The sequence below is a fragment of the Podarcis tiliguerta genome (assembly GCF_965153285.1).
Source record: "Podarcis tiliguerta genome assembly, chromosome: 13".
Classification (NCBI taxonomy): domain Eukaryota; kingdom Metazoa; phylum Chordata; class Lepidosauria; order Squamata; family Lacertidae; genus Podarcis; species Podarcis tiliguerta.
In genome coordinates, this window is record NC_139546.1 from 8187807 (window position 1) to 8309702 (window position 121896).

Here is a 121896-nt window from a genome sequence, read left to right on the forward strand (position 1 = left end):
CTTGAGAGTCTGAATGTTGGTGGGGAGGCGGTTGAGAGTTGGTTGAGAGTGGCGGGTTCTAGAAGTGGGGGGGAGGGAAGGGATGGCTTCTGATTGGCTGCAGGAGCTTCCTGCACTCAGAAGGAAGCCATGTCAGATGTTGGGCTTCTAAAGAACGTTCCCAAACCGGACACTCACTTATAATTATTTTATTTGTTGAATTTATATTGCACCCTTTCTCCCGAAGGAGGCTAGAATTACATGAGATGTGGGTCTGTTCTTGGCAGTTTCCCATAGATATGACACAGCTGAGGCGCAACTGCGAACACTGTGTGAATAAAAACCACTGACTTAAAAGTGCCAAAACTTTCCTGCTTCTTTAGATGTGTGTCAGCAATGCAGACAGTAGTGGCTAGATTTCTGATTCTGTTGGATTGCTGCTAGATTCTGGCTTCCTCACACGTAAATGTGGCAGACACAACTAAAGAACAAATACTGTTGCTCCCATCATGCCTACTTGAACCCATCAACCCTTACATCCGTGCCCTGTTTTGCATGCTTAAATAGTTCAATAAATAAACTCAAACAACAACAACAACTGTGGAGCTGTGAAATATTCACTCTCTGTGTTTTGCTCCTTTATTGTTAGTTATTCCCCTTGCAGAAGAAGAGGAGGGTGGGCTCTTTGTCTCCCTGCCCATCCCTTTCCCCACAGAAGCAGCCTTCCGCTTTCCTTTCACTTGGCTGAATCAGGCCCCACAGGTTTAATCAGATGTGCACCCAAGGGCCAGTTCTGACTATCTGTACTATCTGCACCCGGTTTACCGTACGGCCCTCTAAGGAGGCCTTTCCCATCCACTGTCCTCTTTTCCAAAGAGCGTTGTTGGTAGCGATGGCCTTGGCTATCCCTGCCAATGAGCCGTTGATAGTATGTCCACCGCTTAGGAGTCCCAACGAAAGCAGAGCAGAAGGGGTGCTGCTGCTGCTATGGAGCTTGTGGCAGAGCTTGGGCTCTTAACTCTTCCTTTAGCATCACAGGATTGTGGAGGGACCACAAGGACAATCCGTCCGCCTGCAATGCAGGAATCTGTCGGCCAAAGTGGGGCTTCAACCCACGACCCTGAGGTTAAGAGTCAAGCTCTTCTGGCTGAGCCATGATTGGTGGTCAGCATTTAATCTCGGCCTCTCTGGCAGTGAGGAGCATTGCACCCCTTTGCCACATTTGGGGGGTGTTTTTGGAAGAAGCTGGAGGCCACCACTGTATACTCTCCCATATTACATATTTAAGGTTACATGTTATCTTTATCATCCCCATTCTATAAATCAGAGCTTCCTAATCTTAAACACAATACAGTGCATAGCTGTCAAGTGTCCCTTATTTGAAGGGACAGTCCCTTATTCCAGCGCCATGTCCCGCTGCTGTCCCTTATTGATGGATGTCCCTTAAATGATGTCCCTTAAATTTCAAAGGAAGCAGCTCCTTTCCCTCCCTCCCTGCCGGCCAGGGAGGAGACAGGCTCCAACTGTGTTGCTTGGCTGTGTTGCTCACCCAATAAGAAGTCTAAGAACGACTGGAGGGGTGGAGCTTGCATGCCTTGTGTGTGGCTAGTTAATGCAAGCTGAGGAGGTTTTTGAATGCTGGACGCCATTTTGTTGCACATGCTGCTGCAAACTTTGCAGTGCAAAGCCAGGCCGGGGAGCCATCTTAAGTTGAGGCTGCATAGGCCTTGTGGTGCATGTGATTCAGATTCTATTCAGTTGAACCTCTCTCTGGTTACAAAGTTTGTTGGCCAGTGTTCTCGAAGCTACCAGCATGAGTTTGACCAGCCTGCAGGAGGACAGGAAGACTGGAGTGCCTGGAACAGGTGAGGCTGCAGGTCCTGTATTTTGGCTGCTGGTCCCTTATTTTCAAGGCTGCTGGTCCCTTATTTTCAAATCTGTAAATTGACAGCTATGATACAGTGGTACCTCAGGTTAAGTACTTAATTCGTTCCGGAGGTCTGTTCTTAACCTGAAACTGTTCTGAAGCACCACTTTGGCTAATGGGGCCTCCTGCTGCTGTTGCGCCGCTGCTGCGCGATTTCTGTTCTCACCCTGAAGCAAAGTTCTTAACCTGAAGCAATATGCCAGTGTGCTGTAGTGGTTAAGAGCGGTAGTCTCGTAATCTGGGGAACCGGGTTCGATTCCCCGCTCCTCCACATGCAGCTGCTGGGTGACCTTGGGCCAGTCACACTTCTTTGAAGTCTCTCAGCCCCACTCACCTCACAGAGTGTTTGTTGTGGGGGGAGGAAGGAAAAGGAGAATGTTAGCCACTTTGAGACCCCTGAAGGGGAGTGAAAGGCGGGATATCAAATCCAAACTCTTCTTCTTCTTCTTCTAACCCGAGGTACCACTGTAAATGCTTTTAAATATATTTAAATAAATAAATATGTGGCATAAATGCTACAGAAAACTCTTTTGGCTTTTAGCATTTAGGTGAAGTTTGTGAGTTGTTTTTTTATAGCTGTGTTCAGTATTCCCTGTCTGTCTGTGGTAGCACTGTGTTGTGTTGTGAATACACTGCACAGAGTCCAGGACTGTATTATCATAGGCAGTCAGCTCCACAATTATGGTTTTTTTTCTGGCAGTTATTATTCATCGTTTCCAACTGCTTCAGCAGCCGCCAGCCAGCAAGCAATACAACAACCTAGATTTGCGGCAGACAATTTTATTCTCTACTCACTGTAAAAAAATATACCGGTATACTACTATTATTGCCACCCAAACCTTGTGGGCATATTAGCCAGCCTTCTGACTGATGCCAAAATTGGGGTTCAACTTTTGCTGCTCATCTCTGCACGGAACTCTGAGACTCCTAAGTCCATGATGCAATGGAATCATAACTCTGCTACATGCATGTGCCCAGGGCCAGATTTAGATTTGATGAGGCCCTAAGCTCCTGAAGGTAATGGGGCCCTTTATATGTCCAGCTGTCCTTTGTCAACAACAAATTGTCGCTGTTTTTTGTATTGAATATATGCTATATGGTGATTTATGGACCTAATAGGTATCTAAAGCCATTTGCACACAACAAAATATGTATTTAATCAAAGTAATTGTTGAACTGAAATACAATTAAGAAGTATATAGCTGTGGGTTAAACCACAGAGCCTAGGCCTTGCCGATCAGAAGGTCGGCAGTTTGAATCCCCGCAACAGGGTGAGCTCCCGTTGCTCGGTCCCTGCTCCTGCCAACCTAGCAGTTCGAAAGCACGTCAAAGTGCAAGTAGATGAATAGGTACCGCTCCGGCGAGAAGGTAAACGGCGTTTCCATGCGCTGCTCTGGTTCGCCAGAAGTGGCTTAGTCATGCTGGCCACATGACCCGGAAGCTGTAGGCGGCTCCCTTGGCCAATAAAGCGAGATGAGCACCGCAACCCCAGAGTCGGTCACGACTGGACGTAATGGTCAGGGGTCCCTTTACCTTTATATTAATACTGAAATTTGGGGGGGGGGGGTCAAGAGAGTGGGGCCCTAAGCTATAGCTTGTTTAGCTTATATGTAAAACCAGCACAGGCTAGTGTATTCATGGGGACGGGGAGTGGAGGAGAGAATGAATGAGATGGATCTTGCTGTTTTACTGTGTGCCTGAATCTCTGTGCTTCTGCAAGCAAGGAAGATAGACCGGTCAAGTTCTCCTGAGACAAAGAATTCCAAAGTGTTGGGGCCACCACTGAAAATGCCCTGCCCTGATTCCTTATTGCCTTGTACCAAACATGGAATGCAGAGCAGTATTTTGACACCGTATCTCATGGGGATAGTCACAAAAGCACCATTAAAGGAATGTCAAATACTGTCTTATATGGAAGAAGACAGCTTGGTATTGCCTGCGTGGGCTGCTGGCTTGGCTTTGAGACCGGGTTCTCTCGCAGGTCTACCAGATTTAACCTGGGAGATTGCTCTACCACAGAGATGCAATCTTCAGTTCACTATCCGTGTATTGTATTTGCTGCAGTAGTGGAAGGGAGGAGTATTTATGCCCATGTTGAGACGGTGCGATTTAACTTTATTTTGTCTTTTTCAGATAGCAAAACCATATGATAGTTTGTTAATGAGCCTTGATCCTTTTATTTAATTTATAAAAATTGAGCTGTATTCAGAGCAGTGCAGCCAAGCCATTTACAGTATAAAAGCTGCAGCCATGGATTCCTTTTCTGCATCACTATTACATTTATTTTACATTACTACCTTATTATGCTGCATTTTCTGAACCTTTATTTTTATAGAATAATCTCAAAGTGGGGGGAGTAACCCTAAAGCGAACCATTATGGATACCCAGTGCTTTTTTTCAAAAAAGTTTAGGGATACTCTCATTTTGAAAATCACCATTTTATAGTTCAAATCGGGGGAAATAAATACAGTAAATGGACAAAAGTACAAAGAACATGCATTACACCGGGAAAGGAAGTGAAGTAGCTATTGGCTGTGGTAACAACAAAACTGACCAATCACCGTGCTAGATTCCAACTCCTACTTCACACATTAAACGCTCGCTTCTGTCTGGGACTCAAGAAACACCGTGACAGGAAATGAGGCTGCCATCGAGGGTAGCGGAAAAAAGCATTGTGAATTCCTACAACTCTCCTCTCTCCACAGCTGAATGGAGGGTTGTTAAGGCTGGCTTCAGCTGAGCATTGCTATAATAAAAAATTATTATTATTATTAATTCCCCGCCCATCTGGCTGGGTTTCCCCAGCCACTCTGGGCAGCTCCCAGCAGAATATAAAGCGGTTAGGCATTGGATTATTGCGTTATGGTGTGTGGGAAGGCTAGGTGTGGCCATCGGCCTAAGCCTTCAATTTTGGGTATTCCGTTAAAGGAATCTGGGGGTCGTGTATTCCGTCCGATGCCTGCTTGGCGGGAGGCCATGGCACGACCCCTGGTGACGTCAGGGGAGAGCCTATAGTTGTATTATCATCAACAGGCTCCGCCCCCCTGGTGATTCAACCCCTGTGGTGGACATCCAATGCCTAAGCCAATACCTTTTCACTGCTGTAACCAATAAAGTTGTGGCCTTTTCATGCCCATAAACCATATATCACGTGTCCTTGTGTGTTCATTTCCACAGGGCGGGGGTCGGGTCCTCGAACCACAACTCTCCTCTCTCCACAGCTGAATGGAGGGTTGTTAAGGCTGGCTTCAGCTGAGCATTGCTATAATAAAAAATTATTATTATTATTAATTCCCCGCCCATCTGGCTGGGTTTCCCCAGCCACTCTGGGCAGCTCCCAGCAGAATATAAAAAAAATGATAAAACATCAAACATTAAAACCTTATTTAAAAAGCTGAAAATGCTTAGCACTTTTGGAAGCAGATTCCATAAAGAGGCACACAACAATGGCTGAGTCCCAAGAGAAACTATTCTGTTTTCGTCTTCATAATGATCCGAACACGTTCCCGACAATAAAATAAACAGCATAAACAGCATTTGACAGCAATGAATGTGAAGACTGCCATGCAACCGATCAAGAAGGCAATGACGTCCAGGGAGTGATATTGGTACCAGGTCAAGTGATGGGCAGCTACTCTCAAGTGCTTGGCACCTTTGTGGCGCATGACAAACTCAATCCAAAAGACAGCCCGGTCCAGAGGCTTTAACAGTTGGTCATGGTGGATCTGTGATAGCCTTAATGCGTTTTCCTTATATCTGGAGGAAAAGAAGGTGGGGGAGAGAAATAAAAACAAATTGAGATAGGCAGAGGCGTAGGAAGGTGAGGTGGTACCAGTGCGGAAAATGTATTGTCACACACACACACACCCCACGTTGATTTATATACCGTATTTTTCACTCTATAAGATGCACCGGACCACAAGAGGCACCTTGTTTTGGGAGGAGGAAAACAAGAAAAAAAAAATTCTGAATCTCAGAAGCCAGAGCAGCAAGAGGGATCACTGCTCAGTGAAAGCAGCAATCCCTCTTGCTGCTCTGGCTTCAGGGATAGCTGCGCAGCCTGAATTAGCTCCATAAGACGCACACACATTTCCCCTTACTTTTTAGGAGGGAAAAAGTGAGTCTTATAGAGCAAGAAATACGGTATTTTTTTTGGCCTGCAAAAATGGTTTTATGTTATTTCATATTTTCTTACAAAGGAATAATAATTAATAATAATAATAATAAACTTTTATTTATATCCTGCCCTCCCTGACCAAAGTCGGGCTCAGGGCGGCTAACATCAGATACATAACATTGGTATAAAATCAAACAGTAATTAAATTACCTCCTAAAAGCATGTCAAAATCAAATTAAAGTCTAATTAGATGGCTTTCTGCAGGTTTAGGGTTGGGAACAGTAAGTGCTCCACTGAACTGAAATTTCAGCCTTCAAAACATGGGAAAACGGCTAAGTAAACAGCTATTTTCGTGGAGGAGGGTCAAGATATTAACTGATATGCATGAAATTTCATATATAGCTCTATAATCCCTAGTGTAGTAAGATAAGACCTTTGGAGCAGGATTTTTTTTTGAAAAAAAAGTTTTTTATGAACCGCCCTATTAGGGCAGTAATTGCTCCTTGATAATTTGTCACCCCCCTCCAAGATGGCCCCCACCCCGCCCCCCCTTCCTACGTCCCTGGAGATAGGACCAGTGCTGCAGTTTAGCAAGCACTGTAGCATTAGGAAATTTTGCAATTCTAGTAAAACAACAACGGGCACAGTGCTAAGGAGCAATACTCTTCCACAATCAGTGCTTTTGACACTTGGCATGGTTTCTGCAAATTTCCACAGGTAAGCTGCCATACACCTGGCCCTGAAGCAATCTCACATGCACTCTGCAGACTAACGGAGACCACTAGTCATCTCTCACTTTCAGATGAGAGTTTGTGATTGACTCACGTGGCGTTGAGAATGACAGCCTTCACAGCATCCACTAAATCTTCGGCTTCCATTGTCTGGATGTCCAGCCCCACAGCCATCCCCTTTGCCTTCATGTGCTGAATATTGTCAGGCTGGTCAGCAAACATGGGAATCCCCACTGTGGGAACGCCATGGTAAATAGCTTCATAAATCCCATTGATCCCACCATGTGTTATGAAGGCTTTGGTCTTGGGGTGTCCTGGAAGGAGAAGATGAGACTCTGTTGACTATGGGATGATAAAAGTAGGTTATTAGCATTGATTCTCAGCAGCAGTGCCCAGCATAGTCCAACTGTCAGGCAATCTCTGAAGATTGCGGTTCACTATACATATGGTATGTGATGTATGGAAGTGAGAGCTGGACCATAAAGAAGGCTGATCGCCGAAGAATTGATGCTTTTGAATTATGTTGCTGGAGGAGACTCTTGAGAGTCCCATGGACTGCAAGAAGATCAAACGCATCCATTCTTAAGGAAATCAGCCCTGAGTGCTCACTGGAAGGACAGATCGTGAAGTTGAGGCTCCAATACTTTGGCCACCTCATGAGAAGAGAAGACTCCCTGGAAAAGACCCTGATGTTGGGAAAGATGGAGGGCACAAGGAGAAGGGGACGACAGAAGACGAGATGGCTGGATAGTGTTTGTGAAGCTACAAACATGAGCCTGACCAAACTGCGGGAGGCAGTGGAAGACAGGAGTGCCTGGCGTGCTCTGGTCCAGGGGGTCACGAAGAGTCGGACACGACTAAATGACTAAACAACAACAACAAAGAACTCAGCGCTGACCCTGGCCAAGCACACAACAACATTTTTGTAAAACAGAGAGAGTTTGTAGTCTTTGGTATCTTGAATAGTGGAAAACGCAAAGCACCAAAAATCTAGCACTGTCTGGGGGCTTGGTTTTCCCCCATGTGTTTCCCCTGCCTCTTCCTGTTATGGGAATGGTTGCTAAACATGGGAATCTCCACTATAGGAATACCATGATAAATAGGTTCATAAATTCCACTGGCTCCACCATGTGTGCTTTGGTATTGGGGTGTCCTGGAGAAGGAAGAGGAAAATTTACTCGATATGAAATGGTTAAATTATAATGGATCTTCAGCTATAGTATTCCAGCTTAGTCCACATGCCATGCTATCCCTGAATGTTGCATATAGATATATCCTCAACAAGAAAGCAGGCAGCACAGAACACAGGGGCGGAGTAAATTTGCTGGTTGGACTAGAAAACTCTCAGGGTCGCTTCCTACACTACAGTTCTATGATACTACTGAAGTGTAGATGTGTTCCCATGAAGCAAGACAAAGTGATAACTGCAGGAACCTTTATTGAACTAACAGAACTGGACAAAATAATAATCATCATCATCATCATCATCATAATTTTTATTTATACCCCGCCCTCCCCAGCTAAGACCGGGCTCAGGGCAGCTAACAAGCAATAATAAAAACAAATTGAATGAATACAACTTTAAAAAACAAGGTTAAAATACAACATTAAAACATTGAAACATTACAATATAAAAATGCAGCCTCATCACAGGAGGAGAAGGAAAAAGAAAGGGGGGGGAATCAAAAGGCCAGGTGGAACAACTCTGTCTTACAGGCCTTGCGGAAAGAAATCAGATCCTGCAGGGCCCTGGTCTCATGAGGCAGAGCGTTCCACCAGATCGGAACCAGTGTTGAAAAGGCCCTGGCTCTGGTTGAGACTAATCTAACTTCCTTAGGGTCTGGGACCACTAGGGTGTTGCTATTTATGGACCTTGAGGCTCTCCGTGGGGCATACCGGGAGAGGCGGTCCCGTAGGTACGAGAGTCCTAGGCTGTGAAGGGCTTTAAAGGTCAAAACCAGCACCTTAAATATGACCCTGTACTCCACTGGGAGCCAGTGCAGCTTGAAAAGCACTGGGTGAATATGCTCCCATGGCAGAGACCCCGTGAGGAGCCTCGCTGCAGCATTCTGCACCCACTGGAGTTTCTGGGACAGCTTCAAGGGCAGCTCCGCGTAGAGCGAATTACAGTAGTCAAGCCTGGAGGTGACCGTCGCATGGATCACTGTGGCCAGGTCATGGCGGGAAAGAACAGGGGCAGAACAACTGCTTATATACATTTCTGAATGTCTGGGCCACTCCCAAAGTGATTGGCTGTCTAAACTTCCCAACTGCAAATCATAACTCAGAGTTTCAGGGCCAATGGCAGTGGCCCAAATCCTGAAATGTCCTGTGGTTGGATTATCATGTGTTGAATCAGGACACAGGGGCTCAGAATCCTTAGTCCAGACTCAAGCTCAGGCAAACACAGACCACTGAATACATGACAACTACCATTCTGTGATCAGGAATGGATCAGAATAGAACAAGGGGAGAATGCTCATTGCTGTCATGAGTGAGGAATATGGGGATGGAGGAAGGATATTTCCTAGGGACTGGCAGAACACAGCATAGAAGCCATAACTGCAACAAGCATGAGGTCTCTCTCACCGAGAAGATCATTTTGTGGTATCCAGTCATAAATCCTGGTGTTCGCACCTAAAGTTTCTGGTCTTTTCCCTTTGTGGCGCCAAAGAACCTGGATTAGAAAATAAGAGGAAAGCTTTCATGACTCCTACATTCATAATGTACGGGGAAAATTGAAGAAAACAAATAAACTAAAAGTTATCCAGAACAAATTCCATTGTCCATCTTCTTCTCTATGAATTATAATTACCATATTTTTTGCTCTATAAGACTCACTTTTTCCCTCCTAAAAAGTAAGGGGAAATGTCTGTGCGTCTTATGGAGCGAATGCAGGCTGCGCAGCTATCCCAGAAGCCAGAACAGCAAGAGGGATTGCTGCTTTCACTGCGCAGCGATCCCTCTTGCTGTTCTGGATTTTGAGATTCAGAATATATTTTTTTCTTGTTTTCCTCCTCCAAAAACTAGGTGTGTCTTGTGGTCTGGTGCGTCTTATAGAGCGAAAAATACGGTAACTCTCACAACATTTACAGTGGATGCTCAGGTTGCGAACATGATCTGTGCGGGAGGCACGTTCACAACCCGCAGCTTTCGCAACCCGCAGCGCCGCGTCTGCGCACACGAAGGTTGCAACTCGGCACTTCTGCGCATTCGCAAAATGCGATTTAGCGCTTCTGTGCATGCGCGACCACCGAAATCCAGAAGTAACCCGTTCCAGTATTTCTGGGTATCGTAACCTGAAAAAAACGCAACTTGAAGCATCTGTAACCCAAGGTATGACTGTATTAGACAAGGACAACTTCAATGTCTTACACGACTCTAATGTATTTAAGTAGATTTCAAGAAAAGAAAATCTTTAATGTGTTTGCTGTAAAGGGATGCAATTTCACAGATCAGTTAAGGGAATTGGGGCAGCATTTTCACAAGTCCACTATACAACTTTTTGTTTTTGTTTTCTTTACCAAACAACATGAACACTGACCTTCTGTGGAAGCTGGCTAAGTGCCGATGCAACGATGTTACTCTTTTCATCCGTTAAGTTTGCAACAAGAGAGCCCAGAGAAAACACCACAATGCCATGTTCCCCTGAACTCTGGACAAATTCTTCCATTTCCTGTCAAAAGTTCAAAGCACATTTAAAAATAAATATATTGACAAGTCACATTCCTCCATGTCTTTGCCGTTTGAACCTGATGCATGATTTGCAATGTGAATATATTTCTTGAAATTTAATGTTGTGAGGGAGTGTTTGGGAAATGATCTTTAAGTTCCAGCTTCCAAACTGTGCTTTAGGCTCCATGGAAGCCTATTAGAGTTCTAAAGGTAAAAGGTAAAGGACCCCTGGATGGTTAAGTCCAGTCAAAGACGACTCTGGGGTGCAGCACTCATCTCACTTTCAGGCTGAGGGAGCCGGTGTTTGTCCACAGAGAGTTTTCCAGGTCATGTGGCCAGCAGGACTAAACCACTTCTAGCACAACGTAACAAAGTGACAAGTGCCAGAGTGCACAGAAATGCCGGTTACCTTCCTGCCACATTGGTACCTATTTATCTACTTGCACCGCTGTGCTTTCGACCTGCTATGTTGGCAGGAGCTGCGACAGAGCAACGGGAGCTCACTCCATCATGGGGATTCGAACCGCCGACCTTCCAATCAGCAAGCCCAAGAGGCTCAGTGGTTTAGGCCACAACACTATATGGAGAGCAGAGTAGACAACAGACAAAGTCACTGGTCACTCCAGCTGAGGACACCTTTTCTCCACTTTTTCACCTGTGCTTTTCACATCAGCTTTAAAAGCAGAAAATTAAGCAGGCCAAGTTCTTCCTGGCACAACTATATCAGTGATGATAAGCTCATCCACTACATTTGCTACACTTCTCATAATGTATAATTCACCTAGCAAGAACAATGGGACCTTCTGTCAAGAAAGCACGCCTAACTGAAATTTGGTTTCAGAATTACCTCTGGCAAAGGCTTGGCTGGCTGACACTGCAGACCTCCCACAAACTCAAAATTGGGTAGGAGAGGCCGCGGGAATTCAAGGTCCCAGTAGGTACGGATCAACCAGATTTCCGCTTTCCCCATCACTTCACACTGAGTTGTGGGTCTCCCTGTCGAATGAGAAAGAGGAACGAGGTTACATTCAGCTTGTCTCCCTTTCACGTTTTCAACATTTCCACAAATAGTGAAAGCTGGTTCAGGCATTACATTTCAACTGGACACCTAAAAAAAAGTAAGAGATGTGAACAGGAACTGGGGACAGAAAGAAATACATGTATTATGGGCACTCATTCATTAGCAAGCCTGGGCTGGCTATGGATCCGGTGCTATACCAGCTGCACTGGCTCCCGGTGGAGTACAGGATCAGGTTTAAGGTGCTGGTTTTAACATTTAAAGCCCTATACAGCCTAGGACCCTCGTACCTACAGGACCGCCTCTCCTGGTTTGCCCCACATAGGAACCTACAGTCTTCAAATAAAAACATCTTGAAGGTCCCAGGCCACAGAGAGGTTAGGCTGGCCTTAACCAGAGCCAGGGCTTTTTCGGCTGCGGCTCCAATCTGGTGGCACGCTCTGTCACAAGAGACAAGGGCCCTGCGGGACTTGACATCTTTCCGCAGGGCCTGCAAGACAGAGCTGTTCCACCAGGCCTTTGGTCAGGGCGCAGCCTGACCCCCTCCTTTGGCAATCTTTACAGAACTTTAGTTTATGGTTGCCATCAGTTTTGATTTTAATTAATTTTTATAATGTTTTTATAATGTTGTAGTATTTTAGTGTTGTTAGCCGCCCTGAGCCCGGCTTCGGCTGGGGAGGGCGGGATATAAATAAAATTTATATTTATATTTATTATTATTATTATTATTATTATTATTAAAGGTAAAGGTACCCCTGCCCGTACAGGCCAGTCTTGACAGACTCTAGGGTTGTGCGCCCATCTCACTCAAGAGGCCGGGGGCCAGCGCTGTCCAGAGACACTTCCGGGTCACGTGGCCAGCGTGACATCGCTGCTCTGGCGAGCCAGAGCCGCACACGGAAACGCCGTTTACCTTCCCGCCAGTAAGCGGTCCCTATTTATCTACTTGCACCCGGGAGTGCTTTCAAACTGCTAGGTTGGCAGGCGCTGGGACCGAACAACGGGAGCGTACCCCGCCGCGGGGATTCGAACCGCCGACCTTACGATCGGCAAGCCCTAGGCACTGAGGCTTTAGCCCACAGCGCCACCCACGTCCCTCCATAATGTTAGAAAGAACCAATTGACCTGAAGTCAGCGCTGGTAGCTGAATGTGCACCAGAACTAGTGACAATCTGTTGACAAACCAGGCCATTGGTTCAGTTCTTGTTACTGAATTCTGCAAAGAACACTGTGCAGATACTATCTGTTGCAGCTTTGGGTTCCTTCAGCTTCCTTGACTTTCTTTCCCCCTCATCATTATTGATGCATTGATAACACATCTTCCCCTCAAAACAACAACAGTGTGGTGGTGATCACACATACAGCTGTATGAAGATTATCTTCATGTGGTATCTTTCCGATGTGCAGGAGCTAAGGATAGGTCAATTGTGGCTGCTCTCAGTTTCTTTCTTCCCCAATCAATTTCAATTGTCCACATTAGTGCATTAAAATGTCATTCATTTTAAAAGTTTTCACAAAAAAAGTGTCACTCCTAACAGACCTATTTTTGTATGCACTTTTGCATATTATACACATCTTTGCAAGCAGTTTCCCCAAATATACGAAGCTATTCTCACAAATGTATGCATTTCCCTGCATGCTTCACATAACTTACACATTTTTGTACAATTTTTTTGGTCGATTGAACTACATTGCAAAGTTCAGGTAACTCCAGTTTCAAAGCATAGTTGTGTGTCTGTCACTCCGGGAAGTGGAATTTACATAGGTTTACAATATCAGATCAAGTTTCTCTGCCATCCATTGCAATAAAACACATCAGTAAAATACCACACAGAAGGATCCTGATGAAATAATAGATAGAACGACATAAAAGTTGCTTGCTCATCATTTGTTGAGTGGTGGGAAAGAGCAGAAAATCCCAGAATAATGTCTGTGCTTCAACTCTAAAGCTAATTTTAGATATGATTCTAGTTCAATTTGAGCTCAGGGGGAGTTGTGCAGAAGGCAGAGCAACTGGGTGAAGCAATAAAAGGACAAAGCAGGTAAGATTCAGTCCTCACTCCCTTACTCTCTGTAAGACAGAGTTGTTCCACCTGGCCTTTGGCTCTGAATCAGTTTGATTCCTTCCCCCTCTTTCTTTTTCCGTTCTCCTCCTATGAAGACTTTGCTCCCTAATTGTTTTAATGCTGTATCTTAATCTTTTTAAAACTGTATTTTAATCAACTTGTTTTTATTATTGGTTGTTAGCCGCCCTGAGCCCGGTCTTTCCTGGGGAGGGCGGGGTATAAATAAAAAGGTATTATTATTATTATTATTATTATTATTATTATTATTATTATTACAGATGATCAAGCTCTAAAGCTTAGTAGAGTCTATTCCCAGCTGACGGTGTCTCTACACAGCCCCAGGATAAGGCCTTTCCAATCCTGCTACTAGGATGTCCTTTCTAACTGGCCAATTTAGGAAATGCAATTTAGGAAGGTTCTCATAATATTGCAAACCAAACAAAGTTTCTTCCCAAACCCCAGAAGAACACATCAGTAAATAAAGCAGCACAAAAGAATGCTGGTGGAACAATAGCTACAATATCAAATTTGCTTTCTCCATGCTTGAACATTGGTGGGAAAGAGCAGAGAATTCCAAAAGAATGCCCATGCTTCAATTCCAAATTCATTTTAGAAATTATTCTACTTCAAGCTGAATACAGCAGGCAGAGCAACTGGGTGAAGCGATAAAGGAGCAAAGCAGGTGAGATCTGCACCTCCCTCCATTACAGGTAGGAGGCTCTCCAGCTTAGTAGAGTCTTTTCCCAGCTGACCGTGGCTCTACACAGGCCCAGGATGAGGCCTTTCCAATCCTGCTACTAGGAGGCCCCTTCTAACTGGCCATGCCAAGGACTGAAGTTGGAATCCTTGCCATCTTTAGAGCATCTACCAAATAATAGCAATACTTTGGGAAGAAGAAACAAAAGCAGGCTTACCTAAAACCTGACTGTAGTAAGAGTCCCAATCGCCATACCAGGTCTGGAAAACATGGTCTTGCACGAGGTAAGATATTATATTCTTCACCCTTTCTCCAAAAGACATTCTGTCTGTGAGCCCAGACAAGACAGCCGGGGCATAGGAAGGAGGAGCAGGTATCTTGCCACAGTGTCTCTCCACTGTTAGGCCTGGCGTGAACTGCAGGGTGTACACAAACGGGATGTCCATTTTCACAGCAATCAGGTTGCCACAGGGTGCCGCAGGGTCTGCAAGGAGCACGTCGTAGTTGCTCTTTTTCAGGCGGGCCATGAGTTCCTGATCAGCCAGTACATTTTCACACTTGAACTTATGGAACTCATGTACTTTCCTCATCATCTTTCGCATCTCTTGGTAAAACCTGTAGAAGGTCAGAGCAGATGGCTTGTGGTCCAGCAACAACGTGACGAATTCCTCAAAGAATGACTGGGCCTCATCCTTTCCATAGGGCACAGGGAACACCTCAAACTTGGCAGCTGATATATCATCGCTGGGTTCGATTAAGATGGACGCTGATGGGGCTAGGATGCTGACATTGTGACCTCTATGCAGCAGTTCCTGGATAATGACCTTGATATTTAGCCAGTGGCTGGCATCCTCTGGCCAGATAAGCACATTCCCGCAGAAAATGTTGCCTACTAAGGCAAGCTGAAGTATTAACAATTGAATTGCAACCGCTCTTGCTGAGGTGGGGACCATGATGTGCTTTTCTGGGAAAGCCAAAGTTTCTTCTTTTGTCACTTGTCAACAAAGATGTCATTCAGTGCATAAAACTCCTATTCCACACCCTACTTCAGAGAAGACTTTTTACCAAGTGTGTTGAGTCTTGATTTTTAACTATCGAGGTGGAACACTGTTTGAAGATTTCTGGAATGAGAAGACAAATGGCACAACCCATCTCCATCACTGTTTCAACTGAATGAATGATGTTTTTACATAACCATAACCAATACAAATCTACTACCAAAAAAATTACTCGAATATCATTTTATTCAAATAGATGATACACCTATCTTCTCCTGGGCTATATCGCTCAGGTCATTGGGGTATAGGCTACTGGCAGCTGTTCCAGTGGTGTAGCTGCCTCGATATATTTGGGGGTATAGGATTGTTCATGGAGTTTTCTTGGCAGGGATATCAGAGTGGATTGCCGGTTCCTGCTCCAGGTGACAAACCTAGACAGCATATTAAAAAGCAGAGACATCACCTTGCCAACAAAGGTCCGTATAGTTAAAGCCATGGTTTTCCCAGTAGTGATGTATGGAAGTGAGAGCTGGACCATAAAGAAGGCTGATCGCCAAAGAATTGATGCTTTTGAATTCTGGTGCTGGAGGAGACTCTTGAGAGTCCCATGGACTGCAAGAAGATAAAATGTATCCATTCTGAAGGAAATCAGCCCTGAGTGCTCGCTGGAAGGACAGATCCTGAAGCTGAGGCTCCAATACTTTGGCCACCTCATGAAAAGAGAAGACTCCCTGGAAAAGATCCTGATGTTGGGAGAGATGGAGGGCACAAGGAGAAGGGGACGATAGAGGACAAGATGGTTGGACAGTGTTCTCGAAGCTACCAGCATGAGTTTGACCAAACTGCGGGAGGCAGTGGAAGACAGGAGTGCCTGGCGTGCTCTGGTCCATGGGGTCATGAAGAGTCGGACATGACTAAACAACTAAACAACAAATAGGATTGTTCTACTACTTTCACCAAGCACAACGTAACCTGTTATTTTCCCAGCTTGGATGATCCTCCTACTAACTGCGTTCATGGTATACCAACATGCAGACATCATGCCCATTATATTTGCAGAGTAGAGCAGACTTGTGAAGCAACCTTCCTGGGACTGTTCCACTGGGAACAGGTGGGAGATTACCTGTCTATTTCCTCCCTGCACACTGAAAGCTTGCATGTCAGTGTGGAGAATGCAGGCTCAGGCATTTTCCCTGACAAGCTACCTTATCATCTGCTGGGAGTGCATAGACATGCTATCTTGTACGTGGACATGAGTCCCAATCTGGGAGAAAGGCAGGATGCAAATATATTAAAATGATAATTGGTCGGCCAATTGGTGTTAAAGAAGGATAGAACTTTTTTTATGTACGCCACAACAGCAGCAAGAGTACTTATCGCGAAGTATTGGAAGACACAAGATCTACCCACCCGGGAAGAATGGCAGATGAAGTTGATGGACTACATGGAACTGGCGGAAATGACTGGCAGAATCCGAGACCAGGGAGAAGAGTCGGTGGAAGAAGACTGGAAAAAGTTTAAAGATTATTTACAGAAATACTGCAAAATTAATGAATGTTAAAAGATTGTTGGAATGAAGTTATATGGCTTTAGTAGAAATGTTATAAGGATTTAAGTATAAATAGATTAATAGAATTTCAAAGGTAAAATAAGGTTAGAATGTGTTAAGATAATTATAGGACAGAAAACAGAGGAAGATGGAAAAGAAATTGCTGAAACAATTGACAGAAGTGGAATACAAAAAGGGAGGTGTAAGGAGGTGGGTGAAATAAGTGAATGAAAGATAAGATATTGAAATTGTTTGAGTGTTTTAAATTGTTTTTGTTTGGTTTTGTTAGTTTAATGTGTTAGTGTTATGTAGTGTCTTTGTATTGTATTGTTCTTTTTTTGTTTTTCATTTTGTTTTGTAGTGTTTAAATTGTTCAAAAAGCAATAAATATTATTATTAAAAAAAAGATAATAAGAAGAATTGACTTCCACATGCAGCCTGAAGTGATACAGTGCCAGCGTTCTGTGTTTGCAGGGCCGGATTAAATCTTTTCGAGAAGGAAGTGTCGCAGAATTGCAGCCTTAGCTGCCTTAGGGGCCAGTTCCTTTGCAGGGCTACACCGCTGTAATTACTGTTTCTCTTTCATTATTTTATTTTACGGTAAAACGGAGCATTGAAAGAAAAAGAAAGAAAACAAAAAGAGGAAACAGAAAATAAAAGTTCCACATCCAGCCCAGCCCTCAGCCCCTCAAAGTTCCAACATTTGGGAACCCTTCATCATTACGAAGGAAGTGACCATCATCACGGCGACTGCATCATAAACCGTACTTTTCCGGGTATAAGACAAGATTTTTGGTGTTATTGGTGGCTGCGGCAAGAGCTGGTGTGGAATTGTTTTGGGGGGTTTTTTAAATAATATTTATTAGATATTTTATAATTATGAAAAGAAAAAACAATCAAGAAAAACAATACAAAGAATCAACAAACAGTACATCAACAATAAAAAAAACAATACAATACAACATAAAAAAGACAAAAACACACAACCAAATTTTATATCTATATCTTTCATTAGCTTATTTCCTCGACTTCCTCGCACCTCCCTATTTTGTATTCTGGTTCAAATTAACTGGTTCAACAAATCCTTTCCCTCTTCTTCAATTTTTGTTCTATAATTTATCCTGGCTGGTGTGGATTTGCTGTCGTTGCAACAATTGGGCAGGCAATTGGCGGTTTCTGGTGGCGATGGGACATATGAAAGGCAGCTTTTAGGATGTGCATGAGTGGCAGCGTAGGTCAGGTGGGTAAGCGATTTTCATCAATCCCCCCTTTTAAAAGCTCAGTAACCAAATAACCAATCCTTCCCCCCAAAAAAAGGTCAACAACTCTGGGCAATCTTCACCCATTTTCCTAATTTTGAGTCCCCCAGAATACAGGGCGCCTTATACACGGGGGCATATTATACACGAAAAAATACGGTACCTTGGGTCACATGATTCCCTTCGCCCTCAGCTTGGCCAACAATTCACTTTGCCTTCCACCAATATAAAAAAATTTAGGTGTCTCCTGACTTACCTGGATTTTCTGAGATCCCCAGTCCCTGCTGCAGTAGTAGAGAAACAGAGGTTTCCTCAGACTGCACACTGCTGGTGGAAATTGACTATTTAAGCATAAAACACAACTGAGCCCCATGAGCTCTAACAATTACAGTCCACGCCCTTACCAGTAACAAACAAAAAGCCTAAAGGTTTTCCTGTAATATTTTTGCGAAGCTGGTGATCACCAAAATTACTAAATTTTAACATTCCTTCCCTCAGGTTGTATTAAAAGCATTTCCTGCTATGGCACAAGCAGAAAGCACACCCTTCACTTCCAAAAAATCAGAGAAAGAGACGGGAAGGAAGCAAAAAAGAACAGAGAAATGTGGAAAGACAGGAAATTTGGGGAAATGAAAAAGGCACGAGAGGAAGCAAGAAAAGAAAAAAGAGGTGTATTGAATTTTTTTATTGTTGTTGTTTATTAAATTTGTATATTTTTTCCTTCAGCTGTAGATCTGAGGGTGGTTCACAGCATAGAACTACAAGGAAATTTAAGAATGTTTTCAAGTATGAGACAACGGCGGCAAGAGTCTTAATAGCACAAGGATGGAAGAATGAAGAAACCCCGACTAAAGAACTGTGGCAAGAGAAACTGATGGACTATGCGGAATTGGCAAAATTGACACACATACTGCGCGACAACAACAACTGTGATTTTAAAGAAGAATGGGAACCTTTTACACAGTATTTCAAGAAACAACAAAATGAATTGGACTCCTTGGCAGGTTTTGAATAAACATACACAAATTTATTATTAATAACACATAGTAAAGGTAAAGGGACCCCTGACCATTAGGTCCAGTCGTGACCGACTATGGGGTTGCAGCGCTCATCTCGCTTTATTGGCCGAGGGAGCCAGTACACCTTCCAGGTCATGTGGCCAGCATGACTAAGCCGCTTCTGGTGAACCAGAGCAACGCATGGAAAAGCTGTTTACCTTCCCACTGGAGCGGTACCTATTTATCTACTTGCACTTTGACATGCTTTCAAACTGCTAAGTTGGCAGGAGCAGGGACTGAGGGGGGGATTCGAACCGCCGAGCTTCTGATAGGCAAGTCCTAGGCTCTGTGGTTTAACCCACAGTGCCACCCGCATCCCTTCATTAATAGCACATAGATAGACAAATTAAGGATCTTTATAACTTTATAATGTGCAGAGAAGTATATGTATTGAAAAACCAGAGAGAGGGCCTGAGGGAAGTCAGGGGGGAGGGGGGTTTTATGGGAAGGGGGGAGGGAAAAAATAGGGGGGGAATTAAGGATGATATGTCTTTTGATGAAATGTTATGTTGAAATTCCTAATAAAAAACTTTTTTTAAAAAACACAGTAACATTAACAACCTTTTTAAAAAAAGGAACTACGAGATAAAAAACAATATACACAATAAAAACAAGAATGGGGGGGGGAGGGAATGCCCCCAATTATTTGGGGGAAATAGGTTATCTATATTCCTTAAGCTATAGTTGGGTCTTATTACCTTCTCTGAGCCTCCACCCAAAATTAAAACTTGTGATGAGGATTTGTCACAAAATGGCTATCATTCCTGTAAAATGTGTTGGAAGATTTTGTTTATAAGGACTGCTTCCTTGTGATGGGCAATTGCGGCCCATCACAACTCCTCGGTGGACAGGGGGCGGCCTCTTTGTCTTTCGTGCCTGGCCATTTGCCTTGGGTTCAGCCAGTCACAGGGGAGGACAAGATAGCCCGCTAAATTCTAAATTTAAATTAGCCAATGGTAGCGTGGGTGTGTTGTAGGGCTTCAGTGGCAGACTGAAGGAACCCAGCTGCCCAGAGTGGATAATAATGGGCTTGACTCCAGTCCATCACTGTGTTATTGGGAGCCAGTAGCGCAGTCAGAAACCCACCTTACAAATTGGAATTGACCTCGAAGTAAGTGGGCAGTATATATTGAGCACCTTGGTGTGAGATAATCAGACGCCATATTTGGGGGCCAGGAAGAATTTTGCGTTGGGACATGGGTGGTGCTGTGGGTTAAACCACAGAGCCTAGGACTTGCCGATCAGAAGGTCGGCGGTTCGAATCCCTGCTATGGGGTGAACTCCCGTTGCTCGGTCCCGGCTCCTGCCAACCTAGCAGTTCGAAAGCACGTCAAAGTGCAAGTAGATAAATAGGTACCGCTCAGGCGGGAAGGTAAACAGCGTTTCCGTGAGCTGCTCTGGTTCACCAGAAGCGGCTCAGTCAGGCTGGCCACATGACCCGGAAGCTGTACGCTGGCTCCCTCAGCCAATAAACAAGATGAGCGCTGCAACCCCAGAGTCGGCCACGACTGGACCTAATGGTCAGGGTTCCCTTTACCTTTTTATCATCTCTTTCCCCCAAATAACTGTGGGCACTTCCCAAATAACTCCCCCATTCTTCTCAAGGCACCTCTGTTCTTTTTGCTTCCTCTCTGCCTTTTACGTTTCTCCAAATTCCCCATCTTCCCCCCCCCCTTCTTATGTGTGCTTTCCCCCCCCCTCCTTCCCATACCTTTCTCTGCTAATTCTTATTTTCTGTTTCCTCTTTCCCATTCTTCAATTCAGTAACGAGAAGTTTCAGAGGGAACAGGGTGCTTTTGGCTTGCACCACACCCAGGGTGAAAGTTCAAAATAAACCCTGAGGGATTGAATGTGCTCCAATGTGTGCAACGGTAGTTGGGGAGTGAAAAGTTAGTAAGTGTAAGGGTCACCAGCTTCAGTGGCGTAGCGTGGGTTGTCAGCACCCGGGGCAAGGCAAGTAATTTGTGCCCCCTAACCCGTGGATTTGCACCCCCTAACCCTAACCCCCAGATGTTGCGCCCGGTGCGGCCGCCCCCCCCCTGCACCCCCCACGCTACACCACTGACCAGCTTCCAAAGGACAACACATGAAAAACTTCCCTGAAATCTCAGGCCATACCAAAAAGGAAGAGTGGATTTGTAAATTAAGTGAGTATATAGAATTGGCAAAATTAACTTCAATTATAAGATATCAATCAAACCAAAAGTTAAGAATGGAGTGGAAGCATTTCGAAGATTATATGTCAAAATATTGTTCTAAAAATGACATGTTAGTAGGCTTAGAATAAAAAATGTAAGCAATAACAAAACAAAGAAAGAAAGAAAAATCAGAATTTAACAAAAATAATTTATTATAGAATTCAAGGGGCAAAGGTAGAAAGAAATATACAAAAGTCAAATTGCTGTGGATGGAAGTAGAGGGTGGGTGATGGGTTTTATAATTAAGTGTATATTATGCAACTGTTGTAATTTAGATATTATATTTTATGTGAGGGAATCATTGCGAATTTTGGTTATTATGTATAAATGTTTCAATAAAGATCTTTGAAAAAAAAAACTTTTTAACTTCCCTAAACAGGTAAGCCTGGGGACTCTTTTTTCTTCAGTGGTACCTCAGGTTACATACGCTTCAGGTTACAGACTCCGCTAACCAAGAAATAGTGCTTCAGGTTAAGAACTTTGCTTCAGGATGAGAACAGAAATTGCGCGGTGGCAGCAGGAGGCCCCATTAGCTAAAATGGTGCTTCAGGTTAAGAACAGTTTCAGGTTAAGAACAGACCTCCGGAACGAATTAAGTGCTTAACCTGAGGTACCAATGTATTTTTCCTTTTGATTGGGAGGTAGAGTGAATTGTTGTCCAAGAGGCAGGGGTGGAAGAAGGGGGGCAGTGGGGGTGGGCTGCCCCAGGTGTCATCACTGAGGGGGGTGACATTTGGCGTGCCTCCCGCACACAACTCCCAGGCATACCCCAAGCCACCGGGGGAAGGGGCAGAGCTGCACCACCTTGCTGGCAGCCTTCACCCCTTCCGTCTTCGTCAGTGGCGTAGCGTGGGTTGTCAGCACCCGGGGCAAGGCAAGTAATTTGCGCCCCCTAACCCGGGGCAAAACAAGTAATTTGCGGGGGCCCCCACTGCACTGTCCCTCCCCCAGATAGTCCCTCGCTCTCTCTCCGCACCGCACCGCACGCCTGGTACCCCCCCCTCCACAGTGGGCGGCAACCCGGCGGCTTGGATCGGATTCGCACAGCCAGCACTGCAGTGAGAGAGAGTGAGTGAGCCAGGTAGGGGCAGAGAGCTGCGAGCGCCCCCCTCCCCAGATGTTGCGCCCGGTGCGGCCGGCCCCCCCTGCACCCCCCACGCTACGCCACTGGTGTTCGTTTTGACATCTTGGGGAGGCTTGGGAGTGGCGGGCGGGTGGCACGCCATTGCCCCCCACTCCCAGGCTGCTTCCTGGAAATGGAAGAACGAAACAATACCGACAATTACAGACTGGCAGATACTCATGTTAGAATATTTACAACCAGCAAAACTGACGAGAAGAGTTAGAGGAGTATTGAACCAGAAAATATTGGAAGAATGGAGAATGTTTAGGGATTCATCGTCGTTTAGTCGTGTCCAACTCTTCGTGACCCGACTCTTTAAGGATTATATAAGATCATATTGTACCAATCACACCACATTAGCAGAACTTGAGTGATACTTGTAAACACAACAAATAGCGTTTGAGGAGTAGACAGGAACAATACTAAAGAATTAAAACTGGGGGGGGGGGGGACGACAGTATAAACAGTACAATGAGAAAGATTGGAACACTCATTTTGTCAGAAGTCTTTTTTATTTAAGTGTTTAATTAAGTATTAATTAGGAAGATTAAGGGTTTTTTATGTACGTAAATTTGCTTTTTCTTCTTTCTTTTCTCTGTATTTTCTTTTTTCTTAATTTTTTTTCTTTAATTTTCATTTTGTAGTATGAGATTGTAAATTCTTTGTATAAATGTGTAATTTAAATTAATAAAGATTATCTATAAAAACAAAAAAAGAGGGCGGAGCTAAGCAGGTCTGTCTCCACATAGCATGGCTGGAAGATGAGAGTAGGTGTTTTTCTACGCACTCATTCCCTTGGAGACACACTTGCTTTTAAAAAGTGGGAGCAGTAGGTGAAATATAAAATCTGTGAGGTTACGATAGAGGGTGAAAATTGATACCGCAGGAAGGTAGGATGGTTATATAGCCTAAACCGAGATGAAGGGAAGTAACTCAATGTATTTTTTCTGATTTTCTTTTCTTTCTTTTTTTCTTTCCTTTTTTTCTCTTGGTACTAACTGGTTGTTTGCGTACTTTGTTTTTCCTTTGGATTTTCTACCATGTATGATTTTGTTTGGGGAAAAACTCAATAAAAAGAATTTAAAAAAATAAAAAGTGGGAGCTAGTATTCTGACGAAACCGAATTCTGCACCCAGGACCATTTATTCCCATCCTGGAGAACTGAAGCATATATGCAGCCTTGTCAAGAAATGAAAATGCAAAATGTAAGTCATCTTAAGAATTGCAAAGTCACTTCCGACCTCGGGAGGAGGTGGTTTTGTGGGCTCACGCCCCAACACTCGCGCGGAGGCTGGCTCCCAGCCCCACGCGATCAGGGGAATCCTCTGCCGCGTCATCCCCCTGGCCAGCCAATCAGCTGGCTCAGGGGGTGTGGCTTGCCGCATTTAAGGCAAGCGCGGCAGAGGAGCGTCCTCTTTGCCGCCGATCAGCTGGAGAATTTCCCACCCATCCACCCTTCAAGGTTTCTCCTTTGTTGTTTTTTTAAAAAAGATATTTATTAAAGTTTTCAATATATTACAAAAATTAGAAAAAATAAGAAAGAGTAAATAGAAGAAGAAAATACAAAATAGAAACAGTTAAAAACAAATCAGTCTTTCCATATCATATCTTTCATTTACTTGTTTCCCTGACCTCCTCACACCTCCCTTTCTTGCAGTTCAATTGGTTAATTCAGCAAATCCTTTCCCTCTTTAATTTTATCTTAATCTTTTATCTTAATATATTATAGCTTTAAATTATCACCTGTTAGCAATCCATTTTTACATATTCCTTAACATTGCTGCTAAAAAATCCCACTTAACTTCAATCCAGCATCATTCTAACATTCATTAATTTTACAATGTTTCTGTAAGTAGTCTTTAAATTTCTTCCAATCTTCTTCCACTGACCCTTCTCCCTAGTCTCGGATTCCGCCGGTCATTTCCGCCAATTCCATATAGTCCATCACCTTCATCTGCCATTCTTCCAGAGTGGGTAATTCTTGTGTCTTCCACAAGGTTTCTCCTTTGACCTTGCTATGGACCTTGGTTGGTCGCCATTAAGGAGCCTGGTCGGAATTTTTCCACTTGGCAAATTGGCACGAGCCATTTTGGTTTTTTCGCCTACTTCGTAGCAAATCGTCACAACTTCCACGGTTTGGCAATTAGGCATTGGTCGGGGTATTGTTATGTAGATGAATGGGGGGAGGAGCGCCGTCACCTCCCCCGGTTTCCTGAAGGGTAGTCCGGTAAAGGATTCCTGGAGGCATGGCCCCGTCCGAAGCCTATGGAGGCCAGAGCCCAAGGCACGCCCCCGAGCAGAGACCCCGGGGGAGTGCCTAGTTGATATGCATCACCAGGGAACGTGTCCAGAGGAGGGCAACCAAAATGGTCAAAGGCCTGGAAACGATGCCTTATGAGGAACGGCTAAGGGAGCTGGGCATGTTTAGCCTGGAGAAGAGGAGGTTAAGGGGTGATATGATAGCCATGTTCAAATCTATAAAAGGATGTCACATAGAGGAGGGAGAAAGGTTGTTTTCTGCTGCTCCAGAGAAGCGGACACGGAGCAATGGATCCAAACTACAAGAAAGAAGATTCCACCTAAACATTAGGAAGAACTTCCTGACAGTAAGAGCTGTTCGACAGTGGAATTTGCTGCCAAGGAGTGTGGTGGAGTCTCTGTCTTTGGAGGTCTTTAAGCAGAGGCTTGACAACCATATGTCAGGAGTGCTCTGATGGTGTTTCCTGCTTGGCAGGGGGTTGGACTCGATGGCCCTTGTGGTCTCTTCCAGCTCTATGATTCTATGAACCCTTCCCGGCCTCTCAGCTAGACAGACTGAAGCCAGATAGTCGATTAGGACCAATGCCTAAGCATCACCTGTAACCAATAAAGTTGTGGCCAATTTTAGCCCATTAACCTTAATTATGGTTTCTTGTGTCTTTATTTCCAATGGTAGGAGACGGGAACTCGCCACGCAATGTTTATACCTACAGCAGATGCAGAATTGGACTCTGAGGCAGCCATTGGCTCCTCCTTTTTTGAATCACTTTGGAATGCAGTAGCTGTACTGAAGACGATCATGCACATGGAAGTTAAACATTTAGTTTTGCATTTTTTTTATTCCATTAATGTGTAATGTTTTATTATGCTTTTATATTTGTTGGAAGCTGCACAGAGTGGCTGGGGCAACCGAGTCAGAAGGATGGGGTACTATTATTATTATTATTATTATTATTATTATTATTATTATTTACTACAAACAGACACAGGTGTGCCTGATGTCCCATGGATCATATCCATTGTGCATGTATTACAATAGCATCAAGTGACAAATTTCCACAAAAGACCTTGACTGCTGTTTTTCAGAAACTTGTTCTCCCTTTCACAAAGGACAATGTGACATAACTTTCAAGTGAGTAACTGTTTCAGGGCAATGATCAGGGCTGGATTTAGGGTTGATGGGGCCCTTATATGTCCAGCTGACCTTTGCCAACAACAAATTGTCGCTGTTTTTTGTGTTGAATATATATGGCAATTTATGGACCTAATAGGTATCTAAAGCCATTTGGACATAACAAAATGTGTATTTTTTCAAAGTAATTGTTGAACTGAAATACAGTTAAGAAAAAGTAGATTAATAGTGAAATACAATTAAGAAGAAGTATATTAATAGTGAAATAATTATTAAGCTGGGGACGCGGGTGGCGCTGTGGGTAAAACCACAGTGCCTAGGACTTGCAGATCGTATGGTCGGCGGTTCGAATCCCCGCGGCGGGGTGAGCTCCCGTCTTTCGGTCCCAGCTCCTGCCCACCTAGCAGTTCGAAAGCACCCTTAAGTGCAAGTAAATAGGGACCGCTTTATAGCGGGAAGGTAAACGGCGTTTCCGTCTGATGCGCTGGTGCCAGTTCGCCAGAGCAGCTTCGTCACGCTGGCCACGTGACCCAGAAGTGTCTGCGGACAGCGCTGGCTCCCGGCCTGTAGAGTGAGATGAGCGCACAACCCTAGAGTCTGTCAAGACTGGCCCGTAAGGGCAAGGGTACCTTTATCTTTACCTTTAATTATTAAGCTCTAACTTAAAATGATTTTTATTCATAACTGTCAGGGGTTCAGGAGCAGAGGCACAGGGAATGGAGAGCGAGGGGGAGGAGTCCGAAGGAAATGTCAGCGATGACAGCGGTCCGAGGTCTCTGAGTCTTTCCAGCGAATCGGAAGATTCACAGAAAGAGGCCCCCATGGTCAGGGCAAGGGGGGTGCCTAGGGGGACACCCCAGGAAGAAGGGGCCAGAGGGGACTCAGAGAGCAGCAGCTGGAAATCAGGACCAGCGTCCACACCAGAGTGCAGTAGGGGGGAGGAGTCCCAGGCATCGGGATCAGGCGGCGCGCTGCCAGCAGAAGGACAGGAGACAGGACTGGCCACGCCTACATCGGGGAGCGAGGAAACGGTCGAGAGGAAGGTCGAAGGCTGGGCGCGCGCGCCAAGTTCAAATGTACAGGAGGGCGGCGCAGTTGGCAGCCCGGATAGGGAGCCAGGTCCCAAAGCCCGCCGAAGAGAGAGGGAGGAGTCAGGGGGGTCAACGTCTGCGTCGGAAGAATCCAGGAAGGAAGGGACCCCGGGGGGTAGCAGGACCCAGAGGAGAAAGGAGAGACGGAAGAGGTGGAGTAAGGCTAGAATCTTAAACTGGTGTACAGGGGGCGGAGATTCAGATGGAGCTTCGCTGGTCTAAACCCTAGACGTAGAGCTGGGGCGCTACGGCTTGAGAATGGAAACTGTACTTCAATAAAGACTTTTGTACATTACTACCGGCTAGCGTTGGTCCTCTGTGAGCTGGGACCTGGAGCCAGCTCTGACAGTAAGCTCCATCTCAACAAAAAATTTTGCACCAAGAACCTCGTAACGGGAGGGACGCCGCGAGGGAAGAGGAGTGGTGCTTCGCGAGCTCACAAGAGTCAGGCAAGATGACGACAGAACAGCATCTAATAGAACTGCAAAATGCAGTGACACAACTCAACGCGGAGGTACGTGCGTCCAGGAAAAGGGAGGAGGAAGTAGCTGCCGCCTACAAGGATCTCCAAGCCAGGTTGGAAATGCTTGACAAGCAGGGGCAACCGGGACCCAAATCAGAGGGCATTGGGCTGGGGAGAAGAGGAGGCAGTCTTGTATCTCATTTCGACGGGAGCTTACAGCAGTACCCTAACTTCCGAGCAGACCTGCTGTTTGCGCTGGATCTGCTGGAAAAAGACTTTAGAGATGAGCGAGAGAAAGTGGGGTTTATCTGGTCCCATTTGCATGGGGAAGCCAAAGCGTGGCTGAGGAATTTGTGGAGAGATAAAGATCCGGCGCTCCAAGATGCGAATGCTTTCATTAAAGCGATGGATTCGTGTTTTTTATCAAAGATAGACATCGATATTGCCAGAAAAGACATACATGGGCTCAAACAAGGCAGAGCCAGTGTGAGGCAGTACCATTCCCGCTTTTTTGGATTAGTCCATGCGCTGGGATGGGAGAAAGATTCTGCTCCAGTCAGAGACCTTTTTTGGGAAGGATTGAATGCAAATGTGAAAGATGAGATTGCAAGGGGGGAGAGACCAAAGAGCACTCAGCAAGTGGTCCAGCGGGCGCTGGAGATTGGGGTGCGTCTGGAAGAACGTCCATGGAACAGAGAAGAAGGACGTTGGGGACGTACGCCAATGAGAGCTCCTCCCCTCTTTCCCAAGGATGCAGCGCGTGCGCAATCCACACCTTCGCAGGGAGGGGGAGAAGAACCGATGGAGATTGGAGGCGCCAGGGCTCAGTCAGCTACCAGAGCCCTAACACCGGGAGCAGTCAAAGCGAAGCCTCCTAGAGGGAACAGGAAGTGCTACATCTGCGACAGTGCTCAGCACATGGCGAAAGAGTGTCCCCAGAGGCTCCATAAGCACACTGCAGCCTCTGCAACAGTCACAGACGCAACTCAGCAGAGAGAACCACAGCAGGGAAACGACGGAGTCTGGCTGGAGGAAGAGGCACTGGGGTCCAGCCAGACAAGTCAGTGAAGCAATCCCCAGAAATTTTGCAACCCACAGACCCCCTCCCACCCAAACCAGTGGTGCAGCTTACAGCATCGCTCCAACTGCCCAATGGACTCACTATGGAAGTGCCGATTACCATTGACTCTGGTAGTAACGCAGACTTCATAGGACTGGATTTTATTCAACAGCACAACATAGCACTACTGCCAGCCACGCTGCCTCTGAAGGTTGTCACGGTGGATGGCAGGGAATTGCTGGGGGGGCAGGTGGTGCAGCAAACGCCTCCGATGGTGATGCAAATTGGGAATCACCGAGAAGTCATCAGCTTCAATGTCACCCACCTGTCGGACACGCCTGTAGTATTGGGCATGAGTTGGCTGCACAGGCACAGCCCAGCATTGGCGTGGTACCAGCGCCAACTGACTTTCGGCTCCTCCTACTGTGCGGAACATTGCATTCTGCCTAGCCCGGAAGGGGAAGAGGATGACCCGCAGCTACAATTAGGCACGCTGCAAGCAGTGCCACTCAAGTATGCAGCGTTTTTGGAGGTTTTCTGCGAGAAAGAAGCGGACAAGCTGCCTCCTCACAGGCCCTATGACTGCAAGATTGACCTCCTGCCAGGGGCGACGCTGCCAACCGGGAAACTGTATTCCATGTCTGAAGACGAGATGCAGGAACTCAGGGAGTTCATAGACCTCAACTTGAAGCGCGGTTTCATCCGGGAGTCGAAGGCAGTGGGGGGCAGTCCTGTATTCTTTGTGAAGAAGAAGGACACGCCCCAAAAAAGACTTGTGGTAGACTTCAGAATTTTAAATTCCAAAACCAAGCCCACGGCCTTTCCCATGCCCAAAATAGACGACCTGCTTGCAACGGTGAGGAAAGGACGCGTTTTCACAAAGTTGGATCTGCGAGGGGCGTACAACCTGATTCGCATACGGGAGGGCGACGAGTGGAAGACTGCCATGTTCACGCCCCTGGGCACCTATGAATACAGAGTTATGCCCTTTGGATTACAAAATGGCTCTCACTGTTTTCAAGCCTTCATGCATCACGTACTGGCGGGCCTCCTCTACAAGAAATGCGTCTGCTTCCTGGACGACATCCTGATATTCTCCGAATCAGAGGAGACCCACGAGGGAGACGTCAAGGAAGTTCTGCAGAGACTGCAGGAGCATAGGTTGTACGCCAAGCTGGAGAAGTGCCAGTTCGACATGAAGGAGGTAGATTTCCTGGGCTACAAGTTGTCGGACAAGGGGCTCGCCATGGACAGCGCCCAGGTTCGCGCAGTGTTGGACTGGAAGAGCCTGCGCAATCGGAAGGAGGTCCAGCGGTTTGTCGGTTTCGCCAACTTTTACCGCAAGTTCATCAAGGGGTTCGCGATGCAGACAGCGGCCATTACCGACACGCTCAGCTCCAAGAAGAAGAAGTTCATCTGGACGGAGCAAGCGGAGCAGTCCTTTCAGAAACTCAAGCGTCTCTTCTCGTCCGAAGAGCAGCTACTGCATGTGAATCCCAACAGACCGATGAGAGTTGAAACGGACGCCTCAGACAGAGCCGTGGGAGCAGTACTGTTGCAGCAAGACCCGCACGGGGACTGGAGACCGTGTGCCTTCTACTCCAGGAAGCTCAGCAAGTCAGAGCAGAACTACACCATCTGGGACAGGGAGTTGCTGGCCATTCATGCAGCATTCAAGGCGTGGCGGCACTTCCTCATCGGAGCCAAGCACACAGTGCAGGTCCGCACGGATCATAAGAACCTGGAGTACTGGCGCACGGCAAGGTTCCTGAACCAGAGGCACATACGGTGGGCGGAGTTCTTTGCGGATTTCGACTTCAGGATAGAGTACATCCCAGGCGACAACAACATCATGGCGGATGCACTGTCCAGAAAGCCGCAATACCTCGAAGAGGCGGCACCAGCAGCGGCCAAGCACATTTTCGCACCGAAAGCGTGGGCGTGCGCTTCAGCAACCGTGGACCTGGAAGCGGTACGTCGAGCGCTGCAGGAGGACCCCTTCGCACGAGCCAAGATGGAGGAGGTGCACAGGGGCACGGCGAAGAACGACGAGTTCCAGATCCGCGACGGATTGCTCATCCGCAGAGGGGCCCTCTACGTACCGGGAGACGACCTCCGCGCGAAAGTACTGCAGCAGTTGCACGACGCACCCACCGCCGGGCACTTTGGCAAAGAGAAGACGGTAGAATTAGTAGCCAGAGATTTTTGGTGGCCCAAGATGCGGGGGGAAGTCGCGGATTACGTCTCGAGGTGCGACACCTGCCAAAGGGCCAAGTCAGTGCACAAACTGCCGGCGGGACTACTCGAACCGCTGCAGACACCGCTCGAACCGTGGGAGAGGGTGGCACTGGACTTTGTCACGGATTTACCCAGCTCGAGGGGCAAGACGGCAGTGCTAGTGGTGGTGGACATGTTCACCAAAATGGCCCACTTCATTCCGTGCGCGAAGGTGGCCACGGCGGAACAGACAGCCAAACTGTTCATAGACCACGTGTTCAGGGTTCACGGTCTGCCACGGTCTATCCTGTCCGACCGGGGGCGACAGTTCATCTCGAACTTCTGGCAGAAGCTGATGGGTTTCCTGAACGTCAAGATCAACCTAGCGTCGGCAAGACACCCGCAGACCAACGGACAAGCGGAGCGAGTCAACGCCGTCATGCAGCAGTACCTGAGATGCTGCGCAAATCAGCAGCCAGCAACATGGGTGGACTACTTGCCGCTCGCTGAGTTCGCCTACAACAACACGAAGCACGTATCCACGGGGGTGACACCGTTCTTCGCCAACAACGGGAGGCATCCCAGAACCTTCCCGGGATTAGAGAGACTGGGGGAGGGGGAGCCACAGGCAGCGGAAGCCTTAGCGTCCGAGTTGCAGGAGGTTCACGAACAGCTTCGGAGGCAGTTAGAACTAGCAAAGCACGCATACAAACTGCAGGCTGACAGGCACAGAAGGGTTGGGGAAGACATACAGGTGGGAGACTGGGTTTGGTTGGCAGCCCAGGCAGTGCCGACCAGATCATTAGCGAAGAAGAAGCTCGGACATAAGCAGCTAGGACCTTACCAAGTCGAGGCACAGGTCAATCCAGTGGCCTTCCGGTTGACACTTCCGGAGGGATCCAGAATGCATCCAGTGTTCCATAGATCAGTACTCACGCCCTACAAAGCACCTCACAGATTTCAGGAGCCGGGCACGGCACCAGACCCGCTCAGGGAGAAGCCCACAAGGAGGGGGTCGCTAAGAGGGGAACCCATCAACGAGGTCACAGAGATTTTAGACTCGAGATGGGGGGAAGAGGGAGTAGAATATTTTCTCGCCAGCGAAGGTACCCCGACCAGCGCCAACCGTTGGGTGCCGGACTATGCCTTGGACGAGCCTCTTCTCAAGGAAGAGTTTCATGCCTTGTTCCCACACAGGCCCATGCCAGCCGCATATTTCGACGACTGGCTTTTCACACCCACACTTTCAGCCAGCACGTTCCAGGGGTTCACCTCGGACGAAGAACCGGCACTAGAAACACGTTCCCCGGAGGGATCGCCCCCGGGGTATGCCTCAGACCGCTCTTATTGGTGGGACGATCGACCAGAGGAGCAGTGGAGCAGGCAGTTGCTGGGGGGTCCTTGGAAGGCAACGGCCCCAGAGGTGACCGGGGGAGAGACGGAGATGGACGTGTTGGGGGAGGACCTCGGGTTCGAGCACGGCGGCACTGAGATGGAAGCAGAGGAAATCGAGGTCGGCGAGAGCACGGAGGACGAGCCGGACTATTCCGGCTGGATGCACGCCAAGGGAGACGAACTGTATCCGCCATTCACCCCCACAACGACGGAGCACCCAGCACCCACACCTGAAGGAGGGGAGGGGGGAAGGGGGGGCTTCGAGGGGGGGATGGATGTCAGGGGTTCAGGAGCAGAGGCACAGGGAATGGAGAGCGAGGGGGAGGAGTCCGAAGGAAATGTCAGCGATGACAGCGGTCCGAGGTCTCTGAGTCTTTCCAGCGAATCGGAAGATTCACAGAAAGAGGCCCCCATGGTCAGGGCAAGGGGGGTGCCTAGGGGGACACCCCAGGAAGAAGGGGCCAGAGGGGACTCAGAGAGCAGCAGCTGGAAATCAGGACCAGCGTCCACACCAGAGTGCAGTAGGGGGGAGGAGTCCCAGGCATCGGGATCAGGCGGCGCGCTGCCAGCAGAAGGACAGGAGACAGGACTGGCCACGCCTACATCGGGGAGCGAGGAAACGGTCGAGAGGAAGGTCGAAGGCTGGGCGCGCGCGCCAAGTTCAAATGTACAGGAGGGCGGCGCAGTTGGCAGCCCGGATAGGGAGCCAGGTCCCAAAGCCCGCCGAAGAGAGAGGGAGGAGTCAGGGGGGTCAACGTCTGCGTCGGAAGAATCCAGGAAGGAAGGGACCCCGGGGGGTAGCAGGACCCAGAGGAGAAAGGAGAGACGGAAGAGGTGGAGTAAGGCTAGAATCTTAAACTGGTGTACAGGGGGCGGAGATTCAGATGGAGCTTCGCCGGTCTAAACCCTAGACGTAGAGCTGGGGCGCTACGGCTTGAGAATGGAAACTGTACTTCAATAAAGACTTTTGTACATTACTACCGGCTAGCGTTGGTCCTCTGTGAGCTGGGACCTGGAGCCAGCTCTGACAATAACAAATACATTGGCATTTGGTAATAACAAAAGTTTCCTTAGAAACACAATTTAGGTTTCATTTTATTTGTTTTTTAACTTATATTTTGGAAATGTACATCCAGTTCTTTTTTTCCTTTAATTGTTTTGGGGCCCCCAAGAGAGTGGAGCCCTAAGCTATAGCTTGTTTAGCTTATATGTATGTAAATCCGGCACTGGCAATGATACACAATTTTAAGAAATGTATGCGGGGGCACCATTTCCAAATAAGCAGGTAAGGTAAAGGTAAAGGGACCCCTGACCATTAGGTCCGGTCGTGGCCGACTCTGGGGTTGCGGTGCTCAACTCGCTTTATTGGCCGACGGGCCGACGTACAGCTTCCGAATCATGTGGCCAGCATGACTAAGCCGCTTCTGGTGAACCAGAACAGCGCACGGAAACGCCGTTTACCTTCCCGCCGGAGCAGTACCTATTATCTACTTGCACTTTGACATGCTTTCGAACTGCTATGTTGGCAGGAGCAGGGACTGAGCAACGGGAGCTCACCCCGTCGCAGGGATTCGAACCGCTGACCTTCTGATCTGCAAATCCTAGGCTCTGTGGTTTAACGCACAGCGCCACCCGCGTCCCAAAATAAGCAGGTACTGAGCCACAAAGCCAACCTTGGAGATTACAGAATAATCTCATTTAAAGAGGGGAAAGCAACCCTACAATGAACTATCATTGATATCTACAACTCTCTCTTAGCTGCTGTCTGGAGTGTGGTTAAGAAGGTTCTCCTTCATGGAGAGCACGTATTGCGGTGGGGGCTACCATGAGATCCCCTGTTGCTGGGCAGCTTAGTATGGATGGCCACGAATTTGACTGGGCACCTCCAATTGTTGCTGGGGAGAATTTAATGTTGCAAAATTGTTTGATTGATGGGGGTGCTATTTATTCCCTGTGTGCAGCGTTGAGCTTCCTCTTCTCGCTGCGCACAAAATAACCCATATAAAAGAAATTAAAGGTAAAGGTAAAGGGACCCCTAACCATTAGGTCCAGTTGTGACCGACTCCGGGGTTGCGGCGCTCACCTCCTTTACTGGCCGTGGGAACCGGCGTACAGCTTCCGGGTCATGTGGCCAGCATGACTAAGCTGCTTTTGGCGAACCAGAGCAATGCACAGAAACACCGTTTACCTTCCCGCCACAGCGATATCTATTTATCTACTTGCACTTTGACGTGTTTTTGAACTGCTAGGTTGGCAGGAGCTTGGACCAAGCAATGGGAGCTCACCCCATCGCGGGGATTCGAACTGCCAACCTTCTGATCGGCAAGTCCTCGGCTCTGTGGTTTAACCCACAGCGCCACCCGCGTAGCAAATCACCACAACTTGTAAGGTTGCAGTTAGGCATTGGTTAATTTGGGTTGGTGGAGGGCATGTGGTTGGCTGTGCCTGCCCCTCCAATGCTGCTGCTGCAAGGGTATTCCGGTAAAAGAATCCAGGGGCTTGCCATGCTTTTGTCCGAACCCCTGTCAAGGGGCTAGGGCCATGCAAGAGCCCCTGGGAACATTTGGGGAGAGGTGTGAGCCTGGCACCCAACTCTATTCTCTCCCCAAAAATGTTTACCCTTACTGACTTCCGCAGGCTTGCGGTTGTCAGTTCTGTTCCTACCTCTATGTGGGAACACATAGTCGCTAACCAATGCCTAAGCAACCACTCACATACTGTAATTCAATAAAGCCGTAGCCAAAATTATGCCAAAAACCAAAACAAAAATGTTGTGTGAGCTGTGTCTTTATTTGGGGGTGTCCTGGGGGCCTTGACACACAAAGGTTGGTTCATTGTACATTCAATTCAGTTTAAAGTTGTTGCAAATGATTACAGCTTTTGGAAATAGATTTCATTTCAGCACACCAAGTCTGAGCGTACCAAATAACGCAAGTGAAACAATGATGGCTGAGTCCCAGGAGAAGCTACTCTGTTTTTGTTTTCCTAAGGACCCTGCCACATTTCCGACAACAAAATAAACAGCATTTAACAGCAATAAATGTGAAGAGTGCCATGCAACTGATCAAGAAGACGAAGACATCCAGGGAGTGATATTGGTACCAGGTCAAATGATGCGCGGCTACTCTCAAGTGCTTGGCACCTTTGTGGCGCATGACAAACTCAATCCAAAAGACAGCCCGGTCCAGCGGCTTTATCGGTTGGTCGTGGTAGATCTGCGACAGTCTCATTGCATTTTCCTTATACCTGGAGGATTGGATAAAGAAGGGGAGGGGGGAAGAGAGAAAAGGAAGGACAAATTGGAATAGGGCCCAAACTCACATTTCCATTGCAGTTTAGCAGGTGTTACAAGTCCTGTTTGTGGTGTCATGTATGCAGAGCTCGGAGCCCAAGGAAGAAGGAAAGGAACTTAAGAGTGTTGAAGGACACCAGTAGAGTCCTCATGAGACAGGGAAAGTGGAATTGACACCCCATGAAATGTCTGGTCCTGAATGGGATTGCTTTAAAAATTTTCTGACGAAATATGGTTCCAATAACAACACTGGGCTGTGCCTGGACTAACTTCACAGATATAAGGGAATTTTCTTTTTTAATAATGGAATGTGGATTACTTAAATGTAAGAGAAATATAGAAACCGCAAAGAGATAGAGGGAAGTCAATTAACATATAAGGGACTCAAACCAGTTTGGTGGAATAGAAAGAATGTGACGGTAAAGAAAAGAAAAGAAAAGAAAAGAAAAGATGGAATATGAAGGTAATGTCTTTCTAGAAATTTTGGATATAGAATATTCAAACTATGGTTTCTACTCCTTAAATAATTTGGTGTATTTGACAAATACCTTTTCCTTTTTTAATTTTAATTTTAATTTTCATATTTTCTTTTCTTTTCTTTCCAGTATATGTGGGTGTAAGGATTAATTTATTTTCTTTTTTGGTAAATTTTAAAAATGCAATAAAGATTGATAATAAAAAGAATAGAAATGAACAACAAAAGGAAAGAAAGAAATGTCTGAACCTGGGAAGAGGTTCAGTGGTCTGTGGTTAGATCCGGTTTGCAAAGAGAGGCTGAGTGGGTTTGCAGAGGGGCACCCACCTCTATAGTATTGGACACCCCTAGCCCAACAACTCCCAATGTGGAGCAGCCTCCGGAATCTCTTCCTATCAGTGAAAGGCGTCCCTCACCTGGAGAGGCAGCTGAAAGCCAAGATGATGCTGAGCCGGCCCTGATTTTGTCTCCATTTTTATGGACACAGAGATGCCAGCACCAGTACAAAATTTCTACAGAGAGTCAGCCCATTCGACAGAGTGCCTTTTTGCTTTCCAAGTCTTGAGACTCCAGCCACTTGCCTCCCCCTCTTCAAAAGGAAGGTGCAGGAGGTGTGCTGCTTCTTGGGTCAATGTCTTAGGCTTGTGTCTCCTCCATCTGATGTACCTTGGAATCTATAGTTTACCTTATGTACCAATCTGATTTGAGCATTAAAGCCTTTGCACATTGGAGTTCTTCATCCGACAGTGAAGGCAAACCCTCCAAGTGTCCCTATTTTCCTAAGACAGCGCCAGATTTACAGAAGCCATCCCGGTTTCTGATTTGATCCTGGAATGTCCCACTTTTCCTTTAAAAACCCCAGAGAGTTAAGTCCAGTCGCAAATGACTCTGGGGTTGCGGCGCTCATCTCACTTTACTGGTCGAGGGAGCCGACGTTTGTCCACAGACAGTTTTTCCAAGTCACGTGGCCAGCATGACTAAGCCGCTTCTGGCGAAACCAGAGCAGCGCATGGAAACACTGTTTACCTTCCCGCCAGAGCGGTACCTATTTATCTACTTGCACTTTGACGTGCTTTCGAACTGCTAGGTTGACAGGAGCTGGGTCCGAGCAATGGGAGCTCACCCTGTCACGGGGTTTCAAACCGCTGACCTTCTGATCGGCAAGTCCTAGGCTCTGTGGTTTAACCCACAGCGCCCCCCACGCCCCTCCGGTTTAGACCTTAGGAGGTCCCTATTTTCATTGGAGAATTGTTGGAGGGTATGGAGTTATGTGACCCCCCAAGCCAAGGAGATAAGCAACTATACAACCTTTAGAAGACATCTGAAGTCAGCTCTGTTTAGGGAAGTTTTTAAATGTTCAATGTTTTATTATTATTATTATATGTTGGAAGCTGTCTAGCGTGGCTGGGGTAACCCAGTCAGATGGGCAGAGTAACAATTTAAAAAACTAGTATGACATCATTCACTCAAAATCCAAAGTGACTTAGTGCAAAGGGGCTTTGAGATTTGGGGGAGAGGTTTTATTTTAAAAATTGCTTGACATTTTAAATGGGAGGGTTGACCACTCACGTGGGATTGTGAATCACAGCCTTCACAGCTTCCAACAAATCTTCTCCTTTCATTGTTTGAAGGTCCAGTTCCACAGCCATCCCCTTTGCCTTCATGTGTACAATATTGTCGTGCTGGTCAGAAAAAAGGGGAATCCCCACTATGGGGACGCCATGGTAAATGGCTTCATAAATCCCATTGATCCCACAATGTGCTATGAAGGCTTTGGTCTTGGGGTGTCCTGGAGGAGGAAGATGAGAATCTGTTGACTATGGGATGGTAAAGGTAGGTTATTAAAGTTGCTAGAATTCAAAACTGACCCTGTCCAAGCACGTAACAGCTTCGTAAAACAGAGAGAATTTGTAGTTCCAGATCTCCTGAATAGCTGAAAACACAAAGCACCAAATATTTGAGCTCAGCTAGCTTGCTCAGGTTTGGCCAAGATTTGAAAAACAGCACTGTCTGAGGGCTTGGTTTTCCTTGGGATGGATCCAGGTATTTTCCCTGCCTCTTTCCCCTTTCCGCCAAGGATCCCAAGAAGTTACACCTGTGAGAAACAGGCGTGAGAAACAGCTGCTGGATGAAGGGTAATAACTTGATCCAACTGGGGATGGCAGAAGAAATATGATAACCAGGGGCTACCTTTGAAGGTGACCCGGAAACTGCAATTAATCTAGACTGCGGCAGCTAGACTGGTGACTGGGAGTGGCCGCCGGGACCACATAACACCGGTTCTGAGAGATCTGCATTGGCTCCCAGTACGTTTCTGAGCACATTTCAAAGTGTTGGTGCTGACCTTTAAAGCCCTAAGCGGCCTCAGTCCAGTATACCTGAAGGAGCGTCTCCACCCCCATCGTTCCGCCCGGACACTGAGATCCAGCTCCGAGGGCCTTCTGGCAGTTCCCTCATTGTGAGCAGTGAGGTTACAGGGAACCAGACAGAGGGCCTTCTTGGTAGTGGCACCTGCCCTGTGGAACACCCTCCCTTCAGATGTAAAGGAAATAAGCAGCTATCCTATCTTTAAAAGACATCTGAAGGCAGCCCTGTTCAGGGAAGTTTTTAATATTTAATGCTGTACTGTTTTTAACACTTAATTGGGAACCGCCCAGAGTGGCTGGGGAAATTAATTAATAATAATAGCAGGGACAGCCTGCATCTCACCTTGTGTTGAGGCAGGCGGTGGGATGCGTGCCTCTTTGTGGACAATGGTCTGATTCTACTCTTGGAGGGGGGAAGAAGAAGAAGAAGAGTTTGGATTTGATATCCCGCCTTTCACTCCCCTTCAGGAGTCTCAAAGCGGCTAACATTCTCCTTTCCCTTCCTCCCCCACAACAAACACTCTGTGAGGTGAGTGGGGCTGAGAGACTTCAAAGAAGTGTGACTGGCCCAAGGTCACCCAGCAGCTGCATGTGAAGGAGCGGAGACGCGAACCCGGTTCCCCAGATTATGAGACTACTGCTCTTAACCACTACACCACACTGGCTCTCAGTCACACTGGAAGCTCAGTCAAAGAGCTTGTGCCAATTGCTTGCACCAGACAAGGAGTGGGGTCACAGCAGCAAGCAGTAAGTGGGAAGGGAATGTGCCAAAGCCTAGAAATTGCATCCTTGCCCACTTAAAAAAACCCAAAACAAACAAGTCTTCAGTTGGGATTCTCCCCACCCAAGTGCAGCAGGGGTCAACAAGGTTCACCTTACCTGGGATGGTTCACTCCAGCGGAGATCCCTTCGTGGACTGGATCGCCTGCCCACCCGCGATTTCCGGCACCCGTGTCTGCACAGACATAATTTCTGGCATCTACGTCTGTGCAGACGCAATTTCCGGCACTACAAAAGCGAGTCCCCGTGCAGCGCTGTGCAGGTTTAGCACATGGGGACTCACTGAGTGGGCTGCTTGGTTCAGGGGCGGCTTGTGGGCCAGTTAAACGACCCCCATGGGCCTTAGGTGGCCAGCCCCTGGGCTACAGCATGTGTGCGCTCACCATTTTCCAGTTTGCATCTTCCCCTCTTCCCTGCCCAACACACACGTTGCCAATTCTGAGATTATTTTTTTAAATGATCCAAGCTCAGCAATAAAACAGGCAGAACAGAATACAAGGGGCAGGGTGAAGCTACTGTTTAGGAATGGAATAAAAGAAGGGGAAGATGCTCATTGCTACCACTATCCAGGGCTGTCAGTGAGTGAGGAAAGTGAGGATGGAGGAGATATTTCCTAGGGATTGGCAGAACGCTGCAATGAAGCCCAAGGTGCAATGAAACATGAAGTCTCTCTTACCCAGAAGATCATTTTGTGGTATCCAGTTATAAATCCTGGTGTTTTCGCCTAAGGTTTCTGGCCGTTTCCCTTTGTGGCGCCAAAGAACCTGGATTTGGAGGGGAAATGGAAAGACTGTTCTCTGTAGCACAGGTTGCAAGGAAAACTGGGATGACCCCCCCCCCCCCCAGGCAGGCTGTTCATCTTGCTTGGCTTTCAATCAGCTCCACATTGATCTGTAGGCTTCTCCAACAACTTGAGCTGTCCTTCTGGTTTCTAATATGAATCATCAACACTGGCTGCTTAGCCACTTTCTTTAGTGACAGTGGTACCTCGGGTTACATATGCTTCAGGTTACAGACTCCACTGACCCAGAAATAGTGCTTCAGGTTAAGAGCTTTGCTTCAGGATGAGAACAGAAACCGTGCTCCGGCGGTGCGGTGGCAGCAGGAGGCCCCATTAGCTAAAGTGGTGCTTCAGGTTAAGAACAGTTTCAGCTTAAGAACGTACCTCCGGAACGAATTAAGTACTTAACCCGAGATACAGCTGTAATGCACCATATTTCTGTACCACATCCGTGTCCCTGATATATAGTAGCCTAGTAGACGACTGAACAATACGGCATTTATATATTAAGAAAATATATAAGCTACATTTAAACAATCAAGTATGTTGACTTCAGGCTATGTTGGACTGTTCTGACTCCATATTCCCCCAGCACTGAGAATTCATAACGTATGAGTAAATTTGAAAAAAAGATTCAAACTAAAAGTTATCCAGAGCTAATTCCATCTGCTCCTCAAAGCAGACCTTAGGGAGCCTATTTTCTCCTCTCTGAATTATTTTGCATTATTCTACATCTCATAACAAGCATTAGGCTAGGAGTAGCCTCATTCTCTAAGCCTGCTCTAATTTATTTAAGTAGGAGTAGATTTAAGGAAAGCAAGTCTTTAAAACGTCTGTTGTAAAAGCATGCAATTTCACAGCCAGGGTAAGGAAATCAGGGAAGCATTTTCACAAGTCCACTATACAAGTGAATTGTAATTTTTTAACCAAATGACCTGAACACCGACCTTCTGTGGAAGTTGGCTGAGTGCCGATGCAACCATGTTACTTTTTTCATCTGTTAAGTTTGGGAAAAAAGTGCCCAGAGAAAACACCACAATGCCGTGTTCCCCTGAACTCTGGACAAATTCTTCCATTTCCTGTCAAAAGATTAAAAGCATTCTTTATAAACCAACAAACCACCTTCCTCCATGTCTTTGCCATGTGAACCTGATGCATGAATTAGAAATGTTAATCTTAACACTTCGAGTTGTGCTGGCCTCTGAATGAGAAGGCAGTGGCGTAGCGTGGGTTGTCAGCACCCGGGGCAAGGCAAGTAATTTGCGCTCCCTAACCTGTGGATTTGCGCCCCCTAACCCGTGGATTTGCACCCCCTAACCCTAACCCCCAGATGTTGCGCCCGGTGCGGCCGGCCCCCCCTGCACCCCCCACGCTACGCCACTGTGAGAAGGTGGTACTTAAGGTCCAGTTTCCAAACTGTGTTTCCAGCATTTTAGAAGGAGGTTTCAGTGCCCTTTAGGACTGAGGAGTCACAGGTTGTGTGATCAATCAGTCCGGTTTCTCTGTGCTATCAGAAAAAGCAGAGCTGTGCTCCGGGAAATGTTTCAGGAATCTATGTCCCTTCTAGAGAAATCTGAAATGGTGTCCCTGGATTGACACACAGACAATAATACCCCCCCCCCCCCATTAATTAAATTTGATTACTGCCCTTCATCCATAGATCTCAGGTTGGTTCGCATCGTAAAAAAAACCAACACAAAATACATAATAGAAACAAGAACAAATAAAACCTCCACAAACCAATAACCGCCCTGCTCCCACAAACACATTTTAAAGGGTATTGGATGTTAATCATGTTGGGATTTCATTCCTCCATTGCTGGATGTGTGATTGTTTTCATCACATGTCTGTGTTGACATTCCATACTATTGGAGTCATGAGAACGGAAGTTCAGTTACACCGTTTTGTTATGTATGTAGCACTATTGCTTTTAGTCTGTTCTCTCGAAGAAGAAGAAGAAGGAGAGAGGAGCCATGTTTTCTTTGTTCTGTAACACTTGTATATAATAAATTAGCTTCGATTCCACACCTCAAATGCCTAGCTTCTGCTTGGACTCTGCTCTCGGATTGTGTGCATATATCTTCGGTGTCAGGGAACTGCCATCGGAGCTGGAGGCGGAGAGAAGGCTCCAGAGGGATGCCGGAGAGGGTCCCAGTAGGGAGAGAGGCAGCCCATCTGCTGGGCAAGGAAATCAGCGTAACACCAGTGGAGAAGGGGGGCAGATGGGGGAATCGGAGAGGTGGCTCCAGGACTCCTCGCCGGAGACCAGCGGAGAGAGTACGGGTACTCCGCTGCCCACACCCTCTCTGCGCAGAAGACTTCCATGCAGGGAGACTAGGAGGAGACTGGGCGTCAAACAGCTTTTATGCTGGAAGAGGTTCAAGAAACGCCCACTGACGGATTCTGCCAGCGACTGAGGCAGCCACGAAACTTGAGGCTGTCCAGACAGAGAGGGTTCAACCAGGTAACCTAGCCAGGAGTGGCGGCAACTTACTCACGAGCAACCCCTAGAACCATTACATTCGGATATGTGTCACAGAAGCACTTCAGAAAGAAGAGTGATGAATCATCCCGAGGGTTGCTTGTGGGGGAGAAAGCAGCTGCCTGGCATTTACCAAGTTGGTTCAAGAAGCCCAGTGTGGTTTAACATACCAACAAATCAATCAAAGGCCTGGTTGAAGAGGAATTTTTTGCCTGGCACCTAAACGTGAATAATGAAGGTGCCAGACAAACTTCCTTTAATCTATCCCTCCCTCATTCTGCCACTCTCAGTCAGTTTTATTGCACATAGCCAAAGGCTGCCGCAATGTACACAGAATTATTTGACAATTTAAAGAAAATATACTGAATTGATAAAAAAAGACTTAAAACATTTATATTATTAAAACATTCTGCCACTCAGAATGTCATACCAGACGTCACCCCTTGATAAGACTGCCTGCGTCTTCAGATTTGAATGCTACGATGCTGCCACTCATCTTAGAGTCAGGGTTGCTCCTTATTTAGAGCAAGATTAGGAAATCAATCCATACCTCCTCCACGTATAATTAAAAGTTCCTAAGAGAGCATCTTAAAAAGCAGAGACATCACCTTGTCGACAAAGGTCCATATTGTTAAGCTATGGTTTTCCCAGTAGTGATGTATGGAAGTGAGAGCTGGACCATAAAGAAAGCTGATCGCCGAAGAATTGACGCTTTTGAATTATGGTGCTGGAGGAGACTCTTGAGAGTCCCATGGACTGCAAGGAGATCAAACCTATCCATTCTGAAGGAAATCAGCCCTGAGTGCTCACTGGAAGGACAGATCATGAAGCTGAGGCTCCAGTACTTTGGCCACCTCATGAGAAGAAAAGACTCCCTGGAATAGACCCTGATGTTGGGAAAGATGGAGGGCACAAAGAGAAGGGGACAACAGAGGATGAGATGGTTGGACAGTGTTCTCAAAGCTACCAACATGAGTTTGAACAAACTGCGGGAGGCAGTGGAGTGCCTGGCGTGCTCTGGTCCATGGGGTCATGAAGAGTCGGATACGACTAAACGACTAAACAACAACAACAAGTTGTCCTTGCCACTTCTTTATCGTGCCACCACACGCCCCCCCCCCTTGCCCGAAGGTGCTTTGAAGAAGATCCAGGCATAGTTACCAAGCAGGCAAAGGGCAAAGGAGAGAATTACCTCTGGCAAAGGCTTGGCTGGCTTCAAGTGCAGACCCCCCACAAATTGAAAATTTGGTAGGAAAGGCCGTGGGAATTCGAAGTCCCAGTAGGTGCGAACCAACCAGATCTCTGCTTTCCCCATCACTTCACATAATGTTGTGGGTCTCCCTGTTGAACGAGGGAAAGGGAATGAGTTTAAATGCAGCTTGTATTTTCTTTACAGATATGAGGGCTTTAGCAACCTTGTTTGCCAAAATACAGGAAGCTGGGTTCCACATTACGTTTTAACTATATACTGTACACCTGAAAAAAGAAGAAAAGAAATATGAACAGCAACTGGGGACTGAGTCTGCACAAATATGTGTTATGCTACACATTTGTTAGGAAGCCAGAACTGGCTATGGCTCCTTCACAGATATTCTTTCAGTTCCAAATCCATATTTTCTCTTCTATAATATTTAGAATAATCCTTTCCTCTGAAGTCAGAATTGGTAGCTGAATGTGCATCAGTACCAGTCTCGGTCTCCCCAATCTAATGTCCTTCAGGTGCTAGCTGGGGCATATGGAATTTTAGGCTGAAACACTCCATTAGACTGAATTTTTCAATTTGTGATTTATTTTTAAAAGTTACTGCAAAGAAATTACCAGCATTTTAGTGCATATTTTATTCTAACACACACATTTTTGTGTGGCAGCTGCCCTATTGCGTGTTGTTGTTGTTTTGCAATTTCCTCTATTATTATACATTTTCATAAGGTCTCCTTACTGATGTATGCATTCTCATGCCTGCTTCATTTAATGTCTCATAATTTCTTTTGTATTGGTTATTTTCTAGTTAGTTGCTTATGGGACGCGGGTGGCGCTGTGGGTTAAACCACAGAGCCTAGGGCTTGCCAATCAGAAGGTCGGCGGTTCGAATCCCCGCAACGGGGTGAGCTCCCATTGCTCGGTCCCTGCTCCTGCCCACCTAGCAGTTCGAAAGCACGTCAAAGTGCAAGTAGACAAATAGGTACCGCTCTGGTGGGAAGGTAAACGGCGTTTCCGTGCGCTGCTCTGGTTCGCCAGAAACGGCTTAATCATGCTGGCCCGGAAACTGTACGCCAGCTCCCTTGGCCAATAAAGTGAGATGAGCGCCGCAACCCCAGAGTTGGTCACAAGTGGACCAAATGGTCAGGGATCCCTTTACCTTTACCTTTAATTTCTTTTGTCTTCGTTATTTTCTAGTTACCGTATTTTTCGCTCTATAAGACACACCTAGTTTTAGGAGGAGGAAAAGAAGAAAAAAAATATTCTGAATCCCAGAAGCCAGAACAGCAAGAGGGATCGCTGCGCAGCGAAAGCAGCGATCCCTCTTGCTGTTCTGGCTTCTGGGATAGCTGCACAGCCTGCATTCGCTCCATAAGACGCACACACATTTCCCCTTACTTTTTAGGAGGGAAAAAGTGAGTCTTATAGAGCACAAAATATGGTAGTTGCTTATAGCAAATCCTTAATAAAAAGAGTTTTAAAAAGAGAGAAATTCTTCAAGATCAATTTGAATTCAGGGAGAGTTGCCCAGAAGGGAGAGCAATTTGGTGGAGCAAGAAGGGAGCAAGGCAGGTGAGATCTGCTCCTTCCCTTACAGGTGGGTCAATTTTGGTAGTATCTATTTCCAGCTGACTGTGGCTCTACCAGCCTCAGGATGAGGCCTTTCCAATCCTGCTACTATTAGGTCCTTTCTAACTGGCCATGCCAAGGACTGAAGTTGGAATCCTTGACCTCTTTAGAGCATCTACTCTACCAAATAATAATAATACTTTGGGAAGTAGAAACAAAAACAAGCTTACCTAAAACCTGGCTGCAATAAGAGTCCCAGGCTCCAAACCAAGTCTGGAAAACATGGTCTTGCAGATGGTAAGATATTACGTTTTTCACCCTTTCTCCAAATGACATTCTGTCTGTGAGCTCAGACAAAACAGCCGGAACATACGAAGGAGGGGAAGGCATCATCGCACAGTTTCTTTCTATCGTTGAGGCTGGCATGTACCTCAAGGTGTACATAAATGGGATGCCCAATTTCAGGGCAATCAGGTCACCACCAAACGCCACAGGGTCTGAAAGAAGCACATCATATTTGCTCTTTGCCAGGCGGGCCATGAGTTCCTTATTGGCCAGAACCGCTTCGCATATGTCCTTCTGTAAGTCAATGAATTTCCCCAGCTCTTTCCCCAGCTCTTTGTAAAACCTGTAGAAGGTCAAGGTGGTTGGCTTGTTGTTCACCCATGCCCATATGCTGTTCGAGAAAATGGAATCGACCTCATCCTTTCCATAGGACACTGGAAATACCTCAAACTTAGCCGCCGATATATCATCACTGGGTTTGATTAAGTGTGCTGCCGTTGAAACTAGAATGCTGACGTTGTGACCTCTGTGTAGCAGTTCTTGAATGATGACCTTAACATTTAGCCAGTGACTGCCTTCCGCTGGCCAAATAAGCACATTCCCACAGGAAATGTTTCCTATTAAGGCAACCTGAAGTATAAGCAGCTGAATCACAACCACTGTTGCTGAGGCAGAGGACGCAAGGCGCTTTTCTGAGGCAGCCATATTTCTTCTTCTACCACTCCACAACAGAAGAAAATTATTCAGCGTTTTGTTTGTGTGAGAAACCTCCCGTCCCAAGTTTTCCTTTCACAGAAGACTTTTTACCAAGTGTGTTGAGTCAGGTGTTTTTTAACTCTCCAAGCAAGCAGAACGCTGTCACTGAATATTTCTGAAATGAAAAGACAAATGGCACAGCTTTCTTCCATCACTATTTCCGACAAAAATCATAACCTGCCCATACCACTTCAGATCCAGTCAAGGTTAGCTCTTCTTACAAACCCACCCAAACCTTCTCATTATGTTAATATGTGGTGAACTATATTTCTTCTTCAGTTTCTTATTGAAGAAAAACTTCCACTTTTACCACAGCTGCAACAGTGTGAGCACCGATCGCAGTAAGCAAGTACACCGGTACTGTGAGGGGCAACGTTTGGCTAAACGACCCCTGAAAAGGCTTGGAAGGAAGCTCAGACCAAAGGAACTTCAGCAGTGTCTTTTTGGAGTCCCGGCACCCCTCACCAAAAGTGGGGAAAGGCTGAGCTGGGGGGGAATCCAGGCAAAGCAGAGACATTACCTTGCCAACAAAGGTCCGTATAGTTAAAGCTATGGTTTTCCCAGTAGTGATGTATGGAAGTGAGAGATGGACCATAAAGAAGGCTGATTGTCGAAGAATGGATGCTTTTGAATTATGGTGCTGGAGGAGACTCTTGAGAGTCCCATGGACTGCAAGAAGATCAAACCTCTCCATTCTGAAGGAAATCAGCCCTGAGTGCTCACTGGAAGGACAGATCCTGAAGCTGAGGCTCCAAGACTTTGGCCACCTCATGAGAAGAAAAGACTCCCTGGAATAGACCCTGATGTTGGGAAAGATTGAGGCCACAAGGAGAAGGGGACGACAGAGGACAAGATGGTTGGACAGTGTTCTCAAAGCTACCAGCATGAGTTTGACCAAACTGCGGGAGGCAGTGAAAGACAGGAGTGCCTGGCGTGCTCTGGTCCATGGGGTCACGAAGAGTTGGACATGACTAAACGACTAAACAACAAACCCTTGGTCTAAATGATTAAGCACCAAAGTTTGAAAAGTGGGGGCTATTTCTATCTATGCAATGTCAAAATACTGGCTGAAATAGTTCACATACACAGCTGGGCTTCCAAGTAGGAAACCCAGGTTTTATGGAAGCTTATCAGCAGTTCCTCAATGAGAAAATCAGAAATGGGCAAATATCTCTGATATTTGCACAAAGCGTTTGTTCTTCCTCTTCAATATGGAGTCATAAGGGCAGGTATGTTGGGTGTATTTTGGTGTATATTTGTGGTTCCTCTTTTGCTAAATTTGGTATTCATTTCATTTATATCTCAACTTTCTTTTCCCCCCCATGGAACTCAGGACAGGGTACACAGAGTTCCCAGCCAAACTACATCCCGGATCTGACCAGGTCCAGACCTCTTTAGCATCCAGAAGGCTGTGACATCACATACCTTCTGACCAAGTCCCGGGCCATATTGCTCCCTTCACTGTCATGCTGGCCAAAAATTCACTTTCCCTTCCCAAACAAAATATATTCAGAGTCTCCTGACTTACCTGGATTCACTGAGACCTCAACTTCCTGTCACTGGCAGTAGAGAAACAGGCGTGTCCTCAGGCTTATACAGAGAACAAACACTGCTACTCACTAAGGGAACTTGGCTGTTTATTTTTGACCAAGCTACAAGTGAGGCCCAGAGCCTTTAACTACATCCAGTCAGCCTACCAATAACGCAAGAAAGAACCAGGGGTTCTTATCACCATGCGGCATCTACAAGGGCCCTCCTACAATTAATAACTTTTCATTCTCTCATTACTATTGAATACACTCTGCCACATTCCTTCCCAACAATTTATTAACTCATCACAAACAATTCAAGTCCAGAGGCCCCTCTCTCCTCTCTGCTTTGGAGCAGGCATGTCCAAAGTCCATTTTGGGTCCTAATCCGGTTTAATCCAGCCCCTGTGGCAGTTTATTTCCTGGGGTAAAATCCCAAAAAAAAAAGCTCAACAACTTCAATCCTAAAAAGTGTGTCCTCCCTAAAAGAGGACACAGACCTCTTGGTTGTGGGTGGGTATATTGGACAGCCACAACGCCCAATTGGTAGGTCTCTCATTACTGGGTTTAATCTGGCCAATGGGGAGCTGTCTAAACGGGCAAAGGGACCTATATATACCTATGCACGTGACCCAGAGCCTCCTCTTTCGGCTCGTGCATTCAGAACACCTGCCCACCTCTCCCTACTTTTAGGGCATTTTGCGACTTACCTTGCTATGCCGTCGTGTGTCGTCTGTTGTTGGGACAGGAGCACAGCAGGAATTTTCCCCACTTGTCTGATTGGCTGTTGCCATTTGGGTTTCGCCTGCCTTGTAGCAAATCGTCACAACTCGTAAGGTTGCGGATAGACACTGGTTCATGTGATAGGGATGGGAGAACAGTCTTGCTATCCGTATGTGAAGGGTATTCCATTAAAGGAATCCAGGGACTCAACTTGGTTTGGTCAACCCCTGAGAGGGTGTTGTGCCCATGCCTGAGTCCAGGGGAGCATCTGGGGAGTGGACATAGTCCGTTCCCGGTCTTTCCACCCACCTCAGGTGTTCACCCTTGGCTGACCTATGATAGAGCTCTGGGTCAGTGCTACCTGCAAGGGTGCAGGGAGCTAGTTGAACCAGAGCCTATGCAACCACTCACTTTCTGTAATCAATAAAGTTGTGGCCTAAATTCTGCCAAAAACCAGAACTAAAATTTGAGTCAAATGTGTGCTTATTTTTGGGGGGGGGGGGGGTCTCTGGGTCTCAATACGCAAAAAGGCCAATAAGTTTAATCCTAAAAGAAGCTCAACAACTCTGGGATAAAACCGTAAAAAAAGTTAAACAACTTCAAGCCTAAAATAAGGCCAACATCTTTGGTCGGCCCCTTGGTCGGCCCTCACGCATGTTCACTTCATCAATTCTGGCCCTCTTTGAAAAAAGTTTGGACACCCCTGTAATAGACCAATGTAGAACTGGTCATGGTTCATGCAAATTTCAGGTCCTGGTCTACTTCACTCAAAGCAAATTTCAACTTTGCCATGAGGCGGCTGTGCTGGCAATATAGGTAAAGGTAAAGGGACCCCTGACCATTAGGTCCAGTCGTGACCGACTCTGGGGTTGCGGCATTCATCTCGCTTTATTGGCTGAGGGAGCCAGCGTACAGCTTGAGGGTCATGTGGCCAGCATGACTAAGCCGCTTCTGGCGAACCAGAGCAGTGCACGGAAACATCGTTTACCTTCCCGCCGGAGTGGTACCTATTTATCTACTTGCACTTTGACGTGCTTTCGAACTGCTAGGTTGGCAGGAGCAGGGACCAAGCAATGGGAGCTCACCCCGACGCTGGGATTTGAACCGCCGACCTTCTGATCGGCAAGCTCAAGGCTCTGTGGTTTAACCCACAGTGCCACCCGCGTCCCTGCTGGCAATATAGTTCAGAGTAATCTCCAATTGGTAGTACCCAATCCATCCTTGCCTTCCACAAGATATGAAACTGACCCTAATTTCTGGAGTACTTTGGATGGAATCCATTCTCCTAAACCAGGCATAGGCAAACTCAGTCCTCCAGATGTTTTGGGACTACAACTCCCATCATCCCTAGCTAACAGGACCAGTGGTAAGGGATGATGGGAATTGTAGTCTCAAAACATCTGAAGGGCCGAGTTTACCTATGCCTGACCTAAACAGAGGGAGCCATAGTCCCCAGCAAGTCCTTCTGCCTTCTGATAGACCTTACCATGCTGGAACTGAACTGGAAACTGTTCTGCTGGTGTGAGCTCACTGGCCATGACTCAACAGGTTGGGAACATAACAAAAGAAAGTTGTGCATGTAGCTGTCTGCTGAAAAACATTGCCAGTATATCACCTGTTTTGTTTCGTGCTGTGGTTCAATAATTGAAAAAGGTTGCTGTCTCTGCAAATGTGTGAACTGTACAGTGGTACCTCGGGTTACATACACTTCAGGTTACAGACTCCGCTAACCCAGAAATAGTACCTCGGGTTAAGAACTTTGCTTCAGGATGAGAACAGAAATCATGCTCTGGCAGCGCGGTGGCAGCGGGAGGCCCCATTAGCTAAAGTGGTGCTTCAGGTTAAGAACAATTTCAGGTTAAGAACGGACCTCCGGAACGAATTAAGTACTTAACCTGAGGTACCACTGTAATAGTAATAATCATATACCCAGGAAAAAGTTTGAAAGGTGTAAACAAATCCACAGAGAAGCTAAATGGTAATTCTGCTTCCTAATTTGTAGTGAAAACAAACAAACAAACAAAATTAGCTACCTTTCCAGTAACAAAAAGCATCATTCCCAAAACAGAAACCTATCAGAGATCACTTCCAGATGACTGGCTTAATGCTTAATGCGCATTCAGCCAGATTTTTTTTTGCAGAGTTATTAGACGCGGGTGGTGCTGTGGGTAAAAGCCTCAGCACCTAGGGCTTGCCGATCGAAAGGTCGGAGGTTCGAATCCCCGCAGCGGGGTGCGCTCCCATTGCTTGGTCCCAGCGCCTGCCAACCTAGCAGTTCGAAAGCACCCCCGGGTGGAAGTAGATAAATAGGGACCGCTTACTGGCGGGAAGGTAAACGGTGTTCCGTGTGCTGCGCTGGCTCGCCAGATGCGGCTTTGTCACACTGGCCATGTGACCCAGAAGTGTCTCCGGACAGCGCTGGCCCCGGCCTCTTGAGTGAGATGGGCGCACAACCCTAGAGTCTGTCAAGACTGGCCCGTACGGGCAGGGGTACCTTTACCTTTTATGGGACGCGGGTGGCACTGTGGGTTAAACCACAGAGCCTAGGACTTGCTGATCAGAAGGTCAGCGGTTCGAATCCCCGCAACGGGGTGAGCTCCCATTGCTCGGTCCCTGCTCCTGCCAACCTAGCAGTTCGAAAGCACGTCAAAGTCAAGTAGATAAATAGGTACCGCTCTGGCGGGAAGGTAAACGGCATTTCCGTGCGCTGCTCTGGTTCGCCAGAAGCAGCTTAGTCATGCTGGCCACATGACCTGGAAGCTGTACGCCGGCTCCCTTGGCCAATAAAGCGAGATGAGCGCCGCAACCCCAGAGTCGGCCACGACTGGACCTCATGGTCAGGGGTCCCTTTACCTTTACCTATGAAGAGAGTAGATGATCTTGCCTCAAGCAAGTGCCACGCCATCCTTTTGAGTACACCTCCCCGTTGGGAGGATAATCATTGGGAAAGATGGACTTATTTTGCAAGAGCTCCAGATCAGCATTATTTGTGCAACCTGAATATGCTGGGATGTGAACGAATTCCACCCAAAATAGTGACCGTTTGGAAGTGTCCACTTTCAGAGATTAGTACATCTCGTCAAGCAAGCTTCCTTGCTTGCTTGTTTGTTTGCAGTATCCACACAAACTCATTGACATCAAAATGCCAACCCCCTCTGCACCTTATTTAACCCACATTTACTCTTCCTTGGACCATGTCAAGTGATCCAGCGAATGGAAGGCTGGATTGCATGGCTGCCAGCTAATTGGCCAATGGCAGCAGAGTTTGGATGGGAGTTCCTTTGGTGGCCGGCCCAACCGAGAAAACACCTCTTGCCAATGTCCAATTAAGCCCCTGTCTGGAAGTGTCCTCAATCGCGGTACAAAATGACCCAGCCAGCATACAGCTGATTCTGCAGGGGCAAAGTTGTTCATTAAGCAGAAACCTGCTAATCTTGTCAGGTCTTCCATTTAACAGAGCAAAGGTCCAGACATTAACAAGCGTAGCTGCTCTCCTGTATTGGCAAATAAAAAATGTCTCCAAGTATGATTTGATTTTTATTTGCTGTTGTTTAAAAATAGTGGGCGCTAATGCAGGGCTGGAAGTGAACGGGAAAAGGCGTGTGCCTCTCCCCCAATCCCGATTAATATTTCTTTCATCAACAGGCAGGTGGGGAAAAGTTTAGGCAGACATTGTATGAGATGCTGTTTCAAAGACAAGCATAGGTTTGTTCCTTGGTTTCTCAGCTGGCGTTTTATTTAAGCAAGCTGGCCCTGACCATTTCCATTGGCCGGGGGGACCCATCCCATTTTGCCACCTGAGGCAAAATCTGAATTGCTTCCTCCTGCCCCTGCTCCTTCAAAGTGTTGCTGCACAGCTCCTCTCTCAGAGGGGGTCAAGCTGATTGGCAATGTGGCTCTCACCAAACTCAGTTGGAGCTGAGGGCTTCTGTCCTGGGGGTTGGGGGAGCGGCAATGCCATGTGCTGGAACTGTCAGGAGTTCAGCCTACACTCAAGTAGGACTCTGGCAGAGACACATGCCCAACGGGCATGTTCCCTCCCTCCTGGTCAATCGTTCAGGAGCTTCATAAGCTTTCTTCAGCCCAAACATCGGTCACAGCGACCGATGCCAACCGACACTGGCACACTTAGGGATCCACAGAGTCTTTGCAGCTTGCGTAATAGACCTCAGCAACTCGGCATTTTGGCTAATCGACTTTATTTACATATAAACACACATGGAGCTCTGCAACATGGCTCCCTCTCTCTCTAGCATCAGACAGCAAAGAGATAAAGAACAAAGGACAACAGTCCCACTTCACGGAACACAGTAACACAAACATCCTGTCTCCGTCACTTCCCACTCTGTGGAGTCAAAACATACACTGTCATGTGATAGATAAAAATCCCATGACTGCAATCATAGAGCTGGAATTCTAACAGGAACACCTCCCTCTCACTGGTGGCAGAAGTGGTGGGGGAGCCCAGTGACGCCTGAGGCGGGCGCTTCACCCTGCCTCGTGGGTAGACGGGCTCTGCATAATTTAATCCTTCTCTTCTTTTTTTTATTATTTAAAGTTTTTATTTATACAACAACATTAATTTTTTCATAAACTTCCAGGACACATTATTAAAAGCTTTTTCAGCGTCCACCAACATAATAGCTGCTGGTTTGTCAATTTTAATATCCAAATATTCTAATGCATTAATCACACATCTAATATTGGATTGCATAAATCGTCCGGGAAGAAATCCAGTTTGATCTTTATGAATTATTTCTTTCAGCACCATTTTTAATCTATTTGCAAGAATGTCTGCGAATATCTTGTAATCGTTATTTAACAGTGCAATGGGTCTGTGATTGGCCATGTTTGAGGCATCTGTTCCCTGTTTGTGGATAAGAGTAATAAAGCTATCCTTCCAGGTTTTCGGTAGCTTTCCATTTGCCAAAATATTATTCATCCTTCTCTTCTAGTGCTGTTTGCCTGTGATGCTTCTGCAGTGTGAATAAAGGAGCTTATGCCTTAAAGGATGCAGGTGAGAATGACCCATCGCTTCCATGTCAAGGCAAAACCAGCATATGCAGGGATAGAAAAGGAGGTGTTAGCTTTGATAGGTGACAAAATTTCTTGCGTTTATCAGTAAAGATTGATGGGTCTGCTTTCAAGTACAGTGGTACCTTCTTAACCTGAAGCACCAGTTTAGCTAATGGGGCCTCCTGCTGCTGCTGCGCTGCCGCTGCACGATTTTTGTTCTCATCCTAAAGCAAAGTTCTTAACCTGAGGCCGGCTCCCTCGTCCTGAAAGCGAGATGAGTGCCACAACCCCATAGTCGCCTTTGACTGGAGTCCTTTACCTTTACCTTTTACCCTGTGTTTCCTATGTGGTCTTTCCTGTTGTGGGATTGTAATATGTGTTTCCCATTGTGGCATTATATGCTGTTCAGAGAGGCCCAACCTCCCCTCCGTCAATCAATCAAATCCTCATTTTCCAGCACACATTTTTCTCAAACAGGCATTGTCCGTATGCATTGGCTCAGTAAGAAGAAGAAGAGTTTGGATTTGCTACCCCGCTTTATCACTACCCGAAGGAGTCTCAAAGCGGCTAACAATCTCCTTTCCCTTCCTCCCCCACAACAAACACTCTGTGAGGTGAGTGGGGCTGAGAGACTTCAGAGAAGTGTGACTGGCCCAAGGTCACCTAGCAGCTGCATGTGGAGGAGCGGGGAATCAAACCCAGTTCACCAGATTATGAGTCCACCGCTCTGAACCACTATACCACACATATTAACAAATCCTGTATAGGTCCCACCTTACTATAGTCACTCTAGTATGCTATGTGCAGTGACACGGGTGGTGCTGTGGTCTAAACCGCTGGGTACATCCTGAGAGTCTACATCTGCTGTCACTAACTGGCCTTTCCCCATGCTGTTGAATCCATGACTAAAATATTTGAAGTGGGATTACAGGGGTGTTGACTGTGTGCAGTAGCATTACAGACAAAACACGCACATGCATGGACAGTGTGCCATCCCACAGCCTTTCTGCAACTAAAATGTGCACCAGTTGTTCCTGTATTTTCCCCTAATGATGGCTTTGCTGCACCTGTCCTTGCTCACGTCCCTTCGCACACCTCCGCCTGCTTCTGTGTTCATAGAATCATAGAGTTGGAAGAGACCACAAGGGCCATCGAGTCCAACCCCCTGCCAAGCAGGAAACACCATCAGAGCACTCCTGACATATGGTTGTCAAGCCTCTGCTTAAAGACCTCCAAAGAAGGAGACTCCACCACACTCCTTGGCAGCAAATTCCACTGTCGAACAGCTCTTACTGTCAGGAAGTTCTTCCTAATGTTTAGGTGGAATCTTCTTTCTTGTAGTTTGGATCCATTGCTCCGTGTCCGCTTCTCTGGAGCAGCAGAAAGCAACCTTTCTCCATCCTCTATATGACATCCTTTTATATATTTGAACATGGCTATCATATCACCCCTTAACCTCCTCTTCTCCAGGCTAAACATGCCCAGCTCCCTTAGCCGTTCCTCATAAGGCATCGTTTCCAGGCCTTTGACCATTTTGGTTGCCCTCCTCTGGACACGTTCCAGTTTGTCAGTGTCCTTCTTGAACTGTGGTGCACAGAACCGGACACAGTGTTTGCTCACCCACCTACAGAAATAGCCGTTGGTTACGTTTCTGGTATTTTGCAATCTTTTATTTCTTTAAATTCAAGAATTCACTATTTCTTTTCATTGCTAGTTTGACGCTTTGGAGACATCTTTACGTGTAAGTGCACGGACACTGGCGCTGCTCGCTTTGGTCCCCTTGGTACCCTGAAACGCAATAAAAGGGAACATTAGGAAGGGTTTTCGGAGGCAGGTAACCATTTTGAGGGCAGCCCCTTTGCATGGTGAACACTCACAATTCGTTCAATCCACTGTTGCTTTCTGGGACAAACAGGCTATGCTTTTTTTTGAAAGAATATGAAGACCCTCCAAACCTAGCACCAGCATGTAAGAATGGAGTATTAAAATAGTTGGGGAAAGAATCATAGAACTGTAGAGTTGAAAGAGACTCTGAGGCTCATCTGGTCCAATTGACTGCAAAGCAGGAAGATGCAGTTGTCCCGTACAGGGAATGAACCTGCAACCCTGGCATTATCGGCGCCATGTTCTAACCAACTGAACTATCCAGGCTCATGTCTCAGAGACAAGAATGGAACACATGAACACAGCATAAACGGTGATCTCTCTTTCAATTCTCACCTTCAATTCTCTGGTGGTTGTGGGGGTTGGGGAGAGACTAATGGGATGGATCCACAAGAAGCTACACTTTATTTATTACATTTCTATACCGTCATCCGAGGATCACAGTTTACAATATAAAAACAATTCTGTACCAACCTATCAGCATTTATTTATCAAAGCCAGGCTAAATGTATTTCCTCTGGAAGTGCTAAGTGGTAGGCTGAGAGGCAACCCTTATCCGAACAGGCTTTGTTTATGTTCTCAGGACGTCGATGAAGCATATCTTACTGCAATTGTGGGCAGTATGGGCAAGCAGGGATGTGGGTGGTGCTATGGGTTAAACCACAGAGCCTAGGGCTTGCTGATCAGAAGGTCGGCGGTTTGAATCCCACGTCGGGGTGAGCTCCCGTTGCTTGGTCCCTGCTCCTGCCAACCCAGCAGTTCGAAAGCACATCAAAGTGCAAGTAGATAAATAGGTACCACTCCAGCGGGAAGGTAAACGGCGTTTCCGTGCGCTGCTCTGGTTTGCCAGAAGCGGCTTAGTCATGCTGGCCACATGACCCAGAAGCTGTACCCCGGCTCCCTCGGCCAATAAAGCGAGATGAGCGCCACACCCCCAGAGTCGGCCATGACTGGACCTAATGGTCAGGGGACCCTTTACCTTTACCTTTTATGGGCAAGGAAGGGATCAAACCCCTACTGGCAAATGGGAAAATCTGAAGCCTCCCATATTAAATATCTTTTGGCTGACAGGTCTAATGATATTACACTGGCTGTGGCAAAGTTTCTTTCGGAAGTCAAAAGAAACAAAGACCACCGAGCTTGAAACAAAACAAAATGACCGCCTCAGTTTCTCTTTCTTTTGTGGTTGGCTGTCTTAACTGTATTTTGTTCTGAAATTGTTCTATGGGTCTTTGGACTGCAATAAAGATTTATTTATTATTATACCAAAACACAAAACTGCATTGCATACGAACAAACAAAACCGTAACAACCCCTTACTCCACCCGCACACAGCTCAAAAGGCTGTAGATTGTTTAATAAGCCAAAGGCCTGGAAGAAGGGGGATGCTTTTGCTTGGGACTTAAAGATATGTAATGAAGGCAACAGGCGAGTCTTCCTGGGGAGAGCATTCCACAAATGGGGAGCCACCGCAGAAAAGGCCCGTTCTCATGTTGCCACCCTCCAGACCTCTCACAAAGGAAGGCCTTGGATTATTATTGCAGGGCCCAGGTTGGTTCCTTGAGGTACTGCGGTCCTGAACCATTTAAGGGTTTATAGGTCAAAACCAGCACTGGGCCTGGAAACTAATTGGCAGCCAGTGCGGTCAGACCAGGACCTGTGTAATATGATCAAACCATCTTGTCCCGGTGAGCAACCTCGCTGCTGAATTTTGCACCAACTGAAGTTAAGAACCTGTTGATTTCAGTGGGAACTAAATGCGACTCACTTAATCTGGATCCATCCAATTGCCTTACAAGGGAAGCTTCCACACTAGCAGTTTAGTCTGGAATGAACATAATAAAACACTCAGTTTTTATGGGGAATCCAGACAGTGTCATTGTCAACGCATTGTATTCCTACTAAGTCCTCCTGAGTTTTCCCAAGTCTCTTTGCCTTTAAGTTTCCTGTTCAGATTTCATTGCTTTCTGTTTACTCACAGGACAACCTATCTAAAGTGGGGGGGGGGGCACTTCCATACCAGCTATTAGCATATTTGCAGTATCCCAGGCACATATTTGTGTTGGGGCATCTGTACAACTTTCTGTTCTACAACTCCCAGTTTTTATCCACTGTTAATGCATTTATTTATTTTTTAAAAAAAGATCAGGTCAGACCTGCTAGAGCCAGCTGAGATGCGAAAACTTTGCTATTTCAAAGCAGAACTCTTAAGTTTTTGAAGACAGTTTTGACATTTCTTGGCGGGGTGCTCTATTGCCCCCACGGCCAGAGGAGCAAGGCAACACTTCCGGCGGGATCCCCACGAGAGCCCCGCAAAATTACGCAGAGGCCTTGCACGATCTCGCAGGGCTCTTGCAAGATCTCGCCGGATACTGGAAGCCGCTGATGTGCGACCCCAGAAAGGGAAGAAGAAGAAGAAGAAGAAGGAGGAGGAGGAGGAGGAGGAGGAGGAGGAGGAGGAGGGGGGTTTGGATTTGATATCCCGCCTTTCACTCCCCTTCAGGAGTCTCAAAGCGGCTAACAATCTCCTTTCCCTTCCTCCCCCACAACAAACACTCTGTGAGGTGAGTGGGGCTGAGAGACTTCAAAGAAGTGTGACTGACAGGTCACCCAGCAGCTGCATGTGGAGGAGCAGGGAATCAAACCCAGTTCACCAGATTACGTGACTACCGCTCTTAACCACTACACCACACTGGGGGCAGTGGCGCACAACATGTGCACAGTGCAGCGCGTCCCTGTTTTGCCTCAGGCGGTGATATGGGACAGGCCTGCCTGTGTGCGCAAGTCCCCCTCAGCAATTAAGAAGGCAAGAAGGCAGCTACTATGTGCTGACGGGCAAATCCCTCCAATGCTCACAGAAAGGAGCTATGCCTTGCCTGCCTCCCTGTCTGTGCCTGCTCACTGTGGAGCTAGGTTGCTCTGCCACTTTCGCCGGGACAAGGATCCCCATGGAAGCTGGCCCTACGTTGGGATGCCTGGTTGCACCATCTCAGAATTTTGTGCCCGAGGCCAAGGCCCCTCTGGCTACGCCACCGAGGCTTGCTTTAAAACCTCTCCCCAATGCTCCAGCTTTGTATGTACAGTGGTACCTGGGGTTAAGTACTTAATTTGTTCTGGAGGTCCGTACTTAACCTGAAACTGTTCTTAACCCGAAGCACCACTTTAGCTAATGGGGCCTCCTGCTGCTGCCGCGCCAGCAGAGCACGATTTCTGTTCTCCTCCTGAAGCAAAGTTCTTAACCCGCGGTACTATTTCTGGGTTAGCAGAGTCTGTAACCTGAAGTGTATGTAACCTAAAGCATATGTAACCCGAGGTACCACTGTACAGGGAGCAATTAACACGCAGAGCCCACCTTCCAGGTTTCTACTCATGTGCTTTAGCTGTCAACCTCTGAAGCAGAGGTAGACCGCAGAACAGGAATGAAAACCATCACAGCACAGTAAAGCTACAGCAGAGCAGAATTCGTCTCCTACCTTTTGGCTGCCACATGATCACGCAAAACCGGGGCCCTTTCTTTCACATGAAGGTCTTGAAAAGAAGTCTGGACTTGGGCCTCTGCAAATATGCGAGATGCGCGCCATTTCTTCCCCCGGGGTATTTCGACAAACGAGGTCTGGACCTGGGCTTCAGCAAACGCAGGAGGTTTCGACTTTTTCGGCACTTTAGAAACTTGTTTTGGTTTCTTCCCTTCAGCTTTCGTCGCCTCTGCAATCTCCACCTGGCTGTCTTCCAGCTTTGGGAATAAAGGCAAATCCTCGAGGTGAAGCTGAAGTTGGTCAGTTTGCTTTTGAACCTCGGCCTCCTCTCGTGTGCTCCATAGTTCCAGCAGTGTTTTTTCCATCGAAGCTCTTTTCTGCTCTGCGAGGTCAGAGTGCTGCTCCTCTGCGTACAGCGATGCAGGTGAGGGTGGTCGAACTGGGCTGGGAATTTCTGATGCGGCAGAAGATGCAGGAGAGTATGGTGGGACAGGAGAAACAGCGGGATGGGAGGAAGCTGGAGAGGCAGCAGGGCGAGAGAGGGCAGGAGAGACAGTGCGAGAGAGGGCAGGAGAGGCAGCAGTGCGAGAGTGGGCGGGAGAGACAGTGGTGCGAGAGAGGGCAGGAGATACAGCAGTGCGAGAGTGGGCGGGAGAGACAGCAGTGCGAGAGAGGGCAGGAGATACAGCAGTGCGAGAGTGGGCAGGAGAGACAGTGGTGCGAGAGAGGGCAGGAGATACAGCAGTGCGAGAGTGGGCGGGAGAGACAGCAGTTTGTGATGGAACAGGGCTCAAAGACGTGTGTGATGAGACAGGAGTTACAGCTTTGGCACTTGCCAGACTGGTCTTGGAAGACTGCTCCTGTGCTTTGGGTAATTCTTCTGGCGTCTGCATATCAGGCTGGGAGGTCTGGTCCTTGCTGTCACTTGGTGATGGGGGAAGTGACTTTGGAGCATCCACCGGCTTCATCGTCTCAGGCATTTCAGGTAAGGAAGTTGGCTCCTTAGCTTCAATTGGAGGAGGTAATTCAGGAGCTGTATCTACTGAGTCAGGCATGGGTGACTGTATTGGGCTTTCAGCTTGTGATGGGAGAAGCACCTCCTTGGTGCCTTGTGGCAAATCTGCCAGGGAACTTTGCATCTCAGCGTCAGCTTGCTCTTTTTTCCGCCATATGTCAGAGAAGGAGGTTTGCACCTGGTTGTCCATTCTGCCTGGAGGACGAGCCTCTTTTATCTCGATCACAGCTGGCTCAATTGGACTTTCAGACTGTGGTAGCAGAGGCACCTCCTTGGTGACCTGTGGCAAATCTGCCAGAGAACTTTGTATCTCAGCATCCGCTTGTTCTTTTTCCCGCCATATGTCAGAGAAGGAGGTTTGCACCTGGTTTTCCATTCTGGCTGGAGGAGCACCCTCTTTTATCTCAAGCTCAGGTGTCTCAGTTGGGCTTTCAGGCTGTGGTAGGAGGGGCACCACCTTGGTGACTTGTGGCAAATCTGCCAGGGAACTTTGCATTTTAGCATCCGCTCGTTCTTTTTTCCGCCATATGTCAGAGAAGGAGGTTTGCACCTGGTTGTCCATTCTGCCTGGAGGACGAGCCTCTTTTATCTCAACCACAGCTGGCTCAATTGGGCTTTCAGACTGTGGTAGCAGAGGCACCTCCTTGGTGCCTTGTGGCAAATCTGCCAGGGAACTTTGCATCTCAGCATCCGCTCGTTCTTTTTTCCGCCATATATCGGAGAAGGAAGTTTGCGCCTGGTTTTCCATTCTGGCTGGAGGAGCAGCCTCTTTTATCTCAAGCTCAGGTGTCTCAGTTGGGCTTTCAGGCTGTGGTAGGAGGGGCACCACCTTGGTGAGTTGTGGCAAATCTGGCAGGGAACTTTGCATCTTAGCATCCGCTCGTTCTTTTTTCCGCCATATGTCAGAGAAGGAGGTTTGCACCTGGTTTTCCATTCTAGCTGGAGGAGCAGACTCTTTTATCTCAAGCTCAGGTGTCTCAGTTGGGCTTTCAGGCTGTGGTAGGAGGGGCACGACCTTCGTGACTTGTGGCAAATCTGCCAGGGAACTTTGCATCTTAGCATCCGCTCGTTCTTTTTTCCGCCATATGTCAGAGAAGGAGGTTTGCACCTGGTTGTCCATTCTGGCTGGAGGAGCACCCTCTTTTATCTCAAGCTCAGGTGGGTCGATTGGGCTTTCAGACTGTGGTAGCAGAGGCACCACCTTCGTGAGTGGTGGCAAATCTGCTAAGGAACTTTGCATCTTAGCATCTGCTTGTTCTTTTTTCCGCCATATATCAGAGAAGGAGGTTTGCACCTGGTTGTCAATTCTGCAATCTGGAGCAGCCTCTTTTATCTCAAGCTCAGGTGTCTCAGTTGGGCTTTCAGGCTGTGGTAGGAGGGGCACCACCTTGGTGACTTGTGGAAAATCTGCCAGGGAACTTTGTATCTCAACGTCCGCTCGTTCTTTTTTCCGCCATATGTCAGAGAAGGAAGTTTGCACCTGGTTGTCCATTCTGCTTGGAGGACGAGCCTCTTTTATCTCAACCACAGCTGGCTCAATTGGGCTTTCTGGTTGGAGGGGCACGACCTTGGTGACTTGTGGCAAATCTGCCAGGGAACTTTGCATCTCAGCGTCCGCTCGTTCTTTTTTCCGCCATATGTCAGAGAAGGAGGTTTGCACCTGGTTTTCCATTCTGGTCGGAGGAGGAGCCTCCTTTATCTCAAGCTCAGCTGGCTCAAGTGGGCTTTCAGACGGTGGTGGGAGAAGAGGCATGACCTTGGTGCCTTGTGGCAAATCTGCCAGGGAACTTTGCACCTCAGCGTCCACTCGTTTCTTCCACCACCTGTCAGAGAAGGAGGTTTGCACCTGGTTGTCAATGCTGCCTGGTAGAGGAGCCTCTTCCATCTCAAGCTCAGCTGGGTCAATTGGGCTTTCAGACTCTGGTGGGAGAAAAGGTTCTTCCATGGGATCTGGCACATCTATCCAAGAAGTTTGCTTCTGGGCATTATGGAGTTCTTTTGCCTTCCAAATGTCAAGGAGGGAGGTTTGCATCTGAGCATCCAATAGGGCAGGTGGAGGAGACTGTTCTTCCCCAGGCATGAAGTAGTCAGATGGGCTTTCAGACTGTGGTGAGAGAAAAGGATCTTCCACATCTGTTGGGAAATCCATCCAAGAAGTTTGGATCTGCGCATCATGGAGCTGTTTTGCCTTCCATATGTCAAGAAGGGAGGTTTGTGACTGAATGTCCTTTTGTGATGAGGGAAAAGCTTCTGATTCTTCCTCGTCAAATTCCAGTGAAGTTTGCTGTTGAACATCCGAATGCAAGCGTGATGAACGCCACGAGCTCCCAGCAGGTATTTCGACATTTGAGGTTTGCATCTCAGCATTGGTTTGTTGCGCCAGAGGAGGCTCTTTTTGTGCCTCTAGGAAATCAGAGATGGAGCGTTGTGCCTGAGTATCAGTCTCCACTTCAAAGTCACTTTGTAATGGGGTGAAATACGTTCTTTCAGGCTCCGTTAAGTCCGTCTCAGATGCCTTCTGCTGCATGTAGTCTTTTGATTTCCCCAGATCAAGAAAAGATGTCTGCACAAGCTTGTCAACCTGTTCAGTGGGAGAAGTCCTGATTCCTTGCTGTAGAATTTTGTCTACTGAAGTCTGTGTTTCAATATCCATTTGTTCCTTTGCTTTCCAAAAGTCAAAATCTGATGTTTGTGCGTGGCTATCAACTAGTAATGCATGAGGGAACTCCTCTGTTTCGGCTTCATCGAAGCCGCAAGTCTGGTTCTGGGCTTCAGCTAACTCTCTTGCTCGCCATATTTCAAGCAAGGATGTTTGGGTCTGGTTGGCCTTTTGCAGTTGGGGAAAGGATTCCGCTTTTTCCACCGGTACTTTAAGCCCTGAAGTCTGCACCTGAGCTTCGGTTTGCAAACGTGATTCACGCCACTTGTTTCCATATGGTATTTCAACATGCGATGTTTGTACCTCACTGTCCATTGTTGGCGTCCAAAGAGGCTTTTTTTGAGAGGCTGATGTCTGAACTTCTGGGAGTTCATGATACCATTTACGGATCTGAGCTTCCATCACCTGTGGAGTAATAAGGTGCTCCTTCCCTTCTGTTAAAGCTTCTTGATTATCATCCCCACCCTCAATCAATGACAAAGAAGAGTACTTTTGAAAATCAGTGTCTGATGCCCTCTTCTGGGGTTCAGCATGTGACATAGAAGCATAGCTTTGGAAATCACTGTCCAATATCTTCTCCGGAGTTTTTGCAAATGATGCCGAATGGGACTTTGGGAAATCAGTGTCTGAGGTCCTCTCCTGGGGTTTGATATCTGACGCAGAAGAGGACTTTCGGAAGAGAGTGTCTGTTGACCTATCTGACAAAAGTTTATTAATGAGTTCTACCTCAGATGTTTGTATCTGGGCCTCCTTGGTTGTTGACTTAGGAGATAACAACCTTGCCAGTTCATAATCTGAGGTTCTAAGCACTTGTGCCGAAGATGGACGCTTCTTCAGCAGCTCATCACTTAAGATCTGGTCTGGGACCCCAGAGTTTGACCAAGAAGAAGCCTTCCTCAGTAATTCAGGACTTGAAGTTTGCATGTGGGGTTCACCCACTGACAGGGAGGAAGCTTTCTTTAGTAACTCGGCACGGGAAGCTGATTCCATGCTCTGAATCCGGGATAGCAAAGAAAGCTTCTTTAGCAGTTCAACGGTGGAGGTTTGAACCTGTGCATCAGATTGTGGCTGTACTGAATGCCAGTTCTTCCACTGCCGAAGCAATGTCTCAGATGTCTGCATGGCTCTTTCAGTCCGTGCAGAAGGCAGAGGTGCCTCTTCTATGGAAAAAAGGGATTCCACGTCTCCTGCTGTCTCCTCGCCTTTTCCTAACCCAAGCATTGGCCATTGTTCTGTCATCGAAGCAAAAGACGTTTGCACCTGGGCCGCAGTATTTAACCGCGCAGAACGCCAGTCGTTGCCAGGCGGTATTTCCACAGGTAAAGTTTGCACCCCAGTATCAATATATACAGGATATATCATGCTTTGTTCTATCACTGATGACTGGGGTGATAGCTTACTCTGAGGCTCAGGGGAGGAGGCATACTCTCTTTCTGACATGTAGTCCGAAAACGAAGTCTGCAACTGGATGTCTATCTCCGAAGGAACTCTTATGTCACGATGTGAGGTCTGCACCTGCGCCTCAGATAACATGGGCAGAGAGGGAAACTTCTCTAACAACTCTAGGTAGGAAGAAGAGGACAGAGCAGAACCGGCAAAAGATGCCACAGACCTCCTTTCTGGCAACGAGCTAAACGAGGTTTGGGCATGCTTCTCCTTTTCCCCAGGTAACGAAAGCAAGGATGTTTGGACCTGAGCTTCCGCTTCTCTTGGCAATTCCATAAATGAAGTTTGCACTTGAGCGTCATTTTCTCCTGGGGTTGGAGACCGCAGGGAGAGAAACGAAGTTTGTGCCTGGGCCTCCTTCCCTCTTGGTAGGCTCGAAAACGAGGTTTGGACCTGAACGTCCGCCTCGGATGACGTCTCTATCTCTGGAATGAGTACAGCGGTCCTTGAGGTTTGCTGCTCTACTTCTTTGTGTAATCGAGACCACCTCCACCTATTTTCTTCTGGGATATCCACTTTCGAAGTTTGTATCTCATTCTCAACATACAAGCCAGCTTCCTGTTTGGGGAAAGAAATAGTATCCGTGTATGACCACCGACACCTTACATTCAAAATAAGAGTTGACTTACGAAGTTAAGGAGACACCCTTTTTGCTGATAGGCAGGCAGGGGTCTGGGCTCTTAACCAGATGCATTACTTGAAAGCCCTTAGGATGGGTGAGAGAGGGGAAGAACATAATGTGAGAAATTGGCAGCCCAACCTGACAGATGCATATTCTTGCTAGTTAGCATCAGAAGGGGCTAAGCCCACAGAGCCGTATTGCTGATAGGTAGATAGACCATAGAAATACAACTGGTAGAGAGGACTCTGTGTGATGTCATTTCCCCTTCCTCTCTTGGAGAGGAAGGAGCATATAGCACTTCCTGTTCCTCTCACTCTTCCTTTGACCAGAGTTGGATGCTCTGAAGCTGACACATGCCTGAAGCTGGTTATACCATAATATTTTGCCTGCATAGTTATTACTGATGGAACCAATGCATGATTATAAAGTAAATCTTACTTTTACACTTATTTTACAAGTTGTTGTCTGATTTTTTTTTAAAAAATATTTATTTGGTTTCTCAAGTTGAAACTTCACAGAGATATATCAAACATGAATCATAAAAACAAGATTCCAAGGAATCTCCTGGACTTCCGTCCTCCCCTTTGTGGGTCCTATTATTAATCATTTATGCATCTTTTATGATGATCCAAATCTTTTACATCTCCACTGTGTCCAGAATTCGCCCTTAAACTACAAGTGATATTCCAATCCTACTAACGATTTTAATTGTTTACAGTGGTCTTTTAAGATAAATTATAAATTTTCCCCATTCCGTATTAAAATTTTGGTCTTCCTGATTTCTGATTCTTCCAGTCATTTTAGCCATTTCAGTATAGTCCACCAACTTCATCTGCCATTCTTCTCTGGTAGGAACTTTATCTTCTTTCCATCTCTGGAAAGTTGTTGCCTGGTTCTTTATTAAGCAGGGTAAGAGGAGCCTAATTCCTATGCTTTTAGTTTTACTGCCAAGTATAGGACTTGGAAACTCTGTTGAACCCACACATGTGGGAGCCTGGAGGGATAAATTGCTATTAATATATCCTCTCCTTTTTAGGATCGTCCTACTCACATGTAGGACCCTGACAGAGACACATGCCCTACTGGCATGTTCTCTCCTTCCTGGTCGATCGTTCGGGAGCTTCAAAAGCTTTCTCCAACCCGAACATCACAGTGATTGATACCAAGAGGCATTAGCAAGCTTAGGGATCCTGCGGAGTATCTGCAGTTTGCATAACAGACTCAATAGCTCAGCATTTTGGCTAATCTACTTTTATTTACATATAATACACTCGGAGCATTCTAACTTAGCTCCTTCCTCTTTCTCATCAGACAGCAAAGAGAAAGAAACAAAGGACAATAGTCCTACATTCCGGAACACAGTAGTACAAAACATCCTGTCTCCGTCACTTCCCACACCGTGGAATGAAAACATACACCGTCATGTGATAGACAACAATCCCATGACTGCAAGCACGGAGGAAGAATCCTAACACTCCTACCCATAGCACACATAAATGCTACTATTCTTTTTACGCTGCGCGGAACTGGTGATTTAGCAACCAAAGAGAGCTAAGCAGTCGTGTCCGTAGTGAGCATATTCACACTATAGATATTCCCTCCCCCTGAGAAATCCTCTCTAGCTTCAGTCTTCATCCTCTACAACCCACTGTATGCTTTGTGGAAAGCCATGGCAATTAACCAGGCCTAAAACTGATGCAGTGACAGAAAATTATATGAATATGATATATCAATGGTACCTAACACAAAGGGGCAAAAATGTATAAATCTAAAATAAGTGTTGGAAATGTAAAGAGAAAGAAGGTTCTTTTTATCATATGTGTGGTCTTGTAGGAAGGTTAAAGCTTACTGGTAAATGATATATAATGAATTGAAAAAGATGTTTAAAATAATGTTTGTAAAAAAAAAAAAAAAACCAACAACAACACACCCAAACCCAGAAGCCTGCCTTTTGGGAATTATAGGAACAGAACTACCCAAGTTGTATAGAAATTTATTCACTTATGCAACTACAGCAGCAAGAATGTCCCTTGCCCAAAAATGGAAAGAAGAAATCCCAAATAAGAAGAATGGATACAAAAACTTACGGGATATGCAGAAATGGCAAAACTTACCAGAAAAATAAGAAATCAATATAACAAACTTTTTATAAAAGAATGGAAATGGTTTATTGGATAAACTGTAAACAGATAAGAACGACAGTATTATTGCAATAACCTGCAGTTTTATAATACAGCGTCATTGTGGGTAGAAGGGGAATCAGTACTGTGTCACCTCCACAACCGAGACCATCAGCACACACCTGACTTCTCACAGTAAGCAGGATGTTGTCCTACGATGGGGCGTGGGGTGTGTGGGCATTAAGGACTACAGTGTCTACCGTAATTTTGTGTTATGCCATGTCTCCCTCAGCCATGGTGTTTAACATTGCAACCCCACCCCACCCAGCCATGGTGGCCATTCTGTAACTTCTCAAAATGGGCCGAAAAGGTTGGTGACCCCCAGTGCAACAAATCTTTTAAATCTCAAAAGGTACCAGAAGATGCCTTGCCGTTTGGCCACCACAAATTAACACACCTCCCTCAAATGCGTTGGTATGAAAGACTATATAGTGGTGCCCCGCAAGACGAATGCCTCGCAAGACGGAAAACCCGCTAGACGAAAGGGTTTTCCGTTTTGGAGGTGCTTCGCAGGACGAATTTGCTATGGGCTTGCTTCGCAAGACGAAAATGTCTTGCGATTCCTGGGGGTTTTTCCCCTCCCCCCCCCTTTTCCCCAAGCCCCTAAGCCGCTTAACAGCTGTTCGCTAAGCCGCTTAACAGCTGATCTAACCGCTTATCAGCTGATCTAAGCTGCTAATAGCCTTTTAGCAGCTAATCCGCTAATCCCTTAAACCTTTAATAGCCGCTAATAGCCTTTTAGCAGCTAATCCGCTAATCCCTTAAGCCTTTAATAGCCGCTAATAGCCGCTAAACCGCTAATAGCGCTAATAGCGCTAATCCGTTAATGGGCTTGCTTCGCAAGACGAAAAAAACCGCAAGACGAAGAGACTCGCGGAACGGATTCTTTTCGTCTTGCGAGGCACCACTGTATCTGTATACCACCTGAAACAAATGTTCTCTAAGCAGTCCATCTGAATTAGGGATGGCAATATAATGAAGATATATCCAGAGAATGAATTACCGGGTCCTGGTCTGGCTCTATCTCTGAGGGGTCTGGTTCCGAGGGGTCTAGCTCTGAGGGAGGCTTAAATTGCTCAGACGAAGCGATATTAAGGCTGAAAGACACAAGGCAACAAATAATTTCAGGGCTTGTCAGACAGACAGCGATAGTAACCAAAACTTTAATATGTATTATATAACAATAATAATAATTTATTATTTGTACCCAACCCATCTGGCTGGGTTTCCCCAGCCACTCTGGGCAGCTTCCAACAAAGATTAAAAATATCACACATTAAAAACTTCTCTGAACAGGGCTGCCTTCAGATGTTTTCTAAATATGAGGTAGTTGTTTATCACTTTGACATCTGATGGGAGGGCGTTCCACAGGGCGTGTGCCACTACCGAGAAGGCCCTCTGCCTGGTTCCCTGTAGCTTTGCTTCTCGCAGTGAGTGAACCACCAGAAGGCCCTCGGCACTCGACCTCAGTGTCCGGGCAGAACGATGGGGGTAGAGACGCTCCTTCAGGTATACTGGGCCTAGCCCGTTTAGGGCTTTAAGGGTCAACACCAAGACTTGTGCTTTGTGCTCAGAAACGTACTGGGAGCCAATGTAGGTCTTTCAAGACCGGTGTTATGTGGTCTCAGCAGCCGCCCCCAGTCACCAGTCTAGCTGCCGCATTCTGGATTAGTTGTAGTTTCCAGGTCACCTTCAAAGGTAGCCCCACGTAGAGCGCATTGCAGTAGTCCAAGCGGGAGATAACCAGAGCATGCACCACTTTGACGAGACAGTCTGTGGGCAGGTAGGGTCTCAGCCTGTGTACCAGATGGAGCTGGTAGACAGCTGCCCTGGACACAGATTTGACCTGTGCCTCCATGGACAGCTGTGAGTCCAAAATGACTCCCAGGCTGCGCACCTGGTCCTTCAGGGACACAGTTGCCCCATTCAGGGCCAGGGAGTCCTCCACACTAGCCCGCCCCCTGTCCCCCAAGAACAGTACTTCTGTCTTGTCAGGATTCAACCTCAATCAATCAATCCGTATTGACGGATGTGAAAATATTTTCTTAAAGTGGGGGATAAGAGGGGACCGTAGTCATAGCCAGACCTATATATGTATTTTATATGATGCCCAAGTCAGAACAATTTCATCCATAAATGCAGGCCATTCAGAATTGCTCCAACTTGCCCTATGGTCCTGATGACTCCCAGCAACACTGTTGGCCATCATTGGTGGAAAACCCACTATGTCTCTCTTAAAAATGTAACTTCAACCCAATCTGATTGCTAGTGTTCTTGCCTGATATTGCAGACACACAACGCACTACACAGAGAGCCTCTGTTTTACTGGGCAGTATTTGCATTTTTGAGGTTGCACAAGCAGGTGTCACAATGAAGAGCAACACTTGCCTCCAATAAGTCACCTCCTTCAAGCATGCATTGTTCAGCTCCATTGTTCTCACCTGGGGTGAATAGTTTATGCAAAATATATGCAACTGGGTGTCTTGCTCTTCAACAAGCTCCCCATACCCTACACTGGGTATGAGTTTTAACTCGCAAGCAGTTTGATGAAACCCATATAATGGGTTGATACATTCACTAAATTCCTGTTCTGTATCAATGAGACATACATCTCATGCCTGGGCCAAACATCCAAAGGGCGTACATGGAAGGAGGTGTAGCTCACCATGTTGAAGACTGTGTTTCCGGTGGGCCAGTACAACAGAAAAATTTTCTCCAGCCTCCTATAAAATCAGACAGAAGTAAAAATAAGCTTTAGCCTGTGTTTCTCACAGGACTCCATCCTCAAAACTAGATAGGAACATATGATGTCCCTACCCATCTGCCAAGGCTATAATAAAAACTAGGTTGTGGGATATTGAACGCCAAGAACTTACAGTAGCAGCAGAGAAAACATGCTCCCCTCTTTATTTTCAACTTTCTTGGGTGCATGAAACTAACCACAATTACCTTGAATTTCTGCTACTCAAGAAAGAAGGGCATTTTCGCTGGCCAGGTTTAATTCAAATCCATCCAACCTCCTGTGGGGAAGGTTCTCAGGCAGGGTGGAAGGAGAAAGAACTTGCCCATGTGAAGACCACCTGGTGGAAACCCTTACACCTATGGTTCTCAATTGTAAACTATATGCTGATCTCCATCAGCAATTTCTAGATCAACTCTGTATCCCCAAATGGAAACCAGAGTCGGAGGTCATACATTTTCTATTACTGGGGAATGACCAAGAGCTCAACAAGTTAGTGGCTAAATATCTCTATTTGGTTTTTTGTCGTCGAAATACACTGTTGACGTCTGATCTCCCTGGAGACCAAGAGATGTGAGGATAGACTGCTCTGCCTCCTTTCTTTTAGCAAATGTTTTTTGCCACTGGGGAAGTGGTAATTCTGTACTGATTTGTTTTGGATGTTTGTATGTGATGCCAATAAAATGTTTATTAATTAATTGAAATGAAGAACCTACTGGATCAAGCCAAGGGCCCATCTACTCTTGCATCCTGTTGTCACAGTGGCCAACCAGTCGCCTGCGAGAAGAAGCCTGCAAGCATCACTTGAGCCCAACAGTCCCCTCCCCCTCCTACGATTTCCCCAAAACTGGTATTCAGTCTCTGAAAGCGAAGGTAAATCATCGCCATCAGCTTTAGCAGCTACTGATAAGCCTTATCCTCCATGTATTTGTCTAATCCTAATGTTTTAAGCTGTCCAAGTTGGTGTCCACTACTCTCTCCTCCTCTTAAAAACCTTTTTAAAAGGAAGGGTAAGTGGCAGTGCTGGTTGTGCTTCAGTTAGATTGCAACCCAACCGTAGGTCAGGAACACAGGGTAGGTGAATACCAATGAACAACAGGTTGTGCAGGGACAGGGTATCCCATGTACACAGAATGTTTTCAATGGCTAATAGTGATTGGGGCAGGGGGAGAAAACTGTATCAGAATGGTTTTTGTGTTTTTTTAATAAAGATATTTTATTGGGTTTTACAATAAGTATATAAGTATAACACAACAAAAAGAAAAACACAATACAACATATAACAGAAAAATACAATAACATAACATATAAACACAAAACAGCAACAACATGTGAAAGAAAAAAGTAAAAACAATTTTTATCTCATTATAATCTTGGCGTTAACTTGTGTCACCGACCTCCCCAGACCTTCCTTCTCTGTATTCCAGATCTTATATTCTATCAGCGAATTCCTTCCCTCTGTCTTAATTTAATTTCGTCATAATTTTGATATCTTAATATAATTGCATTTCCGTATATCATAAAATATTAATCTTTCTTAATCTTTAAATTTTTTTACTAATAACCTTTTACATTCGATCTGGTGTCATCAAACATTCATTATCTTATAGTGTTTCTGCAAATAGTCTTTAAACTTCCTCCAATCTTCCTTCCTATCAGAATGGTTTTTGGTTCAGGTGTATTAAAAATCCACACAAAGACTTTCAAATTCCAAAACAAATGTTTAGATTCCGTGCAACAAGAAAGACTCAAATATATAAGACAACCCTGTAAATATACGTTCTTTTAATTGTTAAAAAAGTTTGTGACAAAGTTTTAGAGTTGCTTATGAATCTTTTAAAGTTTGGAACACAAACTTTGCAGCTGATTCTGAAAATTATGTATCTGTGGCCACAATACAATTTTTATAGAGTCAAAAGAAACAGATTTATTTGTCCTTTTATGTTTCTTTTAATGAAAGGAACATCCAAGCTAACTCTTCACTAACACGTGGATATAGACAATAGTGATAGAGAATGTCATCAGATCTGTTTTAACAGAAAAAGAGAGAACATTAAAGTGAATTAGTGTGAATGCTTTCCTATGTTTGGGAAGAGATAACAACCTCAAAAGACAAGCACAGCTTCCTTGTGGGTCTATAAGCAATCCTCAAGTGTACCGTAGAACAAATCTTCTTGGGAAATGTTATAGAGCTCTAAAAATCAATATTTTTACCTACTGGAATTCAACAGATTTTACTTAATTGTAGCCCAAGGGGATATAATTCAGGGTACCAACATACTGTAAACTCAGCTTTTATTTTCCAGGAAATTCTTCTTTCAGGTCACTTTGAGATGACGCATTTACTAAGCATTCAATCATTCTTATAGACATTTCCAAGGAGATTATGCGACAGTCATTATTATTGAGCGCTTACTCAGATTTTTTTCCAGTTGAAGAATATAATGTCAAGCAATCATCATCCTTTACTTTCCTTGTTGTGGAAACTCTGGGTGGTTCTTTTTTTGGGGAGTGGGGAAGAGGTAGGGAAACAAGTTTGTTTCACAACCTGAATTCCCTGTCGTGAAGGTCTGGATTAAGCGAGCCTCATTCATGCCTATTAGAGTCTTCATATCCCAGGAGCACACTAAACTGCCTTTATAGTAATCAGGTCTCCGAGTGCCAATCCATATACAGTGGTACCTCGGTTTACGAACTTAATCCATTCCGGAAGTCCGTTCTTAAACCAAAACCGTTCTTAAACCGAGGTGCACTTTCCCTAATGAGGCCTTCTACCACCGGTGCCTTTCCACCATTCAGATTCCGTTCTTAGACCGAGGCAAAGTTCCCGAACTGGGACACTATTTCCAGTTTTGTGGAGTTTGTAAGCCAAATTGTTCATAAACAGGGCTGTTCTTAAACCGAGGTACCACTGTAGAAGGTAAAACAGCATCAACCATACACAATAACAAGCAACCACAGGCTGGGTTGAACCCCAAGATTTGCAGAAGTAGAAAAAAAAATCCTTTTGGAGGATCCACCCAAAACCCAAAAGTGATATATGTGTGCTCAGGGATCATGGGATGCTGATTTGACTGTTGGAAGGGCGGGTTGGGGGGAACCAGAGAATGGGAGAGAGCAAGAGAGAGCAGGAGAGAAGTAGAGGCACTCAAGGCAGCAACACTTTATTGCAGGTCTCCCTTGGCCTTAAAACCTACTTCAGCCGGCTATGGATGATGGGAGTTGTAGTCCAACAAACTGTGGTTTGGCGCTGTGGTCTAAAACAACAGAGCCTAGGGCTTGCCCATCAGAAGGTCAGTGGTTCAAATCCCCGCAACGGGGTGAGCTCCCATTCCTCGGTCCCTGCTCCTGCCAACCTAGCAGTTCGAAAGCACATCAAAGTGCAAGTAGATAAATAGGTACCACTCTGGCAGGAAGGTAAACGGCGTTTCCGTGCGCTGCTCTGGTTCGCCAGAAGCGGCTTAATCATGCTGGCCACATAACCCAGAAGCTGTACGTACGCTGGCTCCCTCGGCCAATAAAGCGAGATGAGCGCCGCAACCCCAGAGTCAGCCACAACTGGACCTAACGGTCAGGGGTCCCTTTACCTAACCTGTGGCCACCCGAAGTTCAGAAAGAGATACAGTGGTACCTCGGGTTAAGAACTTAATTCGTTCCGGAGGTCCGTTCTTAAGCTGAAACTGTTCTTAACCTGAAGCACCACTTTAGCTAAAACCACTGCACCGCCAGAGCACGATTTCTGTTCTCATCCTGAAGCAAAGCTCTTAACCCGAGGTACTATTTCTGGGTTAGCGGCGTCTGTAACCTGAAGCATCTGTAACCTGAAGCGTCTGTAACCCGAGGTACCACTGTACTCAGGATTTCGCATGGTTTCTGCAGAGGTAGACTTCCTCTGAATATGGAAGCTCTACACCGGTATCCTTCACAGGGCAATAACCCCCGACAGCTTTAACCCTGACCTCCCGGCCCCCCCCCCCCATTTGAAAGGCGCTCACCTCTTTTCTTCCCCATGTTTTGCACACCCAGTGTAGCCCCGCATGCAGTTGTTAACTCGGCAGCAGCCGGGCGTTGCTTGCTGCCGGCTCCCCCTTGGGCCCGACACTGAGCGCGCCCAGCATCCCGCCGCTCCAGCCAGGAGACGGGCTCTGAGCGACGGCGGGCGTGACGTCACCCAGAGGCTTTTTGACGTCACGCGGGCAGGATTCCGCTGTTGCGCCCCGTCCTCCTCCTCCTCGCAACTAAGCGCAGCGAAAGGGGGCTGCTTCCCGTGGCGGATCCAGCTCCGTCCAAGAACGTGCGCTTTAGCAGCGCTCGCGTCCAGCAATTGCGGTGCCAAATTTGGTGGGGGAGAATCGGAAATCGAAGCCAGCTCCAGTTCAAAGTTCGGTTTGGCAAGGATTTCAACTGGATTCAAGATCGCAGTCCTCCCCCTTACCTGGGAAGGGCTAGATCCTGGCATCTTCGGATAAAAAGCAGTATAAAAGTTGAAACAAACAAATAAATATGACTCCCTGTGCCTGAATTTTAGAACCCTAGACGTGCAGAGTTGGAAGGGACCCGCGAGTCATGCAGGGATGAATCTGCCCTCAAGCGTCCCTGACGGGTTGACCTGCTTAAAAACCTCCAGTGAGATTTCACTTTAATGGGATTTAACTTCCGAGTGCGCAAACCTACGATTGCGCTTTCGGTTGCTTTGGCAAGGCAGCGCTAGGACGCACAAACACACCATAGAGGACTAAGCAAATTCATGGTGAGGAGAGCGCTATGGATAGCTACTTGCGCTCACATCCTGTTGGTGCGTTTTCCCCTTGTGGCATCTGGTCGTTGGCCACTGGGAGAACAGGATGCTGGGATGGATGGGGCCATTGGCCTCATCCAGCAAAGCTTTTCTTATATTCTTGTACGTTTCCGAGCACAATTCAAAGTGTTGGTGCTGACCTTTAAAGCCCTAAAGGGCTTTGGTCCAGTATACCTGAAGGAGCGTCTCCACCCCCATCGTTCAGCCTGGACACTGAGATCCAGCGCCGAGGGCCTTCTGGCGGTTCCCTCGCTGCGAGAAGTGAAGTTACAGGGAATCAGGCAGAGGGCCTTCTCGGTAGTGGCACCTGCCCTGTGGAACGCCCTCCCACCAGATGTCAAGGCACTAAACAACTATTTTACTTTTAAAAGACACCTGAAGGTGACCCTGTTTAGGGAAGTTTTTAGTGTCTGATGCTGTACAGTGGTACCTCAGGTTACATACGCTTCAGGTTACATACGCTTCAGGTTACAGACTCCGCTAACCCAGAAATAGTACCTCGGGTTAAGAACTTTGCTTCAGGATGAGAACACCTGCGGCGGTGGCAACAGCAGGAGGCCCCATTAGCTAAAGTGCTGCTTCAGGTTAAGAACAGTTTCAGGTTAAGAACAGAACGAATTAAGTACTTAACCTGAGGTACCACTGTATTGTTTTTGATATTTGGTTGGAAGCCGCCCAGAGTGGCTGGGGAGACCCAGCCAGATGGGTGGGGTATAAATAAGAAATTATTATTATTATTATTACTATTATTATAGCGTCAAACTAGGACATGGGGGCAACCAGGCTTCAAATTCCCCCTTGGCCATGAGTCTCACTTGGGTGCCCTTGTGTGTCAATGGCTGCCACTCGGCCTAACCTACCTCACAGGGTCGTCTTGAGCATAAGATGGAGAGGAGCTTCAGCTCCTTTGGAGACAAAGGTGGGGTGTGAACGGAATAAATGTATAATCGGGCAAACCGGCGAGACAATTATTTGTATGGTTTTAATAGATTTTCTACAGTAAATGTGGGTTTGCTATATAAAACCTATGAAAACAGTACAAGTTGAGGAATTTATGCAGGGGTTCGGTTCTGGGGATCGTGCCTAGGCCCAAAATCATGTCTAGTCAAACAAATGGGGTGCAATAGCAGTTGGGATTGTCAAAATGTTTTTTCCCCCTGGGTGGGTGCCCACCTCATTTATTTATTTATTTATTTGTTGGTTGCTTGGTTGTTTGGTTTGTTTGCCCATCCATCCATCCATCCATCCATCCATCCAACTGAATATTGATGATTTACAATACTATACTACAGCATAAATTAGTAGAAATCTGCAGAGAATTAACTCATAACTGAGAAATGCCTATACTCTGTGAAGGGAAACATACTAGATTCTACAGCAAGGAAATTCAAACGCACACAAAATATATTCACGCAGATCAGCACAATATACTCAAATATGACTAAAAGCCGCCAGATACGTCTGTTTTATCCTTAACTTTTTAATAATCGCATTTTGTGAATAATACATGATGGGGTGGCATTTGGAAGTTACTCGCATAGCTCAATTGGTTAGAGCGTGGTGCTGATAATGCCAAGGTAGGAAGTTTGATCCCCGTATGGGACAACAACATATTCCTGCCTTGAGGGGTTGGACTAGATGATCGTCAGGGTCCCTTCCAACTCTGCGATTGTATGATTCTTTCCCTATTTTAAAAATGTAAAGTAGCATGTCACTGAAAGGAGAGAGGAATGGCCCGCTTCACCTTTTGCTTTCTTGCCAATTGTCCATTCAATACTGTTGTCCCAAGCTGCTATTCGGACGCAGGTGGCGCTGTGGGTCAAACCACTGAGCCTAGGGCTTGCTGATCAGAAGGTCGGTGGTTCAAATCCCAGCGACGGGGTGAGCTCCCGTTGCTCGGTCCCTGCTCCTGCCAACCTAGCAGTTCGAAAGCACGTCAAAGTGCAAGTAGATAAATAGGTACCGCTCCGGCGGGAAGGTAAACGGCGTTTCCGTGCGCTGCTCTGGTTTGCCAGAAGTGGCTTAGTCCTGCTGGCCACATGACCCGGAAGCTGTACGCCGGCTCCCTCGGCCAATAAAGCGAGATGAGCGCTGCAACCCCAGAGTCGGTCACGACTGGACCTAAAGGTCAGGGGTCCCTTCACCTTTACCTAAGCTGCTATTAGAAGCAGAATTGTGGAAGAAAACCAGAAATGAGGTATAGGAGAGGTTTATTGGTACATGATCAGAGTCTCTCTCCCTCTGTGTGTGAGAGAGAGGGGGGGGAGGGAGAGATTTCTTGTGCAAATCATGAGATCTAGCCCCTGAATACTTTCCCAGAGACTACATACACATTTTTTCAAACGTGTATCCCACAACCATCCAGATCAGCGGCTTCCTAGTTCCCTTTCTTTGTCTACTGAATGACAGGTGGGTTTGGAATGAAAACACAGAACACAGGGCTTCAGATCTCCATTCGGAATCGCAGCGTTGTGTCCGCCATTTTCCTCTTATAATCTTCATCAAAAACCTCATTCTGAGCCACTGTAAAGTGATTCTTCCAGTCTCCAGTGATCCCTAGAAGAAAGAAGAATACGAATCAGATATTCACGAGCTCTCTGGAAGATTAAGCCATTTAAAAAAGGGTGGACAGTTGAGAGCTCTCGGTGGGAGATTAATCAACTGACGTTTTAATCAGCAAAGATAGGTTTTATTTGGTAAAAGCCAGTTTTAGTCAGGCTGGGAGGTAATGGGCCACCTGTTTACTTTAGCTAGGATAGTTCAATAGGTACAACATGAGATTCTTAATCTTGGGGTTGTGGGTTCAAGCCTGAATCCCTGAATTGCGGGGGGTTGGACTAGAATCAGGGGTCAGCAAACTTTTTCAGCAGGGGGCCGGACTACTGTCCCTCAGACCTTGGGGGGGGCTGGACTATATTTTTTTGGGGGGTGGATGAACGAATTCCTCTGCACCACAAATAACCCAGAGATGCATTTTAAATAAAAGGACACATTCTTTGTTGTTGTTGTTGTTTAGTGGTTTAGTCGTGTCCGACTCTTTGTGACCCCCTGGACCAGAGCATGCCAGGCACTCCTGTCTTCCACTGCCTCCTGCAGTTTGGTCAAACTCATGCTGGTAGCTTTGAGAACACCATCCAACCATCTCGTCCTCTGTTGTCCCCTTCTCCTTGTGCCCTCCATCTTTCCGAACATCAGGGTCTATTCCAGGGAGTCTTCTCTTCTCATGAGGTGGCCAAAGTACTGGAGCCTCAGCTTCAGGATCTGTCCTTCCAGTGAGCACTCAGGGCTGATTTCCTTAAGAATGGATAGGTTTGATCTTCTTGCAGTCCATGGGACTCTCAAGAGTCTCCTCCAGCTCCATAATCCCTGCCAAGAAAACTCCATGGACAAGGACACATTCTACTCATGTAAAAACACGCTGATTCCTGGACTGTCTAGCATCTGGCCCCCAGGCCTTAATTTGCCTACCCATGGACTAGATGACCCACATGGTGTCTTCTAACTGTAGAGCAGAGGGACGCGGATGGCGCTGTGGGTTAAACCACAGAGCCTAGGACTTGCTGATCAGAAGGTTGGCGGTTCGAATCCCCACGACGGGTTGAGCTTCCGTTGCTCGGTCCCTGCTCCTGCCAACCTAGCAGTTCGAAAGCACGTCAAAGTGCAAGTAGATAAATAGGTACCGCTCCGGCGGGAAGATAAACGGCGTTTCCGTGCGCTGCTCTGGTTCGGCAGAAGTGGCTTAGTCATGCTGGCCACAACCCGGAAGCTTTACGCTGGCTCCGTCGGTCAGTAAAGCGAGATGAGCACCGCAACCCCAGAGTCGTCCAAGACTGGACCTAATGGTCAGGGGTCCCTTTACCTTTTTACTCCCACAATTAGAGGCAGGAATGCTTCTGAATACCAGTTGCTGGAAATCTCAGAAGCGGGGAGTGCTGTTGTCCTCAGGTCCTGCTTGCAGGTTTCTTGCAGGTTCCTGGCTGGCCACTGCAAGAACAGAATCCTGGGCCAATGGCCTAATCCAGCAGAACTCTTTTTCTGTATTTATGGCTTTTCCTTCTAGCAAAAGAATCAATATTGAGGTTTTGGTTTTATTCAGATTTATTGTTCAGTTGAATTGGGGTGGTTAATTAATCAACAATAATAAAAAAAACCAAAGTCAGTTACTGATCTGTTTATGATCCTAAATCTTTACGGAACGGTGGTCAGAGAGGACGGTGCAAGTCTTTTACCTTTGCGCATAAATGGGGAGATGCTGTGGTCCATCATGGCAGCTGGAGCCATCCTATAGTTTGTGGCCGGATTGTCCTTCATCAGTTCAAAGGATGTGTTGAAGGCAATCTTATCCACAACAGAATCTTCCAGGTTCTTTCCTAAGAAATGTACCACTTTCTTTATCTCGCGCTTTGGATCCTGTGGGAAACGGTGTTGAAATAGATCAGCATTTTGGTGGTTCTTGGGTATTTGATGAAGCAATTGTGCTTCTAATTCAGCAAGCTTTGCTGAGTATATAAAACCCCACACAGGAGAAAATGAAGGACACCCATTATCTTTTTGTTGGACCCTTGGCCCGAGTCAGGAAGGCAATTCTTAAGATTTTCCACATTTTTAAAAACAAAAATTATACCGCATATAATCCCCCGCAAGATTTGCTTCTTCCAATATGTCACATAAAATAACCTCAGGGGCTTATCCTGTTGGCTCCTACCTCTTTCATGTCTTCATAAAACAGGTATAGGATCGGGTGGTCGTTCCTCTTATCCCACCAGCTTTTCACATGGTCATACCAAGATCCAAAAGCCACTAAATTTTGAGAAAGAGCAGAGAAGTGGGGAAATAATAGATGGTTTTTATATATTAAAAAAAAACCCCTAACAAGTTGAATCTTGTAATAGAATACAAGGGCCTATTGGCTAAATTGTAAACTGAGAAGTCCCCAGACCTAATCCTGTCTCGGTTACATATTTGCTAGGGGGCTTTAAGCAAGCCACACTTTTCTCAGCCTCAGCTCCCCATCTGCAAAATAGAGGGAATGATGCTGACCCACCTCCCAGTGTTGTTGTAAAGATCACTGAAAAACACACACATAATAATAATAATAATAATAATAATAATAATAAATTTTATTTATATCCCGCCCTCCCCAGCCGAAGCCAGGCTCAGGGCAGCTAACAACAATAAAACAATACAACAGTACAACACAACACAACACAACACTCTAAAATCAGTCATTATAAAATTGATTCAAATCAAGCCACTGGCAACCATTGGGCCAGAGCTCCGCGAAGATTGCCAAGGGAGGGAGTCAGGCTGTGCCTTGGCCAAAGGCCTGGTGGAACAGCTCTGTCTTGCAGGCCCTGCGGAAAGATGTCAAGTCCCACAGGGCCCTAGTCTCTTGTGACAGAGTGTTCCACCAGATCGGAGCCGCAGCCAAAAAAGCCCTGGCTCTAGTTGAGGCCAGCCTAACCTCTCTGTGGCCTGGGACCTTCAAGATGTTTTTATTTGAAGACTGTAAGTTTCTCTGTGGGACATACCAGGAGAGGCGGTCCCGTAGATACGAGGGTCCCAAGCCGTATAAGGGCTTTAAAGGTTAAAACCAGCACCTTAAACCTGATCCTGTACTCCGCTGGGAGCCAGTGCAGCTGGTATAGCACCGGGTGAATGTGATCTTGCAGCGAAGACCCCGTAAGGAGTCTCGCTGCAGCATTCTGCACCCGCTGGAGTTTCTGGGTTAGTCTCAAGGGCAGCCCCACATAGAGCGAGTTACAATAATCCAGTCTGGAGGTGACCGTCGCGTGGATCACAGTGGCTAGGTCAGGGCGAGAGAGGTAAGGAGCCAACTGCTTAGCTTGGCGGAGATGGAAAAATGCCGCCTTTGTTATAGCTGCAATCTGCGCCTCCGTGGAAAGGGAGGTGTCGAAGATTACACCAAACTCTTAACAGATGGTGCTGGCACTAATTGCGCCCCCGCAAGAGATGGGAGTTGCCCCCCCCCAATCCCGTATCGTCCCGTCCCAGCCACAGGACCTCTATCTTCGAAGGATTTAGCTTCAACCGGCTCCCACGTAACCATCCAGCCACAGCTTCCAAACATCTGGCCAGTGTGTCTGGGGCCGAGTCAGGATGGCCATCCATCAACAGATAGAGTTGGGTGTCATCGGCGTACTGATGGCAATCCAGCCCAAAACTCCGGACAAGCTGGGCGGGGGGGCGCATAAAGATGTTGAAAAGCATCGGGGAGAGTATCGCACCCTGAGGTACTCCACACACCAAGGAGTGGCGCAATGACAGTTCTCACAATGATCTCAGCTTGTGGTAGCAGTAGTTTTTGACTAGCCAGTGCTGCCTTATTCATTCATTCATTTCATAAAACTTGCATGCTGCTTCCTTCTGTTTCCACTGGCTCACTCAGGGCTGTGCAGGCTCTGATATTACTCCAGATCAGCTATTGGCGCAACAGCATGAGAATAGATTGGCCGGGGGTGAGTTAGGCCAGGGGTTCTTAACATGTGGCCCATGGACCCTGTGAGCTTCAGGGGGGTCTATGCACCGGATACAAACGGAAAAATATTTACCAGTGCAATAAAATTAAGTGCATGCAAAACTTTGTGTGTATGTATTTATAACTGCATTTTTTCCCTGAAGAGATGGGGTCTATAGTTTTCATCAAATTCTCAAAGGGACCTGTGCCCCCACTCCAAGGGTTAAGTATCACTGGTTAATTTCAGGCCACCATCCTGCGTGTGGCCAGTTCCATCTATGGCAGCATTACTTAAATCTTAAAGAAAACCAAGGCTAAAATGGTTGTGAGATCAGAACCTAATTCCACTGACGTTCACTGTGCATTTCTGCATGAAGATGGTGGATCAACGTAGATCTGTAATCCACAGGTGCTGGATCTAATTCCTGTAGTCTTAACACCTGAATGATGATGATAAGTATAATATAAACCACATACTCTTGAGCTTTGGCACACACAGAGTTTTCTCCTGGCTTTATAGCTTAAATGCTTGGAGTGCCCCACCACTTAGGTCATTCTTTGAGATGCTGATGAGAGCACTTAACTGGCTAGCTATTAACCAAGAAACTGGTTTGAGCAGCATCTTCTAGTACAGGGGTCGGCAAGGTTTACCTCGCCCGGGCCGGCTCACTCCACCAGAGATCCCTCCATGGGCTGGATCTCACGCACACGTAAGCACGCAGTTTCCAGTGTCTGCTTCTGCGCACACCAGAGGCGTAGCGTGGGTTGTCAGCACCCGGGGCAAGGCAAGTAATTTGCGCCCCCTAACCTGTGGATTTGCGCCCCCTAACCTGTGAATTTGCGCCCCCTAACCCTAACCCCCAGATGTTGCGCCCGGTGCGGCCAGCCCCCCCTGTACCCCCCACGCTACACCACTGGCGCAGACGCAATTTTCGGCGCCGCGGAAGCGAGTCCCCACACTGCACTGCACTGCTTGAGCACAGCATGTGGGGACTTGGTGAGCGGGCTGCTCGGTTCGGGGGCAGCTCAGGGGCCGGTTAAATGACCCCCGTGGGCTGCTTGTGGCCCATGGGCCTTAGGTTGCCTACCCCTGTTCTAGCAGATCAGGGGTTCCCAAACATTTTTCAAAGAGGGCCAGATTTGATGAAGTAAACATGCATGAGGACCGACCAAAGTTGAGCTTTTTTCAAATAGAAAAAAAAGAAGGAAAAAAAATACAAAATACAAAAATGCAAAATACAGAAATAAAAACAATTCAATTTCCATGATATTTCTTACGTTAGCTTGTTTCCCGGACTTCCCCACACCTCCCTCTCTGTATTCCAATTCCATTATTTTAGTCAGCAAATCCCTTCCCTCTACCATATCCTTATTTTTATCTTAATGTATTATACCTTTAGTTTTTCATCTTTTAACCATCCATTTTCCATATTTCTTCACCACATTATTGCTAATAACCCTTTAACCTCAATCCAACATCATTCTAACATTCCTTAATTTTATAGTGTTTTTGTAAATAGTCTTTAAATTTCTTCCAATCTTCCTCCACCAGCTCTTCTCTTTCTTTTCTTTTCTTTTCTATTTGAAAATCTTAATAAAATATTAGAAAGTTGTTGAGCTTTTTTTTATTTATTTCAACAACAACACCATCTTTATTATGATCCAGAGACCCAGCAAATCGTTACAGAGCAATACACAATTCATACAGCCTACCTCCAGGTTAAACAAGCATGACTAAGGGGGTGAGACAAGGATGCATTTTGGCCCCACATTGTTTTGTCTATTTTTAAATGACCTAGAATAGAGCTTAATGGACCCAGATGGACACCTTCCAAAAATAGGACCCCCTTGTTGTTATATGCTGATGACGTGGCCGTCATCTCACGTTCCAGACCGGGTTTGAAGTATCTGCTGAGGAAATTTTCTGATTACTGTTCTGGAAATCGTTTATCCATTAATTATGAAAAATCTACAATTTTAGTTTTCGAAAGAAGCTTCTCCCGGTCTAAATGGGTGCTGGGTGGCCATAACCTTGAACAGATCAAATACTTCAGTTATCTAGGGCTCACATTCCATCATACAGGATCTTGGAAGCACCACTGGCTTTTTTTAGGATTTGACCCCAAGAAATAAACTGCCACAGGGGCCAGATAAAACTGGCCAAGGGGCTGGATTAGGCCCCCCCAAAAGGGACTTTGGGCATGCCTGTGCTAGATTATCAAGGTCACTCAATGGCGTAGCGTGGGGGTGCAGGGGGGGCCGGCCGCACCGGGCGCAACATCTGGGGGGGCGCGCTCGCGCTCACAGCTCTCTGCCCCTACCTGGCTCACTCACTCTCTCTCACTGCAGTGCTGGCTGTGCGAATCAGATCCGAGCCGCCGGGTCGCCGCCCACTGTGGAGGGGAGGGTGCCAGGCATGTGGTGCGGTGCGGAGAGAGAGCGAGGGACTATCTGGGGGAGGGACAGTGCAGCGTGGGGGGGGCGCAAATTACTTGCCTTGCCCCGGGTGCTGACAACCCATGCTACGCCACTGAGCTCACTGGATGCAGGATCACAGTCTGAACTGACCCTCCACCCCTAACCCATAACAATACTTTATGTTTTCTGGGAAAGTTTAGCTACATACAGTCGTGAATGGATGGGCAGACTTGCCTTTTCCAGCCATGAATTTCTCCAGGTAGTTTTCCCAGGGACCCGGGTCTGGGTGCAGCTTGTTCATCAAGTCAAAGTGGTAAAAGGAGACCGCGACATCCTTTGCATTGCGAGCCACGTAGATCATCTTCATAGAAGGAAAGCAGGGGGGAAAACACACAATCCAAATTGTACTGGTAGTTTTTCACACTAGGTACGTCTAGACCGGTGGATTATTTTTTTTTGCAAAACTCTGAAACTAGCTGCCTTGTGGGATTGGTACCCAGTAGGATTACCTTGCAGCCGTTTTCCCAGAAGGACTTGGGAAGGAGGTCAATTGGGAGGTGGGTCTTCACCAGGCGAGGAGATGGCATCTGAGTTAATTGTTCTGTGCCTGGTGAGCAAAAGAGTGTTACTAGGTTTGAACAGTTGACCTGGGGCATGAAGGACAGTTGACTGTTCCTGTCGGCCACCATTACCTAGCTGTGGGCAGAAGAAGGAACTGTGGTGAGATGTGTGACCTGCGGGCCAAGGAAACTTCATTGCACCAGTAGGCTAAAGCAACTCAGGCAATGCATGGATCACTAGAAAAAGCTTTCAGTATGGTAGTTGCAGGAAACCTTTTGTGATGGCCTGGGATTCAGACTCAGAGGCTGAACCTGAAGAATCCCAGCCTGCACAGGAGTCCCCGCCTCCAGAACCAGCTGAGCCAGGGCTGGGGCCTGAGCCTGAAGGGTCCTCATCTGTGCTGGATCCTCAGGTGCAGGCACCAGCTGAGTCTGCTCTGGCTCCTGAGGGGATGGAGGACCCATTGCCTGCAGGTGCTCCACTCTCAGCCCCATCAGAGGAAGCTGAGGTTGCATCTGAGTCCGGTGACCCTCCAGCCTCTCCTGAGCTGCAGAGGCTCAGGGCAGAGAGGTGGAGGAAACTAAGTTCCTGCAGGAGGAGTGCTCGCCTCCAGGCCAGGAGAGGCGAGTCACCTGTGGACCGGGGCCACCCTATGCCTTGGGGCAGATAAAAGCCAGCCAGTCCCAGGTTGCAGGAGCAACGTTGTTGGTAGCCTGTTCCTGTCTGCAGCCTGTCCTGCTCTTCTGCCAGAGTTCCTGACCCCACCCAACTCCCTGCCTTGGACCCAGCTACAGCTTTGACGGACAGCCTCCATACCGCACCATCGACCTTAGACTGGACTCGGACCTCCACTGGTATGAAATTCACGGCATCTAATGCCTTAAGAGAGAATATTGTGAAAATGATTTATAGGTGGTACATGACACCAGTCAAGCTAGCAAAAATCTATCATTTGCCCGATAACAAATGCTGGAAATGCAAAGAATCTGAAGGTACATTCTTTCACCTTTGGTGGACGTGCCCAAGGATTAAGACCTTCTGGGAAATGATCTATAATGAAATGAAAAAGGTATTTAAATATACCTTCCCGAAGAAACCAGAGGCCTTTCTCCTGGGCATGGTCGGCCAACAGGTGCGAAAGAAGGATAGAATTTTCTTTATGTACGCCACAACAGCAGCAAGAATACTTATCGCACAGTATTGGAAGACACAAGAACTACCCACTCTGGAAGAATGGCAGATGAAAGTAATGGACTATATGGAATTGGCTGAAATGACTGGCAGAATCAGAGACCAGGGAGAAGAGACGGTGGAAGAAGATTGGAAGAAATTCAAATATTATTTACAAAAATATTATAAGATTAATGAATGTTAGAATGACACCAGATTGAAAGTAAAAGGTTATTAGTAAAGAGGTGTAAAATTAAAAGACTTAACATTTTAAGATATTAAGGAGATCAAAATAGATTAAGATATCAAAATTAAGTTAAAGATCAGTTAAAACAGAGGGAAGGGATTTGCTGATCAAATATATGAACTGGAATACAGCAAGGGGAGGTGTGGGGAAGTCTGGGAAACAAGTAAATGCAAGGAATATTATGAAGATGGAATTGTTTTTATTTGTCTTTTTCCTTTTCTTTTTTTCTGTTGTGCTGTTGTTTTTTGTCGTTTTGTATTTTTGTATCTTTGTATTTTTCTATTATTTTTTGTTTTTTTAATGTAAAAACCTTAATAAAAATATTATTAAAAAAATATATACACTGGACTCGGACCTCGCCTCTCGGTAGCCCCAGGACCAGCACACCTTTACCCCATGCTCGCCGATGTTACAGAATCATATAATTGTGGAGTGGGTGACTCCAAGGATCATCTGGTAACAACCCCTTGCGATGCTGGAATATTCAGCTGCCCCATACAGGGACTGAACCTGCAACCTTGACATTACAGTCATACCTCATGTTACGTTTGCTTCATGATACATTTTTTCAGGTTGTGTGCTGCGGCGACCCAGAAGTTACTTCTGGGTTCCGCCGCTCGCGCATGCGCAGAAGCGCTAAATCGTGCTTCGCGCATGTGCACAAGGGCCAAATCACGCTGCGCACCTGAGCAGATACGGTGCTTCAGATTGCGGGCTTTTCTTTTTGTGAACAGGCCTGCGGAATGGATCCTGTTCACAACCAGAGGTACCACTGTATCAGCACCATGCTAGAACCAACGGAGCTATCCACTTGCTGACCTACGACTCTTATCAGCCCAGCAAAGCATGGACAACAGCCTGGCATGATGTGGTTCAGCAATATCTCATCTGGAGGGGCACAGATTCCCCACCCCTGTTCAATGATCTGAGAAACAAGGGAGCGTATTGCTACAGCCACACACACCCCAAGGTTCCAGGCATTTACCCAGGGTTCAGTTTCTTTGGAATCAGGCACAGCAGAGACCGTGGTGTCTTTATGATGTATGGTTTATTTATAGATATATACAACCTGAGCCTAGGATGGGGCAGGGGGCTTCCAGCTTTAGACTCCGGGAGGATCCTATCTCTCCCATGGCTGCCACATTGGATTGAAACTGTCAGCCCCCATTGCACTGTGACCCACTTAACTCCAGCTTGCAAACTGCTTCCCAAAACACAATTATTTCCCCTCTTCCTTACTCCGGCCTACTGCAATTCTGAAACTCCCTATCCCAACTCTGCATAGTCTTTTGCAAACTACCCAGAGTCCAGGGTGCGACTCCCACCCTCTGCATTCCTTGATGGGCCATCACCCTGTGATTTGCGCTCTCTTAATGGTCCATCTCTTAAAGGCAATTACTTCACAAGGAAGCCTGCCTGGTTTATATTTTTTTAACATGGATATACTTTAACATGGGACGTGGGTGGTGCTGTGGGACGCGGGTGGCGCTGTGGGCTAAACCACAGGGCCTAGAACTTGCCAATCAGAAGGTTGGAGGTTCAAATCCCTGCGACGGGGTGAGCTCCCATTGCTCGGTCCCTACTCCTGCCAACCTAGCAGTTTGAAAGCATGTCAAAGTGCAAGTAGATAAATAGGTACCACTCTGGCAGGAAGGTAAATGGCATTTCCGTGCATTGCTCTGGTTCGCCAGAAGCGGCTTAGTCATGCTGGCCACATAACCCGGATGCTGTACGCCGGCTCCCTCAGCCAATAAAGCAAGATGAGCACCGCAACCCCAGAGGCGGTCACGACTGGACCTAATGGTCAGGGGCCCCTTTACCTTATACTTTAACATGCTAAATTCAATGCCTGGCGCCCCAGAATTAGAAGGAGGTGGTCCAGGCACCCCACAAATTTATAACACTATTCTTCCCCACTATGGGAAATATTCCCAATAGCCATATTAGAGGACTGGGCTTTTTGAGTTTTCACTGTGGTAGGTTTCCTGTTTCTAGTCATCCTCAGCGAGAGAGGTGCTAGCATATAGCATGATTTTGAGAGCTGCTTTGGATTTGGGTTGGCAGGTCCCTTTGGGGTGGTTCAGTGTATGTGTTTAAGACTGCTGAGTCATTTATTTTTGGCTGGCATTCTACTCAGCATGCGTGATATACCCAGAGGTCATTTTCCTCTGCTTCTGATATATGAGTCTCCCCCATCTCTTCTTTCACTGTCTGCAGCAGGAGTAGGCAAAGTAAGGCCTCAGGGCCGGATCCGGCCAAATCGCCTACTAAATCCGGCCCACAGACGGTCCTGGAATCAGACTGTTTTTACATGAGTAGAATGTCTGCTTTTATTTAAAATGCATCTCTGGGTTTTTTGTGGGGCATAGGAATTCGTTCATTTCCCCCTCCCCTCCCAAATATAGTCCAGCCCCGCCCTCCCCCAGGTCTGAGGGACAGTGGACCGGCACCCTGCTGAAAAAGTTTGCTGACCCCTGATCTACAGCAGGCATAGGCAAACTCAGCCCTCCAGATGTTTTTGAGACTACAATTCCCATCATCCCTGACCACTGGTCCTGTTAGTTAGGGATGATGGGAGTTGTAGTCCCAAAACATCTGGAGAGCCAAGTTTGCCTATGCCTTGTCTACAGGCTTTTACTACAGGTCCACTTAAGGTTGGTCCAAGAGGCAGGATAAGACTTCTTTGACTTGGGTCCAATCCAGCACATACTTCTCCTGATCTCCACTGCTAGTGATCACAGTGCTAGGCTGTTGTTTGAAGTGAGGTGAGCTGTCATCTGACTCATTTTCAGGCAGAAGTAGTCGAGGCTCCATTTGCACTATGCAGTTAAACCAGGATCACATCACTAAACAGTCATGGCTTCCCCCAAGGCATCATGGGAAATGTAGTTTGTCAAGGGTGCTGCTGAGAGCTGTTGGGAGGCCCTGTTCCCCTTCACAGTGCTACAGTTCCCAAAAAAGAGGTGTAGGCTGTTAAACCACTCCGAGAATTGTAGCTCTGTGGGCAGGAAACGGGCCTCCTAAGAGCTGTCAGCACCCTTAACAAACTGTAGTTCCCACAATGCTTGAGGAAGCCATGACTGCTTAAAGGGACGCAGGTGGCGCTGTGGGTTAAACCACAGAGCCTAGGACTTGCCGATCAGAAGGTCGGCGGTTCGAATCCCCGCGACGGGGTGAGCTCCCGTTGCTCGGTCCCAGCTCCTGCCAACCTAGCAGTTTGAAAGCACGTCAAAGTGCAAGTAGATAAATAGGTGCCGCTCTGGCGGGAAGGTAAACGGCGTTTCTGTGTGCTGCTCTGGTTCGCTAGAAGCTCCTTAGTCAGGCTGGCCACATGACCCGGAAGCTGTATGCCGGCTCCCTCGGCCAATAAAGCGAGATGAGCGCCGCAATCCCAGAGTCGGCCACGACTGGACCTAATGGTCAGGGGTCCCTTTACCATTTTATGAATGCTTAAAGTGGTGTGGTACTGCTTAAAATGCATAGCAATGGTGGCCTAACCATCCTAGTTTTCGCCCCTGCACCTGCTCCCACTTCTCTTTTTTCTCCCAGTTTGGGTGCTGGATGTTATGAAGAGGGAAAACCACCCTCTGAAAATTACGTGTGATCTAAACATACAAAATAGTCTCACTCACCTGCCAGAAATGCAGGTTTCTTTTATGCTCCATTTCCTCAAGGCAGGGAAGGCAGGGAAGAGAAGCTTTGATCCTTGGCCAGAGATCAAGAAAAGATAGGAAAGCAGGAACCTGCTTATTCCTCCACCCACTTTAATTTTTACCTGTTCACCTCGGATCTCTGAAATGCAAGTTCTCTCGGTAACTCGCACGCAGATTTACCTGGTGGCATCTTTCCTGGGGCAGCAAATTCCAGCATGGGCACTTTATTGAAAATTGCCCGTTTGCTTTTGTCGGGGTCGCCGTCGTTCCTAATCATGTCCACAATTTCACTCATCCATGTGGTGCCTGGAAACAAACAAACAAACATAAACGAAAACTAAGACAGGGAATTTTCTCAGAAGTCCAAATGGGCTGATACACCTGCCGAAACATCTCCAGCCAATGCCTTAAGATCAATAGGGGTGTGCTATGCAGCCAGTGCTGGGACGTGGGTGGCGCTGTGGGTTAAACCACAGAGCCTAGGACTTGCCAATCAGAAGGTTGGTGGTTCGAATCCCCGCAACAGAGTGAGCTCCCGTTGCTCGGTCTCTGCTACTGCCAACCTAGCAGTTCGAAAGCACGTCAAAGTGCAAGTAGATAAATAGGTACCGCTCTGGCAGGAAGGTAAACGGCATTTCCGTGCACTGCTCTGGTTCGCCAGAAGCGGCTTAGTCATGCTGGCCACATGACCCTGAAGCTGTCTGAGGACAAACGCCGGCTCCCTCGTCATATAGAGTGAGATGAGCGCCCCAACCCCAGAGTCAGTCACAACTGGACCTAATGGTCAGGGGTCCCTTTACCTTTACCTATGCAGCCAGTGGGTTGTAGGGTACGTTTTGTGGAACCCTCGAAAAGCTCCTAATAATTAAAATCTATTGACATGCATAGGTTACAGCCATGTAGCTCAACCCCGTATGTGCTTATTAGGCTGCAAGTCTCACTGTTTTCTTGTAGGGTTTACTCAGTCATACATATCTCGAGCCACAGACTCCCTATAGCAGGCATAGGCAAACTCTGGCCCTCCAGATGTTTGGGACTACAATTCCCATCATCCCTAGCTAATAGGACCAGTGGTCACGGATGATGGGAATTGTAGTCCCAAACATCTGGAGGGCCAGAGTTTGCCTATGCCTGCTCTATAGGGCACACTCTTCTTCAGGCATTCCCTAAATGTGTAAACACATGGGGGCAGGGCAGTGGGGACAAAATGGCAGCTACAACTAATCCAGAATGCGGCAGCTAGACTGGTGACTGGGAGCGGCCGCCAAGACGATATAACACCGGTCTTGAAAGACCTACATTGACCCCCAGTACGTTTCCGAGCACAATTCAAAGTGTTGGTGCTGACCTTTAAAGCCCTAAACGGCCTCAGTCCAGTATATCTGAAGGAGAGTCTCTACCCCCATTGTTCTGCCCGGACACTGAGGTCCAGCGCCGAGGGCCTTCTGGCGGTTCCCTCACTGCGAGAGGCCAAGTTACAGGAAACCAGGCAGAGGGCCTTCTCGGTAGTCGCGCCCGCCCTGTGGAACGCCCTCCCATCAGATGTCAAAGCGATAAACAACTACCTGACATTCAGAAGATATCTGAAGGCAGCCCTGTTCAGGGAAGTTTTTAATATGTGACATTTTAGTGTATTTTTCATCTTTGTTGGAAGCCGCCCAGAGTGGCTGGGGAAACCCAGCCAGATGGGCGGGGTACAAATAAATTATTATTATTATTATTATTATTATTATTATTATTATTATTATTATATTCTTGTACATTCTTGTACAAAATGGAAGCCCCCTTACAGGTGAGCCTTCTGTACTACCTACACATTTCAGAAGCTGCCCTCCTAACTCATAGAGGGCAACAATGGCAGCAAATGGGTGCAGGGGTGCCAAGTTGAATAAAATATTGGGGTGGAGCCCAGGAAAGCCCCGTCCTGCATAATCAGTTATGTGACGCAGTGCGAGCACACCATTTGAATGGCAATGCCCATCAACTTTGGTAGAGCTTGGCCCCCTCAAATATTTTATTGGGGAGGGGCTGAAAAACCCTTGGCCTCTAGGAGTTGGCTTCCTCTCATGGGCTTTGTGATGTTCTGGTGTTTATAAATAGTAGTGTGTCCATGTAATAATATTAGCGTAATCAGGGCAAGTTAATAGGTGGGGTAAGTGTGTAAGAAAGGTGGATACAGGGCAGGGCCTTCCTGGTGGCTGCTCCCAGACTCTGGAACTCCCTCCCTGAAACTAGACTGGCTCCCTCCTTGCTGTCCTTCTGGCGGCAGGCAGAGACTTCCTTGTTCCAACAGGCTTCTGGGAACTGACTGCCACCGTTAGAGACACCGAGATGGGCCCCACCAGACAGCTAATTTTGGGTGGTCATCAAAAAGCAGCAGATTGTCAGCGCAGTACTGTTCCCCACGCAACGCTCACCAGATTTTGGGTACGTGGATATCACGATATCATCAGGCCTGCTCTGGAAACGGTCGATCCTGTCCCAGTCAAAGGAGAACGCGCAGACCATGGGGATGCCACGGACCATCTGCCAGTCTTGCCGAAGATAAGCATCTGGGCTGCCCATCTTTGGGGCGGCTTCAGGCAGTGCAGTCAAAATAAGAGAAGACGAGAAGATCACCTGCAAGACACTTTGCCGAATGAAATGCAGGAGGGGGGAGAAGTGGAGCTACGGCTGAATTTTGGTGGTCAAAGTCCCCAAATTATCATTCAGAGAGGGACAGACGATGGGGCCAGTGGCAAACAGACCCAATGCCAGCACTTAGGCCACTGTGGGCATGCTCTGCCCCCACCCCTCCGGAGTTTATTTTGGCCATTTATTTACATTTTAAAGGTGTTATAGTACAGCAGCGAAAGGTGGCACTGTGGGTTAAACCACAGAGCCTAGGACTTGCCAATCAGAAGGTCGGTGGTTCGAATCCCTACAACAGGGTGAGCTCCCGTTGCTCGGTCCCTGCTCCTGCCAACCTAGCAGTTCGAAAGCACGTCAAAAGTGCAAGTAGATAAATAGGTACTGCTCTGGTGGGAAGGTAAACGGTGTTTCTGCTCTGGTTCGCCAGAAGTGGCTTAGTCATGCTGGCCACATGACCCGGAAGCTGTATGCTGGCTCCCTGGCCAATAAAGTGAGATGAGTGCTGCGACCCCAGAGTCGGCCACGACTGGACCTAACGGTCAGGGGTCCCTTTACCTTTACCTAGTATGGGGGCAGCTGACCAGGCATGCATATGGTTACTGCTACTCATTTATTCTTCCCAAGAGCCAGCTGTGGAGCTGAAAATGTTGGCTTTACCACCCAAAGCCTGCTCTCTGTTGCCAATGCACAACAGGGAGTGAATATCAAGGCTTCCTCTTGTGTTTTGGGAGAATCATCTTATAGGATCAAAGGTGATGGGAAAGGTGGGGCTGCTTGGGAGGAAAGGTGCTCATGGGCCCAACTCCTGGCCGGAGGTTCGCCAACCCAGGTCTAGACTGAAGTTTGCTGTGAAAACCTTGTGTAATACTGGACTTAACTGCAGCAGTAATGCATAGAGGTTCTCTCATCTATATACTGCTTTGATTGGCAGAACTGGCACTCCTACAGGCGCCACATAATATCCATTCTGCATTTTTAAGAACCCGGTCGTTTAGTTTGGCAGCACGTGAACTTTGAAACTCCCTGCCTATTGAGATTGAGCAAGCGCATTCACAGTACTCTTCTTGGCACCTGCTAAAAAAACATCCTTGTTTAGACAAGCCTGCCCGGATGCTTAGAAAGTTGAGGTAATTTTAATCTGTTTTAGTAATGTTTTGTACGTTTTAAAGTAGGGTTGTAAATTTTTCTCAATATCACTGTTTTCTCTTTTTGTCAACCGCTTTGAGGGTGTGTGGGGGTTTTTTTACAAGTAAGAGGCGTATAAAAAGGTAAAGGTAAAGGACCCCTGACAGTTAAGGCCAATCGCAGACAACTCTGGGGTTGCGGCGCTCATCTCGCTTTACTGGCCAAGGGAGCCGATGTTTGTTCGCAGATAGTTTTTCTGTGTCATGTGGCCAGCATGACTAAGCTGCTTCTGGCAAAACCAGAGCAGTGCACAGAAACGCCGTTTACCTTCCCGCCGGAGCGGTACCTGTTTATCTACTTGCACTGGTGTGCTTTCGAACTGCTAGGTTGGCAGGAGCAGGGACCAAGCAACGGGAGCTCACCCCAGCGCGGGGATTCGAACTGCCGACCTTCTAATCGGCAAGCCCTAGGCTCAGTGGTTTAGACCACAGCACCACCCACATCCCTTTAAGAGGTGTATAAACCTTATTAAATAAATAAATAAATTTAAAGGACACATGTTAAGCATATTACATACTAAATAACTAACGGTAAAACTACCGGTATATATTAATTTAAACACATACAGCATTTTAAATCAGTCAGATATAGTAAGATTTTCACAGAACAGCAACCGCTGTTCCAGCTAAAACTCAGCCTCTGCACATGGCAGAGAGCATAAACTTCAAGCGAGAGACAGCGAGAGAGAGAGTGAAGCGGTCAAAAAGAGGAAGTGAGTTTATCAAAGATTTATGGACAAAAATATCATCTCATCAGAACCGACCCAAGAGCAGCTCCACCTCTACACACTGACATTATCTTTGAGCAGCAGTAGCTCATTGCCAAAGCTTCTGCCTTCACAACCACGCCAGGAGGCAGGGCCGGCCCAAGAAGAAGAGAAGAAGAAGAAGAGTTTGGATTTGATATCCCGCCTTTCACTCCCTTTAAGGAGTCTCAAAGCGGCTAACATTCTCCTTTCCCTTCCTCCCCCACAACAAACACTCTGTGAGGTGAGTGGGGCTGAGAGACTTCAGAGAAGTGTGACTGGCCCAAGGTCACCCAGCAGCTGCATGTGGAGGAGCGGAGACGCGAACCCGGTTACCCAGATTACGTGACTACCGCTCTTAACCACTACACCACACTGTCACATTTTGACACCTGAGGCAAGCCACAAAACAGTGTCCCTCCCTGGTAGGGATAATGGGCAAATGAAGATGTATACCAGGGACAAGGTGGGGAATCAACCATAGCAGGTGGCTGAAGTGGGAATCAACGGCCTGCTTCGAGTCATGTCAAGCCCCAGGAGACCCCAGACAGCAGTTTCTGGGGTGGGGGGAGACCAGCAGCACCTCCTATTTGCCAAGAGGCTGCTGTAGAGACAACATCTGGAGCGAGGTGCCAAGGAGGCGGCAGAACCAGACTCCAAGGCGCACATGGATTGGCGGCACTAACAGGTGATGCATTCCTTGGAGGCTGCCCCGTGGGTCCTGCCGCCTGAGGCGGTCACCTCACCTTGCCTCATGGCGGGGACCGGCCCTGCCGGGAGCATCTGAACAACCAGTCAGCCCAAATTGCACCCCTGAACATTTCAAGTCACTCCTCGTTAAAGAGTAGCCGAAATACGTCCACCTCGCATTAGAAGTTCAGGCACCTCGTTCCTCTTTGATTTTGCAGCTTTCAAAGGCAAACTCTCCTCCAAAACTTTTAACAACAATTCCAAATTGAAGCATTCCCCCTTCATGTTCTGCCCCGCTCCGCCCTGTTTCAACAAGTTCCCAAACTTGGAGCCCTGATCGACTTTCGGAGAAAAACAGGCACTTGTTTTCTGAAAGCTGCAGCGTTATTTAGACGGACAAAAGGGGGGAAACGGAGGCTTACCTTTCCTCATAGACAGCTGGTACTGCTTTAGTGGCGAAAGACAGAGTCGCCCAGGAGGTGGTGTGATTTTTTCACAGGGATATCAACAGGGAAGGGTTTAGGGAGGCTTTGCTCACAAACAAAAGAAATTCAACCCTGGGGAACAGGGCCAAGGAAACCAAAGGTCTCAGTTGCCCAAACAGAGTGTGTGTCATGTGGGAGGGGTTGGGAAATGGAGGCTGGGCTCAATGCCAGTGCAGAAAGAATGTCCTCGGCTGAATGGCTGTGAAATAAAAAAAAGTTTGAAGGAGAAGTCTGAAAACAGCCAAGTTAAGTCGCATCCAAAGGGCGAAGAAATCCCAAGCACCTCCCTTTGCTGTCCCCCCCCCCACCTGACCTATATTTTCTAAACAAATAGGATGTGTGGGCAATGTTGCCAACTGTCGCTTTTTTTTCCATAATATTTTATTAAGATTTTCACATAGAAAAAAGGAAAAAAGAAAACACAAAAATCAAAAAGAAAAACAAATAAAAACAATTCCATTTTCATAATATTTCTTACGTTAGCTTGTTTCCCGGACTTCCCCACACCTCCCTCTCTGTATTCCAATTCAAATATTTAATCAGCAAATCCCTTCCCTCTGTCTTGTCCTTATCTTTATCTTAGTGTGTTGCACCTTAAATTCTTCATCTTTTTAACCTTCGAATTTTCTACTCTCCTTCACCACATTATTACTAATAACCCTTTAACCTCCATCCAACATCATTCTAACATTCGTTAATTTTATAATATTTCTGTAAATAGTCTTTGAATTTCTTCCAATCTTCCTCCACCGTCTCTTCTCCCCGGTCTCTGATTCTGCCAGGCATTTCTGCCAGTTCCATATAGTCCATCGCCTTCATCTGCCAAGGGTTGCCAACTGTCTCAGCTGGCGATTCTCAACATGAAGCCAGAGACAGCTTTGCTAGCCATGGTGCAATACCACAGGGTTGTTGCGAACCAGGGACTGGGAGCCTGTGGGACTCACCAGTCCTAGCCAGTATGGTCAGGGATGATGGGAGTTGGGAATCCAAAAACGACTGGCAAGTCCACGGTCCCTCACCCTGTTATAAACAACCCAGAGCCTGGCCTGCAAAATTCATTATGTGCAACTTTGCAGAGCGGCCGTAAGTAATTCAGTTCCAGCTACAGTCCCTTCCAGTGTGAAATACGTGGACGATGAAGTGCATTGCCTCTGTTCTGCTGGTGTTTTAATGTCTCGTGCTAAAATAATAACAGAGTTAGAGAGACCAAGAACTTCCCCCTCTGCTGCTACCTTTCAGATTTGTTTGTTTTTCAGGTGAGTAAGGGCATACATAGGGACGCAGGTGGCGATGTGGGTTAAACCACAGAGCCTAGGACTTGCCGATCAGAAGGTTGGCGGTTCGAATCCCTACGACGGGGTGAGCTCCCGTTGCTCAGTCCCTGCTCCTGCCAACCAAGCAGTTCGAAAGCATGTCAGAGTGCAAGTAGATAAATAGGTACCGCTCCAGCGGGAAGGCAAATGGCATTGCCGTGCACTGCTCTGGTTCGCCAGAAGCGGCTTAGTCATGCTGGCCACATGACCTGGAAGCTGTACGCCGGCTCCCTTGGCCAATAAAGCGAGATGAGCATCGCAACCCCAGAGTCGTCCGCAACTGAACCTAATGGTCAGGGGTCCCTTTACCTTTTAAGGGGGTACATACAAGGGCCAAGTCCCTGCCAGATTAACAATTTGAATTTATCCATTCATTTCTGTGGGAAGCGCTCGCTTATGTTCCTGAGGATGCTTAGAAATAGGTTTTCCATGTGAACGAGGAATCAACCCAGGCAACAGCGGTTTCTACACTTCATTTCTCTGCCGGCATGTTCGGGTTACACCATTCTGTCCTTCCCTCAGAGCCTTAGCTATGGGTGGGGGGCTAGTCAGGGTTTTTTTTGCCCGGGTGAAGTCTCCAGAGGGGTGCCATTGAGGCTCCAAGCCTGTATGTGTGTGTGTACCCGCAAATGCATGTGTGTGCGTGCCAAACTAAGTCTTTGACATGTGTGAAATACAGTGGTACCTCAGGTTAAGTACTTAATTCGTTCTGGAGGTCCGTTCTTAACCTGAAACTGTTCTTAACCTGAAGCACCACTTTAGCTAATGGGGCCTCCCGCTGCCGCCGCGCTGCCAGAGCATGATTTCTGTTCTCATCCTGAAGCAAAGTTCTTAACCCGAGGTAATATTTCTGGGTTAGCGGAGTCTGTAACATGAAGCGTATGTAACCTGAAGTGTATGTAACCCGAGGTAGCACTGTAAAGCTTTTCAGGCATTCAGCTGAACACGTGAGGGCTACAATTGTGTTTTCAGTCGGGGGGGGTGCATGATTCAGCCTCTGCCCACCAATGTTCCCTGCATGCTTGGGCTCCTCTCAGGCCATCGTAGGTTCAGCGCAAAGGTCTGCAAGGAGGTTTCTACGCTCAGTGAGATGCACGCTTCAAACTGTCTGAGCAATTGGGATTCCTGCCACATGAAAGGTCAAGAGAAGAGCCCAAGGACATAGGGATTTTGAGAACAGGCCTTGCCCCTGTACGTAGTTTTGACCCTCACGTGTTCAAGTGAGCACTCAAAGAGAGCTTCAGCCCAGTGGCATAGCGTGGAGGGTGCGGGGGGCCAGGCGCAACATCTGGGGGGGGGCGCTCGCACTCGCAGCTCTCTGCCCCTACCTGGCTCACTCACTCTCTCTCACTGCAGTGCTGGCTGTGCGAATCCGATCCAAGCCGCCGGGTCGCCGCCCACTGTGGAGGGGAGGGTGCCAGGCGTGCGGTGCGGTGCGGAGAGAGAGCGAGGGACTATCTGGGGGAGGGACAGTGCAGCGGGGGGGGGCGCAAATTACTTGCCTTGCCCCGGTTCGTTGCCCACTGTGGAGGGGAGGGTGCCAGGCGTGCGGTATGGAGAGAGAGCGAGGGACTATCTGGGGGAGGGACAGTGCAGCGGGGGGGGCGCAAATTACTTGCCTTGCCCCGGGTGCTGACAACCCACGCTACGCCACTGCTTCAGCCTCTTAAGAATCCATGCCATTGAGGTATTGCAGGTTCCTCCTCCTCAGGGCCGGATTTAGGTTTGACAAGGCCCTAAGGTCCTGAAGGTAACGGGGCCCTCTTTAGGTCCAGCTGTTCTCCCCTCCTGTTGTCAGGTATTTTTTGCCCTCTCAGTCTCTCATCATTATGTGTCATTGAGCTAAGGTAAAGGTAAAGGGACCCCTGACCATTAGGTCCAGTTGTGACCGACTCTGGGGTTGTGGCGCTCATCTCGCTTTATTGGCCGAGGGAGCCGGCGTACAGCTTCCTGGTCATGTGGCCAGCATGACTAAGCCACTTCTGGCAAACCAGAGCAGCGCATGGAAACGCCATTTACCTTCCCGCCGGAGTGGTACCTATTTATCTACTTGCACTTTGACGTGCTTTCGAACTGCTAGGTTGCCATCAAGCTATTATGGGGCTAATTATGGGTTCCTCTGTGGGGGGTTTTCTGTGGCATTTTTTAAAAAAATGTGCACATATCTCAGGGTTACCCTGAGTCTGTTGATACATCTTTTCTGTGTCATGGGTGTCATGACAGCTGCCTCAGCATGAAAAGACACAACTTGGTATCAGCACATATGGGCAAGTGGGACCATGTGACATAATGTGCTGGAATGCTTCCGTTCAGGGTTCAAGCCACCCCATTCCACCTCTCCTCTCTTTGGTTTTTCACCCTCCCATTGGTCAGTATGCCATTCCTTCTGAGCATGCTCAGTTTCTTCATCTCCATTTTAGTTTCAGTAGACGCTCCTGCCCAAATCCAGCTACATTCAATTGTTTAATTCCTCCGTTGTTAGTTATGGGCAGGTGACTCAGCCATTGCGTTCTGTTTCCCCTCTCCCCTCCCACCCAGTCATGAGGGTTTCCGACAGCATTTTGATGCACACACTTCACGAGTTGTATGTTGGCATCCATCTGTCTTGAGAGATAATGGAGTGTGCCTCTGTGAAGTCAAACTGCGGAAGAAAACCCTTGTTTTAGGAGCCAAAGAGCAAGTCATGGTGGCTTTCCGTCTAGTCAGCTAGCAACATTCATCAACCATGACGGTGACAAAGCTATTTATTGAAAGCAGCTCTACCCAAATACCCTAAACCAGGGGTGTCCAACTTCCAAGAGACAGCCATCTACTCATACTGTAAATAAACTGGCAGTGTTCTTTCTACCCAATGGATTGACTAAAGTTGTTGAGCTTTTTTGGGGAGCCACAGTTGTTGAGCTCCCTAAAGAAAGTTTTTTTTTGGGGGGTGACTGAGGGTCCAATGATCAACCAGGATCAACCAGGGACACCCTACGAACGACCAGTAGATCGCGATCAACCTGTTGGACAGCCCTGCCCTAAATGATGACACTGAGAAGTCACTTCAGGCAAGGAGCCATTCTGACTGCCTGCTTGAGATGCCGCAACAAGGCCTCAGGCCTCCGGGGCTGAGGAAATGTTATACCTGGCCAAGTGTGATGTGCCAAACAGCGTAAGCAAATATACTTTGTAAGGTAATTACAGAAGCACGTGGTCTGAAAGAGGAAGGACTTTATTGGAAACAAAAGTCAACTAAGCATGGGAAAACAAGATGAAGGCCACTCCTTTGGGTCTCTCTCTGAAGCAGTTTCATGAAAGTCAGAAGTCCCAGAGGCAGAGCTGTAGTCGGGTCAGGAGGAAGCCAAAGTCCAGGGGAGCAAGCGTAGATCAGAAAGGACAGAGGCAGGGACTTTGCAAAGGTTAGGCAAATGGTTAGTGTAATGGTTCTAGGGGTTGCTCGTGCGTAAGTTGCCGTTACTCCTGGCTGGGTTGCCTAGTTGAACCCTTTCTGTCAGGACAGCCTCAAGTTCCGTGGCTGCCTCAGTCGCTGGCAGAATCCGTCAGTGGGCGTTTCTTAAACCGCTTCCAGCATAGAAGCTGTTTGACGCCCAGTCTTCTCCTACTTTGCCTGCGCGGAAGTCTTCTGCGCAAAGTGGGTGTGGGCAACAGAGTACTAGTACCCTCTCCGCTGGTCTTCTGCGAGGAGTCCTGGAGCCACCTCTCCGATTCCTCCATCTGCCCCCCTTCTCCACTGGTGTTACGCTGATTTCCTTCCCCAGCGGATGGGCTACCTCTCCCCCTACTGGGACCCTCTCCACCATCGTCCTGGAGCCTTCTCTCCGCCTCCCGCTCCGATCGCAGTTCCCTGACAGTTAGCTCTGAGGAAGGAGCCGTCCGAGAGACCAAGCTGCAAGATTCTTCGTGGCTCTTCTTATTGACGGGTAGTTGAGGAACCTCGCCTGAAGGAATGGTCATATGAGGGAAACCTATTGGCTCCTCAGGACAGCTAAGCTGCTGAGATGCAATGACTTCTTCTGGGTCATTATCTGTGTTACGGAAATTACGGGGGGGCGGGCACATCTTTAAAGTTAAATGTTACAAATATTATACCTGAATGTATCCTTTCAACTTGACAGCTCAGGGAAGTGACCGTATTTTTTGCTCTATAAGACTCACTTTTTCCCTCCTAAAAAGTAAGGGGGAATGTGTGTGCGTCTTATGGAGCGAATGCAGGCTACACAGCTATCCCAGAAGCCAGAAAAAGCAAGAGGGATCTCTGCTTTCGCTGCGCAGCGATCCCTCTTGCTGTTCTGGCTTCTGGGATTCAGAATATTTTTTTTCCTTGTTTTCCTCCTCCTAAAACTAGGTGCGTCTTATGGCCTGGTGCGTCTTATAGAGCAAAAATACGGTACCTAGCTTTAAAAATAATATAAAATCAACTCCTTTGCCAGTTTCCTCCATTCCAAAGCTATTTTCCCCTTGAAAAGGGACTCCAGGAAGTTCCCAGAGGTGACAATTGCTGGGCTCATTGTTAGCCAAGGGAAGCCAAATCTCATCACCTGACTCGCCTCAGGCTCCAGACATGCAAAGGAACTTCTATTGTACTTTTGGGTGGTGGGTACTTAAGACATATTTGTCTATGCTAATCTTATACCTGAGTCTTGCCCTGCCATGTCTGCTTATGCTATTCTTGTACCAAGGACTTGTCTGGACATGTTTGCCAAGGTTAACTCCTCCCCTTTGTGACATGTCAGTGATGTAGCAATGATGCTGTACGAACTGTATTCTGGGATATGGTGGGGAAGTTTTAAAAGTCTTTGTCGCCCCATCCTCAGGGTTGAAAATTCCTCTTTGAACCTGTTGCGCAATAAACTGATCTACAGCTATTTGCTCCGGTTGCTGGCTGGACTCCTTCCTTTATTCCGCAGGGACCCGCGGGCTCTGCCTGATGAGCTGGGTGACTGAGCAGCCTCACACCTAGATTTTTCCGTAACAATCTGGGTAGTGCTAAAGCACAACAAATCTCAAATTAATCACTGTGGGGGCAGGGCTGAGAGAGGAGAAGCCAGTGGCTTTCACCCCCCCTGTAGAGAAAAATGTTTGTCCCTTAGATCTCCGTTCGAAAAAGCAAGGTAGATCCCTTCATTTTCTCCGCATAATCCTCATCAAATCTCTCGTTCTGAGCTACGGTGAATTGGTTTTTCCAGTCACCTGCAATCCCTGGGGAGAAGGAAACCAAAAAATCACTAGGTGACCATCATAAGGCCTATGTTCTGTTCTGCAGATAACCATCAGCGCTGTAATCATTCTAGCCCAGAGCTAGGTACATTTCAGACCATCGAAATCAAAGTTTTGCGTAGGATTTGACCCAGATAGCATGGGCACAAACCATTTGCTGGCAGGTTGGGTCAAACAATTCCATTTCCCAGCGCTTGAGACAATTTGCTTTTCTTCAGTAGAAGCAGCTAATAGCAGCTAACATTAAAGAGCCACAATTATTTCACTATTATTAGTTTTTAAAAGGGAAGGGAGAGGGAATTGGGAGCAAAGCAATACTTAAAGATTTCACTCACTGCAGGGAATATGAACTGGCATTGGGGAACAACAGACAGCCCTTTCATGGGGCATGGTGGCTTTTAAAATGAACTGGTAAGACTTGCAAAGAGGAAGTGTTTAATTTTAAAGCACCAGATTCCTGGAAAGCCTTAACAATGCTTTGGGCTAGTCTACACTGACCTCGGGCCCCACACTTTCTAGACACAGGTTCACACATTCAAGCTCCATGTCTGAGCACTTCTCTCTCTTTTTTGCCCAGCCGCATTCCCCAGGAAAACCCGCTCTTCAACGCTGAATCGGAACAAAGGGCAATTCAGGACTTCTGTGGATTGCAGTTTTCTCTGATTCAGCAGTAAAGAGCTGGTTTCTGCTAGGAAAGCGCTGGAGTGGTGAAGAAGAAGAAGAAGAAGGAGGAGGAGGAGGAGGAGGAGGAGGAGGGGGGGAGGGAGGGAGGAAGGAAGGAAGGAAGGAAGGAAGGAAGGAAGGAAGGAAGGAAGGAAGGAAGGAAGGAAGGAAGGAAGAAAGAAAGAAAGAAAGAAAGAAAGAAAGAAAGAAAGAAAGAAAGAAAGAAAGAAAGAAAGAAAGTGAGCCCCCAGTAAAGAAGATTGGCAAGTCAAATTAATGGAATATGCCAAAATGGCAACATTAACTGGAAGACTTAGAAATCAAGAAGACAACAAATATAAAAAAAGAATGGAAAATGTTTATTGCATATGCACAAAAGCATTGTAAGGAAGTTAATACTCTAGCAGGTTTTTAAAAATACTTGCAGGTTTTTAAAAATACTTGCAACATTAAGGAGAATGTTTAAATTTGGGTATAATTAAAGATAAGGGGGGCAAAAGAACCCAGGGAGGTAATGGGGGGATCTGAGGGATCCCAAAATGTGGATTCAATATTGTGTGAAAATGTTTTATTTTCTATTTTTGTGTGTGTGGTGATAATGTTTAATTGCAAAAATTAATTTGAAAAATTTGAAAAAATACACGTGTTATATACGCACGGAAGACTATTACATTTTTAAATGTAAGTATTTACAGATCTTATGAACAAGAATTCTAACTTTCATATCTATTGAGAACTTGAAAATGTGACGCGAAGAAACTCAGCATAATATTAAAATAATCTAAAAGGTGTAAGTATCTTAAATTGCCAATTTTTTAAACTATTGTTCTGTTGTTGTTGGTTTTTAAAAAAAAACTCTGGTCCCAATTAACGATTTGTGGGAAGCTGAATGTTGCGAGGTCATATTGCATATAAAGGAGACTGACCTTTTCTCATGAAAGGTGATACACTGTGGTCCATTTGGTCACCTGGCATCATGGTATAGTTTGAAGTGGGGTTCTTCTGCATCTCCTTGAACGACGTATGGTGAAGAATTTTATTCACCACTTCCTCCGACACCTCCTTTCCCAGAAACCGAATCACCTTCTCTACTTCACGCTTGGGATCCTGCAAAAAGAGAGGCAGCGGATGCTTCCTGGTTGTCAGTCTTTTGGGGTGGGATTCATTTTCCTGACTATTAAGTCCAGTCGTGGCCGACTCTGGGGTTGCGGCGTTCATCTTGCTTTATTGGCCGAGGGAGCGGGCATGACTAAGCTGCTTCTGGCAAACCGGAGCAGCGCACGGAAACGCCGTTTACCTTCCCGTTGGAGCGGTACCTATTTATCTACTTGCACTTTGACGTGCTTTTGAACTGCTAGGTTGGCAGGAGCAGGGACCGAGCAACGGGAGCTCAGCCCGTCACGGGGATTCGAACCGCTGACCTTCTGATCAGCAAGTCCTAGGCTCTGTCAGCAAATTCAGGTTTTGACATTATTATCTGATTGGGAGTTCTTACTTGACAAACCCAAAAGATCAGACTTTTGGTATTGAGCAAAAATGACTGGAATAGGCACTAGGGAGTGTGGGATAACATTTGTTTTGATGAAAGACCATCTCAATTCCTAGGAAGCAAATAATAATAAATGCTCATTAATGTGTCGTCTGGAGAACAGTATATCCGGACTGGATCAACTGTTTCTAAGATGAATCTTCGTCAGCTGATGGTGAAATTAAATACATTACATACAACGAATGACAACAAAAATAAAACTGAGCAACTTGCATAATGAAGAAATAATAAATAAGGAATACATACCAAGTAATTTTTTAGAATATCCATACAGGTAAATATAATACTTGTGGATCAGAGCTCGCTAACCAGTGTAGCTAACTGATGCTGATAAAACCGATGTAAGAACTTATTAAGTTATTCACAGGTGTGTCAAATAACAAATAATTAAAACAAAATAAGAAAATTTAAAGGTACAGTATATCAAATCTGGCATCACAACACAAGCTGAAACCATAAAATTATAGACTTTAAATAAAATACTTCTTGGGCATTGAAAGGCATCCTGTCTGCATCGTGGTGTTCCTCACCAGTAACTTATTACGTTGACTACTCTTTGGTTATGGACTGACATATATATTATTTGGATATTATTTGGAAATTGGAAATTTTGGATGACATTCTGCTACCGACAATAATGCATTTATTACATTTATTAGCTATGTGTTGCAGCTGTATTTGAGCAGATATCTCTGTATTGCAACACAGGGGTTTGTTTTTGTCACTCCCTAAAAAGGAATCAGCAGGAATGCTCAATAAACAGGCTGTCTGGGAGCATCATGCCTTTAGCATCAGAGGTTTCACACACCTCCTTCATGTCTTCATAGAAGAGATACAGAATATTAGGGTGGGTCTTCTTCTTCTCCCACCATCCTTTTACATGGTCATACCAGGATCCAAATGCCACTACAAAGGGAGAGAGGGATGGGCAAATAATTCTCTTAAAACTCAGATTACAAAAAAAATTAAAAGAATACAGACAGACAGACAGAATATCAATATGAAAAAGCATCAATGGCTAAGGCTACTAAGAAGTACAGTGGTACCTCAGGTTACATACGCTTCAGGTTACAGACTCCGCTAACCCAGAAATAGTGCTTCAGGTTAAGAACTTTGCTTCAGGATGAGAACAGAAATCGGTATCCAGCGGCGCGGCAGCAGTGGGAGGCCCCATTAGCTAAAGTGGTGCTTCAGGTTAAGAACAGTTTCAGGTTAAGTAGGGACCACCGGAAAGAATTAAGTACTTAACCTGAGGTACCACTGTAAGTCCGATTGAACACGTGGACCTTGCTTCTGCATGGGCTCTGACTACATGAGATGGACACAATATTTGTTTTCTTTCTTAATTCTTCCAGCTTTGCACATACCACAGAAGCTACCTTTCTATTGCAGATATATCACATTTGCTAAACCCCGAGTGTACTATACAGTGGTACCTTGGTTCTCAAATGTAATCAGTTCCGGAAGTCTGCTCCAAAAGCAAAGCGTTCCAAAATGAAGGAGCGCTTTCCCATAGAAAGTAATGCAAAATGGATTAACCCGTTCCAGACTTTTAAAAACAACCCCAAAAACAGCAATTTAACATGAATTTTATTATCTAACGAGACCATCGATCCATAAAATGAAAGCAATAATCAATGTACTGTGCTATAAAATAAATAAAACAGTATTGTACATTATAAAAATTAAAATTATTATTTTCTCTTACCTGCACTGATGATAGTCATAGAATCATAGAGTAGGAAGAGACCACAAGGGCCATCGAGTCCAACCCCCTTGTTTGGATGGGGGGCTTTTATCCATTTCCACAGTCACACAATCAATCAATCAATCAATCAATCAATAGCTGAACTGGGATCCACATTAATTGAAAAAGCCTCAAAACAAAAAACGCAAAATAAATAGCAAAAACAAAAGCACCAAATATAAGCTCCAAATATTACCTCAGAACACTGCAATCGGAAACGGAAGGCTGAGTCACAATGGGGGGGGGGGACGCAAATTAGCAGCGCAACAGAAAACACAGGGAGACTCAAAACTGAGCACGTTTGGCTTCTGAAAGAAAGTTCGAAAACCGGAACACCTGCTTCCGGTTTTGCAGTGTTCAGGTTCCAAGCTGTTTGTGAACTAAGCTGTTCGAAAACCGAGGTACCACTGTATTTTGAATGGCAAATATGTGCAAAGTCACATTCCTAGTTATATGCAGTTCATCTTTGGACTTCCGTTGCCTGCATTTGGGCAGCAGTTGTGTTGAAAGGCCATTATTGTAAAAGGCGAAAGATTTATACGATCTGAAGAGAAACCAGAGCCTAAAGGAAGAAGACAAGACCTTATATTTATACGCAACAGTAGCCGCAAGGCTATTGATTGCGAAACATTGGAAAAGTGGTACTGTACCAACAAAGATAGATTGGCTTGCCAAATTATTGGAGTACTACAATATATCCAAAACAATGGGAGAAATTGGAAGGATCTCAAAAGAGAAGGCAGACAAGGACTGGAAGGTGTTTAAAAGATACTTGCAAAACTATACCGAAAAATCAGAACTCCTATTAGAATAAACAAGTTTCGTTTCAAATATTGGAATACTAAATAAGATGGATAACAATGTCTAATAGAAAAAGAAATATGAAATTAGGTTAAAGGTGTGTGAAAGAAAGTAATAGAAGTAGAAAGAAATGGCAATTGAGTAGATTGGAAGTCTAACACAAAGGGTGAGGGGTGGTGGATGGTGATGGGAATTATCTGTGGGATTCAGTGTAGGTATGTTGTAGGTATGTTGTATGTATGTAGGTATGTTGTATGAAATGTATGTTTGTATGTGTATTAATGTTGAATTATTTTAATAATAAAAATTATATATATATATTTTTTAAAAAAGGAAGGCCATTATTGTTTGGTGTCCTGCTTACCACATACATTAAGGGCAACTCTATCCTTCAGGCTTTAAGGGGTTCAACAGTCTCCCCCTCCTCTATGGGGGCCTTTGATATTTTTATTCCCTGGTTGGAGGGGGAGGGGAACCCTATTAGACCCTAACAGAGATTTTTTTGGGACCAAAGCACACACTTCCTTTTAAAATGTGCATCTCTCCCATATGTGAAAGGAAGGAAATTTACAGTGAAAAGGTGTCCGTAGGCAAGGAGACACTAACCCCATCCTCAGAGGTGGTTTTTGGGTAGCGCGACTGGGCACTGCGCTGAAGGGGGCACCACAACAATGTTATGGAATGAAGTCGGGAGGTACCCAATTTGAGCATCGCGCAGAGTGTGGCTTAACTCTGAGAGCCCAAAGTTTGCCACCACCTTCCTGATTTTCAACCTAAATCACTATACCTCCACCCCTGTCTTACACACGATGGGAACAGACCTGCCCTTAACACAGGAGCCTGCCATTTGGCCCTCAACAATAACTTAAGTAAAGGTAAAGGGACCCCTGACCATTAGGTCTAGTCGTGACCGACTCTGGGGTTGCAGCGCTCATTTCGCTTTATTGGCCGAGGGAGCCGGCGTACAGCTTCCGGGTCATGTGGCCAGCATGACTAAGCTGCTTCTGGAGAACCAGAGCAGCGCACGGAAACGCCGTTTACCTTCCCGCCGGAGCGGTACCTATTTATCTACTTGCACTTTGACGTGCTTTCGAACTGCTAGGTGGGCAGGAGCTGGGACCAAGCAACGGGAGCTTACCCCGTCACTGGGATTTGAACCGCCAACCTTCTGATCGGCAAGTCCTAGGCTCAGTGGTTTAACCCACAGCGCCACCCGCGTCCCTCCCAACAACAACTTACCAGACTACAAATCCCAGGATTCTTTGGGGGACACCATGACTGTTTAAGAGGAAGAAAACTTTTGCCTAACTAAGGACCAGGAGAAGGTCCACAGGTTGTGCTCAGAAATGAAATGTTCTTTCCAAGTTCTACCTTCCCCCGCCATAAATTTCCCGAGAAACTCATCCCAGCTTCCAGGTTCTGGGTGCATCTTTGCCATCTTGTAGAAGTGGTAATAAGAGACAGCTACATCCTTGGCATTCCTGGCCACATAGATCATCTGTGGGAATGAACATTGAGTGTTTCTGTTAACCGCGGTTTTGTCCAAATTTGCAAAACGTACGTTTGAAAAACTGATCCTTTTCTTGAAAGTCTGAAATTTTAAAAATAAGTTCTATGATCTGTACACCCCATTCCTCATTCTTAAATAAATTCATAATGAACTTAGGTAAAGGTAAAGGTAAAGGTACCCCTGCCCGTATGGGCCAGTCTTGACAGACTCTAGGGTTGTGCGCCCATCTCACTCAAAGAGGCCAAGGGCCAGCGCTGTCCGAAGACACTTCCAGGTCACGTGGCCAGTGTGACATCGCTGCTCTGGCGAGCCAGAGCCGCACACGGAAACACCGTTTACCTTCCCGCTAGTAAGCGATCCCTATTTATCTACTTGCACCCAGGGGTGCTTTCGAACTGCTAGGTTGGCAGGCGCTGGGACCGAACAACGGGAGCGCACCCCGCCGCGGGGATTCGAACCGCCGACCTTCCGATCAGCAAGCCCTAGGCGCGGAGGCTTTTACCCACAGCGCCACCCGCGTCCCCTCATAATGAACTTACTAACTTATAAAAAGATAAGGCTGCATTTTATGGAATGACATTTTACCCAAATTTCAAAAACATTCCCTATCTCTTTCACCACTGGTGCACACTGTCTGTATTGGCAGGCAAGAATGCTCCCTCCATACCAGCGTGAAGTGCCCTGATTATCAAAGTTGACAGATCTGTAGGTAAATATGGGACCAATACCATTTGCCTCTTTGATACATGATGAAAGATCCCATCTGAAAGGTCCACTAGGTAATTTGGGAAGGTTGATAAGTGGGAGACATTCCAAGACTGGAAGGATATCCAATCATTAGACCAAATGAAGAATAAACTAGACCTTGAACTCACTACCCATTCATGTTCCAGTACATGCAAATTCAACCTTTCCTGAGTAGGTTTAGCAAAAGTCAACAGTTTTGGAGTGGAAAGAATGGATATGAAATATTATCAGATGTCAACAATGTACATAATGAGACAACAGTACACAAATACATAATAAAATGGAATAAAGATGTGAATATTGGAATCTCACAAGATGTATGGCTATTTTTGTTTCAAACAAATGAAAAATTGTTTCAGTTCCTCAAGTGCAACATCTTATGAGAATTGTATAAAGATGGCGGTGGACTCCATGGAAAAGCAAGTCAGGAGATGGGAGATAGATATGTCAAGAGCCAAAAGGGGACTAATGTATTTCTTATACCCTGCGCATCTGACTAGGTTGCCCAGGCCACGCTGGCAGACTTCCAACAAAAATACAGGAGCAACCACAGCAAGAACAACCTCAATAACAAAAAGCTTCCCGAAACAGGGCTGCCTTCAAATGTCTACGAAAAATTATATAGTTATTTATCTCCTTGACACCTGCTGGGAGGGCATTCCACAGGGCAGATGTGACTACCAAAAAAGCCTGGTTTCCCTGTAGTTTCACTTCTTGAAGTGAGGAAACCACCAGGAGTCTTGGCACTGGAACTCAGTGTCCGGTCTGAACAATGGAGGTGGAGACGCTCCTTCAGGTATACAGGATTCCTTGATCGTTCAAAGAATCAAATCCAAGGCTGAAGCAAATTCAGAGATGGTTCAGTCAGAATGCGTGGTCAGGCAAAAGTAAGCAATAGCATCTGTAGTGCATCCTAATGAAAGGCAGATTTATTTTACCTTGCAACCCTTTTCCCAAAAGGACTCGGGGACAAGTTGCACTGGGAGATGAGTCTTAACTAGTCGCGGAGAAGGTATCTCAGCAAGTTGTTCTACACCTTGAAAACATAGAGAAAACAATTAAAGTGGGCAGGGGACAAAAACATTTGAAAAAATAATTTCTTCTGGCCTGATCTAGAGATGCCCCTGAATTCTTGCACAGGTGGAATTTGTCAGTGAATTTGTGGGTCTACCCATGGAGACTTGCCCAGCTAAAAAAGGTTATTTACCAATGACAGAGGCTCTAACATCCCAATAACTGCACAGAGCTCACCTGTTACAAGAAGGATACCTGCCTGTCGCTTTTTTAAAAAAATATTTTTAATTGATTTTTCCATGTATACTTCTTCTAACAATATATCTTTGACAATTTTTCATATCTCCACCCTCCTCCCCTGGACTTCCTCATACTCCCGTTTTCCTTTAGTTCCATATCATTCACTCTGCGTATTGTTTCCCAAAGTTTTCCCAATACATATAGACTTATTTTCTGTTGTATACAGTTGTGATTGTTTACTCAAACCCTGCCAATGAGTCCATTTCTTTATGTTGCCTCTTCATAGATGTTGTAAATGGTTCCCAATCTCTTTTAAAGTCTTTGTTGTCCTTTTCATGTAGTTTTTCTGTTAGTTTTGCCAGTTCTGCATATTCCATAAGTTTCCCTTGCCACTGTGCTTTCGTGGGTATTTCTTTGTGCTAATATAATTCTTGCTGCTGTTGTTGCTTACATAAATAATTTCCAATTTTCTTTTTTTACATCTTGGTCTAAAATTCCTAGGAGGAATGCTTCTGGTTTCTTAACAAAAGTCTTTTTAAACTTTTTTTCAATTCATTATATATCATTTCCCAATAATTTCTAATCTTTTTGCATTCCCACCACATATGATAAAATGTACCATCTTTTTCTTTACACTTCCAACAAGTTTTTGATCCCTTTTTATACATTTTGACCACTTTCTCTGGTGTTATATACCATCTATACATCATTTTCATATACAGTGGTGCCTCGCAAGACGAAAAGAATCCGTTTTGTGAGTCTCTTCGTCTAGCGGTTTTTTCGTCTTGCGAAGCAAGCCCATTAGCGGATTAGCGCTATTAGCGGTTTAGCGGCTATTAGCGGCTATTAAAGGCTTATGGGATTAGCGGATTAGCTGCTAAAAGGCTGTTAGCAGCTTAGTGCCTTAGAAAAAGGGGGGGGAGCGAAAAAAAACCCCCAGGAATCGCAAGACATTTTCGTCTTGCGAAGCAAGCCCATAGCAAATTCGTTTTGTGAAGCACCTCCAAAACGGAAAACCCTTTCATCTAGCGGGTTTTCCGTCTTGCGAGGCATTCGTCTTGCGGGGCACCACTGTAATTCTCTTTCAGTAAGATGCAATCTGTAAATTTTAGGTTCACCTTCCACACCTTTTCCCAATCTTCAAGTTGTATATCATGACCTAAATCCTGAGCCCACTTTATTTGTGCTGACTTTACCATTTCATCTAACATTTCCCCATAAGGTAGGAGATTGTACATTTTTAAAAGTAATTTCGTATCAATCTCAACTATCTCTTTTTGAAAGTTTGAAACTGTATCTGCCCGTTGCTTTTGGAGCTGATAATTTTTGTTTCCATAATTTCCACTTTTTAACCGGAAAGCAAAAAGTTGTGCTTCAAGTACCAAAAGTGTGGGGAAAACTCATACACCTTCTTTGTACTTTGTAATACAGCAAAGGCTTTACCATTAATAATGTCAGGAATAATCAGCTCCATGAAAGGAACACGATTGAAAATGGCATCTCGTTTACACTTTTCCACATCTGCATCGTTGTAAATCATGTCCAGAATCTCACTGACCCAGGTTGTGCCTGAAAATGTAAATGCATGTGCAAATTAGATAAAATTACCCACAGAGTAATTTTAGCATAAGGTATCAGCTGGGTTTGGCACCGGGTGGCGCTGTGGGTTAAACCACAGAGCCTAAGACTTGCTGATCAGAAGGTCGGCGGTTCGAATCCCCGTGACGGGGTGAGCTCCCATTGCTCGGTCCCTGCTCCTGCCAACCTAGCAGTTCGAAAGCACGCCAGTGCAAGTAGATAAATAGGTACCGCTCCGGCAGGAAAGTAAACGGCGTTTCCGTGCACTGCTCTGGTTTGCCAGAAGCAGCTTAGTCATGCTGGCCACATGACCTGGAAGCTGTACGCCGGCTCCCTCGGCCAATAAAGTGAGATGAGCGCCGCAACCCCACGACTGGACCTAATGGTCACGGGTACCTTTTATCAGCTGGGTTTGTAAAGCGTGTCCTCCCTAAAAGAGGGCACGTGTTGCGGTGAGACCTGGAGACTGACCTCCTGGTTGTGGGTGGGTATATTGGACAGCCACAATACCCAGCGTGTAACTAGACTGAATCCCACTCCTGCAGATTCCCTGCAACAGATAAGCAGCCGTTGTGCATTCTATGCATTAAACATAAAAATCCAGAGAAGCCCTTAGGCACAGGCACCTGATTTTGGGTAGGTGGCAATCAGAAGATCATCGGGCTTGGCCTGGAAGTTCTCCACCTGGCTCCATGCCTCAGCGATGCTCCAGAACAAGGCAACACCATGAACATCTACCAGTTGCCGCCTGAAGATACCTTCTTTCGACTCCATCCTGTGGCAAGGAAAAAGAGGAAGAAGTAGCAAACAGCAACAGCTTACATGTGTATGAAGCCTTCGTTTTTTATTGATTTCAGTAATGGACATATTGCATATTCCAAAGCTATCTAAAACACAGCAACATTGCAGTGGTTCAACATAGACAATTTTCTTCTGTTATCAGTGAAAGAAACGGGCTTGAAACGTATCGGTAACTCGTCTCCCAATTACATATGTGTTTTGAATTGTGGAAATTAGAGCACAGTATTGATTTTATCAATGAGAGCTGGACCATAAAGAAGGCTGATCGCCAAAGAATTGATGCTTTTGAATTATGGTGCTGGAGGAGACTCTTGAGAGTCCCATGGACCGCAAGAAGATCAAACGTATCCATTCTTAAAGAAATCAGCCCTGAGTGCTCACTGGAAGGACAGATCGTGAAGCTGAGGCTCCACTACTTTGGCCACCTGAGGAGAAGAGAAGACTCCCTGGAAAAGACCCTGATGTTGGGAAAGATGGAGGGCACAAGGAGAAGGGGACGACAGAGGACGAGATGGTTGGACAGTGTTCTCGAAGCTACAAACATGAGACTGACCAAACTGCGGGAGGCAGTGGAAGATAGGAGGGCCTGGCGTGCTCTGGTCCAGGGGGTCACGAAGAGTTGGACACAACTAAAGAGTCGGACATGACTAAACGACTAAACAACAACAATTGATTTTATGGTTTTTCACAGCCAAAGGTACACCTTAGTTATGAAATCCTTTGTTGGCATTACACGGAAGGATTATCTGCAATGAATATGTCCCACCAAATAGAAAAGAAAAGAAAACCATTGTGATGTAAAGAATATTATGGAGTTGAAATCCCTAGCAGCTGTGAATAATCTTGTGCACAGAAATCCGGCAGACTCATACTTTGTGGTGGCTTAAGGTGCCCTTCATAATGTCAGGAGGTGTTGGTTTCCACTGAGATCATTGTTTACTTAATGATAGGAGAGGACCCTGGAGATTAGCACACTCTAGAAGCTGCACATTAATGAGACTCTCGGCTATGGCAAGGTTTTATTCATCCATGTTTACAACCGCCCATGGATTTTGGGCAAAGGGAATTTCACAAATTATATGGAGGCAAACCCCTGGATTTGCCAAGAAAGGTACCCCCAGAGCAACAACCAACCAAACTCCCTGGTTAGTGGCCCTCTTTATATACCGTTTCCGCGTCAAGTGGCCTTAAAACTTATAATAAAGGCTTTGTAATTGCAGGGTTATAAAAAACAATAACAAAATAAGCTTCTGGGCTGCTTGAACTTCTGCCCATTTGAGGGCCGGACTAGATAAGACATGGGAGATTTGTGAATAGACTTTTCTGATATCTTGTTTGTTTAGAAGTGTCAGTAATAGCAAGGAGGTTATTTGGATTAGGGATATAGCTCTGGGAAAGCAGAACTTTAATTTCTGCCCCAGGTGTTGCCACCCCTTCTTAAATCCCCCCACAACTGCTACTTGCAGAGGCAAAAGAAACAGGTAGCCAGTGGCCCCCCAGAAGTTATGGGATGCCAGCTGCCATCAGTCTTAGCAAGCATGGCCAATGGCCAGAGAGCTGTGGTTCAGCAACATCTGGGGAGCTAAAGTTTCCTCAGCTCTGTTCTAGGAGAATGGCTGGATTATTTCCAGAGATGAGAACTGTTAAATTGTGGGTGAACGTATCAGACGACACAGTGATTCTTCAAACAGCTCTTGTTTATTCACAGGCCAGAACAGAACCGAACTGAAGGGTTCAGCCAGCCTGCTTATATAGAGCTCTAGTACAACGTAACTGTAACAACTTTCTGTAACTATCCAATCACTGAACGTCACTTTCGATCCCTTATTTGCATATGTGGACCTGAACTATCTACAGTATCCCCCTGCTAGCCCAGGGTGAGAACTTCAGTACATAACAAGAACAGAAATTGACACCAACCATTCTGAATTTACACTACCCATTTGTCTTTCCTCTTTCCAAAGTTGGTGATGCTGGCTTCTACTTGTCCCCATGCCATATCATGGATACCATTGCAGCAGTGCTGGGGAGCAGCTCCTACGTGGAGCAAGAAAACGAGCCCCACACGTAGGGAACCTGCCCAAATGCAGACTTCAAAAGAAATTATTTCTGTGTCGCAGAGATCCAAAATGTAACACCTGAATTGCCTGGATCAGGCAAGGACCAGAATTTCCTTTCGGCAGAGGAAAGAAAGGCACACAACTAAACTGCTTCTCTCCCACAGCTCTGTTGTGCTCCTGTGGAGATCAAGCCTGTGGGGATTATCTCTTGCATAACGATGTTATCCAATGCTGTTTTATCCCCTTGTTCAAGGGAAGCGTACACACGGTACATTTAAAACATATTATTTCTTGCAAAGAATCATGGGAGCTGTAAGTTACCCCTCACAGAGCTACAATTCCCAGCATGCCTAGCAAACAACATGGGGGTGAAATAAAGTGCATTAAGGCAAAAGGTAAAGGACCCCGGACGGTTAAGTCCAGTCAAAGGCGACTATGGGGTTGCGGCGCTCATCTCGCTTTCAGGTCGAGGGAGCCGACGTTTGCCCACAGGCAGCTTTCCGGGTCATGTGGCCAGCAGGACTAAACCGCTTCTGGCACAATGGAACACCGTGACAAGTGCCAGAGTGCATAGAAATGCCGGTTACCTTCCTGCCACATTGGTACCTATTTATCTACTTGCACCGTTGTGCTTTCAAACTGCTAGGTTGGCAGAAGCTGGGACAGAGCAATGGGAGCTCACCCTGTTACGGGGATTCGAACCGCCGACCTTCCACCGTACGGACACCATAACGGAAACCAGAGTGTGAGTTTTGCATGATGCAGGAAAGGGCCAGATCCTTGGGTTTTTCATATTTTGAATGTGCCCGCCCCTGACCACCTCCCTGCCCCGCACTGCTGACGGCATACATGTCCTCTTTTTTGCTTTTCAAAATATGGCAGCCCTACTCATTCCTTCACCATAATCTCGCCTCTATATGTGAAGAAATAGCAAGAAGGGAGGCTGTGCGGATAAGGGCATAGACCCGGAAGACCTTAATTAAAATCTCTGCTTAGCCCAAAGGTTGTTGAGTGATCTTGGACCAATCATCATTTCTCAGTCTAACCTACCTTACATAGTTGTTTTGTGATAATCCTAACCCTGGGTTTCTCGCCGTAAGGGTGGGATAAAAACGTAACACATTAAATAAAGCCATGCCTTATTCCTGCAAGCAAGTTATTCCCATAATGTTGAACTCAGCCAATATGCTTTACTCGCAACTGGAGTTTTAAAGGCACCCCTGACCGCTAAGTCCAGTCACAGACGACTCTGGGGTTGCAGCGCTCATCTCGCTTTACTGGCCGAGGGAGCCGGTGTACAGCTTTCGGGTCACATGGCCAGCATGACTAAGCTGCTTCTAGTGAACCAGAGCAGCGCACGGAAATGCCGTTTACCTTCCCGCTGGAGCGGTACCTGCTTATCTACTTGCACTGGTGTGCTTTCGAACTGCTGGGTTAGCAGGAGCAGGGACCGAGCAACGGGAGCTCACCCCGTCGCGGGGTGTAGAACTGCTGACCTTCTGATCGGCAAGCCCAAGAGGCTCAGTGGTTTAGACCACAGCGCCACCCGCGCTCAGGAAAGCTGTCATTGCCCTGACGACAGATGAAAAACTATGGATGGAGACAGGGCTGGATTTAGGTTTGATGAGGCCCTAAGTTACTGAAGGTAATGGGGCCCTTTATATGTCCAGCTGTCCTTTGTCAACAACAAATCGTCACTTTTTGTGTGTGTTGAATATAAGCTATATGGTAATTTATGGACCTAATAGGTATCTAAGGGACGCGGGTGGCGCTGTGGGTAAAACCTCAGTGCCTAGGACTTGCCGATCATATGGTCGGCGGTTCGAATCCCCGCGGCGGGGTGCACTCCCATCGTTCAGTCCCAGCGCCTGCCAACCTAGCAGTTCGAAAGCACCCCCGGGTGCAAGTAGATAAATAGGGACCGCTTACCAGCGGGAAGGTAAACGGCGTTCCGTGTGCTGCGCTGGCTCGCCAGATGCAGCTTGTCACACTGGCCACATGACCCGGAAGTGTCTGCGGACAGCGCTGGCTCCCGGCCTCTTGAGTGAGATGAGCGCACAACCCTAGAGTCTGTCAAGACTGGCCCGTACGGGCAGGGGTACCTTTACCTTTACCTAATAGGTATCTAAAGCCATTTGCACATAACAAAATATGTATTTTACCAAAGTAATTGTTGAACTGGATTAGGAAGAAGTATATTAATAGTGAAATACAATTAAGAAGAAGTATATTAATAGTGATAGTGATATTTTAGGGAGCAGGCTGGGCCCATTGCTTACATCATAGGAGCCTACACAACACAAAACACTGTTGCTGTATGGAGGTTTTATTTTATTTGTTATCTTATATTTTGGAAATGTACATCCAGGTTTTTTCCCCTTTAAATTTTTTTGGGGCCCCCCAAGAGAGTGGGGCCCTAAGCTATAGCTTGTTTAGCTTATACGTAAATCTGGCACTGGGTGGAGAGAGTCTTGCACCATCAGCCTTAAGGAGATGATCATGAGTAAGATATATACGGTGATACAGACAAAAATAACTCACTGTCTCCATGACTAAACTGGTGAGTAATCAGTTCTTTGGGAAACGACATGCCCGCTACTATGAATTTGTGTTGTCATCAATATCTTGATGGAACCTGTTTCTAAAGCCACCTTCAGCTGAGTTGCAGCCACATAAGCCTAGCCTCTCAGCTAGTGGCAGCCACCCTCCAACCCCCAGAAAGAGCCGGACAGAAAGGGCCCCTCGATGGCGAAACCTCCTGTAGTCTTGTTCCACAGAAAATGAGCAAATATCGTTACCCTTAAATCAAATCTCTTTCTGAGTGGGCCTTCAAGAGAGCCCTGCAGGGCTGCACTGAAGGAGCTTGAAGCACCTGCCGGTAATTTCATTACAAAAGAAGCTTGCTTACCTGTAGTTAGTTTAGTGCTGTAAGATGGCACTAATATATGGTGTACTCAAAGTGCAGTACGGTTTGGTAGCTGATCTGAAGCCACAATTCCAATTCCTTGAAGCCTTTGTGAGCGAATTTGTTGCTTTCGCCCTCCTTGCTGCCTCTCAGCCAGGCGTCAGATAGCTTTTCTCTCAAACAGGTTGCACTGCTCTAGCGGTAGATTTTAACGTTCCCAGGAGAAGCTAGCTTAAACACGGAAATAAAAAGCTTTATGACTGCAGTGTAAAGGTGCCTATAGAGGGTTTTTTTAATGGGGGGGGTGTTTCCTATGACATAGTCCAAACTCATATCACACTGATAACAAAAGCCTTGAGATCGAATAAAAGGAACAGGGAGCTTTAATCCATGAAGTAATCTAAGCAAATGCTTGCATGGGCACAACAACAGGACATTTCTCCATATAATATTTCATATTTATAAGTCTGCCCTTCTGACTGTGCTCATCCAGGTGCATTAGAGACCATTGGAGTGTCTGGAGGTGGTTGGAAGATGGATGGCAGCTAACAGATTGAGGTTGAATCCTGACAGGACAGAAGTACTGTTCTTGGGGGACAGGGGGCGGGCGGGTGTGGAGGACTCCCTGGTCCTGAATGGGGTAACTGTACCCCTGAAGGACCAGGTGCGCAGCCTGGGAGTCATTTTGGACTCACAGCTGTCCATGGAGGCACAGGTCAAATCTGTGTCCAGGGCAGCTGTCTACCAGCTTCATCTGGTACGCAGGCTGAGACCCTATCTGCCCACTGACTGTCTCACCAGAGTGGTGCATGCTCTGGTTATCTCCCGCTTGGACTACTGCAATGCGCTCTATGTGGGCCTACCTTTCAAGGTGACCCGGAAACTACAACTAATCCAGAATGAGGCAGCTAGACTGGTGACTGGGAGCAGCCACTGAGAACATATAACACCAGTCCTGAGAGATCCGCATTGGCCCCCAGTACCGAGCACAATTCGAAGTGTTGGTCTGACCTTTAAAGCCTTAAACGGCCTCGGTCCAGTATACCTGAAGGAGCGTCTCCACTGAAATTAATCCAGAATGCGGCAGCTAGACTGGTGACTGGGAGTGGCCGCCGGGACCAAATAACACCGGTCCTGAAAGACCTACACTGGCTCCCAGTACATTTCTGAGCACAATTCAAAGTGTTGGTGCTGACCTTTAAAGCCCTAAACGGCCTCAGTCCAGTATGCCTGAAGGAGCGTCTCCACCCCCATCGTTCTGCCCGGACGCTGAGGTCCAGTGCTGAGGGCCTTCTGGTGGTTCCCTCACTGCGAGAAGCCAAGTTACTGGGAACCAGGCAGAGGGCCTTCTCGGTAATGGCACCCGCCCTGTGGAACGCCCTCCCACCAGATGTCAAAGAGAAAAATAACAACCAAACTTTTAGAAGACATCTGAAGGCAGCCCTGTTTAGGGAAGCTTTTAATGTTTAATAGGTTGTTGTATTTTAGTGTTCTGTTGGAAGCCGTTATAAGATGCCCCTTACTTTTGGGGACCCCAAATTTAGAAAATGGACATACAGTGGTACCTCAGGTTAAGTACTTAATTTGTTCCGGAGGTCCGTACTTAACCTGAAACTGTTCTTAACCTGAAGCACCACTTTAGCTAATGGGGCCTCCTGCTGCTGCCGCGCCACCGGAACACAATTTCTGTTCTCATCCAGAAGCAAAGTTCTTAACCTGAAGCACTATTTCTGGGTTAGCGGAGTCTGTAACCTGAAGCGTATGTAACCTGAAGCATATGTAACCCGAGGTACCACTGTATGCACAATCCGTGTTTAAGACGCCCCAGATTTTTAACCTTATTTTAAAGTAAAAGAAACCAAGTCTTATGCACGGGAAAGTATGGTATATACGGAGAGGCTGGCAAGCGCTTGCACAGCTCTTGCACTTCCCAGCTATGTTTTATGTGACCCCAGTGCCAGGCTTGCAAGATAAGCCTCGGCAGTAAAGTGTACAAGAGAATTAAGAGTTATGTAAGTTACCGGTGGAAATCAATGAGAAAGGATTAAGTGTGTCAACTATGGCCTCTAGTGTTCAATGGAAGGAAAGGCATACATGGTCACACGGCTCAGTAAATGCCTTGCAGCCGTTCCAAAGCATCCAACTCATCTCCATCGAGAAATCAGGGAAAACAGCAGCATGCAACTGACATATGAACAGTCCTCCTGGATCAGACGCTGTGGGTTAAACCACAGAGCCTAGGACTTGCCAATCAGAAGGTCGGCAGTTCGAATCCTCGCAACGGGGTAAGCTCCCGTTGCTCGGTCCCTGCTCCTGCCAACCTAGCAGTTTGAAAGCATGTCAAGTGCAAGTAGATAAATAGGTACCACTCCGCCGGGAAGGTAAACGGTGTTTCCGTGCGCTGCTCTGGGTCGCCAGAAGCGGCTTAATCATGCTGGCCACATGACCCAGAAGCTGTACGCCGGCTCCCTCGGCCCATAAAGCGAGATGAGCTCCAGAACCCCAGAGTCGGCTACGACTGGACCTAATGGTCAGGGGTCCCTTTACCTGGATCAGACCAATGCTCCAGCATCTACGTCGTGCAGTGGCCAACCAGATGCCTTCTGGCAAGTCCGGAATAAGGGCATGAAGTCAAGAGCCCTCTTCTCCTGTGGATCAGGAGATTCTGTATGACTAATAGCCTCTCCTCCATAATTAGTTCGTCAAAACCACTTGTACAGCCAATTTAGCTAGGGAACATCAACACTTGTTGTGGCAGAAGATGCCACAAAACATGCTATGTAAAAGAGTCCTTACTTTTGCCTCTACTTTATCTCCTACTGATCAATTTCATTCATATGAAAGAGGCTCGTGTCCTTTATTTGTGTATTTATTTATTTGACGTTTCATAAAATTTATATACCCCCAAACTCACCAAAATAATCAATCTCCTCACTGCCAAATTCAGAAGCCTCTGCTCCTCCCTCCTTCTTTTTCCTGCCATGAATACCTGTTATCACTTTCTTGTTTAGCCTTTAGCCTTTAAGTCTCACTTAATGCTGTTTTCACTTGGCTCTCCTCCTACATCACAACTTCATCTTTCAGCGTTTCCATAGTGGGAATGCTGTTTTCTTTTAATCGGATGTTGTACTGAAAACCAAGTCCCGTTTGTAAGCACCAGCCACAGGAACTTGCTTCTTCTGACTCCAGCAACCTTGCAGAACCACCTTTCCAAATAGTCACCCATCCTTCGCACATCAGCTCAAGTTGTAATTAATTCCATTAAAACAGAAATACTAGTTACAAACAACAGTGGACCTGAGAACATTCGCACACAACACAAAAATCTGTTTGTTTGTTTTTCTTATCTTGCTGTATAATAAAATTGTAAAGCGTGACCACTCTGTTTTCATCAGCTAGTTGCCAAGGTTCGTTGTTGTTTAGTCGTGTCCGACTCTTCGTGACCCCATGGACCAGAGCACGCCAAGCACTCCTGTCTTCCACTGCCTCCTGCAGTTTGGTCAAACTCTTGCTGGTAGCTTCGAGAACACTGTCCAACCATCTTGTCCTCTGTCATCCCCTTCTCCTTGTGCCCTCCATCTTTCCCAACATCAGGGTCTTTTCCAGAGAGTCTTCTCTTCTCATGAGGTGGCCAAAGTACTGGAGCCTCAGCTTCACGATCTGTCCTTCCAATGAGCACTCAGGGCTGATTTCCTTAAGAATGGATGTGTTTGACCTTCTTGCAGTCCATGGGACTCTCAAGAGTCTCCTCCAGCATCAAGAGTCTCCTCCAGCAAGGTTCAAAAGGGTTCAAAAGGCAGGCACAGGGTGAGGTTGCTCCCAGAAACTAGTGTGATGGTTGGGGAGCAAGAGAGAGAAGGGAGGGAGGAAGGGAGTTCCTGAGTCTGGGAGCAGCCTCCAGGAAGGCCCTGTCCCATGTCCCCACGAAACGGGCCTAAGAAGGACCTTCCCTGAAGATCTCAAAACCTGTGCAGGTTTGTATGAAGGAATACGATCTTTCACATAGCCATCGGAGACACAAACAAAGCAAATGTTGATTGGCATGTTCTTTTGTACATGCAGTACTCATTGGGACAGTACAGGAGTTGAACTGGGGGCATTCAGAACTGTGTACAACCGCTTTGTGTGGTGAGCTATTGAACTGCAAGCCATGGCATCTACCTAGTACCCTTCAGCCATGGACTAATCTCACCCACGGTCTGGTCACCAGATTGTCCTGGACAGGAAGGACTATCAGAGGACTTTCTGCTTTATCTACCTTATTTTTTGCTCTATAAGACTCACATTTTCCCTCCTAAAAAGTAAGGGGAAATGTGTGTGCATCTTATGGAGCGAATGCAGGCTGCGCAGCTATCCCAGAAGCCAGAACAGCAAGAGGGATTGCTGCTTTCGCTGTGCAGCGATCCCTCTCGCTGTTCTGGCTTCTGAGATTCAGAATATTTTTTTTCTTGTTTTCCTCCTCCAAAAACTAGGTGCATCTTGTGGTCTGGTGCGTCTTATAGAGCAAAAAATACGGTAAGCCTTGCTTGAGCAGCAAGGTCTTCCAGAGCTCTGCTGCATTCCTACAGTATATCCTTTGGTTGTCCTTCCATCCTGTTTTCCAACTTGCTCCTGGGGTAAGGTTACCAGATTTTTTTCAATGAATCCGGGGACACTTTTCAACTTCAGTCGAAGTTGAAAACAACTTCCAACTTCACTGTCAGGGAACTGCCATCGGAGCTGGAGGCGGAGAGAAGGCTCCAGAGGGATGCCGGAGAGGGTCCCAGTAGGGAGAGAGGCAGCCCATCCGCTGGGGAAGGAAATCAGCGTAACACCAGTGGAGAAGGGGGACAGATGGGGGAATCAGAGAGGTGGCTCTAGGACTCCTCGCCGGAGACCAGTGAGAGAGTACGGGTCCTCCGCTGCCCACACCCTCCCTGCGCAGAAGACTTCCGCGCAGGGAGAGTAGGGGAAGACTGGGCGTCAAACAGCTTTTATGCTGGAAGAGGTTCAAGAAACGCCCACTGACGGATTCTGCCAGCAACTGAGGCAGCCACGAAACTTGAGGCTGTCCAGACAGAAAGGGTTCAACCAGGTAACCTATCCAGGAGCGACGGCAACTTACGCACGAGCAACCTCTAGAACCATTACATTCACTTCCCAACTTTCAGTGGATTTTGTCAGGGGACTGATCTGTGAATCCGGGGACTGTCCCCGGAAAAGGGGAAATCTGGTAACCTTATCCTGGGGACTCTTCTGTCCCAATTGCTAGCTTTGTCCCATGGTTCCTAGCTGGTGGCTCCCCTCAAACAGCTTCCCATTGCCCAGCTCAGACTTCCTTACCTTGTAACTTGAAAGGGTGAATGTCGTTCCTAGTTAGGGACACCATCCAGACCATGGGTAGGCAAGCTAAGGCCCG

The 121896-nt window shown here is 46.7% G+C and overlaps 4 protein-coding genes across 4 annotated transcripts; all 4 read right to left on the minus strand.

Moving 5' to 3' along the window:
- Positions 1–5253: 5253 nt before the first annotated feature.
- LOC310661514 (UDP-glucuronosyltransferase 2A2-like) lies at positions 5254–15253 on the minus strand. Its single transcript, XM_083407783.1, has 6 exons — positions 14429–15253; positions 11278–11426; positions 10300–10431; positions 9345–9432; positions 6850–7069; positions 5254–5663 (listed from the first exon to the last, which is right to left on the minus strand). Exons 1-6 carry the CDS (start codon positions 15162–15164, stop codon positions 5375–5377), a joined length of 1614 nt encoding a protein of 537 aa, XP_083263909.1. The 5' UTR covers positions 15165–15253; the 3' UTR covers positions 5254–5374.
- Positions 15254–34813: 19560 nt separating this feature from the next.
- LOC310661517 (UDP-glucuronosyltransferase 2A2-like) lies at positions 34814–45981 on the minus strand. The gene is made up of 6 exons (XM_083407791.1): positions 45189–45981; positions 43382–43530; positions 40655–40786; positions 39603–39690; positions 37350–37569; positions 34814–35259 (listed from the first exon to the last, which is right to left on the minus strand). The coding sequence occupies exons 1-6, from the start codon at positions 45946–45948 to the stop codon at positions 34980–34982; spliced, it is 1629 nt and encodes a 542-aa protein (XP_083263917.1). The 5' UTR covers positions 45949–45981; the 3' UTR covers positions 34814–34979.
- An 8934-nt stretch (positions 45982–54915) lies between these two features.
- On the minus strand, positions 54916–73449 carry LOC310661420 (uncharacterized protein). Its single transcript, XM_083407364.1, has 6 exons — positions 73285–73449; positions 69215–69272; positions 67553–67646; positions 60667–64305; positions 58625–60636; positions 54916–55055 (listed from the first exon to the last, which is right to left on the minus strand). The coding sequence occupies exons 1-6, from the start codon at positions 73298–73300 to the stop codon at positions 54962–54964; spliced, it is 5913 nt and encodes a 1970-aa protein (XP_083263490.1). The 5' UTR covers positions 73301–73449; the 3' UTR covers positions 54916–54961.
- Positions 73450–76450: 3001 nt separating this feature from the next.
- LOC310662661 (uncharacterized protein) lies at positions 76451–116706 on the minus strand. The gene is made up of 16 exons (XM_083409605.1): positions 116502–116706; positions 113454–113609; positions 111359–111507; positions 110598–110723; positions 108839–108936; positions 107015–107141; positions 103904–104001; positions 102473–102653; positions 100754–100865; positions 91032–91243; positions 88795–88920; positions 83493–83590; positions 83218–83344; positions 78793–78887; positions 78317–78497; positions 76451–76643 (listed from the first exon to the last, which is right to left on the minus strand). The coding sequence occupies exons 2-16, from the start codon at positions 113525–113527 to the stop codon at positions 76531–76533; spliced, it is 1917 nt and encodes a 638-aa protein (XP_083265731.1). The 5' UTR covers positions 113528–113609; positions 116502–116706; the 3' UTR covers positions 76451–76530.
- Positions 116707–121896: the final 5190 nt, after the last annotated feature.

What these genes read in the sequence shown, in the direction of transcription:
- LOC310661514 (XM_083407783.1), bottom strand. Translation starts at nt 15,164, where the DNA reads ATGGTCCCCACCTCAGCAAGAGCGGTTGCAATTCAATTGTTAATACTT. An exon ending in CAGCCAAGCCTTTGCCAGAG is followed by an intron (nt 10,432 to 11,277) that starts GTAATTCTGAAA and finishes AACTTTTGACAG; the next exon opens with GAAATGGAAGAATTTGTCCA. An exon ending in ACCACAAAATGATCTTCTCG is followed by an intron (nt 7,070 to 9,344) that starts GTGAGAGAGACC and finishes TTCTCCTTCCAG; the next exon opens with GACACCCCAAGACCAAAGCC.
- LOC310661517 (XM_083407791.1), bottom strand. Translation starts at nt 45,948, where the DNA reads ATGGCTGCCTCAGAAAAGCGCCTTGCGTCCTCTGCCTCAGCAACAGTG. An exon ending in CAGCCAAGCCTTTGCCAGAG is followed by an intron (nt 40,787 to 43,381) that starts GTAATTCTCTCC and finishes ATCTTTTGACAG; the next exon opens with GAAATGGAAGAATTTGTCCA. An exon ending in ACCACAAAATGATCTTCTGG is followed by an intron (nt 37,570 to 39,602) that starts GTAAGAGAGACT and finishes TTCCTCCTCCAG; the next exon opens with GACACCCCAAGACCAAAGCC.
- LOC310661420 (XM_083407364.1), bottom strand. An exon ending in TAGAGCCAGACCAGGACCCG is followed by an intron (nt 64,306 to 67,552) that starts GTAATTCATTCT and finishes TTCCCCAAACAG; the next exon opens with GAAGCTGGCTTGTATGTTGA. An exon ending in GATCATGTGGCAGCCAAAAG is followed by an intron (nt 55,056 to 58,624) that starts GTAGGAGACGAA and finishes ATTGCGTTTCAG; the next exon opens with GGTACCAAGGGGACCAAAGC.
- LOC310662661 (XM_083409605.1), bottom strand. Translation starts at nt 113,527, where the DNA reads ATGGGGACAAGTAGAAGCCAGCATCACCAACTTTGGAAAGAGGAAAGA. An exon ending in CCCAGGAAAGATGCCACCAG is followed by an intron (nt 83,591 to 88,794) that starts GTAAATCTGCGT and finishes TTTGCTCACCAG; the next exon opens with GCACAGAACAATTAACTCAG. An exon ending in TCTGGGAAAACGGCTGCAAG is followed by an intron (nt 83,345 to 83,492) that starts GTAATCCTACTG and finishes CCTTCTATGAAG; the next exon opens with ATGATCTACGTGGCTCGCAA.